This window comes from Planococcus citri, chromosome 2, assembly GCF_950023065.1.
Source record: "Planococcus citri chromosome 2, ihPlaCitr1.1, whole genome shotgun sequence".
Lineage (NCBI taxonomy): Eukaryota > Metazoa > Arthropoda > Insecta > Hemiptera > Pseudococcidae > Planococcus > Planococcus citri.
Window position 1 is genome coordinate 65,398,059 of NC_088678.1, and position 137,385 is coordinate 65,535,443.

General features: G+C 34.8%; 12 protein-coding genes across 22 annotated transcripts; all 12 read left to right on the top strand.

Annotated features, from left to right (window-relative positions):
* The first annotated feature begins 1,842 nt into the window (after positions 1–1,842).
* Positions 1,843–4,841, top strand: LOC135834220 (uncharacterized). Its single transcript, XM_065348056.1, has 5 exons — positions 1,843–2,279; positions 2,362–2,586; positions 2,728–3,349; positions 4,408–4,550; positions 4,643–4,841. The coding sequence occupies exons 1-4, from the start codon at positions 2,193–2,195 to the stop codon at positions 4,500–4,502; spliced, it is 1,029 nt and encodes a 342-aa protein (XP_065204128.1). The 5' UTR covers positions 1,843–2,192; the 3' UTR covers positions 4,503–4,550; positions 4,643–4,841.
* Positions 4,842–5,063: 222 nt separating this feature from the next.
* LOC135837093 (uncharacterized) lies at positions 5,064–9,735 on the top strand. Of its 2 annotated transcripts, none has more exons than XM_065352248.1 (6): positions 5,064–5,181; positions 5,282–5,598; positions 5,684–5,905; positions 5,995–6,613; positions 9,286–9,424; positions 9,515–9,735. In XM_065352248.1, exons 1-5 carry the CDS (start codon positions 5,124–5,126, stop codon positions 9,378–9,380), a joined length of 1,311 nt encoding a protein of 436 aa, XP_065208320.1. In that variant the 5' UTR covers positions 5,064–5,123; the 3' UTR covers positions 9,381–9,424; positions 9,515–9,735. The 2 variants fall into 2 exon arrangements, with proteins under 2 accessions (XP_065208320.1, XP_065208321.1); XM_065352249.1 differs by having other exon boundaries at positions 5,789–5,905.
* A 215-nt stretch (positions 9,736–9,950) lies between these two features.
* LOC135834221 (uncharacterized) lies at positions 9,951–14,593 on the top strand. The gene is made up of 5 exons (XM_065348057.1): positions 9,951–10,065; positions 10,158–10,480; positions 10,568–10,786; positions 10,923–11,541; positions 14,343–14,593. Exons 1-5 carry the CDS (start codon positions 10,005–10,007, stop codon positions 14,426–14,428), a joined length of 1,308 nt encoding a protein of 435 aa, XP_065204129.1. The 5' UTR covers positions 9,951–10,004; the 3' UTR covers positions 14,429–14,593.
* A 744-nt stretch (positions 14,594–15,337) lies between these two features.
* Positions 15,338–40,984, top strand: LOC135837095 (uncharacterized). Of its 5 annotated transcripts, XM_065352256.1 has the most exons (19): positions 15,338–15,476; positions 15,571–15,866; positions 15,968–16,180; positions 19,082–19,682; positions 20,597–20,733; positions 20,824–21,352; positions 21,445–21,767; positions 21,871–22,089; positions 22,198–22,819; positions 26,843–28,505; positions 28,601–28,902; positions 28,980–29,198; positions 29,311–29,941; positions 34,131–34,836; positions 34,988–35,277; positions 35,390–35,608; positions 35,713–36,322; positions 40,552–40,709; positions 40,806–40,984. In XM_065352256.1, the coding sequence occupies exons 1-5, from the start codon at positions 15,428–15,430 to the stop codon at positions 20,689–20,691; spliced, it is 1,254 nt and encodes a 417-aa protein (XP_065208328.1). In that variant the 5' UTR covers positions 15,338–15,427; the 3' UTR covers positions 20,692–20,733; positions 20,824–21,352; positions 21,445–21,767; positions 21,871–22,089; positions 22,198–22,819; positions 26,843–28,505; positions 28,601–28,902; positions 28,980–29,198; positions 29,311–29,941; positions 34,131–34,836; positions 34,988–35,277; positions 35,390–35,608; positions 35,713–36,322; positions 40,552–40,709; positions 40,806–40,984. The 5 variants fall into 5 exon arrangements, with proteins under 5 accessions (XP_065208328.1, XP_065208327.1, XP_065208326.1 ...); XM_065352255.1 differs by lacking the exons at positions 15,338–15,476; positions 15,571–15,866; positions 15,968–16,180; positions 19,082–19,682; positions 20,597–20,733 and having other exon boundaries at positions 21,206–21,352; XM_065352254.1 differs by lacking the exons at positions 15,338–15,476; positions 15,571–15,866; positions 15,968–16,180; ... (4 more) ...; positions 21,871–22,089; positions 22,198–22,819 and having other exon boundaries at positions 28,367–28,505; positions 28,619–28,902.
* Positions 40,985–41,359: 375 nt separating this feature from the next.
* On the top strand, positions 41,360–47,006 carry LOC135837097 (uncharacterized). The gene is made up of 6 exons (XM_065352258.1): positions 41,360–41,490; positions 41,571–41,887; positions 44,589–44,807; positions 44,916–45,567; positions 45,933–46,058; positions 46,128–47,006. The coding sequence occupies exons 1-5, from the start codon at positions 41,442–41,444 to the stop codon at positions 46,010–46,012; spliced, it is 1,317 nt and encodes a 438-aa protein (XP_065208330.1). The 5' UTR covers positions 41,360–41,441; the 3' UTR covers positions 46,013–46,058; positions 46,128–47,006.
* A 2,486-nt stretch (positions 47,007–49,492) lies between these two features.
* On the top strand, positions 49,493–55,248 carry LOC135837098 (uncharacterized). The gene is made up of 5 exons (XM_065352259.1): positions 49,493–49,660; positions 49,742–50,055; positions 50,150–50,374; positions 50,473–51,094; positions 55,005–55,248. Exons 1-5 carry the CDS (start codon positions 49,612–49,614, stop codon positions 55,082–55,084), a joined length of 1,290 nt encoding a protein of 429 aa, XP_065208331.1. The 5' UTR covers positions 49,493–49,611; the 3' UTR covers positions 55,085–55,248.
* A 326-nt stretch (positions 55,249–55,574) lies between these two features.
* On the top strand, positions 55,575–66,473 carry LOC135837101 (uncharacterized). 4 transcript variants are annotated; one of them, XM_065352262.1, is made up of 10 exons: positions 55,575–55,814; positions 55,894–56,201; positions 56,305–56,532; positions 56,644–57,268; positions 63,185–63,820; positions 63,922–64,232; positions 64,329–64,559; positions 64,656–65,283; positions 66,208–66,338; positions 66,443–66,473. In XM_065352262.1, exons 5-9 carry the CDS (start codon positions 63,772–63,774, stop codon positions 66,285–66,287), a joined length of 1,299 nt encoding a protein of 432 aa, XP_065208334.1. In that variant the 5' UTR covers positions 55,575–55,814; positions 55,894–56,201; positions 56,305–56,532; positions 56,644–57,268; positions 63,185–63,771; the 3' UTR covers positions 66,288–66,338; positions 66,443–66,473. The 4 variants fall into 4 exon arrangements, with proteins under 4 accessions (XP_065208334.1, XP_065208333.1, XP_065208337.1 ...); XM_065352265.1 differs by having other exon boundaries at positions 55,577–55,814; positions 63,185–63,315; positions 63,408–63,820; positions 66,208–66,473; XM_065352261.1 differs by having other exon boundaries at positions 66,208–66,473.
* Positions 66,474–83,667: 17,194 nt separating this feature from the next.
* On the top strand, positions 83,668–89,337 carry LOC135837100 (ribosomal RNA large subunit methyltransferase I-like). The gene is made up of 3 exons (XM_065352260.1): positions 83,668–83,947; positions 84,139–84,207; positions 87,355–89,337. Exons 1-3 carry the CDS (start codon positions 83,893–83,895, stop codon positions 88,554–88,556), a joined length of 1,326 nt encoding a protein of 441 aa, XP_065208332.1. The 5' UTR covers positions 83,668–83,892; the 3' UTR covers positions 88,557–89,337.
* Positions 89,338–92,109: 2,772 nt separating this feature from the next.
* Positions 92,110–94,276, top strand: LOC135837102 (uncharacterized). Its single transcript, XM_065352266.1, has 5 exons — positions 92,110–92,278; positions 92,393–92,700; positions 92,811–93,029; positions 93,120–93,750; positions 93,996–94,276. Exons 1-5 carry the CDS (start codon positions 92,230–92,232, stop codon positions 94,088–94,090), a joined length of 1,302 nt encoding a protein of 433 aa, XP_065208338.1. The 5' UTR covers positions 92,110–92,229; the 3' UTR covers positions 94,091–94,276.
* A 3,803-nt stretch (positions 94,277–98,079) lies between these two features.
* LOC135837103 (uncharacterized) lies at positions 98,080–100,295 on the top strand. Its single transcript, XM_065352267.1, has 5 exons — positions 98,080–98,232; positions 98,370–98,677; positions 98,789–99,007; positions 99,090–99,723; positions 99,804–100,295. The coding sequence occupies exons 1-5, from the start codon at positions 98,184–98,186 to the stop codon at positions 99,902–99,904; spliced, it is 1,311 nt and encodes a 436-aa protein (XP_065208339.1). The 5' UTR covers positions 98,080–98,183; the 3' UTR covers positions 99,905–100,295.
* Positions 100,296–102,071: 1,776 nt separating this feature from the next.
* Positions 102,072–105,058, top strand: LOC135837104 (uncharacterized). 2 transcript variants are annotated; one of them, XM_065352268.1, is made up of 6 exons: positions 102,072–102,225; positions 102,349–102,662; positions 102,765–102,989; positions 103,085–103,694; positions 104,217–104,392; positions 104,471–105,058. In XM_065352268.1, exons 1-5 carry the CDS (start codon positions 102,174–102,176, stop codon positions 104,297–104,299), a joined length of 1,284 nt encoding a protein of 427 aa, XP_065208340.1. In that variant the 5' UTR covers positions 102,072–102,173; the 3' UTR covers positions 104,300–104,392; positions 104,471–105,058. The 2 variants fall into 2 exon arrangements, with proteins under 2 accessions (XP_065208340.1, XP_065208341.1); XM_065352269.1 differs by having other exon boundaries at positions 104,217–104,354.
* A 2,139-nt stretch (positions 105,059–107,197) lies between these two features.
* On the top strand, positions 107,198–109,636 carry LOC135837105 (uncharacterized). 2 transcript variants are annotated; one of them, XM_065352270.1, is made up of 6 exons: positions 107,198–107,344; positions 107,424–107,484; positions 107,601–107,878; positions 107,969–108,163; positions 108,248–108,845; positions 109,306–109,636. In XM_065352270.1, exons 2-6 carry the CDS (start codon positions 107,436–107,438, stop codon positions 109,395–109,397), a joined length of 1,212 nt encoding a protein of 403 aa, XP_065208342.1. In that variant the 5' UTR covers positions 107,198–107,344; positions 107,424–107,435; the 3' UTR covers positions 109,398–109,636. The 2 variants fall into 2 exon arrangements, with proteins under 2 accessions (XP_065208342.1, XP_065208343.1); XM_065352271.1 differs by having other exon boundaries at positions 107,344–107,484.
* Positions 109,637–137,385: the final 27,749 nt, after the last annotated feature.

A 137,385-nucleotide genomic window follows, 5' to 3' on the forward strand; every position in this document is an offset into this window, starting at 1 on the left:
AACCCATGTCACAATTCAACGCTAATTTTCAATGAAAATCTGAAAAATATGTGTCATTTTCATCTTCTGACACATACATCTATCTTGAGATAATTTGCTTGGGCGAGTAAGTCGCCTCAGAAGATGACTGGGTAAACTTTTGCAAGCATTTGAATTTTATGATGAATACTGTGTCATAAAGACTGCGCTCAATCAATTCATTATCTGTAAGATGACTTCTAAAAAGTAATTCCAGTTATTCCACAACATGACGTACGTATTTTATTTTTATTATCTCCTTATGACAAACAGATTGAGGGCTGTATTATGACACAGTATCTATCATAAAATTCAAATGCTAGCAAAAGTTCACCTAGTTATCTTTTGAGGTAACTTACTCACCCAAGCAAATCGCTTCAAGAGAGATGCGTGTGTGTCAGAAAATGAAAATGATGGTGTACTTTTCAGGTTGAATTGTGACACGAGTTTTCAAAATTTTGAAAAATGCTCTCTATAACACAAAGATTTTTCCATCAATTTTAATCCTCCCACAAGCAAACACCTTCAAACATTTGCAGTTTGAATAACTATCTGAAGTCGTATACCTTGTTTTTCTTCAATAATTTCTCTTTTTTACTCAAACTAATTTTATTTTAGTTCATCTTTTTTTCTATTTTCAAAAATGCTTGTTACCAATACTTTCATCTTGAAGTATCAGATGCCTCAGAAGGCATGATTTTGATTTATTATGCTATTCGGTGTCATAAAATGGAATAATAGACAATTTAAGGTTTATTGCCATTTGTGACATAAATACTTTCTGAATGTGCGATTTCCAGCAAATTTTGAGTTCTAGGCAGCAACCGACCTCACTCAGTTTAAAGCACTTCAAATTTTATCCGTCAGTTCCTCTCGTAGCCGAAAGGGTTAACAAATTATTCTCTGTCTCACCTTTCTCCGGAAAACAAACCTATTTCATTCGTCAATTTATTTCGAAATGTATGAAACGGATAATTAAGAAGATAACATCAAACTTAAATTTCGAAATATGTCGTACTAATTATTTTTAAACATGTTTCAACAATTTTTTCTGGTGCTAATTAATGGTAATGAATTTTGACAACTTTTGCTGAAATTTCATAAGTTTTTGGTTATTATTGAATGATTTTAATAGATACCTAGGTACCTATTTTTCAAGTGTCTTTTTTTTTAAAAAAACACGCTCTACGATATTTTGAGCAGTTTTCACTAAAACTCGATAGGTACATTTTTCAACATTTTATCATTTTCTTCGTTTTAAAAAAATTTTGTTTACCCAATCTTATATCATTTAAGAAGGAAACTTTAAAACAATATTATTTATGAAATTTTTGCTAAATTTGGCAACATTTCATCATTTTTAAAATAATTTTAATGATTTTTTTCAGCGTTATGCAGATTTGCGAAATACTACATGTATATGTTTTTAGAAACGTTTTATGCAATGTTTGCCGAATTTTGTCAACAATTTTAATAGAATTAGTTGAGTTTTTGGTTAGCAACGTTTAAAGATATCCTTGATAAATTTTGAACATTTTTTTTCAATTTTTTGGCAGTTTTGAATATTTTTAAGGCTTTTACGATTTAACAGATTAGACGACACTCTGCTCCGTTTTTTCAGAAAATACAGATGTCCAAAAGGTAACTATTTCAAAAACGAAGTTACATTAATTTAAAAAATAGATTATGTAGATAACATCAAAAATTAAATTTCAAAACTTGAATTTCGAATTCGAGCAACGAACGATAAGTAAGTGTAAGTATTTAAGCATGCAACTAGATTATCAATCTCTCTAAGTGAGTTTAACGTTTAAACATGAATAATCCGTGGAAGCTGATATTTGTTATTTTATTTACATGCAAAGGTAATTACGAACTATAGATTTTAAAAATATGAACCTATATTCCTTCCTCATAATCCTTATGAACATGACACATGAAATTGATGACGATTATAAATTATCGAAGCTCAGTTAGCGAGCAATGATTCTGCGAACTACGATCTTACTAATGTTTTAAACGATGCGATATTGAAACTACTCAAAAGTACTGATTTGGTTAAAAAATTGGAATCAAAAATACTCATACAAGACATAAAAGATCAAAACGATGTATACAAAATTAACAATACACTAAAACTACGACCATTTGGAGATACAATCGAGATAAAAACAATGTATACTTTCGGGTCTTTAAGTAATCGCCTGATGTACAGAAACCCGCCAAATACGATTCGTTGGGAGTTTCCTAAAAATACGTTCGTAAGTGTACAAACCTGCTTTCAGAATACTCTAATCTAGGTAACTACCTTCATTAAATTACATTCTGTACGTTTTACGATAGCATATGTTCTATGACGAGCTAGAATACTGGATAGCAGGACAGGTCCTAGTAGAACCACATTTGTATTGGACTTCCGATAGGAGTACAAGCAAATTCGATGTATTAAGATACCACACATACAAGAATTTCTCGATTATCGCAACTAAAACGCCAGTGTCAGCAAACCAAAGTTTCAATGAAAATATCTTCATCAATACATCGTATGATCATTTGGAAAACCTTGAAGTAAGTACCTAATTGAATTTAAAAAAAAAACGGTAAAAGAAATAGTACGTACTTACCTACCTAACTACCTACCTAGTACCTACCTATTCGAAGAGAGAATATTTTTCAGAATTGAAACCCAAGTAATACGTGTAATTGCAGGGTATCAAAATGGAAAAGTATCCTAAACTATTATCTTACAAGCAACATATCAAGTTGTCATACATAATTGGCTTGGAATTACCATCCATAATGCGCCGTTTTTTCTTCGATGGTGGCAATTTCAACACAATATTGGGCGAAATATTCAACCTACACCCTAAGCAGTACATCATTTCAGCCTGTCCCGATTTTTTGACCCACGAACAGCGCTACTATTACCTCCTACCAGACATTAATTTCGTGTACATCAGTTTCAAAAATATAACCATAAGAGGACTATCGAATTTCGAATCGTACGTGAATAATCAATCGTGGAGTAATCGATATTTATCCCACGACCTTGTTTACACCCTACACGTGAAGAATGTACGAGGAAACATGATTTTAGATCCCGACTTTGATCATTTACAACATTTTCAACTGAATTTCTTCATCGGCAATCTTTACATATCGTTTGCTCCTGAAAAAGGCGAATTTCGTGTGGAAGCCCGAGACTATTCTATCGTTGAAGACACTCTGCAGTCCTCCACATTGATATCATCGTGGTTGCCGGAATATTCAACACGTATTATTCGGCTTATCGAATCAGCAATGATAGATGTGATGCAGTCATCGAATAAAGGTGAGTAAAATAGACATAGAAAAAAATATTGTACGAGTATATCTACGTAAACAGTCTCTCAAAACGAAAAGCAAAAAGACGAAAAAGGGTTGGAAAGTACAAACCTTCAAAACATTCATCTGGCAACCCACTGGACGCTCATGATAAAAATTTCAGTCTTCGATGCACCGGAAAATGAGGGGGAAAGATGACACAAAAAACCATGATACTTCCCAAAGACACATCTGGACACTTAAGAACACCCTTCGGACGTGCATGCTAAATTTCAGCTTCCTACGTCTTTTTTTTGAAATTTCTCGAGAAAATTGAAGAATCACTCAAAACTAATATTACTCGTAATTATTGATGCTTAAGAGTTGAATAAGAGAATTATTCGCATTGGTTCACTTATTTGCTCAAAACAGCTCATATCTTGTTTCCCTCGGACCGACACCTCGCCAAATGAGGTAGCTTACCCTTTCAGACTTCGCCTTCATCACAAAGCATTTGCATCAATAAGCAAAAATCCACTTTTATGTAGCCAAAAAAGGGTGAGGAGGGGTTGAAAAGTTGAAATCTTCAAAAACAATGCACATATTATGTACTAAATTTCAGTCTCCTAGATTATCTTGGGAAGGCTTCACCGATTAAGTACCCAAAATCAAAACATGAGAAAAATCGCAAAAATCCACTTTTCTGCAGCTGTAACCCCCACAAAAGCCACTCCAAGGTCACTCCTCAGATTTAAATGTCAAATTTCGGATTTCTAAGTTAATTAAGAAAGGAAGAGGACGTGATACGATTTTTCAATGTCAAAATACGCGAATAAACTGGTTCTCTCCCCTCCAAAGTGCTCTATGAAGCTGATTTTTTTTGGTATGATATAATACACAACTTTTGATTTCCTACCGATTACCTAGTTCTCAGTTTGACTTTTTAAAACATTTTCACTCCTTTTCACCGCGTCTCTACAATGTTCACGTCCGCGAATTTTGAGCCAAGGTTATCTGCAATCGAACCCCTTCAGCCTATTAATAATTACCATATTTTTATTTTATGATTTGTTTTTATTCTAATAGATAAAGAAAAGTCAAGTTCATTATCATCCGACTTCGCACAAATAGAAACTTCGTTCGTGGAACTTTTGAAAAAATCTCACCCTCGGACAAGATGATTCCAATTCCAAACCTCGTAAATTATATAACAGGAATGAATCAATCAGGTATAGAGACTTGGACAGCAAAAACGTATACAAGACTAATAAATTACAAGCAACCATAAATTTCCTAATGAAACAATTTATTTCATTTGCAGAATAATTTCCCTAAGTAGGTACAAGATTGGAGAAAAAAAAACCTACACAGCAAAGAACCAAAGAAAAACTTCTCCAGCTATCCTATCGTTGAATTGGAAGACATAATTTCAGAAGAAGCGAGCAGCCAGCTCTTCAACTTGAATGTTTGAGGGAAATGGAAAATCAAAAATGTCCAAACATAACGTTATTAAGTGTACCTACTCCCTACAATCAAAATAAAACTTCAGAAAAGAACATGGAGCGTTTAACAGATTAGGTAGGTACTACTTCTCTCATTCTCTCTCCGGAAAAACATATTTCATTCGTAAATTCATTTCGAAACGAAATTACCTATACATGCGTTAATAGAAACGAATGATTAAGAAGATAACATGAAATTAAATTTCGAAACACGAATTTTAAATTAAACAATACGGACGATGAGTAAACATATCACAAGTAGACCATCTTTCTAATGGTAAGTGAGTTTAACGTTTCAACATGAATAATCTGTATTTGCGGAAGCTAGTCATACTTGTCATTTTATTTATATGCGAAGGTAAGTAATTAAGAACTACATCGTAATATGTAGATAGGTATGTATTAAGTTTTGGGAAAATATCCATTCCTTATTAACGCATTACACGTGAAATTGCTAGATACGATTATTGCCATAGCTCAGTCATCGAGCAACGATTCCACGAAATACGATTTTACTAATGTTTTAAACGAGGCGATATTAAAACTACTCAAAAGTACTGATTTAGTTGAAAAATTGCAATCGCAAATCCTACTCATAGAAGACGTAAAACGTTACGGAAGTACTTACGAAATAAATAATACCGCAAAACTTCGACCATTTGGAAATACAATCGACTTAAATTATTTGACTACTTTCGGATCAGCATCAACTCGTAGCCTCGTGAACAGATACCCACCAAATACGATTCGTTGGGAATTTTCTGAAAATAAAATGGTAAGTGTAGGTACAAAATCCACCTTCAAAAATAGGTATAGGTATACTCATAACGTAACAGATGTACGTTTTATACCATACTTAGCATATGTTCTATGGAGATACGCTGAAATACTGGTTATGGGGAGATGTCGTAGTACAAGAACCATACTCGTATTGGAATTATAAAAATCAAGAACGCGAATTTCAGGTAAAATACCACGAGTACAAGAATTTATCGATTATCGCGACAAAGCTGCAGGTAAATCAAAAAGACGATAACAATATATCCATCAATACATCGTACGATTGTTTGAAAAACCCTGAAGTAAGTACAAAGAAATAGTAGGCCTACGTTCCTATTCGAAGTAAGAACAGTTATCATTTTTTAGAATTGAAATCAACGTGTAATTTCAGGGTATCAAACTTGGAAAGCATCCCAAACTATCTTACAAGCAACATCTCAAGTTGATATACATAATTGGTTTGGAACTACCATCTATAATGCGCAGTTTTTTCAACAAAAGTGGCATTTTCACCGCACTACTGGGCAAAATATTCAACCTGAACCCAAAACAGCATATCATTTCAGCCTGTCCTGATTTTTCGACCAACGAACAGCGCTACTATTACCTCTTACCAGACATTTCTTCTGTGTACGTCAGTTTCAAAAATATCACCATCAGAGGACTGTCGAATTTTGAATCATTCGTGAACAATCAATCGTGGAGTAATCGATATATATCCTATGACCTCGTTTACACCCTGCATGTGAAGAATGTACGAGGAAACATGACTTTAGAAGCCGGATTAGAAGATTTACAACACTTTCAACTGAATTTCTTCATTGGCAATCTTTACATATTGTTTGTTCCGAAAAAACAGGAATTTCGCGTTGAGGCGCTGAACTATTCTGTTGTCGAAGATAGCCCTCAGCCTTCCACATTGATATCAGTCTGGTTGCCAAAATATTCAACAAGTATTATTCAGCTCATCGAATCAGCAGTGATAGATTCACTAATGCCATCGAAAAATTGTAAGTAAATACTAAATACTGCCAGAAAAAAGTAGTATTGACTTTGAAAATCACTCTCCACAAAAAAATAAAAAGGTGGGTAAGAGTTGGAAAGCACAAACTTTCAAAATCACCTGACAGCCTCTCAATGAGCATTATAAGAATTTCAGGCTTCAGATCTCCGAAAAGTCTGGGAGGGGAGAAGGGAGTGATGACACAAAAAAAACTTGGTACCTACTCCTTAAATACCTATCAGGAACACCAAGAATACCCTCTTCGAGCAGACATGCCAAATTTCAGCTTCCATTGATCAATTTTTGAAATTTCTCGAAAAAATAGGAGAATGGCCCAAGAATAGTTTTTTTGATGCGGGTCATTCCACGTCAATTCGACCAACCCCTTTCACTCGATGAAATGAATTCTCATCACAAAAAAATCAAAATTCTGAGTGAATAGAAAAAATAAACGAGTTTCAATTTTTTTGCTATGAATATAAATTTTATCAACTTTTTCACGAAATACGTGAGAAAGTGGCCAAAATAAGACAACTGAATAAATAAACTTTTTTTGATGCTTGGAATTGAAAATTGAATTTTTTCGAATTTGGATTTTTTTGTGATGAGTTCATTTTCATCTAGTGAAATGGTTTTTAAACTATTTAAACGGATACGTAAAAATAGGTGTCAAATGGGTCAACTTCGCCAATCAAAACTTTTTTTTATGTTTTGAATCAAAAAATCGCATTTTTTCGCAAACTTTCAATTTTTTTAAATCGACTTTACGAAATTACGCCATCCCAATTTTTTAATATGTTGTTCAGCATGGAAAGTTGTCCGCAATATATTTTTTTCAGAATTTTTGAGAGTCGCAACGATATGAAAACTACGTTTTGAAACTTTTCGAGCTAAGTTTTTGTACAAAAAAAAGTGGCAACACTGATTTTTATGATATCACCAAAAAGCTTTTCGAAACCCCTAACTATTGGAAAAAGTTCCATTTTGGTAGGTATCGCGGTTATCGAGTAATCCACTGCTGAAATGGATGATATTTCAAGTTCACTGAAAACTTTGACACCCCCTAGCAGCCTTTAAAAAAGGGCTAGAGGGCTCCGATTTGCGCCATTGGTCGTCTCTTCAAAAGGTCTTTCTACAGGAAAAATTTTAAAAAAATCGTCGACCCCCCCCTCCCACCAATGACCCACGCGTCAGAGTTCAATAGGAGAATATTATTCATATTAGTTCATATTTTGCTCCCGATGAACCGCCGACTCACCAAATTGAGGTAGCTTTCGCCCATTCAGGCCTCACCATCGTCAAAAGCACTTGGCTCAATGAGCAAAAATTTACTTTTTTCAATTGTAAGAGGATGAGAAGGGGATGAAAAGTTCAAACCACCAACAAAAAATTTAAGGACATCCTCCAGATGTACATGTACGTACAATTACATACCAAATTTCATTATCTTAGGTCAATTTTAGGAGTCTTCACCGATCACACAAAATCAAAACACGAAAAAAAATTCGCAAAAATCCATTTTTCTAAAGCTGTAAAGGGGTAAGTTGGGGTCGAAAAGTCGAACCTCCCACAAAAAGCACTCTAAGGTCACTCCTCGCATGTATCTACCTAAATGACAAATTTCAGATTTCTAGGTCAATTAAATACGTAGTTGGAGGACGTGACACTATTTTCCAAGGTCAAAATAACCAAATAAACTGGTTTTCTCCACTCTTAATTTTAAGTACTGTATGTAGTACTGCAGGAGATTGATTTTCGAGTAGGTATGTTATGTAATGTTTGATTTCCTGTGAATTGGTTCTCAATTTGACTGTTTTGAGCCTTCTTATGCCCCCTTTCATCGTGTCTCAAAAATTTTTACGTCTGTAAATTCTGAGCCAAGGTCATCCTCACTCGAACCCCTTCAATCTAACACCTAAATAAACCCAAATACAGTACCGAATTTGAGAGGATTTCAATTCTGAAGCCATCCGTGTATTTTTATTTTCTCCTCGTTTGAAAACGAATTTATAGACTGTCTTTCTGATCCTTTCAACCAAATTAGGATAGCATTATTCTCCAAAATCCGTTTCTGCTCATTCGAATAAATAAAAAAAAAAAATCACCGTAAAAATTATTTGTTGAGAAAAGTCCACTTTTTTGTTGCTGTCGAAAGCAAAGAGAGGAAGGGGACGTATAACTGAAACTTCTAATAGGCATACCTATTTGAACTAGTACATACTCGTACTTTACCTTTGATCAATACCCTCATACCTAAAATTTAAAATACTGAAGCACATTCTTGGAATTTTGAAAATTTTTGAATTTTTAAAAAGGCTATTTCAAGGGTGTTTCAAAAACTTTTTCAATAAATATATGGTAAATGTTGTGAGCAAAGTGAACCAATGTGAGTATAGGTACCTAATTCCGTCAATTCGACTACAAAACATCAACAACTATACACTTACGCAATTTCTGAACATTCAAAAGTACCAATCATAGGTGAGATGAGATGAAGTTTATTTATGCAATTATTATGAAAAGTTATAAACTTATTTTGATACCTGTGTTATCCCTAGTTCAGATTTTACGTATCTTTCAGGCCTTTGACTTATTCTAGGATTGATTTTCTTCTTCTTCATCTTCAAAAAAAAAAGTTTCTAATGTAATGTATTTTAAGATTTGTTTCGATCCTAACAGATAAACAACAACCAAGTTCACTATTCTCCAACTTCGCTCAAATAGAAACTTCGTTCGTGGAACTTCTGAAAAAATCTCACCCTCGGACAAGATAATTCCAAACCTCTTAAATTACATTACAGACATGGATCGCAATCAGGTACACACTCAAACAGTAAAACCCAGCATAAGACTAACAAATTATAAGCAACCATAAAGTTCCTAATGAAACAATTCATTTAATTTGCAGAATAATATCCCCAAGTACAAGATTGGAGAGGAGAAATCTACACAGCGAAGAATCAAAGAAAAACTGCCCCAAGTATCCTATCGTTTAATTGGAAGACATAATTCCAGAAATAAGAAGTGTTTTGCTCATCAACATGAATGTTCGAGGGAAATGAAAAATCAAAAATGTCTATATTATAACGTTATTGAATGTACAATCAAAATAAAACGTTACCTACCAAACACAGTTAGATGGAGTACAAAAAGGCGTGGGACATTGGGTCTTCAACAGATTACTACCTCTCTCACCTCTCCCCAAAAAACATAGGTATTTCAATCGTCAATTTATTTCGAAACGAAATTATACGTTAATAGAAACGAATGATTAAGAAGATAACATAAAATTTAAATTTCGAAACACGAATTTTAAATTAAACAATACGGACGATGAGTAAACCTATCACAGTAGAGTAGAGCATCTCTCTAATGGTAAGTGAGTTCAACGTTTTAACATGAATAATAATCTGTGGACAAAGAAACTAGTCGTACTTGTCATTTTATTTATATGCGAAGGTAGGTAATTAAGAACTAGATACAGATTAAGTTTTATTGTGAAAATATTCATTCCTTATCAACATTACCTTAACATGAAATTAATTACACAGATTCGATTATCCCCGTAGCTCAGTCATCGAGCAATGATTCCACGAAATACGATCTCACTAATGTTTTAAACGAGGCGATATTAAAACTATTCAAGAGTACCGATTTAATTGAAAAATTGGAATCGCATATAATCATAGAAGACGTAAAACATTACGACGGTATTTACCAAATAAATAATACCGCAAAACTTCTACCATTTGGAAATACCATCAACATAAACTATATGTACACTCATACTTACGGATCAACATGGGGCATACGTTTCCTCATGAAAAGAAAACCACCAAATACAGTTCGTTGGGATTTTTCTAAAAATAAATTGGTAAGTGTAGTTACAAACAAATCTGATTTCAAAAATACTCGTGTATGTATCCAAGTATAATACTTAGACGAATGTTTTATACGGTAGCGTCTATTCTATGATGAGCTGAGGTACTGGTTAGTGGGAGATGTCCTAATAGAAGAATCGTATTCGTATTGGAATTCCCGCCAATGTGAAAGAAAATTTTATGTTGACCACCTAGAATATAATAATTTATCGATTATCGCAAAAAAGCCGCCGGAAGATCAAAAGGACGATAAAAACATATCTATCAATATGTCGTATGATCGTTTCAAAAACCTTGCAGTAAGTAATGATTGCATTTAAAAAAGAAATAGTAGGTAGATAAGTAGGTAAGGTTTACCTATACCTACTTACCCATTCAAAGAGAGAACAGTTATTATTATTTTTTTTTAATATTGACATCAACGTATAATTTCAGGATATCAAATTCAAGAAGCCTCCTAAACTGTCTTACAAACAACAACTCAAGTTGATGTATATAATTGGCTTGGAATTACCATCCATGATGCGCAGTTTATTCTTCGATGGTGGCAATTTTAACGTACTACTGAGTAAAATATTCAAGCTACACCCTACAGAGTACATCATTTCAGCCTGTCCCGATTTTTTGATGAACGACCAGCGCTACTATTACCTCCTACCAGATATTTCTTTCGTGCACATGAGTTTCAAAAATATCACCATAAGAGGACTCTCGAATTTTGAATCATTCGTGAACAATCATTCGTGGAGTAGACGATATTTATCCCTCGATTTCATTTACACCTTACATGTAAAGAATGTACGAGCAAACATGACTTTAGATCCCGGATTTGAACATTTACCCCATTTTCAACTGAATTTCTTCATCGGTAATCTCGACATATCGTTTGTTCCGGAAAAAGGCGAATTTCGCGTAGAAGCCCAAGACTATTCTACCGTCGAAGACACTCTACAGCCCTCCACACTGATATCATCCTGGTTTACAAAATATTTAACAAGTATCATTGAGCTGATCGAATCAGCAATGGTAGATTCGTTGATGCCATCAAAAAAAGGTGAGTAGGTACTTGAATAAAATAAGTAGCCTATAAAAAAAATTACACAGTAGATATCTAAGTATATCAACAATCACTCTCCACAAAAAACAAAAAATTGGGCTTAATACCCCCAAAATATACCTACATTTAGGAATTAAGACACTTTTCGAAAGTGCTTGCCAAATTTCTGCTTCGTTCCAACGTCAGTTTTTGAAATTTGCTGAGAAAATTAAAAAATTGCTGGAGGCTACAGAACGAACAAAAACAAGTCGTAGGTATTATTTCACTTCGCTCAAAATAATTTACATTTTGTCAAAAAGTTCATAAATCACTATTGAAATAGACAATAGCTAGGTAGCATTTTAAATTTTTTTAGTTTTCAGAAATTCGTCAAAAATCCAAAAATGAATTTTACAGCACCTAAAAATTTTGTTTATGGTATTTTTATACCTACCTACACTTAGGACATGTTCCAAAAAAAACAACGTTCGATAAAGCTATCGCTATTGATAACTTTAACCTTGAATTCTTATTGCGGGGTGGAGGAGGGGCCGTGGCCCTTCCAGAGTTTGAAATTCTTAGCTCGAGCATAGTTTTATCTCTGTTTTCATAAAATAATTTTATGATATGAACTGAAATTCAACCAAAAGTTTACTTTTTTATAAGAACGTTGAGAGATGGGGAGGGAAGGGGGCTTCTTTTTTTCAAGATCAAGATGAAAATTTCTTTTAAAAAATCGAATTTAAATCCCAAAACAAATTTTTAAGATTTTTAGACCTCTCTTATAGTCCGGCATATGACAATAGGAGTAATTGCATCCCCCCCCCCCGCCGATCATCCGGGACAACTTTTTTCTTAAAGGGGACATCCTAAGGAACATTTTAAAGCAAACTTGCCAACAAAAAAGTTGGCCTTACTTACAAAATGGCGGCCATTTTCATTGACAGGTCAGCCAAAATCGCAGATTTTGCGTTTTAACATAGGACTTGCACAAACTTTTTCAAACTTTACAAAGGTAGATCGAAAGATCATGCAAAAATTTATCACCTGTCAAAATTTCAAGTGCTAAACTGCGTTTTTCGCTTTTTGATGAATTTTTGAAAATCGAATTTAGGCCAAAAATGAGGGAAAAAATCAAAATTTTACCAAATTGACCAAGAAAGCTGAAATTTGGGATATACCCTATTTTCGACATGCCAAATCGATTGGAAACTGTTTCAACCCGTTTTGAGCAGTTCTGGTGCCTCCAGCAGATTTTTGAAACTCGAAATTCCCCCAAAATATCATCAAACTGAGATGGAGAGTCGTAAATTCATTCTGCAAACTAATTTCAATACGCTACGAAGTTGACTGCTGGAGAATTTCAAGTCGTTTTCGAGCCTCCAGCAACTTTTTGAAAGGTTGTATGACGTTATTTGGAAAATTGAAATTTCCCGAAAGTAGCTGGAAGCTTCAAAACCATTTGAAACCACCATGTAGTCTGCGAAGTAAATTTCAGCATGCCAATTCCATTTGATAAATTAATGTTGGGGAAATTTCAAGTTTCAAAAATCTGCTGGAGGCTTCAGGAATTTTCAAAAAGTCGCTGGAAGATCCAAAACGAATTGAAATTCACCTGCAGTACTTCGAAGCGTATTGAAATTAGTTTTCAGAATAAATTTTAACATTACAACTGCAATTTGATGGAATTTTGTGGGAATTTCGAGTTTCAAAAATCTGCTGAAGGCTCCAGAACTGCTCAAAACGGGTTGAAACCGTTTCCAATCGATTTGGCATGTCGAAAATAGGGTATATCCCAAATTTCAGCTTTCTTGGTCAATTTGGTAAAATTTTGATTTTTTCCCTCATTTTTGGCCTAAATTCGATTTTCAAAAATTCATCAAAAAGCGAAAAACGCAGTTTAGCACTTGAAATTTTGACAGGTGATAAATTTTTGCATGATCTTTCGATCTACCTTTGTAAAGTTTGAAAAAGTTTGTGCAAGTCCTATGTTAAAACGCAAAATCTGCGATTTTGGCTGACCTGTCAATGAAAATGGCCGCCATTTTGTAAGTAAGGCCAACTTTTTGTTGGCAAGTTTGCTTTAAAATGTTCCTTAGGATGTCCCCTTTAAGAAAAAAGTTGTCCCGGAGGATCGGCGGGGGGGGATGCAATTACTCCTATTGTCATATGCCGGACTATTATTGGCCTGTTCTGTTTTCTTTTTCAAAATTCATTTTCCTTCAAAAAAACATCATTCAAATTCTAAAATATTAAAAGCTAAAAAACGAACTCCTCGTCTTCATACAAGAAAACCTCGTATTTGGGTATGCCTCTCGAGTCTCGAGGTACAAATTTTCAAAAGATGCTCGAGCCTGTTCTCTTTTCTTATTCAAAATCGAATTCTTAAAAAAAAAAACATTAGGTATCTATTCAAATTTTAAAATTTCAAAAACCAAAAAATAAACACCTCTCGAAATGAAAATTTTCGAAAGGTCTTGCTCTCGCTTCACTCGAGCCAATTTGCTTCTCGTTTTCGATTAAGTAATAAAATTTCACATTTGAGGCCTGTATAAAAGTTCAAGAAAGAAAATAATAATTTTCGTCGACAAATTTTTTTTATACCCAAGTACTTAAGTCTTGTTTTGCCCTCCTCTTGAGAAAACCTGGCTAGAACACTGGTAGGTAGATGCCCTAACCCCCCCCCCCCACATTATTACCTCAGAGGCGCCTATAATATGTATAATATTCTAATATGAGCGTTGTTTTATTAATATTACACAAACATAACGTTCCTAACGAACTTGTGTCTTAAACAATATTTGTTTCAATTAAATTAGACAAAGAAAAATCAATTTCAATGTCACCCCAATTGGCCGAAATGGAAGCTTCGTTCGTGAAAATTTCGAAGATTTTTGTTGCCTAACAAGACAATTCAGAATCTTACCGGACCAAGAACATGGAGGTCTAAATAAATATGGCAAATCATCAAGCAATGCGCCTGAACAGCAAAAAAAAACACTACCTATCTGATAAATTATGTGTAATTTCATTTTCAAAATAACCGGCCCAAATACAGAATTTAAAAGAGCATAGTGTTACAATATGTATGTACCTTACCTACCTTGGGGTAGATCGTGAATAAATAGTGAAAGGATCTTGATCAAATTCAACAGAGATCTTCATTTTGAATTGAAAGTGAGGCAGAAAAAAATTCTAGCACCGAAGATGCTCCTGGAGGGGAGATATGGATCCTCGAAGAAGAGGCATTTTCGAAAAAATACCAGTTTTTTCGCCTTGTCCAACTCCAAAACATAGTACAACTTGAGATTCTTCGCCCACCCAGACCATTGCCATCAAAATCCAAGTCTTTTTATGACTCTACTGAGCGGTTAAAAATTTTCAAACCACTTATTTTTTTTGGGTAAATTCGTGTTTTGAAACTTGTTTTCTTCTCAAACATTTAAGATAAATCATACCGAATTTTTTTGGTTATTACCAATGGCTAGTTTCAAAAAACTAAAAAATTGTATTCTTTGGATACTTGGATGCTTATTTTTCACGATTTTTCTGTTTACATTTTTACGACCCTTTCTATTTATGATTTTTGTACCACAAAAGTGTGTACTCTTGATTTACTTATTGGATTTTATTTTCCAATTATCAAATTATCAATTTCTGAAAATAAAAACAACTCTACTCGGCCAGCTTTTAAGGAAATTGGAGGGTCAATGATATCGGAGTTAGTACCTATTCTAATTGAATAAAGACCGATAAAACAGATAATATCAAATTGAATTTCAAAACTTGAATTTTAATTTAACACTACGAACGACTTAAATGTAGGTACTTAATCATGTCCAATTTTACATAGCTACCTACATGTACGTACACCATTCCTTTTAAGTGAGTTCGACGTTTCAACATGAATAATCCGTGGAAGCTGATATTTGTTATTTTATTTATATGTCAAGGTAGGTAATAACGAACTACACATTTTGAAAATATTCCTTCTCTATTAAAATTAAACATTGAAACTGATGAGAATTATTCCTTAACACATTTCAGAAATTACCGCGGCTCAGCCATCGAACAACAATTCCACAAAATACGATCTTACTAATGTTTTAAACGATGCGATATTAAGACTATTCAAAGGTAGTGATTTTTTTGAAAAATTGGAATCACAGAGACTCATAAACCACTTAATATATCGAAACAACGTATACAAAATTAACAATTATACCCAAAAACTACGACCATATGGAAATACAATTAATATAAGAAGAAAGTGTCGTTACGGATCATCATCTTCATTTTCGCGGAATACAACTCATCACTGGGAATTTGCAAAAAATACATTCGTAAGTGTACAAGTCTTCTTTTAAAAAGCTCGTACAATAATGCAATCTACATAAATATCGAATTACGCACCTACATTATAATTATATACGTTTTACCGTAGCATATGTTTTATGGTGAGCTGAATACCTATATAGTAGGACACGCCCAAGTAGAAGAACCATGTTCTTATTGGAATTGCAGTTTCACAACCGCATTTGCGGTAGACCACGACTACAAGAATTTCTCGATTATCGCGACCAAAATGTCAGCAAACTCGAGTTACAATGAAAATATCTTTATCAATACATCGTATGATCACTTGGAAAACGTTCGCGTAAGTAATGATCGCATTTTAAAAACAAATGGTACGTACCTCTACCAACTAGGGTGTACCTCATTTGTATAGTGAAAAAAAATTTTAGATTTTTTTCGCTCCCACCCCTCAAAAACATGACCTCAGGTGAGAAAATAATACCCTGAAAATATCAGCCCCCGAGGTGAAAAATAAGTCGTACCGGTTGCCCCCCCCCCCAATTTTCCCATAAGTAAATGTGAAAAAATCGAAGTATCAGACAAAATTTTTATAATTGTGAACTTTCTAGTTCCAACACCTCAGTTAAGTCCCTACTTACGTAAAATCAACCTATATATCAATTTTAGCCCCCTATCTCCACCCAAGACTATCCAGTGGATTAGAGGGGAGAGCTCATATTTATGCCTATACGTAGTACCTACATACCTAACCTACTAGTGAAAAGAATATTTAATGACGCCCTAAATTGTTGTCGAGTTTCATGAGAAAAATTTCTCCAATCACGTTAGTAAAAATGAGTCGTGCTAGGGAGCACGCGCCTCCCCCCTCCCCCACTCAAAATATAAAAGAAATCAGAAAAATTGAAATTTTTACATTTTTTTTCACATCATAATCCTATGGATTTTGTCCATTTTCATTAGAAATACTGTTGAATACTTTATGACCTGTCTACAATTCTACATGATGAAAAGGTGGAACTTATCTCCTTCCCCAGAAAATGAAAAAAGATGGATAAATTATTAAGTATGTCAAATTTTCACAGTAAGATTTATTGACATTCTGACATTTTGTAATGTAAAACTTGGGAAAAATCGTCAAGAATCCCTATCAATGAGATTTCATTTTCAAGTTTAAAGCAAAAAAACATATTCATGACTTGAAACTATCTTTGCAGAGGAGACTTCACCTCTATTCCAAAAAAAATTTCTACTTTGTAGATCTCTGTCATCTATGTAGGTGGTGAGCATTGTAGAGGGGACTGAGAAAAGGGTTTTCTAGAAGAAAGAATTATCTAGAAGCATTCTGCACAGAGATGAAAAATTGTCGCCTTATTAAGAGTACCATATTTTCATCTTTCTCAATATTCTTCAATTTTGGGGGTCTCATAAAAGAAGACCACCCACCACCCTCATTTGGAGGACAAAAGGGTGCTTTTCTTGAAAAAGTGGTTGTACTCTGCTCAGAAATGAAACATTATCAAAAAATTTGTATAGATATGAATTTTTCATTTTTTTGTTTATTTTTTTCAACTTTGAGGGGCTTTATAGGTAACCAACATGATTTGGGAGACCGGGGGGAAAGTTTTTCTTGAAAAAGTATTTATTCAGAAAGATTCTGCACTTGAATAAAAAAATTTCAAAAAATTTCTACAGACATCAATTTTTAATATTTTTTTAATTTTTCCCAAATTTCAGGGGCTCCATGCAAGAGAGCCAAAATCATTTGAGGGTCCAACAATGGTTTTTTCTTGAAAAGGGGGTAATGTAAAACAATTCTAATGTGGAAATGAGATATTTTCATCAAATTTCCCACTAACTTTGATTTATTATCATTTTTTGTGATTTTTTTCAACTTTCCCGGGAAAAAATGGGACAGATCTAATTGTATCTGATCATATCTAATGTGATCAAATTAGATCTAAAAATTGATCAACATAGATCAGATTTGATAAAATTATATCTGAATGTTGATCATCTTAGATATAAATTTGTCCCATTATATCTGGTCATATATATTAAGATCCAATTGTATCTAAAAAGCTTTAATTGTATTTCTTACAAACATATCTATTCAGATCAGATTTGATCAAATTATATCTGAATTGATCTCATTATATCTGGTGAGATCTATGAAGATCCAGTCAGATCTAAAATGTTTGAATAGTATTTCTTACAAACATATCTATTCAGATCAGATTTGATCAAATTATATCTGAATTGATCTCATTATATCTGGTTAGATCTAATGAAGACCCAGTTGGATCTAAAATGTTTGAAACGCATTTCTTGCCAACATGTCTGTTCAGATCAAATTTGATAAAATTATATCTGAATGGATCTCATTATATCTGGTTAGATCTATGAAGATCAAGTTGGATCTAAAATGCTAGAAAAGTGTGTCGTTTTGGCTACTCGCAGATAAAGTCTTGAGCAGAATCCTATATAGGGTTCAAGGCTCAAACTTCCAAATTAACTTTTCATGGTTCCATCTAAGTAAACTTGATCGAGTAAAACATTTCCGTTGAAAATTAGAATTTTCATTATCAGTATTCGATCTACCCCTTTTTTGGAGACAAACTACATATTAAAGGGCGAGGATCCAAATTGGACTAAAACACTTCTATATGTAAATGAATAAAACTGAACATTGACCAATAACATGGTTAGATCTAACTAGATATAGAAAATGTCTCTATCTAGATAGATCTAACTGGATATAATTTGATCAAATTATATATAGTTAGATCTATCTAGATAGGGACATTTTCTATATCTAGTTAGATCTAACCATTTTATATATAATTACCTAGATCTAATCCATTTTTTCCCGGGTTGAGGGGCTCCTTACTAGGAGGCCAATATGGTTTAAAGGGCCGGAGACATTTTTTTCTTAAAATGGGGATTATTTAGAAACATTCTGACGCAGAAACAAAGAATTTTCATGAATGGAACTTTTTTTTGATTTTTCCCCACTTAGGGGGCTACCGGCACCACTTTTTTTACAGATAGGGGGAAAATAAAAAATAGGGAATTATTTTCTCATCTGAGGTCATGTTGGGGGGGGGGGTGGGAGCTACAAAATTCGACCTTTTCAAAATAAGGTACACCCTACTACCTACACCTACACTTAGCATATCTACCTTAGTCCAAGAGAGAATATTTTTAGAATTGAAATCCAAGTATTATCTACGTGTAATTTCAGGGTATCATACTAATAGATCACTCTAAACTATCTTACAAACAACATCTCAAGTTGATATACATAATTGGCTTGGAATTACCATCCATAATGCGCTACTTTTCCATCGATGATGGCAATTTCAAGCCACTATTGGGCGAAGTATTCAACCTACACCCTAAGCAGTACGTCATTTCAGCCCGTCCTGATTTTTCGACCAATGAACAGCGCTACTATTACCTCCTGCCAGACGTTCCTCTCATACTCATGAGTTTTAAAAATATCACCGTAAGAGGACTATCAAATTTCGAATCGTACGTGAACCAAAAAGTATCCAACGATCTTGTTTACACCCTACACGTGAAGAATGTAGGAGGAAGCATGACTTTAGAATCCATATTCGAACATTTACCACATCTTCAATTGAATTTCTTCATTCGTGATTTTTCAATATCGTTTGTTCCGAAAAACGACGAATTTCGCGTGGAGGCGCAGAACTATTCCATCGTCGAAGACACTCCTCAGTCCACTACGTTGATATCATCGTGGGTGCTGGAATATTCAACACGTATCATTCAGTTTATTGAATCAGCAATGGCAGATTCATTAATGCCCTCGAAAAAAGGTGAGTAACCAAATGAAATATACGCACAAAAAAAAATTGGTAGTTACATACCTATCTACATCGACAAATTCCTCTACACAAAAAACAAAAAGACGAGTAAGGGTTGAAAAGTACAAAAATCTTGAGAATGTTTATCTGACACGTTGCTCAAAAAAATTCGACTCTTAGGGGCTCACATTTATCAAAAGCAGTTACATCATTAGGGAAAAATACACTTTTTGTAGCTGGACTAGGGCGAAGAGAGGTTGCAATAAAGTTGATTGCTTCTCATCATTCCCTCCCAAAAACTTGAAAATACACCAATTTTGAGTCAAGGTCATCCACACTTAAACTCAAATTCCGTATGCAAGCAAATTTTGGTAAAATCTCTCTATTCTGGAAAAAAAATCAGATACGAGAAAAATGGGTGGAAATGCACTTTAGGTGTTCCAAAACGGATTTTGCGGGTGATCTCACACCCAATCTTAGAATCAATGATGTAGACTGTACCTATAAATCGTATTTTTTCTTTGTTCCAAAAAAAAAATAGGCTAATGAAAAAATGTGAGACAATAATACCCAAGTACCATAATTTTGACCTTCGAAGCTCATTGGTGGCGATGGTTTTGAGTCGGTTCTTAAGTCGTCGGTGTATTTCCATTTTCTGTAGGTTTGAAAAAGTAGGTATTCACAAAGTACCAAAATGAAATTAAGCACTCCTACACTCGAATTTATCGTGTGTTTTTGTGATAGGTACTTTCGACCACTTTAGGATATCATTTTCCAAAATGTAAGCCTCTGACTTATTCTAGAATTACCTATCTAGGTAATTTTATTCTTATTCTTCTTCTTCTTCTTCTTCTTCTTCTTCAAAAAAAGTTTCTAACTAATGTACATAAGTGTACGTATTTCATGATTTGTATCGATCCTAATAGATAAAGAAAAGTCAAGTTCATTACCATCCGACTTCTCACAAATAGAAACTTCGTTCGTGGAACTTGTGAAAAAATCTCACCCTCGGACAAGATAATTCCAAACCTGTTAAATTACATTACAGACATGGATCGATCAGGTAGATACTCAAACAGTAAAACCCAGCATAAGACTAACAAATTATAAGTAGCCATAAAGTTCCTAATGAAACAATTCATTTAATTTGCAGAATAATTTCCCCAAGTACAAGATTGGAGAGGAGAAATCTACACAGCGAAGAACCAAAGAAAAACTGCCCCAAATATCCTATCGTTGAATTAGAAGACATAATTCCAGAAGAAGTGTTTAGCTCATCAACATGAATGTTCGAGGGAAATGGAAAATCAAAAATGTCTAAATATTATAACGTTATTGAATGTACAATCAAAATAAAACGTCACCTACCAAACACAGTTAGATGGTGTAAAAAATTGGGTCTTCAACAGATTACTACCTCTCTCGCCTCTCTCCGAAAAACATATTTCATTCGTCAATTTATTTCGAAACGAAATTATACGTTAATAGAAACGGATGATTAAGAAGATAACATCAAATTTAAATTTCGAAACACGAATTTTAAATTAAACAATACGGACGATGAGTAAACATATCACAAGTAGACCATCTCTCAAATGGTAAGTGAGTTCAACGTTTCAACATGAATAATAATCTGTGGACTAAGAAGCTAGTCGTACTTGTCATTTTATTTATATGCGAAGGTAGGTAATTAAGAACTAGATACAGATTAAGTTTTATTGTGAAAATATTCATTCCTTATCAACATTACCTTAACATGAAATTAATTACACAGATTCGATTATCCCCGTAGCTCAGTCATCGAGCAATGATTCCACGAAATACGATCTCACTAATGTTTTAAACGAGGCGATATTAAAACTACTCAAAAGTACTGATTTAGTTGAAAAATTGGAATCGCATATAATCATAGAAGACTTAAAATATTACGACGGTATTTACCAAATAAATAATACCGCAAAACTTCGACCGTTTGGAAATACCATCAACATAAACTATATGTATACTCATACTTGCGGATTAACAGTGGGCATACGTTTCCTCATGAACAGAAACCCACCAAATACAGTTCGTTGGAATTTTTCTAAAAATAAATTGGTAAGTAAGTATACATTGTACAAACAAATCTGATTTAAAAAATACTCGTGTATGAATCTAAGTACGAGTAGGTATAATAATAGACGAATGTTTTATACGGTAGCGTCTATTCTATGATGAGCTGAGGTACTGGTTAGTGGGAGATGTCCTCATAGATGATCCGTTATCGTATTGGAATTACCATCCATGGGAAAGCAAATTTAAAGTGAACAACCTAGAATATAATAATTTATCGATTATCGCAACGAAGCCACCGGAAGATCAAAAGGACGATAAAAATATATCTATCAATATGTCGTATGTTCGTTTCAAAAACCTTGGAGTAAGTAATGATTGCATTTAAAAAAGAAATAGTAGGTAAGTAGGTACCCATTCAAAGAGAGAACAGTTATTATTTCTTTTAAATATTGACATCAACGTGTAATTGCAGGATATCAAACTCAAAAAGCATCCTAAACTATCTTACAAACAACAACTCAAGTTGATGTATATAATTGGCTTGGAATTACCATCCATGATGCGCGGTTTATTCTTCGATGATGGCGATTTCAATGTACTACTGGGTAAAATATTCAACCTGCACCCTAACCAGTACATCATTTCAGCCTGTCCCGATTTTTTGACAAACGAACAGCGCTACTATTACCTCCTACCAGACATTTCTTTCGTGTACATCTGTTTCAAAAATATCACCATCAGAGGACTCTCGAATTTCGAATCATTCGTGAACAATCAATCGTGGAGTAGACGATATTCATCCTACGATTTCGTTTACACCCTACATATAAAGAATGTACGAGGAAACATGACTTTAGATCCCGGATTTGAACATGTACCCCATTTTCAACTGAATTTCTTCATCGGTAATCTTGGCATATCGTTTGTCCCGGAAAAAGGTAAATTTCGCGTGGAAGCCCAAGACTATAACTGTATCGTCGAAGACACTCTCCAGCCCTCCATGCTGATATCATCTTGGTTGCCGAAATATTCAACAAGTATTATTCAGCTCATCGAATCAGCATTGACAGATTCGTTGATGCCATCGAAAAAAGGTGAGTAGACAGGCACTTGAATAAAGTATAGGTACGTGCAAAAAAATTACACTCAACAATCACTCTCCACAAAAAGGAGCTAGGGTTAAGGTTGAAAAGCACAAAGTCTCAAAATTTTCATCGTCTGTCAACCTCCGAAAACGCATGATGAAAATGTTAGCCTTCAAGTCTCCGGTAATGGAAGGGAGAAGAGAGGGGAGAAGTGATGACACAAAAACTCGGTCCTCCTAAAATATAAATCTAGGACGCAATTCGAACGTGCATACTAAATTTCAGCTTTTTTTCAAAATCAAGTAGAGCTTTTTCAAAATAATTATGTAGGTATAGGTAAATATTTTTAGCCCAGTCAATATGCAATTTGACCCAAACATAATTACAAACAAAGGTTTTTTTGGTGAATATTTTCTATGGTGGTGTGCTGAATAACATACTAAAAGTACCCGCCCCTACCCTACGAGCTACCCCCCCCCATAGTGGATCAAAGCCCCCCCAAAATCAGTTTTTCATCAAGAACTCCTGAAATATTGAATTTTGAGTAAAACGAGCCCAATAATCATTTCATCTCCTCCCCAATACCTATCAAATGAGCTATCGACCAACTGCCTAGCCTCAAGGGGGGTGGCGCGACGACCCCTCAAAGTGACGTGATTTCAATAATTTTACATTTTATTATTTGGGACTTGTAACCGGTTCTAATTGATAAAATGAAGTCAAACTTGGGGAATGGGATTCTTTTGGTAGCTAGAGTTGACCTCTGGAGTGGGGAGGGTCAAAGCTGAAAATTACAGAAAGGTCATTTTTTTGGAGGGGCATAACATGACCCCAAATGGATGAAAAGGGTTCAAAATCATACCATCGGACAGTACCCTATCTGTGATCAACATATCCAAGTTTTAGCTTCCTAGGTCATCCCCACTTCTTTTAAGATGGAAAAAACCGAAAATAGGGGTAAAATAAGGGGATTTTTAGCTTAATTCCGCTTTAAATGGGGTGGGAATGACCTAGGAAGCTGAAATTTGGATATGTTGATCACAGATAGAGTACTGTTCGATGGCATGATTTTGGACCCTTTTCATCCATTTTAGTCCGGCATATGACAATAGGAGTAATTGTACCCCCCCCCCCGATCCTCCGGGACAACTTTTTTCTTAAAGGGGACATCCTAAGGAACATTTTAAAGCAAAGTTGCCAAAAAAAAAGTTGGCCTTACTTACAAAATTGCGGCCATTTTGATTGACAGGTCAGCCGAAATCGCAGATTTTGCGTTTTAACATAGGACTTGCACGAACTTTTTCAAACTTTACAAAGATAGATCGAAAGATCATGCAAAAATGTATCACCTGTCAAAATTTCAAGTGCTAAAGTGCCTTTTTCGATTTTTGGTGAATTTTTGAAAATCGAATTTAGGCCAAAAATGAGGGAAAAAATCAAAATTTTACCAAATTGACCAAGAAAGCTGAAATTTGGGATATACCCTATTTTCGACATGCCAAATCGATTGGAAACGGTTTCAACCCGTTTTGAGCAGTTCTGGAGCCTCCAGCAGATTTTTGAAAATCGAAATTCCCACAAAATTCCATCAAATTGGAGTTGTAAAGCTACAATTTATTCTAAAAACTAATTTCAATACGCTACGAAGTACTGCAGGTAAATTTCAAGTCGTTTTGGATCCTCCAGCGACTTTTTGAAAATTCCTCAAGCCTCCAGCAGATTTTTGAAACTTTAATTTTTCACAAAATTTCATCAAATGGAGATGGAAAGCTGAAATTTACTCTACACTCCAATTATAAGACCCTCTGAAAACGACTTCTGGTGGATTTTAAGTCGTTTTAGAGCCTCCAACAACTTTTTTGAAAATTACTGGAGCCTCCAGCAGATTTTTGAAACTTTAAATTTACACAAAATTTCATCAAATTGAGATGGAAAGCTAAAATTTACTCTACTCTCCAATTTTAACACCCTCTGAAGACGACTTCAGGTGGGTTCAAGTCATTTTAGGGCCTCCAGCAACTTTTTTGAAAATTCCTGTAGTCTCCAGTTGATTTTTAAAACTTGAAATTTTCCCAATATTAATTTATCAAATGGAGTTGGCAAGCTGAAATTTACTTCGCAGACTACATGGTGGTTTCAAATGGTTTTGAAGCTTCCAGCTACTTTTAGGAAACTTCAATTTTCCAAAAAAACGCCATACAACCTTTCAAAAAGTTGCTGGAGGCTCCAAAACGACTTTAAATTCACCAGCAGTCAACTTTGTAGCGTATTGAAATTAGTTTGCAGAATAAATTTCGACTCTCCATCTTGGTTTGATAAAATTTTGGGGAAATTTCAAGTTTCAAAAATTTACTGGAGACTACAGTAATTTTCAAAAAAGTCGCTGGAGGCCCTAAAATGACTTGAACCCACCTGAAGTCGTCTTCAGAGGGTGTTAAAATTGGAGTGTAGAGTAAATTTCAGCTTTCCATCTCCATTTGATGAAATTTTGTGAAAAATTAAAGTTTCAAAAATCTGCTGGAGGCTTGAGGAATTTTCAAAAAGTCGCTGGAGGATCCAAAACGACTTGAAATTTACCTGCAGTACTTCGTAGCGTATTGAAATTAGTTTTTAGAATAAATTGTAGCTTTACAACTCCAATTTGATGGAATTTTGTGGGAATTTCGAGTTTCAAAAATCTGCTGGAGGCTCCAGAACTGCTCAAAACGGGTTGAAACCGTTTCCAATCGATTTGGCATGTCGAAAATAGGGTATATCCCAAATTTCAGCTTTCTTGGTCAATTTGGTAAAATTTTGATTTTTTCCCTCATTTTTGGCCTAAATTCGATTTTCAAAAATTCACCAAAAATCGAAAAAGGCACTTTAGCACTTGAAATTTTGACAGGTGATACATTTTTGCATGATCTTTCGATCTATCTTTGTAAAGTTTGAAAAAGTTCGTGCAAGTCCTATGTTAAAACGCAAAATCTGCGATTTCGGCTGACCTCTCAATCAAAATGGCCGCAATTTTGTAAGTAAGGCCAACTTTTTTTTTGGCAACTTTGCTTTAAAATGTTCCTTAGGATGTCCCCTTTAAGAAAAAAGTTGTCCCGGAGGATCGGGGGGGGGGGGGGGGGGTACAATTACTCCTATTGTCATATGCCGGACTATTTGGGGTCATGTTATGCCCCTCCAAAAAAATGACCTTTCTGTAATTTTCAACTTTGACCCTCCCCACTCCAGAGGTCAACTCTAGCTACCAAAAGAATCACATTCGCCAAGTTTGACTTCATTTTATCAATTAGAACCGGTTACAAGTCCCAAATAATAAAATGTAAAATTATTGAAATCACGTCACTTTGAGGGGTCGTAGCGCCACCCCCCTTGAGGCTAGGGAGTTGGTCGATAGCTCATTTGATAGGTATTGGGGAGGAGAAGAAATGATTATTGGGCTCGTTTTACTCAAAATTCAATATTTCAGGAGTTCTTGATGAAAAACTGATTTTGGGGGGCTTTGATCCACTGTGGGGAAGGGTTAGCTCGTGGGGGTCGGGGCGGGGACTTTTAGTATGTTGTTCAGCACACCACCCTAGACAATATTCGCCAAAAAAGACCTTTGTTTGCAATTATGTTTAGGTTCGCTCGTTTTTTTCTGCTATCTGACTGGGCTATTTTGAGCCAAAACAACCGAGTGTGCAATTCCATCAATAATTTCAACAACTACACATACCTACCTACTCGTACATAGTACCGGAACACCCAAAAGTAGGTAATATTCATAGGTAATCAAAGTGCTATAAAGATAAACTCACTTTGATGCCTGTGTTATCGCCTGTGCTGACTAATGCTACTCTAAAGCTTTTGACTTGGACTTATTCTAGAATTAATTTTCTTCCAAAATAAAAAAGTAGGAAAATTCACCAGAGAATATTTTAAACCCGGTCAAGCAAACAAACACAGACAAATTTTAAAAATGAGTATTTATTAGATTACTAGATATGTTTCTATTTGTAACTAACGTATGTATTTTATGATTTGTTTCGATCCTAATAGATAAAGAAAATTCAACTTCATTATCATCCGACTTCGCAGAAATAGAAACTTCGTTCGTGGAACTTTTAAAAAATTCTCACCCTCGGACAAGATGATTCCAAACCTCGTAAATTACGCTACAGACATGGAATCGAACAAGCAGACACTAAAACAGTAAAAACGAGCATACGACTAACAAATTATAAGCAAACATACAGTTTTTAGTGAAATGATTTATTTTATTTGCAAAATTATTTTCTGTTGAATTAATCAAAATAAAGCATTACAATAAAGGGGTGTACTAACAGATTACTACAGGGTGTTCCAGAATAACCTTTCACATTTTGGTAACCACTGATCTGTGTTCAAGTGGAGCTAGGGGAATGGTAAAGGCGGTTCTAGGTAGCCAAAGCATGCCGAATTATGTTTCAATAGTTATTTTTTGCCCTGGAGAAGTAGATGGCTGTACAGTGTGCTTTTACTGTGAAGGCCTTTTTTAAAAATAAAGGTTCCTGTAACTCTTTACTCCTTACTCATCAGTAACGAAGCTCATTTTTATCTAAATGGTGAAGTGAATAATTGGAATGTGCGCTTCTAGTGTACAAAGAATCAGTTGATAATACTTGAGAAACATCTAAACCTCCGCCAAGTTGACTGTTTGGTTGGGCGTGGCTAAATTCGGTATAGTGGGACCATGTGTGTTTAACGAAACAGTAACGGTGAGGGGTAAGGCAAAATGTTAAACGAGTTTCTTGTTCCAAACTAAAAGACAGACGCGATGTAATAGAGTTACTTACTTCCTTCCAACATGTTGGAACTACCAGGGATGTACACATATGTTTAGCGCGTGAGCACTTCGGTCATCAAATAATTTTGTTATGGTCGACGTGTTGAACCAGAAATTTAATGGCCACCTTGATCCCCTGACTTTTCAGCCTGCGATTTTTTTTTATGGAGTTATTCCAAGTCAAAAGTGTATTGAGATAAATCTAGGACTCTGAAACAGCTTCTAGGTTCATGAGTCGCAACTGATTGGAAGAGAAGTGTTCAATAATTTGAAAAAATGTTTGGTTGAATGTGTGAAAAATGAAGGAAAATATCTCGATGGAAAAATTTTTAAAACTTCATTTTTAATGAAAACTCAAATATACGGTCTAAAAACGGCATATTTCTACTTCATTTTGGTTGTAAAAGAATTTTTGTAAACATTTTTCTCTCAGAGTAATAAAAAAAACAAATGTGAAAGGTTATTCTGGAACACCCTGTACTTCTCTCACCTCTCTGCGAAAAATATATCCCACAAAAAAATCTTTGAAAAAGAATTCCTACCCCCGCCCGCCCACTTCAGGAATATTCATCCATTAAGGAAATAAAAAAATTGAATAACTTGAATATTATCAAAACATATTATTTGAAAAAAATTAAAAATTTCAGATTTCGTTTGTCATTTTATTTCGAAACGAAATTATACTTATCTACGTACTTTATTACAGACGGATAATTAAAATGATAACATCGAATTAAATTTCCAGATATGAATCTTCAATTAAATAATGCAGACGATGAGTTATACCTACTTAAGTAAGTACATAATACTATTCCTCAAAGTGAGCTCGACGTTTGAACATGAATCATCTGCGGATGTGGAAGCTAATCGTACTTGTCATTTTATTTATATGCGAAGGTAGGTACCTAATTAAGTAATTAGGAATTACATTATCAAGTTTTGTGAAAATATCCATTCCTTATTAACGCATTACACATGAAATTGATTACAAGGTACAATTATTCCCGTAGCTCAGTCATCGAGTAATGATTCCACAGAATACGATCTTACTAATGTTTTAAACGAGGCGATATTGAAAATACTCAACAGCAGTGATTTAGTTAGAGAATTGACATCGCAAATATTAATTTCGCCCGAAATAAGGGATTACGGCAGTATTTACAAAATAGATAATACCGCAAAACTTCGACTATTTGGAAATACCATCAACTTGGAAGAAATATCTACACACGGACTAGGAATAACTCAATACTCACCAGATACGATTCTTTGGGAATTTTCTAAAAATAATTTCGTAAGTGTACAAAATAATCTCCTTTCAAAAATACCCGCGTACGAAACTAATATGTAGATGAACGTTTTATACGGTAGCATATGTTATATGCTGAGCTGAGATACTGGTTAGTGGGAGGTGTCGTGATAGATGAATCGTATTCGGATTGGATTGATGATCACAGGGGAAGCGCATTTGGCTTAAAATTCCACGAATATACGAATTTATCGATTATCGCAACAAAGCTGCCGGAAAATCGAGAGGACGATAAAAATATCATCATCAATATATCGTATGATCGTTTGAAAAACCTTCGAGTAAGTAATGATTGCATTTGAAAAAGAAATAGTAGGTAGGTACCTACTACCTACCTACTCAAATAGAGAACATTTTGCATTTTTTACATTTGAAATCAACGTATAATTTCAGGGCATCGAACTGGAAAAACATCCTAAACTATCTTACAAACAACATCTCAAATTGATATACATAATTGGTTTGGAATTACCGTACATAATGCGCAATTTTTTCATGAATGGCGGCAATTTCAGCGCACTACTGGGCAAAATATTCAACCTGAACCCGAAACAGCATATTATTACAGCTTGTCCCGATTTTCTAACGAACGAACAGCGCTACTATTACCTCTTACCAGACATTTTTTTGGAGCACATGAGTTTCAAAAATATCACCATAAGAGGACTATCGAATTTCGAACTGTACACGAATGATAAATCGTGGAGTCGTCGATTGAGTAATTCATCCAACGACCTCGTTTACACTCTACATGTGAAGGATGTACGAGGAGACATGAGTTTGGATCACAGATTTGAACATTTACATTTACCACGTTTTCAACTGAATATCATCATCCGTAATCTTTACATATCGTTTGTTCCAAAAACCGACGAATTTCGGGTGGAAGCCCAAGACTATTCTCACGTCGATGACAGTCTCCTGCCCTCCACGTTGGTATCAGTCTGGTTTCCAAAATATTCAACGAGTATTATCCAGCTGATCGAATCAGCATTGATAGATTCATTGATGCCGTCAAAAAAAGGTTAGTACCTAGACCTACTCGAATAAAATATGTAAAGTATAAAAAAAATTACACAATATGTAGGTAGGGTAAACTGGGGTTAAGTGGAACGCGGGTTAAGTGGAACGACAACGATTTCTCAAAAACTTATGAACCGATTTTGTCACCGTGATAGCACAGTAATCTCAGCCACATTATCTACCATCGTCCAATTTGGTAACACTGCAGCACTCAAAGTTTTCTGATAATTCGCGATTGAAAATTTCGACACCCTGAATTTTTTGAGTGACTGATTTTTAATACGTTTAAAAAGTTACTAAATATCATTCGATTTTCAAAGTAAAGGTCACTTTATGACAAGCAAGTACTCCAATTTAATATGCTGTACTGGTTTTTCAATAATTTTCAAATGTAACGAAGATGTGAATTTTTTTTTAAAAATGTGCTCGTGGGGTTAAGTGGAACAAAAACAGTGGGGTTAAGTGGAACAATAAATTTTGGGTTATAAAAATTGGGGAAAGTTGACCAAATTCAGTGGAGACCTTCATCTTCAGTTGACAGTGACTCAAAAAAATTTGTAGGTTCGTAGGTGCCCCTGGAGAGGTGATATTGGCTCTCAAAGAGGGATAATTTTGAATTTTAGGAAAATCACGGTTTTTTCGCTCTAACCCTTACCCAACCTGTTTTGAGAAAGACGTTTGCGATTTATGTGAAGTGACTATTGTTTAAAAGAAATTAAATCGATTTTTTTGTGCTATGTTTTTTTTGTTTTTTTCTTATGGAAAATAACACGTTCCACTTAACCCGACCCCCTGTTCCACTTAACCTCACCATCAGGTTAAGTGGAACGATTTTCACCTCTCCATTCAAAAATTTTTTTCTCAGCAACTTTTCAACCAAAATTAAAAATTTGGGGGGCGGATGAAAGCTAAAGGATTACTCTTCGATATGAGCGCACACCCAATTCCCTAAGTTCGAAAGAACTCGAAAAATCACAAAAAGAGTAAAAATCGTTCCACTTAACCCCAGTTTACCCTATCTATATGAATAATCACTCTCCACTTGAAACAAAATAAGTCTGAGGAAAATGCGTTGGGGAAGTGATGACACATAAACTTGATAGGTGCCCCCAAACTATACATTTAGGACACCTTTCGAACGTGCATGCCGAATTTCTGCTTCGTTCCAACTACATACATGGGTAATTGGGTACATATTTTTGAAATTTCTTGAAAAAAATTGAAAAATCGCAGAAGACTACAAAACGAACCAATTGAGGGAGTTCCATTTTGAAGAAATTATTCAAATTATTTTACTTTGATCAAAAGAATTTATACTTTGTAAAAAAGTTCATAAATCACCCTCGAAATAGCGTTTTGAATTTTTTTTAGTTTTCAGAAATTAGTCAAAAAACTAAAAATGAATTTTATCGCAACTAAAATTTTGTTTTATAGGACATGTTCCAAAAAAAAATACTCAAAAAAGCTATCGTTATTGATAACTTTAACCTCGAATTATTTAGTGAGTGGAGGAGAGGCTAATTTTTGATGTTTAAAAACCAACAGAAGTCCATGCGGATGAACATTTATTATACTTAAAGCACACAAAAATGTGCTTTTTTCGCCCTTTAAAATAATTTTTCAAAAAGCCAAATAAAAATGAACTCTTCACAAAAAACGCGTGGTTTTTATGCCTCTCGAAGAACAAATTTTCAAGAGCTTTCGACCTCACTTGGTCCAGTTCTGTTTTCTTTTTCAAAATTCAATTCCAACTTCTTTCAAAAAAAACATCATTCAAATTCTGAAATTTTAAAAGCCAAAAAATGAACTCTTACGTGGTTTTTATGCCTCTCGAAATACAAATTTTCAAGGGCTTTCGACCTCACTTGGTCTCGTTCTGTTTTATTTTTCAAAATACAATTTCAACTTCCATAAAAAAAAATCATTCAAATTCTGAAATTTCAATTGCCAAAAAATGATCTCCTCGTCTTCACATAAAAACCTTGTTTTCATGCCTCTCAAAATAAAAATTTTCAAAAGATTTCGCTTTCGCTTCGCTCGAGCCTGTTCTCTTTTCTTTTACAAAATTATTAATTTCCTTTAAAAAAAACAAAAAAAAAACAAAAAAAAAAACATTACAATTCTACAATTTCAAAACTGAAAAAATAAACTCCTCGAAGTCAAAAAAAAATTGTTTTCAGGCATCTCAAAATAACAATTTTTAAAAGGTGTCGTCCTCGCTTCGCTGGAGTCAATTTGTTTCACGTTTTCGATTGAACAAATTTCACATTCAAGGCCTCTAAAAGTCCAAAAAAGAAAATAAAAATTTTCGTCGACAAATTTTCAATCGACATCATTTCTTCCCCTCTCTCAAAAACCTCAATAGTGTACGACGTACGTAGACGTACATCTTCTGCTTTAGAAGTGGGACCCAACATGATTTTTGCGACAGGCCCGTATCGGCTTTCGACGGACGCGGACCTGCTTTTTTATACCGAAATAATCTTGTTTTACCCTCCCCTTTACAAAACCCCAAAAAATGAGGGGGAAAATCAAAATTTTACCAAATTAACCCAGAAAGCTGAAATTTGGGATAATATGCCCTATTTTCGACTTGCCAAATCGATTGGAAACGGTTTCAACCCGTTTTGAGCAGTTCTGGAGCCTTCAGCAGATTTTTGAAATTCGAAATTCTCACAAAACTAATTTCAATACGCTACGAAGTACTGCAGGTAAATTTCAAGTCGTTTTGGAGCCTCCAGCGTTTTTTTTTTGAAAATTCCTAAAGCCTTCAGCAGATTTTCGAAACTTTAAATTTTCACAAATTTCATCAAATGGAGATGGAAAGCTGAAATTTACTCTACGCTCTAATTTTAACACCCTCTGAAGACGACTTCAGGTGGGTTAAAGTCATTTTAGAGCCTCCAGCGACTTTTTTAAAAATTACTGGAGCCTCCAGTAGATTTTTGAAACTTTAAATATTCACAAAATTTCATCAGATAATGGAGATGGAAAACTGAAATTTATTCTACACTCCAATTTCACCCTCTGAAGACGACTTCAGGTGGGTTCAAGTCATTTTAGAGCCTCCAGTGACTTTTTGAAAGGCTGTGTGACGTTTTTTTGAAAAATTGAAATTTCTGCGAAGTAAATTTCAGCTTGCCAACTCCATTTGATAATTCAATGTTGGGGACATTTCAAGTTACAAAAATCTACTGGAGGCTCCAGTAATGTTCAGAAAAGTCGCTGGAGGCTCCAAAACGACTTGAAATCCACCAGCTGTGTCAACTTCGTAGCGTATTGAAATTAGTTTGCAGAATGAATTTCGACTCTCCATAATTTCAAAAATCTACTGGAGGCTCCAGTAATTTTTAAAAAAGTCGCTGGAGGCTCTAAAATGATTTTAACCCACCTGAAGTCGTCTTCAGAGGGTGTTAAAATTAGAGTGTAGAGTAAATTTCAGCTTTCCATCTCCATTTGATGAAATTTTGTGAAAATTTAAAGTTTCGAAAATCTGCTGAAGGCTTCAGGAATTTTCAAAAAAACGCTGGAGGCTCCAAAACGACTTGAAATTTACCTGCAGTACTTCGTAGCGTATTGAAATCAGTTTTGTGAGAACTTCGAATTTCAAAAATCTGCTGGAGGCTCCAGAACTGCTCAAAACGGGTTGAAACCGTTTCCAATCGATTTGGCATGTCGAAAATAGGGTATATCCCAAATTTCAGCTTTCTGGGTTAATTTGGTAAAATTTTAATTTTTCCCCTCATTTTTGGCCAAAATTCAATTTTCAAAAATTCACCAAAAATCGAAAAACGCTCTTCAGCTCTTAAAATTTTCACAGGTGATGAATTTTTGTATGATCTTTCGATCTACTTTTGTAAAGTTTAAAAAATTACGTGCAAGTCCTATGTTGAAACGCAAAATCTGCGATTTCGGCTGACCTGTCAATCAAAATGGCCGCCATTTTGTAAGTAAGGCCAACTTTTTTTTGGGCAAGTTTGCTTTAAAATGTTTCTTAGGATGTCCCCTTTAAGAAAAAAGTTGTCCCGGAGGATCGGCGGGGGGATACAATTACTCCTATTGTCATATGCATGCCGGACTAATATTACCTCAGCAGGGCCTATAATTCTAATACAACATCCACGTAGTTTTATTGATTATTAACCTTACGTATTTTACCATTTGTTTCATTTTTCAATGAAATTAAACAGAAAAATCAATTCCAATGACACGTCAACTGGCCAAAATGGAAGCTTCGTTCGTGAAAATTTCGCTACGTAACAAGACGATTCAGAATCATACTGGGTACCAAGAACATGCGAGGTCTAAATGTGGCAAAACATTGTGCAATGCACCTGAACAGAGCGCGGTTTTAAAATAAATATCGTACCTAGCTTCGAGTGAATGGCAAGAAAAAAGTCGTCAATTTTCACTAAATTCAACACAGACCTTCATTTTGAATTGAAAGTCACTCAGAAAAATTTTTATAGCACTGGAGATGCTCCTGGAGGGGAGGCATGGATCCTCAAAAAAGGGACATTTTCGTTCCTCTCTTTGGGGCCTGGATTTTTGTTTTCTTCCCTTTTTTTATACAAAGGTATTTCTTCCACCAAGTTTTCATTTTAGCTGATCAGCTTGGGAAATGTCAGATATTTCAACAGAAATCCAAGATTATCAGGGTTCCCCTTCTTCGCCCCTCCCCGCATTTCATCCCGATAATAATTATATCTACTTACGTCAATTTATTTCGAAACGAAGTTACTTCAATAAAAACGATGATCAACAAGATAACGTATTAAATTTTATAACATGAATATATTAAATTCGACCCAACTCCGTTCGTTCAAGTAAAAGTTCGACGTTGCAACATGACTAATCTGTGGAAGCTCGCATTTGCCATTTTATTTGTATGCAAAGGTACATAATTACTAATTATCGAATACTTGATGCAACTATTTCATTGGGATGAATTTTACATTTTAAAAATATCCTTTTTTCATTAACATCATCGATGACATCGATTAATATAAGTACCTGTAATAGGTTAATATTTCACTACATGTTTTAGAAATCACTCCAGTGCACTTATTGGATAACACTCATACAAAATACGATCTTACTGATGTCATAAACGATGCGATATTTAGATTACTACTGATAAGCAACAATTTGGTTGAAAATTTGGAGCCGTTAATAAAATCAGAAAGCGGAACAATTTACCTCGGCGTTGACAAAATTAACAACACGCGAAAACTTCGATCATTTGGAAAGACAATCGAGATAAAAAGTAGGTGGTTACTTTACGGACCAGGTCGTTCACATTGTACAATTCGTTGGGAATTTTCTAAAAATGCAATGGTAAGTAAGTATACCTAAGCAATAAGCATATAACTCGACTCTATTTCCAAAATATTCATGCAAATACACGAATCCATAATCAGCGTTAAATGACACCTATGTTTCATGGTAGAATATTCTCTGTTATGAGCGATACTACTGGATACAAGGACACGTCCAAGTAGAAGAATCATATTCGTTTCGGAATTTCCATAAACGTGACAGCGAATTTAGTGCATCACGCTACGTATTCAAGAATTTATCGATTAGCGCAACAAAACGGTCAGAAAACCAAACTGAAGACAGTGATATTTTTGTCAACATATCGTACGATGATTTGAAAAACCGCAATGTAAGTAGGTACCTACATAGCTAGATGCTCATAAAAAATATGCACCATTTCAGGAGAGAAACATTATACTTTTTCAGAATTGAAATCAAAATGTGCATTTTCAGGGTATCCAACTCGAAAAGCATCGTAAATTATCGTACGAACAACATCTCAAGTTGATATACACACTTAGCTTGGAATTACCATCTATAATGCGCAATTTTTTCACCAATGGTGGCAATTTCAGCGCACGATTGAACAAAATGTTCAACTTACACCCAAAACAATACATCATTTCAGCCTGTCCCGATTTTTTGACCAACGAACAACGTTACTATTACCTCATACCGGATATTCCTTTCGTGCGCATGAGTTTCAAAAACATCGCCATCAGAGGACTATCGAACTTCGAATCGTACTCGTACGCGAACGATCAACTTCAATCATCCGATTTTATTCCCATCGTACATGTGAAGAATGTTGGAGGAAACATGACTTTAGATCCTGGATTTGGACATTCGTCTCGTTTACAACTGAAATTCACTATCCGTAATCTTTACATATCGTTTGTTCCGAAAAATGATCAATTCCAAGTGAAGGCGCAGGACTATTCCATCGTCGAAGACACTCCCCAGCCAACCACACTGATAACTTCGTGGTTATCGCATTATTCAACTAATATTATTCAGCTTATCGAATCAGCGATGAAAGATTTAATAATGCCAGAAAGAAAAGGTGAGTAGGTAATTTATGAAAAGAGGAGGTTCGTTCATCAACATTCTCTCTTATACGGGCAGGTTCATTGCTTTCGTCGGACGGTCGGACCATCTTCTCACCACACGTTGAAGTAGCTAGACCTTTTTCGGGACCCACCTTCATCAAAACCAGTTAAATCAGTATAGGGAAAAATACACTTTTCCGTAGATGGAATAGGGCGAGGAGAGGTTGCAAAGTTGATCGATTCTCAGTTTGATTTTTTTCACTTCTCATCATTCCCTTCCAAAAATTTGGAAATCCGACAATTTTGAGTCAAGGTCATCCCCACTCACACTCACTCAATCTCACGCCAAATCAAGCCTAAAGTGGCCTCACCTCTAATTCCGGAATTCCAGAATCATGATATGCTATTTGTACCTACATCTGTCTTATTTTTCCTTTGATTCGAAGAAAAATTAGGCTAATGAAGAAATGTGAGCCAAAAATAATGAAGAATTGTGTGTGAGTCAAAAAGTATCTTAAATATTTCAAAATTTTGAAAATTCAATTCTAAAATAATGAAAGCAAATGGGGGAAAATGATCAGGTGTGGTCAGATCCAGACATTTCCTCCCCCACCCCTCGTGAATAGTGCGGATAATTTTTAAAAAATCTAGACATTCCTCGGATTCAATCAGACATGGCCCGATCGAGTAAGATCTGTTCAAACGTGATCATATTCAATCGTTCTCTTTTGAGATGAACTTGAAATTTACATTTTTAAAAATTTTAAATAAGTAAGTAATACTTGAGGAAATAGTACACAAATTTTAAAATCTTCAACATTTCAAAAGTTAGGTATATTTGAAAATTTTGAAATTTATACTTATTTTTCTATGTGAGGTATTCCGAAATCAGTTTTTTGAAATGTAAATTTTGAAATCACCTTTTCAAAATTTTTGAAATTAAGTCAGTTTTAAAATGAATTTTGAAATTTAAACCCGATTTTCAAAAGTTTTAAAAAGGAAGCTACAAAACACATTTTGAGATTTTTTTCGTTTCCTATTTTTTTCAAAATTATAAAAATCTGGGTTTAAAAAGCTATAGGTAGGTGGATAAGTAAGTTATGGTGAATTTGCCCCCGAGAGCTTCAGGGTTGATATTTGCATGGAAGGTTGGTACCCTTGAGCACCTTCCGTCACAAAAGTTTCAGACCCCCAGACCCCCCCTGTTTTTGAGAAACCCCCCCTTTTCTAAAATTACAATAAAAAATTTTTTCTCAACCCCATGTGAACCGATTTTTTTAATTTTTTGGTATGTTGTAAACATCTATAAGAGGCATCCCCACAAAAAATGTTAACCCCCTCCCCCCATATTTTCCCCTCAAAATGGCGTTTTTTAGTTTTGTTTGCCTGTTTTAGCAATGATCATGATTCTGCACAAAAATGGGAATAGGATTTTTAAATGTGTTTTCGACCCCCAAAAAACATATATTTTTTTCAAAAAAAAATGTTTGGTGGGTCGTGGTCAAAAATTGAAAAAACTAACAGAGGGGGTAAAAATGAATTCTGGTGTAAATTATTGTTTTTGGTAAACGAGGTGTCGTTTCCATATGAATTGAACCCCCCGAACACGAATATGACGTTCAATTTAATGCTACCCTCATCCACACCCCTCCAGCGCCTCTACCCCCTTCTCAATTTTTACTACATCAAAAATTGAGCTATTTTCGTAATGTTGGCATTGTTTCCATATGGATCGAACCACCCGAACACGAATATGACGTCCAATTTCACGCTACCCTCATCCACACCCCTCTAGTGCCTTAGCCTCCACCTCAATTCCTACTACATACGAGTATATTAAATATTGAGCTATTTTCATAATGTTGGTAAGGTATCGTTTCCATATGAATTGAACCCTGCGAACACGAATATGAATTCCAATTTTTTGCTACCCTCATCCACACCCCACCCCATTGCGTCTGCCCCCAACTCAATTTTCACTATAGGCCTATTGAAAGTTTTCAGATATTTTCATAATGTTGGTGTCGCCGAACACCGCGAACACGAATATGAAGTCCAATTCAGCTCTACTCTCATCCATCGCCTTTCAGGCTACAGCCAGCTAGACAATTTTTATTATTTGAAATGCTAAACCTATTTTCATAATGCTGGGTGTCATTTTGGCACGAATGGAAACCTCGAAACTTGAATGTTTAAGTTTGAACCTTGCGATGGTCATTTTTTTTTACGAGTTTTCAACCTTCGCGAAACATAACGTTTAAAAGTAATAACAACCCGAGTAATTATTTGTAGAAGATTGATCAGAGTTGGTGAAAACATTTATGGTTTAGGTGGGGGCGGAGGCACTGTATAGGGTTGTGGTTGAGGTTAGCATAAAATTGGACTTCATATTCGTATTCGGGGTGTTAGATTCATATGGAAACGACACCAACATTTTGAAAATATCTGAACTTTCAATTTATAGTGAAAATTGAGTGGAGGGGTGTGGATGAGGGTAGCAAAAAATTGGAATTCATATTCGTGTTCGGAGGGTTCGATTCATATGGAAACGATACCTTACTAACATTATGAAAATAGCTCAATATTTAATATAGTAGGAATTGAGGTGGAGGCTAAGGCACTGGGGAGGGGTGTGGATGAGGGTAGCAAAAAATTGGAATTCATATTCGTGTTCGGAGGGTTCGATTCATATGGAAACGATACCTTACCAACATTATGCAAATAGCTCAATATTTAATATAGTAGGAATTGAGGTGGAGGCTAAGGCACTGGAGGGGTGTGGATGAGGGTAGCGTAAAATTGGACGTCATATTCGTGTTCGGGTGGTTCGATCCATATGGAAACAATACCAACATTACAAAAATAGCTCAACTTTTAATACTTGTATAGTAAAAATTGTGAAGGGGGCAGAGGTGCTGGAGGGGTGTTGATGAGGGTAGCATAAAATTTGACGTCATATTCGTGTTCAGGGGGTTCGATTCATTTGGAAACAACACCAATATTACGAAAATAGCTCAACTTTTGATATAGTAAAAATTGAGAAGGGGGCAGAGGCGCTGGAGGGGTGTGGATGAGAGTAGCATAAGATTGGGCGTCATATTCGTGTTCGGGAGGTTCGATTCATATGGAAACGACACCTCGTTTACCAAAAACAATGATTTACACCAGAATCCATTTTTCACCCCCTCTGTTGGTTTTTTCAATTTTCGACCACGGCCCACCTAAATTTTTTTTTTGAAAAAAAATGTGTTTTGTAGGAGTCAAATCACATTTAAAAATGCTATTCGCATTTTTGTGCCGAATCATGATCATTGCTAAAACGGGCAAACAAAACTAAAAAAGCCATTTTGAGGGGAAAATATGGGGGGAGGGGGTTGAAATTTTTTGTGGGGATGCCTCTGATGGATGTTTACAACATACCAAAAAAATCGGTTCACATGGGGCTGAGAAAACATTTTTTATTGTAATTTTAGAAAAGGGAGGGTTTCTCAAAAACGGGGGGGGGGGGGGGGTCTGGGGGTCTGAAACTTTCGTGACGGAAGGTGCTCAAGGGTACCAACCTTTCATGCAAATATCAACCCTGAAGCTCTCGGGGGCAAATTCACCATACTTATCCACCTATAGCCTTTAGGTAGGTACATTTCGAAAGTACACTTTGAAAAACAATTTTTCGAAATTCCAAAATTTTGAAATTTATTCTCATTTTTTTCACCCTGCCATTAAAATCGTATTTTCATAATGTTGATTTAGAATCCGAATAGTCATAGTTTTGAGAGAATTTTGATCGAAAAATCAAATTTCAAAATCTGTTCACAAATTTGTTTCTTACCTTTTTTTTAACGAATGTTATAAAAATATTACCTACTTTCAAAATTTCACAAGTTTCAAAACATTTAGAAAATTAAAACACGGTTTTAAAAAATTTTGACAAAAAGGTAGCCATGAAACAAATTTTAAAACTTATTTAGAATTTTTAGAAATTCTGAAAATTCAAGTTTCAAAATTTCGGTGATAGATTAAGCTGTGAAACACAAGTCGAAAAACGTTTTCTGTGCTTCAGACTGAACTCAATAGTATACGAGTAATGTGCTACGCTCACTAAGAAAAAAAAAAAAAAATGCCTACCAAGAACACTGGACTAGAACAAGCAAATAAGCACAGAAAGATTTTGAAGATACATATTTATCAGGCGGTTTCTAACTTACGTATGTATTTTTTACGATTTGTTTCGAGAACCAAACAGATAAAGAAAAACCAATTTCATCATTACCGCTCTTCGCAGAAATAGAAACTTCGTTCTTGGAATTTTTTGAGTAAATCTACATTCAGACAAGATGATTCTGAACGTCGGAGCGAGACAACAGACGCATAGATAAAGGACATGAAATCGATTAAGTATAGGTAAGCATCTCAGACAGTAAAAACGAATACAGGACTACTTAAATTATAAGCAACCATTAAACTCTTACTTAATCAAACAATCTATTTCATTTGCAGAGAAATTTCCTCGAGTACAATATTGAAGAAAGTAAACATTTTTTTGAATGTTTGAGGGAAATGGAAAATCAATGTCGAAACAAAACATTAATAAATGTAGAATCAAAATAAAATATTACAAAACAAGATACCTACATTATAATGTAATGTACCACAAATAAATTACCTATTTCACACGATTTTTTTTTAGAGGGGGGTTTGATGAAACAAATGTTGATACTCATGTTTAGCTTTGCTGAAAACCTCAATATATGTACTACTGGTGCCAATGTTTTGGTAATTATTGCCAGTTTCAGAAAACAAACTAACTCCACTCTATCCGCTTCTTAAGGGGAAGAGGGATGGGGGGATTGAGGGTCATTTATGGTGATTTTTCGCTCTCTCTCTTGCCAGAAAAATATACTCGTACCTTACTTACCGGAGGATTGGATTATTTATAGAGATAATTTCTCATGATTATTTCTCAACGAAATTAATTAAGGTAATAAAGGCAGATACAGCAGATAATAATATCAAATTGAATTTCAAAATTCTAATTCTAATTCGATACTATGGACGACTTGTACATGTACAATATTGTATGTACATATCAGTGCACCATCACTTTAAAGCGAGTTCGATGTTCCAATTCGAATAATGAATAATCGGTGCCAGATGATATTTGTTATTTTATTCATTTGTCAAGGTAATTACGTCCTTCCTTATTAAAATATGACATTGACACAAGAAATTGATGACGATAGTATTCCATATAACATATTTCAGAAATAAACGCAGCTCAGTCATCAAACAATGATTCCATGAAATACGATCTTACTAATGTTTTAAACGATGCGATATTAAGACTACTCAAAGGTACTTATTTGTTTGAAAAATTGGAACCAGAAATACTCATACAAGACCCAAAACATCAAAACAATGTATACAAAATTAATAATACCCAAAAACTACAACCATTTGGAAATACAATCAGCTTGAAAAGAATGTTTACTGTCGGATTATCTTCAAATCGCAGCAAGCTATTTACCAGGAATCCGCTAAATACGAGCACAATTCGTTGGGAATTTCCTGAAAATAAATTTGTAAGTGTACCTACCCAGTTGACCACATGCTAGCAAAAAGCTAGCGTTTTATTCGCGTTTTGATAAGTTGCTAGCAATTTACTCGCTTTTTGTGGCCAGCAATAATTGTCTCGCTAAAAGTAAGCGATTTTCTTGCAGTTTTTCGCTAGCAAATTCAATTCTAGCAATTTTCGAGCTGTTTTCCAGCGACTCTCAGCTAGCTTTTACTTCACTTTAACTTGCTCGCCTTATGCTAGCGTATTACTGGCGGATACTTGCTCGCAATTCTATGCTAGGACAGTTCAAGCAATTTTCTCGCATATCTCAGCTAGCTTTTACTTCACTTCATACATGCTCGCCTGATGCTAGCGTATTACTGATGGATATTTGCTTGCAATTCTATGCCAAGAAAGTTCAAGCAATATTCTCGCATATCTCAGCTAGCTTTTGCCTCACTCTATACCTGCTCGCTTAATGCCAGCGTATCACTGACTAATATGTACCATTGTACCTGCTCACAGATGATAGGAAACTTCAGGTAATATTCTTGCATCTCTGAGCTAGCATTTACTTAGCCATCTGGCTCTAGAAAAATGTAAGCATATCTCTAGTTTCTGCATCTGGTGACTTGGCGTTTTTTTTGTAGTCAAATGATAGGAACGTGCTACCAGATCTTATACGCATTTCTCACCAATAAACCTTTTTCTGCGTTATTTATTGTAGCAAAATGCGAGCAGGTATCTTTTACATCCCTCAGCGCGCATACAAAAATCATTAAAAATATTCCTGCATATGACAATAGGAGTAATTGCACCCCCCCCCCGCCGATCTTCCGGGGCAACTTTTTTCTTAAAGGGGACAACAAAATTTCATCAAATGGACATGGAAAGCTGTAATTTACTCTACACTCCAATTTTAACACCCTCTGAAGACGACTTCAGGTGGGTTCAAGTCATTTTAGAGCCTCCAGTAGGCTTTTGAAACTTTAAATTCCCACAACATTAATTTATCAATTGGAGTTGGCAAGCTGAAATTTACTTCGCAGGTTTCAAATGGTTTTGAAGCTTCCAGCTACTTTAAGGAAATTCCAATTTTCCAAAACACGCCATACAACCTTCGAAAAGTCGCTGGAGGCTCCAAAACGACTTGAAATCCACAAGCAGTCGACTTCGTAGCGTATTAAAATTAGTTTGCAGAATGAATTTCGACTCTCCATCTCAGTTTGATGAAATTTTGTGAAAATTTAAAGTTTCAAAAATCTGCTGGAGGCTTCAGGAATTTTCAAAGAGTCGCTGGAGGCTCTAAAACGACTTGAAATTCACCTGCAGTACTTCGTAGCGTATTGAAATTAGTTTTCAGAATAAATTTGAGCTTTACAACTTCAATTTGAGTTTCAAAAATCTGATGGAGGCTCCAGAACTGCTCAAAACAAGTTGAAACCGTTTCCCATCGATTTGGCATGTCGAAAATAGGGTATATCCCAAATTTCAGGTTTCTTGGTCAATTTGGTAAAATTTTGATTTTTTCTCACATTTTGGCCAAAATTTGATTTTTGAAAATTCACCAAAAATCGAAAAAGGTACTTTACCACTTGAAATTTTGACAGGTGATGAATTTTTGCATGATCTTTCGATCTACGTTTGTGAGGTTTGAAAATTTTCGTGCACGTCCTACGAGTATGTTGAAACGCAAAATCTGCGATTTCGGCTGACCTTTCAATCAAAATGGCCGCCATTTTGTAAGTAAGGCCAATTTTTTTCAGCAAGTTTGCTTTAAAATGTTCCTTAGGATGTCCGCTTTAAGGAAAAAGTTGTCCCGGAGGATCGGCGGGGGTGCAATTACTCCCATTGCCGTGGACTAAAATGTTGTTCAAATGTTTTTGAAATTTTTAATTTTGATGGTTTGTTTGATACTTCATTTTCAAATTTTAAATTTTGACAATTTTTCTATTTCAAAAAAAACGTCATTTTTTATTTAATAAAGAGATTTTTCAACCTAAGCGCTAGCATAATGCTAGCGAATTGCTAGCGTCGATCTCTCTCATGGTATAGTTTGCTACTCTTAGATAAAGTGTGTCATCAATTTGAATATAAGCTCAAGGTGGTATCTTGTTGAAAAGTAAGAAGAGTGACATCACTCTTCTTATACTGTCCCAAGATGCTAGCGTTATGCTAGCTCTGAGCTGGGACAGTCGCCTAATTTTTGGAATTTCCTGGAAAACTACCACCTGTTAAAGGTAAACACCCAGAATTTTTAAAAATTAACTAATAGTAATTATTTTACTGATCAAAGTTTTTCTACGCTAGCAAAATGCTAGCTTCTTGCTAGCATAATTTGCGCTAGCGTAAATGGTGCCGGAATATGAGACACTTTTTGCAAAAATTGCTAGCAAATCAGTCGCGATTTAGTCGCATGTACGTAGCAGAATGCAGAGCAAAGTGCCAACAAAATGCTAGCTTTTTGCTAGCTTTGTGCCAGCTACGTGCTAGCTATTTGTGCGCAATTCTGCTACTCTAATGTGACCTAATCGCAACTGATTTGCTAGCATTTTTTTAAAAAAGTGTCTCAAATTCCGGCACCATTTACGCTAGCACAAAATTTGCTAGCATTTGGTCAACTGGGTATGTACTACCACTACCTACCTACATCTTTCAAAATAATGTAGTAGTATCTGCATTAATGCAATTTACATTTGATTACAACTACCTACGTTGTATGGTAGCACATGACCTACGATGAGCTAAATTACCGCATAAAAGGATACGTCCAAGTAGAAGATCCATATTCGTATTGGAATGACGATTACAGTATAAGCGAATTTCATGCAAGATACCACGAATACAAGAATTTATCGATTACAGCAATAAAACCGTTAGCGAACTCAAGTTACAATGAAAATATTTTCTTCAATACATCGTATGACCATTTGGAGAACCCTGACGTAAGTCTAAGTACATAGGTTTAAAAAAATCAGTAGATACCCACCTATTTGAAGAGAGAATAGTTATCATTTTTAGAATTGAAATCTAAATATTACGTGTAATTTCAGGGCATCAAACTGGCAAAGCATCCTGCATTATCTTACGAAGAACATCTCGAGTTGACACACGTAATTGGCTTGGAATTACCATCCATAATGCGCAATTTTTTCATCAATAGTGGCAATTTCACGCCACTATTGGACGAAATATTCAACCTGAACCCAAAACAGCATATCATTTCAGCCCATCCTGATTTTTTGACCAACGAACAATGGTACTATTACCACATACCAGACATTTATTACATATACCTGAGTTTCCAAAACATCATCATCGAAGGATTGTCGAATTTCGAATCGTACGCGAATAATAAACCGAGGAATTATGATCGATATGAATTCGACAACGACGACCACCACGACCTTATTGTTTACACCCTACATGTAAAGGATGTACGAGGAAATATGACTTTACATCCGCATTTTAAATATTCATACGAGTACGAGTATTTTAAACTGAACTTCTGCATTGGTAATCTTTACATATCGTTTGCACCAAAAAATGAGGAATTTCACGTCGAGGCACAAGACTACTCCATCGTCGAAGATACTCCTCGGTCTCCCACAGTGATATCTTCGTGGTTATCGAAACATTCAACGACCATTATTCAGGTTCTCGAATCAGAAATCATAGATTTAGTGAAGATGCCATCGAAGATAAGTGAGTAAATACTAAATACACACAGAAAAAATTACTATCTGGGTACATTGACAATCACTCTCCACAAAAAAATAAATAGGCTGGTAAGGGTTGGGGTTCGAGAATTTTTAAAAATTATTGAAGGCTTTAGGATGACCTAAAACTCATAATCGTATGCAAAAGAAGTTGTTGACTGGTACTTATTGTTCCCCTCTCCCTCTCCTCCGCACAGCCAAAAAACCAACTCGAAGACGCTATTGATAACTTCATCCCTCAATTCTTATGATATCGTTGGTAACATCTGTGTGTTTTATTATTTAATACTTACCAAGGTTTCTAACCGTTACGATGTATTTTACGATTTGTTTCCATTCAAATGTACAAAGGAAAACCATGTTCGTTGTGCCCACAAGTGCCTAGAATGGAATTCAATTTTCTGGACGTTTTGAAGAATTTTGTCAACTAATGACAAGACAATCCTGAACCTTAACGGATCAAGGGCAAACTATCAAGTAAGTAATGCACTTGAACAAGTAAAAACAAACACCACTCTAATGAATTATGAGTAATTTTATTTGCAGAATAATTGGCTCAAGTACATAGTTACCTACAGCATTTCTACGAGCAAAGACTTACAATATTTACCTGGCTACATATAACGAGTACCTACATTTGTTGAATTTCAATTCGAATATAGGCACCGGTTTTAGAAAAATTTTCAATTACTTATCTGAATAATGTCAACTAAAATTACAATTAGGTACTTAATAAAATAAGAAAAAAATACCTAAAGTATCTAACAGGATTTTTTTTAGCAAAAATCTCTACTTTTTCACTACTTGAGTTTTTCACTACCTCTCTAAAACCAAATTTTTGGAAAGCCCTCCCCTCGACCCCCCCCCCTTCGTACGCGTAAAAAATAAACAAAATCAAATTATTCGCAGAAACGTTTATTGAAATTGGAATAAAATTTGTATACTTATGTACAAAGTATTTTTTAATTTCAATACATTTTTTTCAATAATTTGAAGGTTTTTGTTGCGTTTTTAAAATTTTAAGTTTTTTTTACACCTTTTCACTACTTTCACTGCTTGTTAGATACCCTGTATTTTGAAAAAAATGACGTTAAAGTTAATTGGAGAGTTTTGAGACCAATTTTTAGAAAATTTTAAATTTCTAAAATATACTCGAAGGTTCCAGAACAGCCTGAAACCACCTGTTAGACTGTATACAAGCAGTATTGCAATAGGATAGAGGATGAGAAATATTCCTTAATGAGTGAAAGATTACCAGTAACCTTATACGGCTCTTTGTAATATCAAGAAGGAACTATTTACACTTACCCCTTGCTAGCTCTGCAGCTACCACTATAGTGTCGGATATGTCAACATAAAAACCAACCAATGTATTAATTAGGCTCACTTTTGTGAAATAATAACACATTCGTTAGTTACTCCAATGTAATCGTTGTATTAAATTACATTCTCTTAATTACAAGGTTTTCTCAAATATATACATTTCGCCAATATACAAATTCACCAAATATAGTGTAATTAGAACAGAGACACTATGCTCGACCACCTAATCACGTTCAAATTAACCAATGAAGATACAAATTCACCAATCCCTAATAAGGGCAAACAGAGTAGAAAATACGCTTTCAAACGATTAACCCAGTTGGGTGAAAATCTGCTCTTCTGCCAATAAATACACGGTAAAGAGCAGTTTAATTGGCGTTTTATACTTCAACGCGACTTTCAACTGCTGCCATGCAGCAGATTTTACAGTTTTCAAAATCGCGCTTCAATTCACGGGTGTAATTTGAAGCGACTTTTTAGGTTGTCACATCCAAGTGCTCTGGTGGCGTAGGTAGCAAGGATTCCACTCACAGATCCGGGGACTCGAGTTCGATCCCTGCTGGTGCCAAACAATTTTTCAAGAATATTGATCAATGGCAGATTTTTACGAGTAAATAAAATACGCGCCGATTAATGGGCAGAAAAAGCATTGGTGTAAAGTGTTAAATCTCCTGCCCACGTTTTTATGCCGAGTAAGAGCAGATTTTCACCCAACTGGGAAGTCACAGGAAAGCGGACTAAATGCTCAAGTCCTTTGATTCATAGATCGCCTAAGTATGGGTCTGTACTAAACTCACATATCTACCTCGACGGATGAACAAGAAGTGATTTCGAGATCGAACCTAGCTAAAGTTATACCTAAAAGTACCTAAAAGTTCTGGAATCGATCTCGAAAGCTGATAGGCTACCGCTACTTTTACCAAAAGATGGAGGGAAATATGATAACCAATAATATTACAGTGTTATAAATGCGAACTCCCCCGCCCATATAATAATATTAACACGGACCCCCTGCTGGGATTTGATAATACATACTATGAATTTGCAAGTACCTACATCTTACCTTAATAAATCAAAGGACCCCTAAGTTGTCAAGACCTAAAGGATGGAATTAACCAAGTCCTATAGGATCTTCACCAACTTACGAATCATTACAAGATGCACTGAGAGGACAGTGAGGCCATAATGCCACCTTACACACCATAAACTGACTCGCACTAAATAAATTTCATTTAAACAACACTCAATTGGGTAAAATGTTGTGAAAATTTCAATTTTCGAGGGTGCTCTATACAGAACTACCATTCAAAATGGTTCGAAACCGGTTCCAATTGATTTGGAGGTTCGAAAACAGGGCACACACAAAATTTCAGTTCTCTTGGTCTATTTGGTAAATTTTTGATTTTTTTTTCATTTTTGACCAAAGTTTGATTTTTTAAGAATTTACTAAAAATCAAAATCGTTTGTGAACTCAAAAATTTGATCTACTGTTTCCTAATTCATATTCGGAAAATCAGATCACATCAATTCAAACCTGATGGATAATTATTTCAGCTGATTTTCAAATTCCGGAATTTCAGAATATATATATTTTTTTAATTTGCTATTGAAAATAAAAGGTCACAAGTGTAGAAATGACTTACGTAACTTTTCTCGAAAGGATTATAAAATTACTCACTTATTCTCATACATTACTTCATATTATTCTATAATTTTTGGAAGGAAATTTGTACTCACCTGAAACAAAGAAAAATTAAGGCGAATTAGTTAGTTGTAAAATTATTAATCAATCAACAGATACACAAAACAATTATGGTCGAAGGGTCAAAGTAAAAATTCTGACGATCTCGGCAGTTTAATAAAGAGCCAGAAATGAATATTCACGAATAAAGTATCGTAAAAATTGTAAAATTGATTATGAAAATCACTCAAGTCAAAAATATCAAAAATTGAGGGACGATCAAGAAATGACCAAAATGTGAGAAAATGTCTCATTGGGTAAAATTTTGCACAGACTGCTTAAGCGCTTAGATTATTGAAAAATACAAAAAAATTGATAGGAAATTTTCAAAGTTGAATGATGCTTTGTCAAAACTGCAGAAAGTGTCATAAAATTTGTCAAATGGACCCTGCCCACCTCTCTTATAATTAAAAATTACCAGGAGTTGAAATCATGATAACCGACGGATTTTTTTTTTTGTTAAAAAAATCACTACTTTTTTCAACCAAATTTTTAGTAAGCCCTCCACTCGACGTCTGCTCTCCCTCCCTCAACACACACAAAATCAACAAAGTCAAATTTTTCACAGAAAAATTTTCAAAAAAATTGAAATTGGGATAAAATCTGTAAGTATTATAAAGTATTTTTTGATTTCAATCAAAATGAATGAATTAGTGTATTTTTTTTTACATTTTTTTCACTACTTTTTTGACTAAATTCACTACTCCACTCCGCCAGCTTCAAGTGGGATTGCAGTGCCGATGATAATGATTTTTCACTTCCTCTTGACAGAAAATATTACGCAAGGAATATTTCTAAACGAAATTAAGTACGCGAATTCAATTAAATGACCGATAAATCAGATAATATCAAATTGAATTTCAAAACTTGAATTTTAATTCAAATCACACACGAGAACGACCTATAATCTTGTCCAATTTTACATAGAAGTACACCATCCCTTCTCAGTAAGTTCGACGTTTCAACATGAATAATCCGTGGAAGCTGATATTTGTTATTTTATTTATACGTGAAGGTAGGTAATTACGAACTATACATTTTGAAAATAGTTATTCCTTTCTTATTAACATCAAACATTGAAAATCACACATTTCAGAAATTACCGCAACTCAGTCATCGAAAAATAATTGCACAAAATACGATCTTACTAATGTTTTAAACGATGCGATACTAAAACTATTCAAAGGTACCGATTTTTTTGAAAAATTGGAATCGCAGATAATCCTGAAAGACCTTAAATTTTTACATGATGTTTACAAAATTAATAATACTGAAAAACTACAACCATTTGGAGATACAATCGACTTGAAGGGATTGTATATTTCTCGATTGGTTTACGGCCCCCTAATCGGCGGAGAAAATCCGCGAGATACGAGTACAATTCGCTGGGATTTTCCTGAAAATAGACTTGTAAGTGTAATACTACCCAACCTATCTCCTTCCAAATACCAGTATCCACATTATTACGATCCACATTCAATTTCACCTATACATTTTACGGTAGCGCATGTTCTACGCTGAGCTGTATTATGGTATAACAGGATACGTCCAAGTAGATGAAGAATCATCATCATATCGATATAGGGAGGATGGCAGCGCCAGCAAATTTGAGTTAGATCACAACAAATACAAGAATTTTTCTATTACAGCTACAAAACCACCAACAAAACAAAGCTGTAATGAAAGTATCCTCATCAATACATCGTATGATTATTTGAAAAACCCTCCAGTAAGTAATGATTGCGTTTAACAAAGCAACAGTAGGTACTTAGTACCCATCTATCCGAATGTTAAGAATAGAAATCTAAATATTACGTGGAATTTCAGGGTATCAAATTGGCAAAGCATCGTAAATTATCTTACAAACAACATCTCAAATTGTCATACATAATCGGCTCGGAATTACCATCCATAATGCACCATATTTTCAACGATAGTGGCAATTTCAACGCGCTACTAGGTGAAATATTCAACCGTAACCCAAAACAGCATATCATTTCAGCCTTTCCCGATTTTTTGACCAACGAACAACGTTACTATTACCTCCTACCAGACATTAATTTCATGTATATGAGTTTCAAAAATATCACCATCAGAGGACTCTCGAATTTCGAATCGTACACGAACCTTAAACATTATCTTTATCGTGTATTCTCCGACCACATCTTTGTTTACACCTTATACGTGAAGGATGTACGAGGACACATGACTTTAGAACCCGGATTTGACCATTTACCACATTTTCAGCTGAATTTTTTCATTCCTAATCTTAACATGCGGTTTGTTCCAAAAAATAAGCAATTTCGCGTAGAGGCACACAACTACTCCATCGTTGAAGATACTCCCCAGGCTCCCACAATGATATCTTCGTGGTTATCGAAATATTCTACGAGCATTATTCAGCTTCTTCAAACAGCAATGACAGATTTAATGATGCCAATGGAAAAAAGTGAGTAACTAAACACCTACAGAAGCCATGTTTTTTAACAAAAAGTAACTTATATTGTTCACCTACCTACGTATGTAGCCACTGAAGTAGTTTAGTGACATGATTCATTCAGCATTTGAGTTTTTGCCAAAATTTCATTTAAACAAAGAAGCGATTATGAGATAAAAAATCATGATCATCTGACAACTCCTCAATGCTCATAAAAGTCATTCCGTGTTAGTCGGGGAGCCCACTTAAGGATAAATTGCACCCCCCCCCCCAACTTTTTTCTCAAAGGGGGAGTCCTAAGGAACATTTCTAGCCCTTGTACTCAAAAAAAAAATTGGCCCTACTTACAAAATGGCGGCCATTTTGATTGACAGGTCCGCCGAAATCGCAGATTTTGCGTTCCAACATAGGACTTGCTCAACATTTTTTAAACTGTACAATGGTAGATCGAAAGATCAAGCAAAAGTTTATCACCTGTCAAAATTTCAAGTGCCAAAGTGCGTTTTTCGATTTTTGGTGAATTTTTGAAAATCAAATTTAGGCCAAAAATGTGGGAAAAAAATCAAAATTTTACCAAATTGACCAAGAAAGCTGAAATTTGGGATATACCCTATTTTCGACATGCGAAATCGATTGGAAACTGTTTCAAACCGTTTTGAGCAGTTCTGGAACCTCCAGTAGATTTTTGAAACTCGAAATTCCCACAAAATTTCACCAAATTGGAGTTGGAAAGCTGAAATTTATTCTGCAAACTAATTTCAATACGCTACGAAGTCAACTGCAGGGGAATTTCAAGTCGTTTTGGAGCCTCCAGCGATTTTTTGAAAATTATACTACAGCCTCCAGTAGATTTTTGAAACTTTAAATTTCCTAAAAATTTCATCAAACGCAGGTAGAAACTAGAAAGTCAAAATTCATTCTGCAAACTAATTTTAATACGCTACGAACTCGTCTGCTGGTGGATTTCAAGTCGTTTTGGAGCTTCCAGTCACTTTTTGAGAGGTCTTATGGTGTTTTTTGGAAAATTGAAATTTCCAAGAAGTAGCTGGAAGCTTCAAAACCATTTGAAACCATCATGTAGTCGACTTCATATCGTATTGAAATTAGTTTGCAGAATAAATTTTAGCTTGCCAACTTCACTTGGTAAAATGTTGCGGGAATTTCAAGTTTCCAAAATCTACTGGACGCTCCAGTAATTTTCAAAAAGGCGATGGAGGCTCCAAAATGATTTGAACCTCCCTGAAGTCGTCTTCAGAGGGTGTTAAAATTGGAGCGTAGAGTTAATTTCAGCTTTCCATCTCCATTTGTGAACATTTAAAGTTTCAAAAATCTACTGGAGGCTCCAGTAATTTTCAAAAAATCGCTGGAGGCTCCAAAACGACTTGAAATTCCCCTGCAGTTGACTTCGTAGCTTATTGAAATTAGTTTGCAGAATAAATTTCAGCTTTCCAACTCCAATTTGGTGAAATTTTGTGGGAATTTCGAGTTTCAAAAATCTACTGGAGGTTCCAGAACTGCTCAAAACGGTTTGAAACAGTTTCCAATCGATTTCGCATGTCGAAAATAAGGTATATCCCAAATTTCAGCTTTCTTGGTCAATTTGGTAAAATTTTGATTTTTCTCCCACATTTTTGGCCTTTTGATTTTCAAAAATTCACCAAAAATTGAAAAACGCACTTTGGTACTTGAAATTTTGACAGGTGATAAACTTTTGCTTGATCTTTTGATCTACCTTTGTACAGTTTGAAAAATGTTGAGCAAGTCCTATGTTGGAACGCAAAATCTGCGATTTCGGCTGACCTGTCAATCAAAATGGCCGCCATTTTGTAAGTAGGGCCACTTTTTTTTTGAGTACAAGGGCTAGAAATGTTCCTTAGGACTTCCCCTTTAAGAAAAAAGTTGTCCCTGAGGATCGACGGGGGGGGGGGGGTGCAATTTATCCTCAAGTGGGCTCCCCGACTATGTCAATTCGTCCAAGAAGTGGTGAGGGAAGTTGTTGATTTTTTTGAATTTTCTCCTGTGGAAAAACCTTTCGAAGAAATGACCAATGGTGCAAATCGCACCCCTCCAACCCTTTTTTAAACGCTGCTAGGGGTCTCAAAGTTTTCAGTAGGTAAACCTAATCAAAATTCGAAAAAATTCGAAAAATAAGCTAATTATAATTTTTTTGCTATAAGTGTAATTTTTATCAACATTTTCATGAAATACGTCAGAAAGAGGTCAAAATAAGACAACTGAATAAATTTGAACTTTTTTTGATGTTTGGAATTGAAAATTGAATTTTTTCGAATTTTGATTTTTTGTGATGAGTTTATTTCATCGAGTGAAAGGGGTTTTTCAATGAATACGTACATAATAATAGGGGTCAAATGGGCCAACTTCGCCAAACAAACAGTTGCGATAAGGCCATTTTTTGGCACCAGACAGTTATCGACTCGGCCACTCTAAAGTGTTGTAATAAATGTCCCAAATACGAATCCGTGGGTATTTAACCCAAAATGAACATTTTTTGAGCTTCAGGGGTTCTCAAAGTTGTGAATAAGAAAAAAATGTTAGGAACCCGAGTATTATTTTCGAAAATTTTTTAGTGTAAAATATCTGTTTGAACCAGATAAAGTTATGGGAGTTGATTTTTCCATTTTCAACTCTCGGGGGTAGAAATTGGGTGGTTTTAATTTTTGGAAAATTTTGGAACCACCATTTTGAACCTATCCCTGTGAACCCCACTAAAAGGCTTTTTGCAGTTTATCAGTATCTGAAAGACCTCCATCCCACCAAATTTTGAGCTCATTAAAATTTTCCGCCAGGGTACTCAAAAACCCAATTATTTTCCAATTTTCTCGTAATTTCGATACTTTGGGAACCCATGGAAAAACTATAACACTGCGATTTGCGTTGAACGTAACGTTTAGAGATACATCATATTCAATTATCTAGATGAAAAAGTATAACTAAGCTCCCTTAATATTCGTAATTTTGAACCGTTTTTTAAGAGCACCCCACTTTAGGTTTAGGCACCCCTAAAAAAGGCGTTTGGCGTTTGTATGCATATTTTTCAAATAAATCGAATAATTTACATTTGAAAGACACCAGCAAGTGTTCGATAATTTTTCATTTGATTTTACCTAAAATTTCAGAATTTGGCGCAAAAATAAAGCTCATTTATGAAAGATAGTTTTCCAGGGGTTCCCAAAATATCGAAATTAGATACGAAAAATTGGAAAATTGTAATTTTGAATACTAGCAGAAAATGTTATTGAGCTCAAAATTTGGCAGGATGGAGGTCTTCAAAAATAATACCCAGGGTTCCTAAATTTTTTTTTATTCACAACTTTGGGAACCCCTGGAGCTCAAAACTGGTTATTTGAGTTAACTAACCACAGATTCGTACTTGGGACATTTATTATAAAATTTGAACAGTGGTCCAGTCGATAACTGTCTGGGTGCCAAAAAATGGAAAAATTTATAAAATGTAAAAATGTTCAAAAATCAGCCTTACAATAACTCAATTGATTTCTTCTCAAATTTCAAAAATTATGCTCTCACGATCCTGATTGGTTCCGTTCCAACCGGAGAATGTCAATTCAAAAGGTTCCTTAGAAAAAAAAAGAAGGAAAGTGATGCTAAAAAAAAAAACAATGAATAATTATTGGTTGGAATGCAATAAAATTTGGCATATGTAGGTATAATCCACATCTCATAATCGAATACAGAAGACCTTTTTGGCTTCTTCTCTTTCTTTTCCTCCCCTCACCCCTCCCAAAAAAAGAAATTCGAAGAGAAGCTATTGGCAACTTCATCCTCCAATTATTAGATAGATATAAAATCGCTTGTAAGCCCTGTGATGTTCTTTTGATGCCCTACCAAGCATTCTAACTATCATAATGTATTTTACGATTTGTTTCCATTCAAATGAACAAAGATAACTCAATTCCACTGTCGCCCCAACTGGCTGAAATGGAAGCTTCGTTCGGAGACATTTTGAAGAACTATACTATCTGACAAGACGTTCCCGAACCCTGCCGGATCAAGAACACAATATACTCGTACATGTAGGTCTTGAATTCCAATGGATTTTTTTCGAGTGATTTACAAACTAATTTTTTTGTGTGGATTTTTTGTAAAGATTCAGAATAAAGAATTCAGCCCTGGCGATTTCAAACTGATTTCAAATTTGTTTCGAGTTGAATCTTTTTTTAAGTGATTACAACAAATTTTTTCGGGTTGATTTCTATGTTATATTTTCATTGTGTTTTGGAATGAATTCTTCAGTTATTTGGAAGAAGAAGAATTCTTGCTCCATATTAGTATACTTTTCGCTACAAGGTTCCTTATCGACCTATTCAGTGAAAACTTCAAATTTCGGCATTACAACGAGAAATTGCAATCGCTGAAAAAAAACTAATCCCACTCTGTCAGCTTTAAGGGGGATTGGAAAGCCAATGATGATGATTTTTCATTTCGTCTCGCCAGAAAATATTACGCAAGGAGGCAAGGATCATTTTCTAAACGAAGTTAGGTATTCTAATTTAAAAAATATCGATAAAGCAGATAATATCAAATTGAATTTCAAAACTTGAATTTTAATCCAACACTACAAACGACTTAAATAAACATGTGAAATCATACATAACAAGCACCTACACAATCTCTTTTAAGTGAGTTCGACGTTTTAACATGAATAATCCGTGGAAGCTGAACCTGATGTTTTTCATTTTATTTATACATGAAGGTAATTATGAACTTTATATATCTATTTTGAAAATATTCCTTCCTTATTAACATCAAACATTGAAAATCACATATTTCAGAAATTACCGCAGCTCAGTCATCGAACAATAATTCCACAAAATACGATCTTACTAATGTTTTAAACGATGCGATACTAAGACTATTCAAAGGTACTGATTTGTTTGAAAAATTGGAACCCGAAATAATCCTGAAAAACTCAAAACATCTAGACGCTGTTTACAAAATTAAAAATACTGAAAAACTGCAACCATTTGGAGATTCAATCGACTTGAAGGGATTGCATACTACTCGATTAGTTTACGGCTCCCAAACAGAAAATCCGCCGGATACGTGTACAATTCGCTGGGAATTTCCTGAAAATAGATTTGTAAGACGTGTATTACCAACCTAACTCCTTTCAAAATATGTACTAGTAATAATACCCGCATTAATACAATCCACATTCAATTTCATCTACGTTTTTACGGCAGCACATGTTCTACGCAGCGCTGTACTATTGGATTTATGGATACATCCAAGTAGAAGAATCATCGTCATCATATCGATATTGGGATGATGACACCGTCAGCAAATTTGATTTGGAATACATCAAATACAAGAATTTCTCTATTACAGCTACAAAACCACCAACAAACCCCAGCTGTAATGAAAATATCGTTGTCAATACATCGTATGAACATTTGGAAAATCCTTATAAAGTAAATAATGATTACGTTTAAAAAAGAAACAGTACTTAGATACCTACATATTTGAAGAGAGAATAGTGATCATTTTAAAAATTGAAATCTAAATATTACGTGTAATTTCAGGGTATCAAACTGGATAAACATCGTAAATTATCTTACGACCAACATCTCGAATTGACATACATAATTGGCTCGGAATTACCATCCATAATGCACCATTTTTTCTTCAAAGTTGGCAATTTCAACACCGTAATGGGCGAAATATTCAACCTGAACCCAAAACAGCATATCATTTCAGCCTGTCCCGATTTTTTGACCAACGAACAACGCTACTATTACCTCCTACCAGACATTAATTTCATGTATATGGGTTTCAAAAATATCACCATCAGAGGACTGTCGAATTTCGAATCGTACACGAACCTTAAATCGTATATTTATGCACGTTGGTGTCCCGACTACATCTTTGTTTACACCCTACATGTGAAGGATGTACGAGGAAACGTGACTTTAGAACCCGCGTTTGAACATTTACCACATTTTCAGCTGAATTTTTTCATTCGTAATCTTAAAATATGGTTTGTTCCAAAAAATAAGCAATTTTGCGTAGAGGCACACAAGTACTCCATTGTCGAAGATACTCCCCAGGCTCCCACAATGATATCTTCGTGGTTATCGAAATATTCTGCAAGTATTATTCAGCTTCTCCAATCAGCAATGACAGATCTAATGATGCCAATGGAAAAAAGTGAGTAACTAAATACGTACAGAAGCCATATTTTCGGACAAAAAATAATTGTTATCGTTCACCTACCTAGTATAGCCATTGACGTAGATTAGGGACATAATTCATTCAACATTAGAGTTTTTGTCACAGATGAAATTTCAATATTCCGTTTGAAACAAAGAAGCGAGTAGAGATTAAAAATTATGATATCTGACAATCTCTCAGTGTGCATGATACAAATACCAGTCTCCAAGTCTCAGAAAAATGTGAATTATTTGGAGGAAGAAGGGGGTGGTTGATGACAAAAAACTGTACACCTTTCAAAGATACATATGAGGCACGCACACCCTCCCCCCCTTCCAAACGTGAATGCCGAAATTCAGATTATTTTCAAACATTTTTTCAGTGTAAAATATCTGTTTGAACCCGATTAACGTTATGCGAGATGATTTTTTTTTATTTTCGACCCTCGGGGGCAGAAATTGGGGAAGCTCTTTTTTTCGTAATTTCGAAATTTTTGGAACCCCTGGAAAACTTGGAACCAACGATTTGCGCCAAATGTAACGTCCTGAGGCATCTATTCAATTATCTAGATAAAAAAGTTGAATTAAGCTCTCTCAATATTCGTAATTTTGAACCCTATTTTTTAGAGCCCCACACTCACTTAGGGACCCCTAAAAATGGCGTTAATGCATATATTTTTTCTAATAAATTGAATAGGTAATTTTCATTAGAAACACACCTACAAGTGCTCGATAATTTTTCATTTGATTTTTTTTTTTGACCCAAAGAAGCTCAGTAATTATATGTATATGAAAGATAGTTTTCCAGGCGTTCCCAAAATATCGAAAATTAGGTACGAAAAATTGGAAAATTGGATTTTTTTAGTGCCAGCAGAAAATTTTATTGAGCTCAACATTTGGTAGGATGGAGGTCTTTCAGATACTATGAGCTGTAAAAAGTTTTCGAACGGGGTTCAAAGGGTTAGGTTCAAAATGGTGGTTCCAGAATTTTCCAGAAATTAAAACCCTCCGATTTCTGCCCCCGGGGGTTGAAAATGGAAAAATTCCCTCGCATACCGTTTATCGAGTTCAAATAGATATTTTACGTTATAGTGGAGTGGCAAATGAAAAAAAAACTGCATTTGATGAAAGAAGCGTGAATTTTGGTATGATGAATTTTTGAACCAAAATGAAGTTTTTAAGACCGGGAGCCACTCGAGCTCCCCCCTCCTCCGAGGGGGGTGGGGCTTACAATTTTTAAAATTTTCCTGTGGATAGAGTTTTAATCAGAAATTCAATATTATGGTGTCTGCTGTTAGATATTGATCAGAACTTTCTATTTTCATCATTGAAACCACCGTCCCCCCTCTCCCCCTTGCGTGGGGCTCAGCCCCCCAAATTGTGGATCTGGAAGACGTTGAGACTCGGAAATGTAATTTTGTGAAAATATACTACGTAAAGTGTACAAATAATTTTGGTGATTCATTTTTTGGCTCCCTCCCCCTTCTGCCCCCTGTGGCACCTCAAAACTTGAAAAACGCGCAAAATTGCCACTTTAAATGCCAAAACATGGTGGAAACGGTGAGCTAAATGCTAATTCTTCTTGAAACTGGTAAGAAACATTTATTGAAAGCAGTACGTAACGCAAAAAATGATGACTCCCCCCTTTACGCGCCCCCATAAACCCCTAATTGCAAAAAATACCCTACTGGTCAAAATTCCATCAGAATTGAAATATTACGCCAGTTACTGTTCAATATTGATCGATATGTTCCGCTAAAAGTGTCGGAATCATCGCATACCTCCCACCCCCTCACGGGGGCAGACCCCTAAAATGTGGAGTCGATGAAAAACCCACTTATGGAACTGAAATTCTGTAAATATGTACTTCTCTGGTCATGGGAATATATATAATGGTCCATTTCATCAATTACATTCCTCACCCCGCCCCACCCCTCCCCCTTTATATACCAGTATACTAAATTTGATCAAAAAGTAACCCCTCCTGCTTTGTGGCGCGCTCCATAGGAAGGGTACAGAAGTCGTTTTACACTGAATGGATAGAGAATTTCATCAGATTTCCAACGGTATGTTTGTGATCATTGTGAGATAAAAACAAGCGAACCTGTGTCCAATAAAGTGAATGAAGGTTTGGGTTGCTGGTCCATGCGAAACCAATTTTTGAATTTTTCATCTCCTACTTTGTGCCACGCTTCAGAGGAACGTTACATTACAGAAGTTTATACTCGATCAATAGAGAATTTTATCAGCTTTCCAACGGTATGTTTGTGATCATTGTGAGATGAACGCAGGGGTGACCATTTGTCAAAAATTCAACTTCTTGCTTGAACCATACGCACCAAGAGCTTCATTCACTTTATTGGACACAGGTTCGCTTGTTTTCATCTCACAATGATCACAAACATATCGCTGGAAAGCTGATAAAATTCTCTATCGATCGAGTATAAAACAACTTCTGTAATGTAACGCAACTTTGTAATTTTTTACATTAGGACTTTAGCAGGACATTTTTTAAACACTTGGGATTTTTCAAGAAAAGGGGGGGATGGAAGAGGCAAAATTTTACATTACAATTTTTCGCTTTCCAATGTCTTCAAATATTCCAAGATTTTTTCAAGCAAACTGATGTCGAGAATATAATTTTGTCATTTCAATTTTTGATTTTATTTTCATCTTCAAGGTTCTTGTTACTGTAATGATTGTAATGAAATTGGGCGAATAAAGAACTTTTTTCAAAATTAAAAATTGAAAAAAATTAATGGAAAATTTGAACATTTGGAAAAAAATAATAGAGTACAAATTCTTCGAAAAAGCTATTGAAATTACGTAGTATTTCGAGGGGGGCATACATCCCAAGCGCACATTGAATGAAAAAAAACACATCTCAAGCGCAAATCGATTTGTACATCATTAGCGCAAATGCATTAAAAAAATGCATCCCAAGCGCAACAAAGAACGCCGCTATCAATACACTTTCCCGGTTTGCTTTACTTAGGGGGTTTCAAACTGTTGGTAGTGTTGGTCAGTAACGCAGTTTATGTAGGTATGTAATACAACTTACAAGTACATACAAGGGGTGTTCCAAAAGTAACGCCTCCAAGCTCATAGTTTGAGTACTGAAACAGAACTTTCCATATGCGGAAGTTTCTCTATCTGTGGTACCCACCTTCCATGCTAATATCAACCCAAATGCTCTCGGGGGCCATTTCTCCCCTCTCATGCGCCTATAGGCTGTATCTGTATGTATTTTTCAGAAAACCCTTTTTTTTTTGAATGACTGTAGTTCCACCCCACGCTGTAGATACAAAAAAAGTTGATACATCATTAGATCGGAAATTTGACGTAGATTCTTTTGTCTAGCTACATATTTTTCGCTAAAATGCAATGAGGGGGAGAAAATGGCGAAAAACGTGTTTTGAGGGGCTAAAATCCACCGTGCGAAGATGCACCAGGTGGATCGGGGATGGGTCCACATATGTTGTTTAGGTTTGTTAGCAATTTTGTTTGGGTTTGCCCCCATAAAGTGCTTTACCGACTGTACTATGTAGTTATATTTATCCTTATCCAAGTATTTAATAACTTTCCATGTGATTTTTCTGTGATATCAAATTTACTTATACAATCTTACATGCTTATTAGTTTTGTCGATTTCTTTTCATTTTTATAGGCAACCTATTTTGGGAACCCCTGTTTATGGAAAAACCGTTTTACCCTTCGCGGCATTCTTTGTTGCGCTTGGGATGCATTTTTTAATGCGTTTGCGCTTGCGATGTGTAAATCGATTTGCGCTTGCGATGTGTTTTTTGTTAGATCATTAGCGCTTGCGATCTACGCCCTTCGAGGGGTATAAAAACGTTGTTTTCTTGGGTGATGAATGAAGAAGTTTATTATTTTTGGGTAAAGCATGAACCAAAACTAAGGAGTCCAATAATTAGAAAAGAAAAAAACTCTCTCCTTATTTTTAAGCTTTATATTCACTGAAAGAAATGAATAGCAAAACGATGCAATGAGCACCGCAAAACGCGGTAATTTTGGTATAGGAATTGAATATAGAAATCAATCCATCTCAGTTCGGGAATGGTTACCACTCTTGATGCACTTATTACATTACTAATGTAATGAGTGAATCAAGAGTGGTAACCATTCCCGAACTGAGATGGATTGATTTCTATATTCAATTCCTATACCAAAATTACCGCGTTTTGCGGTACTCATTGCCATTCATTTCTTTCAGTGTTGCAAAGATCTTTTCAAAAAGTACAACTTTTCATCATCAGGCAAGAAAGCTTAAAAATAAGGAGAGATTTTTTTTTGTTTTCCAATTGTTATTTTTGCTTCAAAATTTTATAACTTGAATGATTATTTTAAAAAAAATTCATACTTGAAAAAAAAAGCAAACGATCCCGAGTGAAGCGAGACCAAGAAAGCTTTCAAAAATTCATGTTGCAAGAAGTAAAAAATAGTATTTTATCCTACTAGTAAAATAAAGTGATGTTTGACGATTTTTGAGGTTTATTTCCTGAGCAGAGCGAGGGAAAGTAATTAAACATACCGTTGGAAAGCTGATGAAATTCTCTATCCATTCAGTGTAAATCGACTTCTGTACCCTTCCTATGGAGCGCGCCACAAAGCAGGAGGGGTTACTTTTTGATCAAATTTAGTATACTGGTATATAAAGGGGGAGGGGTGGGGCGGGGTGAGGAATGTAATTGATGAAATGGACCATTATATATATTCCCATGACCAGAGAAGTACATATTTACAGAATTTCAGTTCCATAAGTGGGTTTTTCATCGACTCCACATTTTAGGGGTCTGCCCCCGTGAGGGGGTGGGAGGTATGCGATGATTCCGACACTTTTAGCGGAACATATCGATCAATATTGAACAGTAACTGGCGTAATATTTCAATTCTGATGGAATTTTGACCAGTAGGGTATTTTTTGCAATTAGGGGTTTATGGGGGCGCGTAAAGGGGGGAGTCATCATTTTTTGCGTTACGTACTGCTTTCAATAAATGTTTCTTACCAGTTTCAAGAAGAATTAGCATTTAGCTCACCGTTTCCACCATGTTTTGGCATTTAAAGTGGCAATTTTGCGCGTTTTTCAAGTTTTGAGGTGCCACAGGGGGCAGAGGGGGGAGGGAGCCAAAAAATGAATCACCAAAATTATTTGTACACTTTACGTAGTATATTTTCACAAAATTACATTTCCGAGTCTCAACGTCTTCCAGATCCACAATTTGGGGGGCTGAGCCCCACGCAAGGGGGAGAGGGGGAACGGTGGTTTCAATGATGAAAATAGAAAGTTCTGATCAATATCTAACAGCAGACACCATAATATTGAATTTCTGATTAAAACTCTATCCACAGGAAAATTTTAAAAATTGTAAGCCCCACCCCCCTCGGAGGAGGGGGGAGCTCGAGTGGCTTCCGGTCTTAAAAACTTCATTTTGGTTCAAAAATTCATCATACCAAAATTCACGCTTCTTTCATCAAATGCAGTTTTCTTCTGTATTTCAGCTGTTTGCCACTCCACTATTAAAAAAGTTTTCGAAAATGTAATTCAGTGGTTCTTAAAATTCATGTTTATTCACAACTTTGGGAACCCCTGAAGCCAAAAAATTTTCATTTTGGTTTAACTATAACCACGGATTCGTATTTGGAACATTTATTACACTATTTTAAGTCCGGTCGAGTCGATAACTGTCTGATGCCAAAAAATGGCCCAAATCGGGACTCCTCTTCCTCCCCTCCCCCTCCAAAAAATTAAATAAGCGATTGGTAACTTCATCCTCCAATTATTACACATAATATCGCTTGTAACATGCATCTGTGTTGTTTTATTAAGACCCTGCCAAGCATTCTAACCATCATTATGTATTTTTCGATTTGTTTCCATTCAAATTAACAAAGATAATTCAATTCTATTGTCGCCTCAACTGGCTGAAATGGAAGCTTCGTTCGGGGAAATTTTGAAGAATTGTACCATCTGACAAGACGTTCCTGAACCCTAACGAATCAAGAATACAATCGTACTCGTACATGTAGGTCTCGAATTCCAATGAATTTTTGTCGGACGTGATTTACAAACGAATTTTTCGTGTTGATTTCATGTGGATTTTTTGTAATGATTCAGAATAAAGTGCTCAGTGATAAGGTTCCTTATTGGTCTGTTCAGTGAAAACTTCAAATTTCGGCATTATGACGAGAAATTTCAATCACTGAAAAAACACCAAATACATTCTGCCAGCTTTAAGGGGGATTGGAAGGCCAATAATGATGATTTTTCACTTCCTCTTGCCGGAAAATATTACGCAAGGAATGATTCTGAGCGAAGTTAGATATTCTAATTTCAATAAAGATCTATAAAACAGATAATATCAAATTGAATTTCAAAACTTGAATTAGAATTCAACACTACGGACGACTTATAAACATGTCCAATTAAACATAACAAGTACGTATTCATCATCCCTTTTAAGTGAGTTCGATGTTTCAACATGAATAATCCGTGGAAGCGAATATTTGTTATTTTGTTTATATGTCAAGGTAATTACGAACTATAGATTTTGAAAATATTCCTCTTCTTATTAACATCAAACATTGAAATTTATCACGATTAAGTATATTTACTCCGTCACACATTTCAGAAATTAGCGCAGCTCAGTCATCGAGCAATAATTCCACAAAATACGATCTTACTAATGTTTTAAACGATGCGATATTAAGACTATTCAAAGGTAGTGATTTTTTTGAAAAATTGGAACCCGAGGTACTCATAAATGACGGAAAATTTGAATACTATGGTTACAAAATTGATAATACTGAAAAACTACAACCATTTGGAGATACAATCGACTTAAATACAATGTATACTCGTCGAGTATGTTTCAGCGACTTAATGATGACAAATCCGCCAAATACGAGTACAATTCGCTGGGACTTTCGAGAAAATAGATTTGTAAGTGTATTACCAACCTACCTTCTTTCAAAGTACCTACTATAGTATCTGCATTAATGCAATTCACATTCGATTTTACTTATTTGCGGTACCTAGCGCATGTTCTATGCTGAGCTGTATTATCGGATAACAGGACAAGTCCAAGTAGAGGAATCATCATCACCATATCGATACAAAGATGACGACGATGGCAGCGCCAGCAAATTTGAGTTAGATTACAACAAATACCAGAATTTCTCGATTACAGCTACAAAACTGCTAGTAAACCCAAGTTTTAATGAAAATATCATCATCAATATATCGTATGATCACTTGGGAAATCCTAAAGTGAGTAATGATCGCGTTTAGAAAAAAAAACCGTATGTACCTAAAACTACCTATTCATTTTTAGAATTGAAATCTAAATATTACGTGTAATTTCAGGGTATCAAACTGGATAAACATCGTAAATTATCTTACGAACAGCACCTCAAATTGATATATATAATTGGCTTGGAATTATCGTCCATGATGGACAATTTTTTCAACAATTGTGACGATTTCAACGCACTACTAGGCGAAATATTCAACCTAAACCCACAACAGCGTATTATTTCAGCCTATCCCGATTTTTTGACCAACGAACAACGCTACTATTATCTCGTACCAGACATTAATTTCATGTATATGAGTTTCAAAAATATTACCATTAGAGGGCTGTCGAATTTCGAATCGTACACGAACCTTAAATCATATAAGTATGAATGTATACTCTCCGACCACATCTTTGTTTACACCCTACATGTGAAGGACGTACGAGGAAACATGACTTTGGAACCCGGATTTGAACATTTACCACATTTTCGTCTGAATTTTTTCATTCGTAATCTTAACATATTATGGTTTGTTTCAAAAAATAAGCGATTTCGCGTCGAGGCACACAACTACTCTATCGTCGAAGATACTCCCCAGGCTCCCTCATTGATATCTTCGTGGTTATCGAAATATTCTGCAAGCATTATTCAGTTTCTCCAATCAGCAATGGCAGATTTAATGATGCCAACGAAAAAAAGTGAGTAGGTAAACAAACACGTATAAAAGCCATATTTTCGAACAAAAAATTATTTATATTGTTCACCTGCCACTGAAATAGTTTATTGACATGATTCATTCAGCATTTGAGTTTTTGTCACAGTCACCGATGAAATTTCAAATTTTCATATGAAACAAAGAAGCGAGCATGGTAGAGATTTTTTTCATGGGAGGAGTGTGATTTTTTTGGCTTGAAAAAAATCAAAATTTGAATGCTTTTTATTTTTTCAGAAATTTTAGAAGCAAAAAGGCCCATACGAAGTGAGGGCAAAAGCTCTCAAGATTTCATATTTCGATAAGTAAAAGATTATTTTTTTTCTACGAGTATTAGAGGAGTTTATTTTTGGATTTAAACATTTTTTCAAGTTTGAATAATAAATTTTTAGAAAGTTCGATTTTGAAAAAAATTTATAATTCAAGTAGGTATCTATGTAGTATGTACCCTGTACCCAAAATTTTGTTTTCTTACAAGAGGTCAGTTTCTTAATTGCATTCGACATTTTTAAAAATTAGGATGACAGATAATTACTTATTTTCCACGTGCAGAAATTCAGAAACAGAAGAACTGTATTCAGCCCGAGCAAAACAAGGGCAAACAATTTCAAAAATATGTTTTTCAAGGTCCATAAAAGTCGGCAAAAAAATCTCTTTAATAAGACTAAAAATTTTCAAAAATTGACTTCGTCGAGTCTCAGTAAAATTGGCGAATTTTGGCAAAGTCGACAAATTTTCAGACTTTTTCAAGATTTGACAACTTGGGGCGGGTAGACCCGGTAGACCATCCCCCCCCCTGGTTTCGTCACTATAATCGCTTGTAACATATACGTTATTTTATTAATACTCTACCAAGCTTTCTAACCTTCACAATTTTTTTTACGATTTGTTTCCATTCAAATGTTTTAAGGTAATTCAATTCCATCGTCACCACAACTCGCTGAAATGGAAGCTTCGTTCGGGGAAATTTTGAAGAATTGTACCATCTGACAAGACGTTTCTGAACTCTACTGAATCAAGAACACATTCATACTTGTACACGTAGGTCTAAATAATATAGCAAACCATCGAATAGGAAATGCACTTGAACAAGTAAAAACAATTACTATTCTAATGTACACATGCACATAAAATTTTATTTGCAGAACAACCGTCCTAAGTACAGAATTTATAAGAGCATAGAGTAAGTATTTGATGAAGTTCAACTCGAACATGCTTGAATAAAGTCCATCTTAAATTAGTTAAATTACATTCGATAAAAAAAAGAATGAAATGCCTAATAATAAATCATGTCAAAAGACTTTCTTTTTATCTTTTTTTTTAACCCAAATTGTCACACAATTTTTTCAATTTTCAGGAAACAGGGAAACGAAGTGAGAGGTGAATGGAAGCCTTGAGGCTTGAATAGATTGAATCAAGAAATCAAGTCGATAGTACTAAAATTTTGAAGCTCTGTGCCCCCCTCCCTGGTTTCTCAAATCTTGTCACTTAATCGATATAAATTGTAATTTTTTTAAAAATTCTTTTTCGAATTAAGTACTTATCTACGTATACTTAGCTCTGAAATTTCCAATTTTTCGAAAACCAAGATTTCAAAGAAAACCTCCAATTTGATTCAAGTCCATTTTTCGATCAATAATTTTTGAAACTACTTTCAATCACGTATATAAACACGCTGTAAACAGATATTTCTTCTCAATTTCAGCAGTCCCAAGAAATCAATCTTCCGCCTAATTACATACAATTTCAATTGCTAAAAAAAAAACAACTCCACTCCGCCAGCTCTCAAGGAGATTGGAGGGCCAATGATGGTGATTTTTCACTTCCTTTCGCCAGAAAATATTACCCAAGGATTATTTCTAAACGAAGTTAAGTAGGTATATTCTAATTTATTACAGACCGATAAAGCATGATAATATCAAATTGAATTTCAAAACTTGAATTTTAATTCAACTTTACGGACGTCTTATACGTGAACATGTTTTGCATAAGTACATATACAAATGTACCATTCCCTTCAAGTGAGTTCGACGTTTTAACATGAATGATCTGTGGAAGCTGATATTTGTTATTTTATTTATATGTGAAGGTAACTATGAGCTATTATAAATTTCGAAAATATTTCTTCATTATTAAGATCAAACATTGAAATACATTTCATTACAATTACCTACTCTATTGCTCATTTCAGAAATTACCGATGCCCAGTCATCGGATAACGATACCACGAAATACGATCTTACTAATGTTTTAAACGAGGCGATATTAAGACTACTCAAAAGTACTGATTTGGTTGAAAAATTGGAATCGGAGATATTCTTAAAAGACGATAAATTTCGAGGGTATATGAGAATTAATAATACCCGAAAACTACGACCATTTGGAAATGCAATCTTCATAGAAAGTGCGTTTGCTGACGGATCAGATTTAAATCTCCTCCAACTATTAGAGAACAGAAACCTACCAGATATGATTCGTTGGGAATTTTCTAAAAATAAATTGGTGAGCGTAGATAATAACTATAATGCTTCAAAAGTACTCATATGCCTACATGAATGTAATATGTCATGCATGTTCTACACGTACTGTAGCATATGCTCTATGATAAGCTGGAATACTGGTTATGGGGACTAGTCCCAGTACTAGACTCGCACACGTATTCGTATTGGAATTTTAACGACAGAAGGAACTGGTTGGTAAGAGACCACCAATACACGAATTTATCGATTACAGCTACAAAACTGTCAGCAAACTCAAGTTATAATGAAAATATCTTCATCAATACATCGTATGATCATTTGGAAAACCTTCAAGTAAGCATAATTATTATACGTAACTACATTTAAAAAAGGTACAATAGGTATTAGAAGAGAGACTGGTTATCATTTTTGGAATTGAAATATAACTAAGTAAGTAATAGGTATAGTAGATAAGTTAGTATTACTTGTAATTTCAGGGTATCAAACTGGCAAAGCATCATAACCTATCTTACGAAGAACATCTCAAATTGATATACGTAATCAGCCTGGAATTACCATCCATGATGCGTAATTTTTTCTTCAAAATTGGCAATTTTAACGCACTACTAGGCAAATTGTTCAACCTGAACCCAAAACAGCATATCATTTCAGCCTGTGCTGATTTTTTGACCAACGAACAACGCTACTATTACCTCTTACCAGACATTAATTTCATGTATATGAGTTTCAAAAATATCACCATCAGAGGATTGTCGAATTTCGAATCGTACGTGAAAAATCAAACATGCAATCGAGGATATTCATCCTTCTCCGTTTTCTACACACACGTGAGGAATGTTCGAGGAAACATGACTTTAGATTCTGGGCTCGAACACATACCATATTTTCGACTAAATTTCTTCATCGGTAATCTTTACATATTGTTTTTTCCAAAAAATGAGGAATTTCTCGTGGAGGCACGTGATTACTTCATTATCGAAGATGCTCCCCAGCCTGCCACATTGATATCTTCGTGGTTATCGAAATATTCAACGGGCATTATTCAGCTTATCGAATCAGCAATGGCAGATTTAATGATGCCTCCGGAAAAAAGTGAGTATAAGCTTCTACAAAAACCATACTTGCCCAATTTCAGATTTTCTAGGTCAATTTTGGAATTGCCCCATTTACAGGGGCGAAACTACATACATACTTACATGAGAGTTTTTCGTGAGGAGGAGGAGGAGGAGGAAGGAGGGGATTCGACTGAAATCAATTTTGGAATTGCCCCATTTACAGGGACGAAACTACATACATACTTACATGAGAGTTTTTCGTGAGGAGGAGGAGGAGGAGGAGGAAGGAGGGGATTCGACTGAAAATTTGTCGACTGATATGGAGAGAAAATACCAATTTTGCCTGATATCACATTCATAAGACTTGAAAGAATTTACATTTTTTGCTCCGGATTGGGGGGGGGGCAAATATGAATTTTTTCATCTTAAAACAAGAAACAAATTGGTCCAGGCGAAGCAAGGCCGCAAGGGCGAAAGTTTTTGATCACAAAAGTGATGGTTTTTTAGGAAGTTGGTCTTGAAAAATCAGAGGACAAGCCCGGTCGAAGTGAGGGCGAAAGATGTACCTAGAAATGTAGAAAAAAAAAGTTTCTTTCATCACAGGCCCTCATTTTGCCAAGCCTTTCAGAAAAAGCAGCCCCAGGATAAACTGGTCCCTTTTAACCCCTCTCGATAGCCCTACTCAACTCAAAAAAACCTCGAAGAAGTTATTGATAACTTTATCCTCCAATTTTTATATTATGTATGTATTAACGTTTATTTCTAACCATCATAATGTATTTTACGATTTGTTTCCATGCAAATGGACAAAGAAACATCAGTTTCATTGTCGTCCCAACAGGCTGAAATGGAAACTTCGTTCGTGGAAATTTTAAAGAATTTTTCCACCTGACAAGACGATCCTGAACCACAATGGATCAAGAATACATACTCGTACAAGTAGGTCTAAATATGGCAAACTATCAAAATGATGCACTTGAACATGTAAAAACAAACAATATTCTAGTGAATTAAGTATGTGTAATTTTATTTTGCAGAACAACTGACCTTACAGAATTTCCACGAGCACAGACTTACAATGTTTACCTGGCTGCAGCGAGTACTTACATGTTGAATAATTTCAATTCGAATAGGCACCTGTTTCAGAAAAATTTCAAAGCACTTACCTCAATGAAGTCCATTCAAATTACATTTGATAAAACGAATAAGAAATATTTTTTTTTTGCTTTTCTGGAGGGGTTTGATGAAACAAAAGTTGATACTCGTGTTTAGTTTTGCTGAAAACCTCATTCCTGAGTGAAACACGTGTCATACGATTTTTTCCATTTAGATGAAGGAACAATGCGAAGGCCTTGGAAGGAATAACTATTCACGTTCAGCGTCACTGAAAACCTGATGAACCAAATTATCTCACAATTTTTTCCATTTTCTGGAAACAGGGAGGTGAGGTGAGAGGTGTGTAGGATCGAGCCTTAAAAAGGCTGAATCAAAACAACAAGTCGATAGTCGTCTGCAGCGCTCCCGAAAACCTGTATTATCCGACCTATGATTATTTTTTTTTATTTTTACCCAAACTTTGGAGCCCTGCGCTCCCCCCCTGGACTCTCAAATTTTATCATTCAAAAGATTATAATTGTATATTGTTTTTTTCAATTTTAGAATCCAGTCCCTACAGCTCTGAAATTTGGAATTTTTTAAAAACTGAGGTTTCAAAAAAAAAAGCTCCAATTTGATACAAGTCATTTTTTCCATCATTCTGATAAGAGTCACAAAATTGATAAGACATCAATCAAAAATTACGAAATTTCGTAGAATATTGAAGGCAAGAATTAAAACACAGAATACCAAAACATTCAACAGATTTCTCTCTTCTCCCTCTCCCCAGAAAATATATCCAACAAATTATTTCGAAACGAAGTCATACGTTCTTTAATAAAAACTGTGATTAGACCAGAGATATGATCAAATTAAATTTCAAAACATAAACTTTCAAATTGAACACTACTACAAAAGACCATCCCTTCAAGTGAGTTCGACGTTTCAATATGATCAATCTGTGGAGGCTAATATTTGTTATTCCATTCACGATATGCGCAGGTAATTACGAACAATAGGTAACATTTAAATATTCATTTTTTGTTGACATAACACATGAATAAATTGATCACGATTACTTTGCTTCATTACACATTTCATAAATTACTACAGATCAGCCGTCGAACAATATGAAATACGATCTTACTAACGTTTTAAACGATGCGATAATAAGACTACTTAAAAGTAGTAATTTGGTTGAAAAATTGGTATCGGAAATATTCATAAAAGACTCAACGTATTACTGCCGTGTTCACAAAATCAATAATACCCAAAAACTTCAACCATTTGGAAATAATACAATCGACATAACACATTTGTATGCGGTCGGATCAACTTCAAATAGACTACGTTGCTGCCAAGAACAAAATATAATTCGTTGGGAACTGTCAAAAAATGAATTGGTGAGAGTAAAAATCTGCTTTCAAAATGCTCATACCCACATTAAGGGTACACTTCACAGGTCGATTTTAAGGTTCCACCTATGCAACCTTCAATGCTGTGAAAACATCTACGTCACTATGTGCAACGGAATCATTATGTGAACGACTTGAAATCACGAACTGGTGGTGCATAGTGTTTTTTCTTCCACCCAAAAAAAATGTATTGTTCTCCTAGTACCTAACTATTCTATTATACCCTGTCGATGTCTATACCTAACAAGGGATACAATGGTCAGGTTTTTTTTGTATGTATTTTAGAAAATGTTCTCCTAGTACACACACTAAACACGGGCATATATGAGTACTCCTACAACGTTACATTCTTGCTCACTGCACAAGAACTGGTTTTCGTTTTACCACTTCAACCCTCTACACTGTCTTCGATTTCGCGAGCCTGCAGAATGTATAGGTCTGTATAACACATTCACCCACATGACTGCATCATAGGGTATTTCCTATGTCTGGAAACTCAGCTGATTGAGAGTCTACCTAGTTTTTCAGAGTCGCAAGCACCTGAAGGATTTTCATATCTACATTTATAGGGCTAATTTTATTATCTTGCTCTTGGAGGTAATATTTGTATCACAAGGGAACCTCATAAGGTGTCACACTCCGATTTGAACAGAACCGCGATTTTTGGAAAGAGCATAGTCTAAGACCCGCAAAATCAAATTTTCAGCTGCCTAAGTTCATTTTTCGATTTTTGGCGAATTTTTGAAAATTCAAAATTGAGTGTTTTTGGCCATTTATGCTTTTTTTTAAAAAAAAAGTACATGTCCCCAAACGAATATTAATTACCCGAATCCAAATTTCACAATTTCCAACCATTCTGGAGCCTCCAGCGCGATTTTTCAATTTCTCCAGAATTTTGAAATTGCTCCGGAACTCCAGAAGGCGTGAATATGCAGTTGGGCAGCTAAAAATCGAGTTGTGTATTATACTCGACCTGTACAACGAGTTTATCTACATTTGAGCCGTTTTTGGGAGTGACACCTCAAAAGTGTTTTTTTGAACAGCTTTTTTCAAAATTGAAAAATCCAAAAAATTAAAAGATAACCGTTCGTGAGGAAATTTTTAAAATTTCCGCGAATCGCTGTATTTTGTCCGTAACTAACCCCCCAAATAAAAATTTCACATTTTCCAGCCATTCTGGAGCCTCCAGCGCAATTTTCAATTTCCCCAGAATTTTGAATTTGCTCCAGAAGGCGTGAATATGAAGTTAAGCAACTAAAAATCGAGTAGTATATTGCACTTGACCTGTTTAACGAGTGAGGTGTCACACTCGCTCCAAAATGGCTGGAAATGGTAGAATTTGCGCTCCGGGGGTTAGTTCTTGAAGAAATACAGCGATTCGCGCAAATTTCAAAAATTTCCTCACAAACGGTTATCTTTTGGTTTTTTGGATTTTTTAATTTTGAAAAAAGCTGGTCAAAAAATCACTGAGGTGTCACTCCCAAAATTGGCTCAAATGTAGATAAACTCGTTAAACAGGTCGAGTATAAGACACAACTCGATTTTTAGCTGCCCCTACTGCATATTCACGCCTTTTGGAGCAAATTCAAAATTCTGGAGAAATTGAAAAATCGCACTGAAGGCTCCAGAATGGCTGGAAATTGTGAAATTTGGATTTGGAGGGTCAGTTTTGGACAAAATACAGCGATACGCGTGAATTTCAAAAATTTCCACACAAACGGAGAACTTTTGACTTTTTGATTTTCAACTGGTCAAAAAGCCACTTTTGAGGTGTCACTCCCAAAATCGGCTCAAATGTGGATAAACTCGTTAAACAGGTCGAGTGTAATATACAACTCGATTTTTAGCTGCCCAACTTCAATATTCACGCCTTCTGGAGCAAATTCAAACTTCTTGAGAAATTGAAAAATCGCGCTGGTGGCTCCAGAATGGCTGGAAATGGTGAAATTTGGTTTTGGGTAATTAATATTAGTTTTGGGACTTATTTTGACCATTTTTATTGATCAAGTACGTACTTTTTTTAAAAAAGCATGAATCGCCAAAAACAGACAATTTTGAATTTTCAAAAATTCGCCAAAAATCGAAAAATGAACTTTGCCCTGTAGCCCGTACTCGGCTGGAATCATGAAGTAGACGCACATAAGCTAAAAAATGAACATTCAATTTCTGCCGAAATCCGCAGTCTGATTAGGTCGAATATGGGCACATTTGATGGGTGAAAAATGACACGGTTACACTCATTCAGGGTTCCCATCTTTATAAATGTACTATCCTGCGCATCTCAAAAGTTCAAAGTTCCAACTTCTGTATCGAGCGCGGACTGGGTGGGTTGTGGGGGGGGGGGGGCTCGCGAATGCACCGAATGGGGTTCCCAAAATTGTATCCCCTCTCCCTTGAAAACCTTTCTCGTTCTGTTTTTTTCTCAGGTTCGGATACTTGAATATAAGTTGTGCAATTGATTTTTGTTTTGGTCTTTTTATTCAATTCCACAAAAATTAGTCAACCTGACAGGTACGAAACTGAAGGGGTTTTGGGGGGGGGGGAAGGAAATTAAAAATTTGTCATGAGAAAAAAAATTAAAATTTAGGTATCAGAATAAAATTACGAGTTTTTAAGGTGAAACAAAAGATGAAATGACAATTTCGCTAATTGATATAATTCGCATCAATGATTATAAAGAATTTTTATCTTCCTTTTTAAAATGGAAATTTCAGAAATGTTTTTTTTTTGGTTCAGAAAAGAAATGAAAATTGGCTCGAGTAAGGCGAACTTTTAAAAACTCATAATTCCATAGGTAAGAAATCAATGTTTTTTAAAAATTTAAATTTTGAAAATGAAAATCAAACGGTCCCGAGCGAGTTGAGAGCAGAAGTAGCAAAACAGTCGTTTTTTGGGGTGAAAATTGTGTTTCACTAGTTTAACCATTTTTTAAAATGAATCCCTAATATGTTGTTATAAAAGATCGATCTCAATTTGAAAAAAAAAACGACACTGAACAGCAAACTGACCGTAGCGAAGTAAGAGCAAAAGTTTGCGAAAATTTATGTTTGTAGAAAGTGAAAATAGTTTATAAACATGGCCCGCCCAGGGACCTCTTGGTGTCTTCAGGCCCTTGGTGATCGCCAGGTAACATCATAGGCCAGTCTGCCCCTGTTTGGTGGAAAAGTAATGGTTCAAGTCATAAGAAGTTGCATTGAATATTACCTACTTTGTAGTTTCTCATCTGAAAATTAAAATATTTGCTAAAAAGTGAAAGCTCAAGGAAAGTCTTGACATCGACACCAAGTGATTCACGCGGTGAAAAATATATCCAAGTCAAATTTCAATTTTGTACTCCTATCGAGTTAAATTTTAATACTTTTCAATTTTCGAGAAGTTAAAAATAGAACAATAATTGAACTGAGCATCTCAATTACTTTACGTAGTTACGTATGTGAACGGAAGAGTATTTTTGATTTTTTTCCTATTTTGTTTCATGCCTTGATTCGAGAAATTATAATTAATAACTGGACAGTTCTTTGAATTTTTCTCCTTTTTTTTTCATTTAAAATTTCCTTTCTCGCTAAATTTTCAATGTTTATACTAATACGTGAAAAATTCAAAATTGAATCTAACAGACGAGGGGAAGGGTACCTTACATACAATATTACGAGTATGTAAGGTGCACCGGGGCAAGTCAGAATGATTTTTCGCAATTTCAACTTTGACCAGCTGTTACTCCCCTTCTAATGAACCAAAATGGATCAAATTTATTATGTAGGTTCCCATAAGGGTTCTTAACCTATGGTAAAAATTTGAGCGCGATTGACACAGTAGCTTTCACTCAGTGGAATAAAATATAAACTGTCCTGACTTACCCCAATTGGGGGAAGTCAGAACAGGCTAAACTTTGCAGAGGCGTAGATCACAAACCAAGCGTCCTAGAAAAATTGCACAACAACAAAATTGTAGAGAATTTAATTCTCTTTGAGATCACTCCCATCAGATTTTCACTAGGACGCACGGTTCGTCCGCTATATGCGAAAAACTAAGAAATAGAAAGTCTGTATTTTAGACCAAATTCAAAATAAGTTCAAAACAACAACAAAATACAATTGAACCAAAGACATCTAAAATGAAACTGAATCGCGAAAATTTTTATGCAGTGATGAAGTAGGGGTAGTACCCTCACGTCACCTTTAGTGGCACTTCGTCAGATATAAACCTCTAGGCGCTAGAGCAAGTTTTCTAACTTACCCCGAATTCCAACTTCCCCAGGTGCACCTTATACCTAATACCTATATATTTTTCTTATTCTAAACAACTTTCATCATATTTTTCAAAAATTTAATATTATTTTATTTTTGCGTAGTTTTGATGAAAATAAATAAATCAAGTACATAGTAGGCATGACTTACGAAAATCTGAATGTGAATTTTTATGCATTCCCAATTTTTGAAATTGGCGCGTTCTCTCATAACATAACTACCAATCGAAGATTGGCAGTTTCCTAATAACGAAAAAACCGGTTCTCTAAGAAACCATGGGTAAAAATCAAGTAAAAAAAACGCATAAATACCAATAATTGAATAAGGAACGATGTTGCACAAGCTCAACTGGAATTCCTATTACGATGCGCTCTACAAATTTATGCCTGAACTGCGCGCTCGCAAACAACGTCGTCACTCATACCTCGTTCTTCCGCGCCCGCCCATCAAGTACCCAAACTTACAAAGTAAATATCTCGTTGAGTTTTAAATTTTCTTAAATTTTTTTTTCACAAACGTTTTTAGGGTAAAAATCTGAGTACATGACTTTTTCGATTTTTTCAATAGTGTAATCCAATAGAAAGTTATGCTTGAAAACGGATTCCTGCAGAAATGCCATTTTCACGATTTTCCTGATCGATTAATACGAAAAATCTCAAAAGTCATGTATTAAGAAATGAATCATCTTTCAAATAAAAAAAAAATTAGCAAAATCCATTAAATATTCGCCGAGATATTTACTTTGTAAGTTGGCGTAAAAAACGTTACTAATCACAGCTGTGAAGTGTACCCTTAAACAACATTAAAATGATACCTTGATGTACACGTTTTACAGTAGCATATGTTTTTTGATAAGCTGAGATACTCTGTAAAAGGACACGTCCGAGCAGGAGAATCACATTCGTTTTGGAATCACGATTACTGTACAAGCAAATTTGAAATCGAATGGAGCCACTATTACGAGAATTTATTAATTATTGCGACAAAGCAGTCAAAAAACCAAAGTGACGATAAAAATATCGATATCAATATATCGTATGACTATTTGGAAAACCCTGAAGTGAGTATACTTACCTACTAAGTATGTAGTAGTATTTTGGGAAGAAATATTATACCTACCTATTGGATCTACAAAATCATTATCCTTATACAAGGGAACGTTTTGAAGATGGCATTCTCAGATTTGAATGAAACCAAACTATATCGAAAGAGTATGTCCTAAAACCCCAAATTTCAGCTGCTCTAGTTTATTTTTGTATTTTGAAAATTTTTTTTGAAAACTTACCTAAAGAATTCAAAATAGCTATCCGCCAAAAAATCCTGTATTTTTTTACCAAAAATACCATATGCAAAACAAACTTTTTTTCTGGTCAATATTTCCAGAAAGTCTAGCTTTTTTGTCAAAATTCCCCAAAAATGTGTTTTTTTTTTTTCAATTAATAACATTATCAAAATAATTCTTATTTTTTGGTAAGATTGTAAAAAAACCTACATTTTGTAAAAACTCTGAAAAAGACTAATTTTTTGTCGAAATTGTCGAAAAAATCCTTTGTTTTTTTATTGAAGTTTCCAACATGTGTTTATTTTTGTCAAAGCATTTTTTTTTTTTTTTGCAGAAAATACGTACTTACTTTTTTTAGGTTAAAATTGTCAGAATGTCTTGAACTTTTTTTTTACCAAAATTGCAAAAAATCAATTTTTAATTGTGAGAAATGCCCATTTTTTTGGTGAAATTTCCGAAAAGATCTGTTTTTTGATCAGGATTATCAGAAATTCTTGTATTCACCAAGGTTCACTTTGCTCAATAAAATTTATAAGGTGTTGAAAAAGTATATATGTAAAAATCACCCTTGAAACAGCTTTTTTGAATTTTTTGAATTTTCAAAAATTCGTCAAAAATCCAAAAATGAACTTCAGCAATAAAAAATGTTACCTACAAGGAATTCAAGACATGATCTTTTGATCCAATTTGATTTCGTTCAATTCGAGAAAAGCGTCAATTCAAATCCAGGGGCACGCTCGTGCCCCACCCCGCCCTCCCCCACCGAGAGAAACACGAAAACGAAACGGACCGACGAAAACGAAACGGACCGACGAACACAACGCAAAACGAACACGAGCAGAGTGACACTGATATTCTGAAAGGAACTCGCCTTTGAAGAAGCGCATGCCGCCAACTCATTTTACTAAGAAAGCGTTTGTCAAATTGAAAAATTGAAAGTACCATTCTTTCTAATTTTTCAAGCGCTTTCTTTTGAGACCATAACGAAGTTTCTACGATGAAAATTCGCGACCTTACAATTTGGCCATATTTCATCATTTTTGTAAAATTCTTCGCCATCTTCAAACACTATACAGAAAAAACGGCTGATCGGATTTTTGCGAAATTTGGGAATTGGGTTCAGTTCATCAACCATTACGGACTAGTGAAGTCAAATTGTGAAAATTTTGAATTTTGACCCTTCACCCCCCCATTTGGGGCCTCAAAATTTTGAAAAAAACAAATTTTATTTCATAAATGTATTTTTTGAGTTTAAAAATACTCATATACCAAATTTGAGCAAATTTGAACACAAACTTAAAGCTCTGTGAGCTTTCAAAGTTACAATAATTTTGAGATTTCGCCCATTTTAAAATGTATAATACAGAAAAACGGCAACAAATTTCAAAATACGAATAGGAAAGGAAATTCTTCTCATGTTTGAAGAACCCATATACAAAATTTCAACGTATTTGCATTCCAAATAAGCTCTGTAGCTTTGATTAAAGTTTTCTAGTATTAGTTAAGTTTTAATAGTTTAAAATAACGTTCATTTTTCAAAACTGATTGAATTTTATTTTAAAAATGTATTCTTTGAGTTTGAAAAAACTTATTATGCAACATTTGAGCGAATTTGAACATCAACTGAAAGTTCCATGAGCTTTCAAAGTTGAGTTAATTTTGAGATTTCACCCATTTTCAAATGTAAAAAACAAAAAAACGGCAACTCCTTTCAAAATGCGAATCGGAAAGGAAATTCTTCTCATGTTTGAAGAAACCATATTCTAAATTTCAACATATTTCCTTTCGGAATAAGCTCTGTAGCTTTGATTAAAGTTTTTCAGTTTAGTCAAGTTTGGAAAAATGTTTTCAACGTTGAAGGTCCGTTAAATTTGAATGACATACGTATTCCTATGCCGATGTTGCCGTTTAGCGCAGTTGTAGCGTGTCAAAGTGGCTTGATCTACAAAGCAGCCGCATGGCTGCATGCATTATGCGTTGGATCACCATGCGAAAGGTCTCCGGTTCGAATCCCACCCGCAGCAGCAACTTTTTTTCAATTTTTTTTTAAACCAATTTTCTTATAATAATTTTTGAAATAAAATCTGATTTGTGGAAAGGTACCTCGTGTCCGAAATGTACTTTTCAAGAAAAACGCTCTTAAAGTTTACTAATTTTTTGGGAATTAAAAAAAAATCATATCTCCTCTCCAAATAATATGCTCGGTAAGAATATTGTTTTTAAGACGTACTCGTATCTTTTCTTTTCACATAAAGAACACCAATTTGAGGTGATTCTTGCTTTAAAGTCATATGAGTTTTTGGTATTCCAAAGAAACGTTCTGAAATTTCATTGTTTTTTTTTTTTTAAAGCAATAATAAAATTCGCAGACCAGCTATTTGTGTGAGAACATTCTGCTGTAGAACTGTAGAAGTGATCATTTTGTTCACTTGTTCGGAACGTAGTAGCCATTGCATTTTAAAAGCAGGAAATGCTTTCATTGTGGATTTCCAAAAACGATCAAGAACAGGAAATGTTGAAAGGGCATCCATTTTCATTTTCAATCGGAAAAAAAATTGAAAGAGTTTTTGAAACTTTAAAAATACTCTGGTGACTTACTATATTAAAGCATTGAACTTTTTCGAATTGTTTCTGGTTTTTATCTTATATTATTTTTTTCTATTGAAAATGAAAATACACGAAAAAAAAATCAATAAAAATTACTATTTCAGTATAGTAAAACGGATCCCATTCAAAAATAATAGTGATTTTTACTCAGCCAAAAAAATACATTTTATCTAGAATTAGGTAAAAATTTATTACTCTCATAGTAAAATTTACTATTCTCATAGTAAAAATCACAATATTTTTGAATGGGATCCGGTTACTGTATGAAATAGTGAAAATTATCCATAATTTTTTTTTTCCATGTAAGTTAGATGCATTTTTAATCTTTTCTGTTTTTGATCGTTTTTTTTTAAATCCACGTGGAAATGGAACACATTGAAAGTACAAATTACAATTATGACATTTTATCAGTTCCCATTTTAAATATTTTCTTAAAAATCTGATACTTCAGAAATGAAAATGAGAAACATGAACTTTCAGTTTACAGTTCCTTTTTTTTATGTCTTCTAGGGAAATGAAATTTTGAACAATTGTGTTGTGACAGTAAAAATGAAAAAAACAACAGCAATGAGTATTTAAAAGCAGAAAATGCTTTCATTGTGGATTTTAAAAAAAGTTCAAGAACAGAAAATGTTGAAAGGGCATCCATTTTCATTTTCAATCAAAAAAAAAAGATTGAAAGAGTTTTCAAAACTTTAAAAATACTCTAATGAGCTTCTGGAAAACTGAAGCCAGAACCCAAAAAAACATAGGGAAATTTCCAAGGACTGTAGAGCGCACTCATGCATACGAGTATACGTTTTGTAGCTTTTTCATGAGTTGAGTTCTTATGTGAAAATTGTGAAAATGTTTCTTTTCATTTTTTGTGAGAAAATATTGCGTTTTGATGATTTAGTGATAACATTATTTTATTGATAATGAAATCCTTTATCGATCGGGGATTGGTATAAAATTTTTTCCATTTTCCTGCTGTAATAAGTAATAACGATATTATTGAGAGTACCTCTACCTACCTATTCAGATCAAAATTATTTAAAATTTTCAGCGAGCACATGAGTGTTTTACAAAACCAAACTGTTCGGAATTCATTCTCTTTAATTTGGTTTTTTATTCATAGTTTACCTAATTTAGCAACAAATAACGTTGGGAAATTTTTCTCAACATTCAAACCAGAAATTCACGAATGAAAATACTCAAAAAAAAATCTTCATTACTCCAAGAAAATGGAATTTTTTTTGTACCAATCATTAGAGGATTTCATTTTCTACAAAAAATGTCGTAATTACATTTTCACCAAAATGCATTATTTTCCCACAAAAAATAACAAAAAACATTTCTGCATTTAGGTATAAGAAATAAAAAGAAGAAGCTACATAAAAAATGTACCTATGCGTGAGAGCGCTTTACAATTCATGACAACAAATGTGGCGGATTTTTCCAAATATCTCATTTGAGTGATTTGTCTTACCTCTACTGTCAATAATAGCTATTAATTGAACTGTAAAATTTTCATATGTGATCTGTCACGAGAAAACCAACTTAGTGTCCAAAAAATCGATATTTTTTTTATGATGGATATTGGTAGTACTCAGGGTGCTGAATCTGCCTGCGGTGCTAAAATCGTTCGCGAACGATTCTGTTGACCCTAAATTTAAGGTCAAAAAAATTGAACAACTACAAAAAAAATGAAAAAAATTTTTTTTTTTCATTTTCTCGAAATGTATGTCTGGGGGAGTCAACATGCAAATTTTCGTGGATATCGGCTCACATTTCTAGGATTTAGGCCGTTTTTTTGAAATTTGAATGAGGTTCACTCTGGAAAAATCAACTCTTTTCACCTTGAACAAATTTGTTAAGAAACGTGATACATTTAATAATAATAACTTATTCTTCATTAATAATTCATACTCGGGTAGTTTTTGCAACATTTTTGGCAAAAAATTCAAAAAAATCGAAAAAAATCGATTTTGGGAAATTTCGATTATTGGATTTGGCAACCTTGAATGTGATGATTCTGAAAAAAAAAATATATCGGGTTATGTTGGCACTCATGGGGGCCAAAAGTGGTGCAAGTTTCACGGACCTACAAATTTTAAATCGCCTGATACATAGACTCAAAACTTCAAATGCCCTTCCTGTAAAATTTACGTTTTGGACACTAGGTTGGTTTTCTCGTGACAGATCACATATTTTTAATTTTTCTGAAATGTTTTGTGAACATACTACGTAATAAAAACCACTGATATCCCCCAAAAAATTCTTCAAAAAAGAATTAAGACCCCCGCCCTCCGGCCTCCACCCACACGCAAATTCTCGAGCAAAAAAAATCTGTAGGTACTCATTTTGAACTTTATCATCGTACACATAACTTACAAGTTGTTCAAGAATTTCAGTAATAAAAGTAATGATATAATGCGAAAAAACCGCCCTTTCTTCATTGAACTCTCCATGTTCTTCTTAAAAGTCAATATCATAAATGGATTTTGAGACAGCTTTCTTATAAAATTCTCAACATGCTGAAAAAAATTGTAAAAAAAAATCTTTTGAACTTGATCATTGTATACATAACTTACAGCAGATTGTTCAAGAATTTCGGTAATAAAAGTAATGATATAATGTGGAGAACCGCCCTTTTTCCATTAAATTCTCCGAGTTCTTCCTTAAAAGTCAATATCATAAATGGATTTTGATATATCTTTCTCATAACATTTTCAATACACTGAAAAAAATTGTAAAAAAATTTGGGCGGACATAGATTCAAGGTTCATGCTAAATTACCTGACCAAGTTTCTTCAAAATCTCTGTGTCCGCTCAAATTTTTTTACAATTTTTTTCAGTGTATTGAAAATGTTATGAGAAAGATATATCAAAATCCATTTATGATATTGACTTTTAAGGAAGAACTCGGAGAATTTAATGGATAAAGGTTTTCTTGTGAGTATCTCAATTAACATGAACATATGTACGTAATTTCAGGGTATCAGACTCGAAAAATCTCCAGAAATATCCTACAAACAACATCTCAAGTTGATATACACAATCGGCTTAGAATTACCAACCATAATGCGCAATTTTTTCACCAATGGTCCCAATTTCAACTCACTACTGGGCGAAATGCTCAAGCTGAACCCAAAACAGTACGTTATTTCAGCCCGCCCTGATTTTTTCATCGACGAACAACAGTACTATTACCTCATACCAGACATTTCTCACGTGCACATGAGTTTTAAAAATATCACCATCAGAGGACTATCGAATTTCGAATCATACACAAATGATCAATCGTGGAATAGTCGATATTTTGCTGACCACCTATTTTACACCTTGCATGTGAAAAACGTTCGAGGAAATGCGACTTTAATTACAGGATTTGAATATTTTCCACATTTTCCATTGAATTTTTTCATCGGTAATCTTTACATATCTCGTGTCCAGGAAGATAGACAGATTATATTTAACGTGGAGGCGCAGGACTATTGCATCGTTACAGACAATCCCCAGTCCCCAATATTGATATCGTCGTGGATATCGAAATGTTCAACAAGTATAATTGAGCTCATCGAATTAGCAATAGAAGATTTAATGATGCCATCGAAAAAAGGTAGGTCTATATGTCTATAAATTTAATCAAGTTAAAGTACCTAGAATGCAAAAAATGCAGAAAATTGAGTCTAGCTTGGTTTCAGCTCAAATGGGAAAAGTAAACTCAGTTTCATGGTCACCCCAAATGGCTGAAATAGAAGCTTCGTTCGCGGAAGCTTTGCATAATTTTGCAACTTGATAAGAGAAGACGATTCCGAACCGCAATAAACCGTTTGACCCCAAATCAATATTCAGCTTCCCAAACCCGGAGTCTTCATGAGTGCTAAACTTCGACAAAATATGTACTAAACTAGGAGTGTAATGAAATCAGCGTCTTTGAAATCCTATAGCCTAATTCGATCTTCATTTATTTTATTTTTCAAAATTTTGGTCTTGAAGCTTCTCTCCAAGAGATTCAATTCGAGTTTTGGGATCAAACGAGGTCCAGAACTGTAATCAGCACTCTCAAAAAATAGTTAATAGGTAAATAATTCTTCGGTTATAGGTGCTTACCTACATTGTATACAAGAATGTAAAATAATATGCACGAATGTCGAATAGATATCATTAATTTGTACATCTTAATAATTATTAATTTTAAAAAATTGATACGATATCAAAGTGTATATCATCATTTCTTTTGATTTCTCTCTAGTTAACAGTTTTACATATATTGAGGCCAATGCTCATACACGCACAAGACAAATGAATATTTCATCTTTCATTAACTGAGCTCGTTCAAAATTACAGTTTGCATTGTTATTGAATTTATTTTTTGTGAAAAATACAATTTTTTTAATACTGATGAAGTAGTGGAAAAAAGCAGAAATCAATGTTTCCAAAGCTAGGATTAATTGTGGCCTTTTTACATGTAATAGTGAATGCTGGTGAGTATTTCAATTACTATGTAGTCATAGAAATAACTATACCTACTTACTCGTAATTCATCGTTTTTTTTTTGTTTTTTTTTTTTTGAAAAGATCTTTTATTGCCAATAGATCAAACACCAATTCAAAAATGGTACAATTGAACAACTTGAAATAATATTCCATTCAACATAAATTTTGACTCTTTACAGATAAATCTGGTATTCCCAACGATTCGCAATCACCTGTAGCAAATGAAGTTGAAGATGAACGTTTAAATGGTGAGTAGTTGCCAAAATTCACCCTTTTACATCACTTAAGGGAAAATTCAGATCCCAGAGATGACACAAAATCAAATTCATCTCCTTCAAACTGTTCTAGTAGTCCAAAGTTTTGAATTATCTTTGTTTTACAACTTTTGATTTCCTTTCCATTGATTATTTTTGTTGACGTCTTCAGCCATTTTCAGTCACCCTCCCCTCCCAATCACATCCTGAAAATTTGGATGCATACAGATTTTGAGTCAACGTCGTCGTCTCAACTCAGTCATGGTTTTTGGATTTTTTTTGGAAGAAAACTAGAAATTTCCATCAAAACTTTTTTTTGAGCATTTTTGGAAAATTTTGAGCCCCCAAAATGGTAGGTATACCTACAAAGAAGAAGTCATTCAATTGATTTTGCTTGCCAAGTTCTTGACATCCGAAGTTGAAATTTCTAGAAAACATTAAGAATAAGTACCTAGGTATTACAAATAATTAGATTTTAACACTAGATTTTCATTCAGTTCTAAAACGCAAAATTAATGCATTTTTAGTGCATTCGAAGTGAAACTTCGTACTTATCACGTTGACTTTACTCATACTCAATTTCCCCCCTCCCAACCAAAAAAAAACAAACAAAATTAACGGTTTTTACAGACTAGAAATTTGCAATGTTGAATTCCCTTTGTATAAACAAGATTTACCCTCCTCCACCCCTTCTCAAAGACACAACGAATTTTTCAGTAATTTTCATAATTTTGCAATTTCACAACCATTAAAAAAAAAATTTTTAAATATATTTTCAAAGAAAAAAAAATTGTTGACAAAATTCACACAATACTTATTATAAAAAATTTATATTTTTTTGCCACTTTTCCAGTACATATTTCAAAAAAAAATCCAATACCATGACCTCTTCACCCCTTTTGAATTTTAAAATAAATCAGCATTTTTTGAAACGATTTTGGGCAAATCCCTTAGCCTTCTCAATCAATTTTTCATTTTGAAAATTCTTGAAAACCTAAACAACTGTTACTTCCAGATATTTTGTTTTTTAAAAGAAACTAAAATAAGCTTTTGAATAATTCAAAAAGTGAAATGAATAATTATTATGTTTTGATGCGAGAAAATGACTTTTGTGGGTTTGGCATTCCTCAGATTTGAAGATGTGTAGGCTACTTACTTGTACTTCTAGGAATTTGGAAATTTCAATTTTGAAAATGAAAAGCAATGTGACCCAAGCGAAGCGAGAGCAAAAGTTTTCAAAAATTTATAAAAATGAGGAATTTTCCTCCACTGGATAAAAAAAGTTGTGGAAATCGAGAGGGGAAATTTTGAACAGAGTTCGGAATTTTTAATGACATTCAAAACCAACTTTTGAAATATTTTGATTCCAAGATGAAAGTAACTTGCACCAGAGAAAATGAAATGTCGCAAAACACCGTTTCAAAAATACCGAAAATCAGTATCCAATTTTGGGCTCCAAATTTTGCAGAAGTGCTCAAAAACATTTTCGTCGAAATATCCAAAATTCTCGTGAAATTTTAACCTATTTCGATAGGTCGCATGACACTTATCCCAAAATTAATTTCGAAAATTGTGACACAATTTTGAGCACAAAATTCTTCAGAAGTGCTCAAAAAAAAAAAAAAATGTTTGTCTAAATACTTGAAATCCTCGTGAAATTTTGACCCATTTTGATAGATTTCAAGCCACATCTCCAAAAATGTTTCCAAAAATCGTGACTTGTTTTGAGACAAAATTCTTCAGAACTGCTCAAATTTTTTTTGTCAAAATATTTTAAATTCTTCTGAAATTTTAACCTATTTTGATAGGTCGCAAGCCACATTTCCAAAAATTCTGAAAATCGTGACTCAATTTTGAGCACAAAATTCTTCAGAAGTACTCAAAAAGCATTTTTGTAGGAATATTTAAAATTCTGGTGAAGTTTTAACCTACAAGTATTTCGATAGGTCGCATGACACTTATCCCAAAATTTCGAAAATTGTGACTCAATTTTAAGCAAAAAATTCTTCAGAAGTGCTCAAAAAAATTTTTGTCGACATATCCGAAATCCTCGTGAAATTTTGACCCATTTTGAATTTTGATAGGTTGCAAGCCATATCTCCAAAAATGTTTCCAAAAATCGTGACTTAGTTTTGAGACAAAATTCTTCAGAACTGCTCAAAATTTTTTTGTCAAAATATTTTAAATTCTTCTGAAATTTTAACCTATTTTGATAGGTTGCAAGCCACATTTCCAAAAATTCTGAAAATCGTGACTCAATTTTGAGCACAAAATTCTTCAGAAGTACTCAAAAAGCATTTTTGTAGGAATATTTAAAATTCTCGTGAAATTTTAACCTATTTTGATAGGTCTCTCATGTCAGTTTACCACTTATTCCAAAAATCGTGACTCAATTTTGAGACTAAATTCTTCAAGAGTGCTCAAAAACATTTTTGTCGAAATATTCAAAGTTCTCGTAAAATGTTAACCTATTTTGATAGATCGCAAGCCACTTCTCCGAAAATTCCAAAAATTGTGACCCAATTTTGAGCACAAAAATCTTCAAAAATGCTCAAAAAACATTTTCGTCGAAATATTCGAAATTCTTGTGAAATTTTAACATACTTTGATTGATCGCAGGCCACATCTCCACAAATCCTGAAAATCGTGACTCAATTTTGAGCTCAAAATTCTTCGGAAGTGCTCAAGAACATTTTTGTCGAAATATTCAAAATTTTCGTGAAATTTTAACCTATTTTGATGGGTCGCAAGCCACTTCTCCGAAAATTAAAAAAAGTGTGACTCAATTTTGAGCACAAAAATCTTCAAAAATGCTCAAAAAACATTTTCGTTGAAATATTCGAAATTCTTGTGAAATTTTAACCTACTTTGATTGGTCGCACGCCACATCTCTACAAATCCTGAAAATCGTGACTCAATTTTAAACTCAAAATTCTTCAGAAGTGCTCAAGAACATTTTTGACGAAATATTCGAAATTTTCGTGAAATTTTAAGCTATTTTGATAGGTCACAAGGTCACTTTATAATAATTCTACGACGGTTAATTTTCACTTGAAACTAGCAGTGGTGGAGGAGACTTCAAACCTCCCCCCCCCTTCTCCACCCATAAACGTTCTAATAAGAGATTCCATATGATTCCAGGCAGCATTCCCAAAACACCCCGTCTATATCTGGCTTGCGATCGCGAAAAATCACTCTTGAGGCGTCATCCTTGGATCTATTCCGGCGCCGTAGATCGTGTGGAAGGGAGAGTGCGATCGGGAGCAACCATCGACATTTACGACGATAAGGGTAATTGGTTGGCCCGGGCATCTTGGTCGCCCCTATCGCAAATTCGGGCCAGAGTATGGAGCTTCATTGAGGACGAGCAAATCGATGTAAACTTCTTCCTGCACCGGCTGAAGGTTGCTCAGCGTCTACGCACATCACTGGCTACTCGGGATAGTCTCGATAGCTATCGCCTGATCTCAGGCGAATCTGATGGTTTGCCTGGTATCGTTATCGATCGCTACGGTGATTTTTTAGTTCTGCAATTGCTCTCTTCGGGGGCCGAATACCATCGTGAAAACTTATTGAAGGCGCTCAAACGTTGCTATCCGAAGTGCTCCATATACGAACGTTCCGATGTGGCAGTGCGGAAAAAAGAAGGTCTGCGGAAAACTCAAGGGGTTATTAGCGGCGACCAGCCACCACATTTGCTCCACATTCGCGAACACGATATGTCCTTCTTGGTGGATATTGTCCAAGGCCATAAGACTGGTTTCTATCTTGATCAGCGCGATGGCCGGATTGCCGCTCGTAAATACGCTATAGGGCGTCGGGTTCTAGACTGTTTCAGCTACACCGGTGGCTTCTCCGTATCGGTGATGAAAGGAGGCTGTCGCGAAGTCATCAACGTTGACACCTCTCAGCAAGTGTTGGACATAGCGAAGCAGAACCTGGCACTGAATAGGCTTGATATGTCACGTGCTCGATTCGTCCGGGATGATGTTTTCCAATTGCTGAGACGGTACCGTGAGGAGGGCGAAACGTTTGGTATGATTATCCTAGACCCACCCAAGTTTGCTGAAAATAGGAACCAATTGGCCAGCGCTTGTCGTGGCTATAAAGATATTAACATGCTGGCGATGCAACTGCTGGAGCCGGAGGGTATCCTGATGACGTTTTCATGCTCTGGTCTGATGACTACTGATCTGTTTCAGAAAATTATTGCGGATGCTGCCCTTGATGCTAAACGTGAGATTCAGTTTATTGAGCAGTTTCGACAGGCTGCCGACCATCCGGTAGCTGGTGCTCATCCTGAAGGGTTGTATTTGAAGGGATTCGCTTGTCGGGTCGAGTAAATCATAGCTGTGTAGACTGTGTCCTTGAATTCACCTGCAGTCCTGCAGGTCTTATGATTGGCAGAAAATTTAACGTGGGGCTTGTTGTGGCAGCAGGTCCTGCATAAACTGCAGTGGTACGAGTAGGTATCTGGAGATCATGATTAATGTGAATTCAGAGTACTCTCAGGACTCAAGAGAAGTCTTCGCTGGATGACATTGCGACTGAAAGCTGACGATAGCTTGCGTACTGCTCCTTGGTGCCGCAAGATTATTGAAGATGAGTAGGGATGCAGCTGGCATATGGATTGTTTCCCCTCCATGGCTGATTGGCTGAATCCATCAGTTCCAGATTCATACACCTCACCGGACTTTTCCCGTCTTTAGGGACCCATGTTTGAATCCTAATATTTTTAGCTGAACATTTATTGGCTTAATCCAGCTCACTTTCACTCTTCAGTTTTCTGCCACCAGTAAAAATAAATACATATACTTATTCCAGTCTCAGTCAAGGGGGAATTTTTGAACAGCGATCCATCAACACATTTATCTATTCCGTCATTTTTGGGCAGCATTGCCAATTCCTCGTTAGGATTGCAAAACGAAAACCATTTCCAATGCAATGGTTATGTACCCAATGGCAATACCCAAATCCTCGAACAGATGTAATTGCTGTTTTTTTTTCTTCTCCAGATTTATAAATAAATCCTGATAGCTTTTTTGTGAATTTGAAACTTATGTTCATTATGAAAATGTTCAACTATCAATTTTAGAAGTTTTCAAACAAGATTTTGAATCATTACTGAATTTCCATCATTTCAATCAGTTTACCATTCAAGTCCTGAAAATTTTTTGCTTGTGGGTTACGAGGAGTTAGAATTAGGGTATTATTACGAGTACCTACCGATATAAAATTTCCAAATTGAAATCCAAAACTAAATTTTTCAAAAGCACTCGGTTACGTTGGTTGGAGTGAACAAAACACGTTTGAGATTTTATGAGCCCCCTATAGTCGCACAGGAGGCGAGCCAGGGGTCCTCAAAGTAGCGTCATTTTTGAAAAAGTATTTTTCGAAGATTTTTGAATTTTATGTACCTACCATTTCGGACCCTTCTGACACTTTTGAGACGATTTTAAATTTTTCTCGAATTTAAAATATCTCCAGAAAACGAGGAAATTGACTCGGGCTGCTAAATCCACGAAATTCCCAAGAGAGTCAGTTCAAAAAATTGAATTTTTGACCAATTAGTAAATTCCAGAAAGAGTAAAAAAAATATCAAATTTTAAAAGAAGGTGCATTATAGGGCAAAACGCGTATTTCAGGTTGCATACATGCGCCTTGTGAATGGTAGGCTAAACCTTGCAAGTCTAGCTGTAAACAATGCTGTTCACTTCTACTTTTCAGCTCGTCAAGTCAATTTTCTCGAGGAAGACCTTTGAGGATTTCAAAAAATGTAGTACCGTTGGAAAGGGAACAAAATTCTCTACAATTTTGAGCCATAAAATAATGGGGTCCTCGAGAAGGTTTAAAAGTTCTGCCGCCTCAAAGTTCAAAGTGGACGAAACATAATATGTTAAATTGGCTACCTTTTTCAACTCGTCAAGTCAATTTTCTCAAGGAAGACTTTTGCGGATTTCAAAAAATGTAGTACCGTTAGAAAGGGCACAAAATTCTCTACAATTTCAAACCATAAAATAATGGGGTCCTCGAGATGGTTTAAAAGTTCTGCCATCTCAAAGTGCAAAGCTGACAGAACAATGAGTTGAATTTTTCCGCATTTTTCTGCTCCTTAAGTCAATTTCCTCAAGGAAGACCTTTGAGGATTTCAAATTTATTACCGTTGGAAAGGGCACAAAATTCTCTACAATTTAGAGCCATAAAATAATGGGGTCTTCGAGATGGTTTAAAAGTTCTGTTGCCTCAAAGTGCAAAGTGAACAGAACAATATGTTGAATTGCATGGCGACCATTTTCAGCTCCTTAAGTGAATTTTCTTAAGGAAGACTTTCGCGGATTTCAAAAAATTTAATACCGTTGGAAAGGGGACAAAATTCTCTACAATTTAGAGCCATAAAATAATGGGATCCTTGAGATGGTTTGAAAGTTTTGGCATATCAAAATCAAAATGCAAAGTGGACAGAACAGTCACTAGCTTGAAGCCTACAGAATGTAAGGGGAATCAAGATCCGCAACCACTTATACGCTGTGTGACGTCAGAGCGTTTTGCCCTATATACATACCAGTACATATCTACCAATGACGAACTTTTTTTTTTTTTTTTTGAAAGATATCTTCTTGTGAGTCTATATAAATAATCATGCGACTCAAAAAAATTGCAGTTTTACCTTTTTGGAACCTCCAGCTAGTTTCCAAATTTCTCCAGATGAAAGTTGCAGAAGAGAGAGTCGAAAAAATTCATGTGTAGAATGTATGTAGATAGTAAAATTAACTAAAAAATTTTCATCATTTTTGACCTTTTCTTTTGTGTTCAATACGCACCTACCACCTAGGCACCTACCTTCGAAATTTGACCGAAGAAACCCACAAAATACATAATTTTGGGAAACCCTTCAATTTCCAAAGTAAGTTCAAGACTCAATTCAATTTTTTTTCAAGGTATCACAATCTAATTTCTTATTTCACTTTTTGGGATAAAGGTTTTTGAAATTCAACATTTCAAAAACAATTTGAAAATTGCTGCCAAACACATTATGATCGTGAGTCCAACTGACAAGAGGAAGTGATCCAGATGATATTCGCCGATTTCAATAATTCTTGCACCATTATACAAGAGGGCACTAAATATACTCTTACCCCAAGTTTTCAGCTGTTGAAATCGATATTTCGATATATCCGCCGATTTCAATAATTCTTGCACCATTATACAAGAGGGCACTAAATATACCCTTACCCCAAGTTTTCAGCTGTTGAAATCGATATTTCGATTTTTATAACGATTTTCGATTTTTACACAGCAATTTTGGAAATTAATTTCAAGCAAAATAAAATCGAAAAATCGCGTTAAAAAATTGAAATATCGACTTCAGCAGCAGAAAATTTTGGGTCAAGACTATACATCCGGTGTGTTCTACCCAATGATGCGAGAATCGTTGAAATCGTCGAATGTCACCTAGGACATCTCCCTTGTAAGTAGATTTAGGTAGTAAAGTAGGTACCTATTTGATAAGAACGAGTCTTAGGATATGTTTTGATAATGTGCGAACTTCCTGTAATTTGAAAAAGATAAAAAGTTGAACTGATAAAAAAAGCATGGCTCAACCAAATTTCAAAAAGCAAGATTGATATAACGAAAAACAAACATTTTTCAGAAAATTTGAAAAAAAAAGCCACGCGGCCCAAACGAAGCGAGAGCAAAAGAAAACTTATAATTTGAAAAGGTTTTCTCTGTATTTTCTTGTAGGTACCATTATTACAAAGAGTTTGATGAAATCAGCTATAGGGTAAACCTCTCTTCCCTAATTCCCCTTTACTGAACAGAATTGCGTATTTACAATTCAATTTCAAAACATAATTAATCCTATGATAACGATAATTGAATCGATGAGACTAAACCGAAATTAAAAACTAGCTTTAGAATTCGACAGTTCGGCACATCTGAACGATTAAAAAACAGTAGGCCTAACTACAAGTATTTGGTAGATTATTTCCTCAAGTGAACTCGGTGTTTCAAGGTATGAATAATCCGTGGAAGCTTCTATCCTTCATTCTGTTCGTATGGGGAGGTAATTAAATATAATGATTTTAATTGACCCGAATTATAAGCTATAAAATAGGTACATCACTCTAGCTTCAATTTCTTCTGAAATTAATTGCTATCACTTCGATGAATATTTCAGAGATCAGCGCAGCACATTCCTCGTCGAGTTGCAATTTTTCAAAATACGATTTCACCGATATTTTGAACGATGCAATTGTACGCATACTCAAAAGTGATACTATTGCTGAAAAACTGGAATCGCTAATTCTAGTTGGAGATGACCGCAAATACAATGGTGAATGTAGGATTAATACTGGAAAAATTCCATTCTTTGAAAATCCAATCGACATATCTGGCGTTCGTGTTATTGGAGACAATTTCAATGGACTTCGCTTAGATAAAAATCAACATAGCACTATTCGATGGGAATTTCCTAAAAATGAATTGGTAAGCAGTATAAGCATACATTTACCCATACCTCTACCAAAACATGCCTAATGAAAAAAATGAACTCGTGCATCACGTAATCGGTTTTTCCTATGTGTTTAACCCCGTAGCGTATGCTCTACAGCCACCTGGAATACCAGATATACGGACATACGTTCATAGAAGTATCAAATTCGTTTTGGAATTTTAATGTAAAATGTAGTCAAATCGTAGCACAAGGACTCTGGTATAGAAACTTGTCAGTTATTGCAACGAAATCATTGGCAAAACAAAAAGACGATGAAAACATCACGATTGGGATACATTGGAATCACATGACCAACCACAAAGTAAGCATGAGTAAAGTCGTGGTATACGTACGAGTAGATAAGTACCTACTTGTATAGGAAAAAAATCAAATAACATTATTGTGATTTTAGGGTATTCGATTTACTAAAAAAAAACGAAAAATATCTTACAAACATCACCTCAGTTTGCTGTACTTATTTAGCTTAGAATTCCCAGCCATAATACGTCACGTTTTCAACGATGGTGGTAATTTGAGAGCATTATTGGGTAAAATGTTCAATCTACATCCCAGACAGCACATAATCGCAGCCTTTCCTGATTTCCCGACCAACGAACAGCGATACTATTACCTCATACCCGATATCTCGATTGGCTTCCTGGTTTTGAAAAATATCACCATTCGAGGACTATCGAATTTCGAATCTTATATGAATAAACGAACAGCGAAGTTTCACCGATATTTATCCCACTGCCGTGTTTACACCCTACGTATATCGAGTGTACAAGGAAACGTCACTTTGGATCCAGGATTTGATCATTTATCACGTTTACAGCCGACGTTGAGTTTTTCTATCTCTAATCTTGATATCACTTATGCTCCAAAAACTCAGAAATTCAGGGTAAAAGCACGAGACTATTTCATCGATGAAAACTCTCCGAAGTCTTCTTTACAGATATCTTCGTGGTTGTCGAAATATTCAACGAGTATAATGAAGCTTATCGAATTATCTATACAAGATTTGCTTGCGCCGTCGAAAGAAGGTAAGACAAACGTTATCTATTTCTAAGATTTTTGAAACTTGGAAGCAAATTAGTTGAAAATATTATGAAGTTTAAATCTTGCAATTTTTAAAAATCTGTGTTGATTTACCTACATGTGTCTAACTATATTTTTCAACTGTTTGATTGCTCATGCTCTTTTGATCATCTTGATAGGTGATTCTAATGTATGTGCATTTTTAGTGCTCCGCCCTTTCATAATCTCATTTTAATTTGATCCAAAATAGACACAGAAAAATCAATTTCATCAACACCTCATCTCAGAGAAATGGACACCTCGTTCATGAGACTTCTGACGAAACCAGCATCTGACCCACAGTGAAATGCATGGATAAAAAATTTGATCAGTCGATTCAAAGCTATAAGTAAATAATTACTATAGATAGTTTCGTTTACTAAATCGTAATATTTATTCAATTCGAAGACCGTGTGACTCAGGTAGATGACAGCATTTTAAAAAGAAACTAAGTATAATTTGTGCAATAAAGAATCGAAAAAAAATCCGTTTTGCGTTTTCTGACCTGATTGATGAAGAGTGACGATAAGGGCAGATATTTTGAAACGTTCACATTCAATAAAACGAAATTGATTTGACCGCGAGACTGAAATTTTGGAAAGATCATGGTCTATAAAACCTTCACAACCAAAATTTCAGCTACCTATCATACCTACTCAAAGCAATTATTTAATTTTTCGGCAAATTGATAGTGAGATTAAGCACAACTATGATAGAGTGAAGACTATTATTATGATAGGGGGATATTATTATAATTTTTGCCTAAGGTGGTTAAGACAATTTTCATTCCCTAGAGAGTGAGATTTACCTACCCGTTAGATGGTTTAGTCAGAGAGCTTTTATAATAAAACCAGATCACTCTATGCACATAAAAATGCTATTTGTAGTTTAAACTCAAATACAGTAAAAGCTCGTTATAACGCTCTTCAAGGGACCGGAGAAAAAGAGCGTTATAAGCCGAAGCGCGTTATAGCAGAAGCGCGTTATAACCGAAAGTCTTTAACGCTGATTAGCGTTATACCGCGAATTCTCGTTTTAAAGCGAAAAAAGCGTTATAAGAGAAGTGGAAACGTGAACTTTATTTTGAATTTTAACGCCTGTTCCAGCTGGAAATAAAAAAATCTGACATTTTAATTTGATTTTGAGGTCTGCTGTAATAATATAAATGATTTTTTGGCAACATTTTGCCATAAAAGTTTTTTTTGCTTTTTTAAAAATCAAAACTACAAAAATTGCAAAAAAATACTGTTGTTGGGGCCAAAATTTTCGAAAGTGATAATTTTTTACACATGAGTACGCTTTTTTTTCGCAAAAAATTAGGTTTTTGTTGTTAAAATTATGAAAAAAATGTGATTTTCCCTGAATTTTAGAGCGTTAAAACGCGATTTTTAATCACTCATGAGCGTTACATCGCGATTAATTTTACATTGGTTTAAATGGGGATGTCAAGGGACCGGAAGAAATCAGCGTTATATCGGAAAGCGTTATAACGAGCTTTTACTGTAAATAGATATCTCCAAACATGTCAATATTATTTATTCGTCGTAAAAATACAAACAAGGTGAATTAATATAAAATACTTGCAGATATTTTATAATTTAGAAGGAGACACCTCCAACTAGACGACACGCGTTAATGAATCAAGCATTAATTAAAATGATATTTAAGGGCCTGTTATATTTAAATAGATGTAATTAGATTCCCTAGTTTAGACACCTATCTAAGACATGGGCTATTAGGGCTCATGTCTCAGGTAGGTGTTCTCAATTAACTATGATGAAATTGCAATTAATTATCTATTGAGCCTTTCGACTCAGGTATGTGCCATTTCATCACTTACCCACACTGTTCTCATTTTCTGCCTCTCCTGTGATCTACTCATACTAAGATCGGCGACAGACTTGGGTTATAATATTTACATATTATACGATGGCCGGCAGGATCGAATAGGTAATATCTTGAATGTAGCGCGATTGATTAAATTTGTCAATAACACATTATTTTTAATACAAATTATCCACATAGTAGTGGGCAAAAACTAGGAATTCGGGGAAGAGGTTAGAACTCTTCTGCCTATTTAATTGAGAAAATACACGTAAAGGTGACATTAGCTCCGACGAGCTCGAGATATCGATGCTAAGTGAAGTTGAGAGCTCGCAGCGAGTACCACGATGGTACCTAGCTCGCTGCTTTTAGGAGGGTAGATAGTTCCCACGTTCTCAGTACTTCCAGTACACATAAATCATCCACGCCTAGATGTACATAAATCTTGTACACCTTTAAAGAGGGATTACGTTAAGAATCGCTTATACGATTAAGGCATATATCACTCTCTCAAAATTATTGAAAATCCGATCGATTAATTTTTCTCAAGTTCATATTGAAAATTTTTTTATATAAAAATATTTTTCAAAGCAGTGGTGCCAATTTTTTTACCATTACTATTGCTCTCATTTCAACTATGTAAATTGGTCAGTTTTTGGCTATTTTTCTCAATTTCTTGAAATTGATGGCAATAATGAACAAGAAATTGCCACCACTGCGTTCCAAAATATTTCCCCAGTTTCAGAAATGCTATCTTCTCATGTTTTAACATACCTATCTACCTACGTAATTAATACTAATTTCCAAAACACGAATTTACGCAGTTCACCCAAAAATTAACGAATTGCAAATTTTCAACCACTCGTTAGAACCTTATAAATGATCTTGGATTTTAATGACAACTGTCTAAGTCGACGTAGAATCGCAAATACCATCTTTTGAAACTGATTCATTTTCCCCAAAACAGTGTGGGTAGAGGTTGAAGCGAAAAAACACATTTTTTCGAAAATGCCCACTGTTTTAGAACCCAATCTCCACATTCAAGAGCACCTCCGACATTGCACTTTTTCCCAAGTGATTCTTAACTCAAAATAAAGGTATTCTCAGAATTTGGTCAAAATCGTCCAATAGGTAAGTATTCTGTTTATTTCTAACGTTGCCGAATTCCGAAAAGAGCATAAAAATTTCTGTTCAATATGTTTAGACCATATTCGAAACTTAAAACATGAATGCAAGTAAAGCTTTTAAAGTTCTACAAGTCGAGTTATTGCTCAAAATTATTAGTACCGGAACATTTTAACTATTTAAAGGTATATCAAATTTTTCATTTTTCTATGTATTTTCTAAAATTTTGAGCGTCTTTAAGTCTGAGTTTAGGAATCATCTAATATATCAAGGCGTCATTTAGAAAAGATCCAAAGTTTTCCAATTTTAAATTTCGTTTCTATGGCAGCCAGTGAGCTATTTTTTAAATTTTATTCGTCATTAAAGCGAAAGCTACTAACCAAAGCTTTTTTCTAAAAATATAGCGAAGGATCAATTTTGATCAAAACAAGTTGAAATTTTGAGGAAAACAATTCTAAAATCAATGTAAAATTGTGGAAAAATATTTTTTTCGAAATCGCATTCCAACTTAAAATCCAAAATTTGAACCAATTTTGTTATATGTACATGCGACCAAGATAATGTTCCAAAAACGAAATTTTTGGAATTTTCAGACCCCCTCCCTCAAAATTTTTAAAAAACTGAAACACAAACAATATTCCGAAGGGTCAATTTTGATTTTAAAGACACCAAATTTGGGGAAGAGGGTTCTGAGATCTGTATAGAATTTTTTTGTAAAAATGTTTTTCTTTTCTGAATCGTATTTCAAACCTACCAAAAGGGGAGATATGTCCCAAAAGCCTGCAGTTCTTAGGAATTTTTAGACTTCTTTAGAAGAGCGTGTAGATATCGTACCCTTAGTATTTGGGGAAAATTTCAACCACATTTGAGAGGGGAAGGGGGAGGTACTCTGTAAAAATCAATTTATAAGGCCCGAATTTTGAAATATTCTTTCCTGAAGCTTTTTTTTCACCGAAATCAAGGACCCCAAATTCGAAGAAGAGGGTCCCAAAATCAAAATAGATTTTTTTTGGAAAAATAGATTTTTCTAGATCGTATTTTCACCTCGAATCCGTAATTTGAACCGGTTTGGTCTCATAGGAGGAAAAAATACTACCTATACACTGATACAACAAAGATCACACTCGTGTTTTCCCTTCCTTCCAAATTGAAGGAGCTACGATCGATCAAAATGTTCAATGTGCAGGCATAGTATCACAACAATCAATCAACGAACAAATATGTATTCAACAAACCACCCCCCTCTCCTCCCATCTCATCCACCATCCAACACCATTGCGTATTTACAATTCAATCAAAAAACATGATTACGTACTTCTATGATAACGATTATCAAATCAATGTTGATAGGTACCAATCTGAAATTAAAAACTAGGTTATAAATGTCACAGTTCGATACAGAACGATATGTTTAAGGATAGATTATCTCCTTAGGTAAACTCGGTGTTACATGAATAATCCTTGGAAGCTTTTGTTCTTCATTCTATTCACATGGACAGGTAATTACCTATCAAATAATTTTCTTATTGGCCCGAAATATAGGCTTTGAAATATATTCCACTCTGCCATATTGGTCTCACATGTACGTAGCTATTTCTTCTGAAATTACTCGCTATCACTTTTTTGGATATTTCAGAAATCAATGTAGCACATTCCTCGAGCAATAATTTATCAAAATACGATCTCACCGATATTCTGAACGATGCGATTGTACGCGTACTCAAAAGTAATGTTATTGTTGAAGAACTGGAGTCGCTAATTATAATCGATAATAATCGCCAGTACGATGGTATACACGAAATTAACAATACTGAAAAAATTCCACCCTTTGGAAATACAATCCACTTCCACACTATTATCGTTTTTGGATTCAGTCTCAACACAATACGCTCACATTACCATCAACGTAACACCATTCGATGGGAATTTTCTAAAAATGAATTGGTAAGCAATTAAGCATAACTTCATCTGGCTACCTACCTACCTACCATGTTGTGCTATTTCTAAAAAAAAAGTAAATAAAATAAATTCATCTATGACGTATTCTTATGACAGCGTATGTTCTACAACGAGCTGGAATACACCGTATTCGGATACGTGAACTTGGAAAAACCACAATCGATTGACTATCTTAGCAGCGATGATACCCAAATCGAAGCATTTGTACATCGATACAAGAACTTTTCAGTTACTGCGACCAAACCATCGACAAACCTTAAAGACGATAAAAATATCTCGATTGACATGTCGTATGATCATCTCAGCAACGATCAAGTAAGCATTGGTAACATTTTTAAAAACAAAAAGAGAAAATCTAACTTACCTAAAATGCTACTAACCACCACTTTGATTTCAGGGTATTCAACTCGATAAAAGTCGTAAAATTCCTTACGAACACCAGCTCAAGTTGACATACTCATTAAGCTTAGAGTTACCCTCCATAACACGTCACATTTTCAATGCTGGCGGTAACTTGAGCGCATTACTCGGTGAAATGTTCAACCTGCATCCAAAACAGCACGTAATCACAGCCTTTCCCGATTTTCCGGCCGAAGAAGAACGATATTATTACCTCATACCCGATATCTCATTTGGGAATAACCTGAGTTTAAAAAATATCACTATCAGAGGACTAACGAATTTCCAATCATTCGTAAATAATCGAACACTGAATAAGCAGGCTCTTCCTTTTTACACCCTGAATGTGGCGAATGTTACAGGAAACATGACTTTAGAAGCTGGATTTGATCATTTAGGACTATCATGTTTTCAGCTGAGTTTCGTCAGCTTTAATTTTTACATCTCTTATGTGCCAGATGGTGAGAAATTCAGGGTAGAAGCACAGGACTATTTCATTGTAGAAGACGCTCCTAGGGCTCCTACTTTGATATCTTCGTGGTTATCGAACTATTCGACGAGTATAATGAAGGTCATAGAATCATCTATAGAAGCTTTGATAATACCATTGAAAGAAGCTAAGAATAATACAGGTACCTATGCTTTTAGTATGTACTAATTTCAAAAACGATTTCTATCCTTTCATATTATTCATTAATTTTGATTCATTTAGATGCAGAAAAATCAATTCCATTGACACCTCATTTATCAGAAATAGAAACGTCGTTCATGGAACTTCTGAACAAATCTGCAACGGAATTTAATATTAAATAAAGAACTGAAAAAAATTCGTTTCAATTATTTCAAAATGAAAAGGCAGAATTTTGAGATTTTTCAAAACATGCGAATTTTAGCAAAAACAGGCAATCTTATTGGCAAGAACAAGATTGTTTGACAAAATTGGCCCCTTTTAAAAATTTTACCAGAATTGACACTTTTTGAAAATTTTGACAAAAATGGAAAATTTTCAACAATTGTGCCAAAACTAGGCACTTTCTAGACTCTTTTGTCAAAAATTGACCCTTTTTGGCACCCACACCCTCCTCCCCCCACAAAAATTGACACTTTTTGATAACTTTTCCAAAAATTGGCACTTTTTGACTTGGGAAAATTTGGAGAAAAAATGAACCTTGTAAGCAAATTCGCAAAAAAAAACCAGAAATTTTGTTGGCAATTTTATCAATTCTGTCGAATAAAATAACGAGTTTTTAAAGAAAAATAAATTATAATTTTGCCAATATTTTTATTGAGACTAATTAAAATTTTTATTTTCTTTTTAAATGATTGAAATCTTCGTTCTTTTTATTTTTTTCTGAAAGAGAAGAGAAATGAATTGACTCAACGAGAACCGAGAGCAAAAGTTTTTGAAAAATCCTATTCCCAGAGTTGAAAAACATTTTTTTTTGGTGGATAATTTATTTTATGGCATCAAAATTTTCGAATTTGAATGATGGGTTTTTCAAAATTTGATTTTTTTAAAAACAGACAAGATAGACCTGAGCGTAGCGAGAGTAAAGATTTGCAAAAATTAGTTTGTCTAGAAATAGAAAAACATTTTTTTTTTTATGTAAGAAGTGTTTTTCAGTTTAACTGAAACATTTTTCAAATTTAAATTACCTAATCGATTTTTAAAAAGTTGAATTTGAAAGAAAAAATACAAGATGGTCAAACGTAGCGAGGACAAAAGCGTTCGAAAATTCGTACGCCAAGAAGTACGAAAAAACAATGTTTATTTGAGAATTCTTAAAAAATCAAACAGCGAGGGCAAAAGCTTGCAAAAATTCATGTTTAAAGAAAAAATGAGAAGTGCATTTTTTTGGTTTAAAGATTTTTCGAATTTGAATAACAGATTTTCAGAAAGTCCAATTTGAAAAAAAAACGATAATTTTTTTTCTGAAATACGAATTTCACTTTCACATTAATCAAGTTAAGCCAAATATCGAAAGATATAATTTCTAGTGGTACATACCAATTTTTTGGTCACTATTACAAATTTCAAAAAAATAAAAAATAAAAAAAAACAACTAAAAAAGCCAAAAACTTGTTCAATTTTTTAGATTTTTTGAAATTTGTAATAAGTAATGATTAAAAATTGACGCCACCGCATTTTAAAATATTTCCCCAGTTTCAGAAAATTTTCCGATTACTTCATGGCAAATTTTTGAAAATTTTTACAGATTTTTCCAAATTTGTATTCTTATCTTTTTTGACTGATAAAAAAAAATCACTAAAACCTATTCTGAAGCACATTGATAACCTCGAAAATAAGATTCTATAATTTCTAGGCAGCAAGATTTTCAATTTTTAAAGTATTTTTGAATTTTTACAGACAGCATAAAAATTAATTTGGGTAGCTCAGGGTACTCAAAATTTTTGAAAAATAATTTTCTTCGACTTTTCCAGGTATTTAATACCAATGTTTCCAATTTTCCAGGCCCTTCTACGTTCAAAATGGTGAAGAAATTAATTTTTTTTCAACCTTATATGGGAGAACATGCTAAAATTGAAGGAGTCAGAGCACTTTGAAAATTGTCAATCAATCACAGTACAACTCCTTCAATTTTTAAAACAGGCAAAAATTGAACAAAAGCGTTAAAACTGTGGATATTTTGCAAAATGTCAAGAAACAAAAATTATTATAATTTTTTTCAAAATTTTAAATTTAGGTAACGCAATTAAAAATTTTTCTTCAATCCTTTCAAAATCTTGCAACGTGATGCAATTAGATTCAATTTATCTGAAATGTTCAAGAAATTGTGCAACTTTGAAAAGTCAACCTACAATAGCTCATAACTTTTCCCCTTCAAATTTTCAGGGTCACCAACCAAACTCACACTATCATTTCAGCCCACCCCCTCTTTCTCCCTGTACCTGCAACACGACGGTTTTAAAACCCATTTTAAAAAATCTGATAATTGCAATGCGATTAAATTAGGTAAATCGAAAAGTTGAATTTTAAAATTCAATCAAATGATAACTATAGGTACACATGAGTAGGTGTATTTCATTGCTTCGTGTAATATTGTAAGTTCAACGTTACGAAATGAATACTTCGTGGAAATTGATATTCTTCGTTACTTCATTCATAGGAAAAGGTAGGTAATCATCAAAAATAATCATTATTACCAAACGTAAATATTAATAATATTCCTTCCTCTTTTCATCATTCGTGAAATTAATCAAAATCATTCCACTATACACGCGGGTACCTATTTCAGAAATCACCACTGTCCAATCTTCAGATAGCAGTTCTTCAAAATATGATCTCACTGCTGTATTAAACGACGCCATCGCGGGCATCTTCAAAAGCACCGATTCCATCGAACAATTAGAAACGATAATTTACGCAAACGCACCTGATTTTATAACCTATCTCTATCACACTAACGATAGCGAATGTATTATTCAAACCCCATCCAACGTGATCACAATACGCTATCTTCACATTCAAGGAGCAAACAATAACACCTGTAATGCAACGTGGCACAAGCCATCAAATACAATTCGTTGGGATCTTTCTAAAAATCAATTGGTAAGCGTATCTATTATTTCTAAACACAATTAGGAAATTAATTGATTTGATTATTATAATCTCGTAAATTCTTATGTAATCGATGATATGGTTTTTCGGTAGCACATGTTCAGCGAAGAGTTAAAATATAAGATAACAGGCGATGTATTATCAAATTCAAGATACGGATACGTAGATTACGATAACACCAGAAGTAAATTTGAAATAGCCTCCTTTCTATATAAGAATTTTTCGATGATCGCTGCAAAACCTTTGGTAAATCAACCGGGTGATAAAAATATTACTATTGATTTCCCTCACGATGAGAAGCATATGGGAATCTGCCAAGTGAGCATTCGTAGTATACATATGTAAAAAAAATGAGTAAAATTACAAAGGCAATGTTTATGAAAAAAGAATCATCAAAACGTATACAATTCCAGGGCATCGTATTCAAAACCCTGGGTAACTTATGCTACGAAAAACAACTCAGGTTGATGGAAATGATCAGCTATGGAATTCCGGGTGCAATTTGCAGATATTATAACAACGGAGGTCGTTTGAAAGGTCAACTGGACACATTACTAGATCTGAATCCGAAACAACGCATTATTTCCGCCTATCCGAATTTTTCGACTGATGAACAACTCTACTATTACCTTATACCGAATATTTCTCTAGTGCACTTGAATTTTAGAAACGTTACCATCAGAGGATTGACGAATTTCGAATCGTATGTGAATGATCAGTCGTCTGATGATTCCTGCAATAACGTGTATATTCTTCGTGTGAAGAATATTACAGGAAATATGATTCTGCATTCGGGTTTTGAACATTTACCATATTTTCAACTGAAGTTTTCGATTCCTGATCTGCGCGTATCATTTATTCCAAAAACCGAGAATTTTCGAGTGAAAGCGCAAGACTACATAATCGCTGAAGATGCACCCGAAACTCCTACACTGATATCTTCGTGGTTATCCAAATATTCAACTGATATAATGCGGGTCTTGGAATCAGAGTTGGAAGATTTAATGATGCCATCGATAAAAAGTGAGTAACAGGGTGTGTTACCTCAGCATCCCGCCCCCCAATTTTTAAGAAATTGGGGCCTCACTCTAAAGGGTGACTAAGTGAGCTCAAATGATCAAATTTACATATTTAAACTAATCAAAATTTTACCAAAAATTCAGATCATCGGGTGCTAAATTACATTTTTCAATTTTTGGTGAATTTTTCAAATGTGAAGATTGCAATTTTCAAAAATTTTCTACGGATTCCAGAACTGCTCGAAATAGTTAGAAACCATTTATAATCAATTCATGGTGTCAAAAATAGGGTACACACTAAATTTTAGCATCCTAGGTCAAATTCGGTTAAATTTTAATATTTATTCACTATTTTTGGCCCAAAATTTGATTTTCAGAAATACATTCAAAAATCGAAAAATGCACTTCATTACCTGAAATTTTGACGTTCATTTTCATCATTGTACCTTACACGCCACGAGCTCATAATTTTTTTTCTCACAAACCAACTTGACCTATTTTTTCTTCTTGATCCAAATAAACACAGATAAATCAATTCCATTCTCATCCCAACGATCAGAACTAGATGCATCGTTCGTCGAACTTGTGAAGAAATCGGAATTATGGTAGCCGATTCCGAAGCCCAAAGAAACACGATCATTGATATGTATTTGATCCCAAGAACGTAAGCATAAAAAAACCGCAGTAATAATGAACGAATAGGTACTTATCTATTTAATATGTATTCAAATTGACTTAATTCGAAAGATCTCACAGCTGAAAAAATTATTCAATTTTCAGGATTAAATGAGCAAGAAGTATAGCAAAGAAGAATCGAAAAAAGTGAAGTCGGAAAGCCTCATTGAGAATGGGAGCAATTTGCAGTAGCTAAATGAAATCGAATACTCAAACGGAATCATTTTAAATGAGTGATTGAATAAAATGTACACCGAAAACCAAGAGTGAAACTGTACCTATGTACTAATAGAAAAATGGCATCCCAAAAAGTTAAATAAAGGAGAAATTGAATAATGTAGAGATCACTCAAAACGTTTTCATCTTTACTTCGCTTCAATTGATTTATATTCTGTTGCTGTATTGTATTGATCATAAGTTACTTTCAAAAATTTTCAGTCATACAAAAATCAACTCGAGAAATTCCAAGAATGCAACTACCTAATCAATTTAAAAATACATTTCAAAAAATATATAAAACCACCATTTTAAACACCAATATAGAATTATTCGCCATTTTTTGGAGGATTTTTTTCACCACGGAATTTTTGTTCCCAGCCCCCCCCCCCTCTCGCCAAACTCGAACCCAGATTGAAAATTGGATTGATTCCGATAATTTGACTTGAAATAGAGAAATACAAAACTATAACGTAGGTACAGTTTTTTTTTTCGGGGTGACTAGAAAGGACGCAGCACCCTGTCCCAAGAAAAACTCAACCAGTATATAACAAAATATTCTGTAACCGAAAAAAATCCTATTTAACAAGTGATCTTGAAAGTGAAAAAATTGAAAAAAAAAACTTTCGTGTTTTTTAATGCACCCCCTCTTAATTGGACCAAGTCATGTTGCTGGCATTTCATCAGTTTTTGAAAAAATAAGTATTCATTTTCATTATAAGTGGTGAAATGGGCTCAAACGAACGAGTCCAAATTCAAAACTTTCAATCTGCGGATCATTAGTTCTAAAATTTTGAAAAATGGCCACTTTAGATGCTTTTTCACAATTTTTTCTCAATTACGTACCTATGGTTACATTCGGACTGAAAATGAATGAAAACTACCCGCCAGCATTCAGAAACCAGCATAAATTTGGATACATCACACAATACACGTACTTTTGGAACCACTGAATGCAGTTTTTTCAATGAGTTTGACACCTTCTTCAGTTCTTCACTTTTTGGTGGGCTGGAAGGATTTTTTCAAAATTGTAATCAAATCAAAGATTTTTTTAAAGAAGTTATCACGACTTACGAGTAATTCAGGAAAAACACTAGAAAACTACTTCGCTAACTTCGTTTCAAATGAATTTTCCCTAATTAGTGATCATAGCATAATTTTTCTTTATTCGTATAAAAGAAGAATAACCATTTACTATTTAACCAGAATCTCAGCGGTCTTCATTAGATAGATTAGTTTTCCAAAAATGTTGACGAAAAATTCGTTATATTATTGTGATTGTGATATGAGTATGTCAATTTCAAAAGAGCAAATTTTTCCATTTTTAGCGGTTTTAGAATCTCATCTCTCATCAGCTCGAAAGATTGAAAATAGGGTACTTAAACCAAATTCAAATAGAACCAGTACTAACATTTGGTTTTGAAAAATCAAAATTCTGCTTTCGTCAGAAAAAAACTACAACCAAAAAAAAATCCAGCTGCTTGATCAAAATACTTCAGAGGTTCTAGAGAGGTTTTAAATTTTCTAAGATTGTCCAAAAATTACATGAATTAATGAAAAAATTGAATGGTTACTTGAATCTTAGAAAACCACGTTCTTATTCTAGTTGCATTCGAGTAAAAATCATTCTTACGTAAAGCTTCAATTTCCACTTTGAAGGGAAAAGTGCTCTCTAAATTTGAAACAGTGAAATTTCACTGCTTAGCCGTCACGACATTTTGGCTTCTTAAAAGCAGTAGTTTTTTACTGCAACAGTAAAAAACTACTGCTTTTAAGAAGCCAAAATGTCGTGACGGCTAAGCAGTGAAATTTCACTGTTCCAAATTTAGAGAGTGGCGTTTTTTGGAAGTTCATTTTCTCAGAAAAAAAGAAGTTGGCAAAAAATTTGTTTTTTTCACTATAATGTTGAAAGTAGCCCTTAGAATGATTTTTCAATTAGTTAGAATGTATGTGATTAAAAAAAGATGATAGGTACTTAATTGGCCATTTTTTCCAATAATTTACCAAATTTTTGGACTATTTTGAAAAATTCAAAAGCCCACAAACTCTCAATTTTTCGCCGAAACAGCTGACATTTTTTTAGAAAGCTTCCCTATACCTAGATATATTTCCATAGTCTTGTCAAAAAATGATTAAAATTGGTGACTTGAGAAATCTGAGAGAATTTCCATAAGACTGAATTTGAAAATTTCAATCAAACTCACGCAGCTCAAGAGACCCTAGCTCGGTGATAAACTTCTCAACATAAATGTGAGGGTAGAGCTGAGGCTTAGATTCAAAAACCATTCCAACTTACCTACAGCTCTCTTTAGTTTCCTGTGAAGAAAGTCAATGTGCAAAACATGTTTAGAAAGAGGGAGAAATATGTATTTAAAAAACAATTTGGACCATTTTCTCCTTACATTCGAGTAATTATTCATATTTCAGGCTCACAATGACGAAATTTTCAACTATCCTCATTTTTATCAAATCCAGATAAAATTACAAAAACAGTTTTTTAATTTAAAATCAACCCACGATGAATTTTCCAATTTAATTAAATCCACAGATTTAAATGTAAGAGTTAATTTAAAAACAAAATAAAACAGATTTTCTCAACTCTATAAGTAAATTCAATTTAAATATCGTAGCATTTAAAGATAACCATCTTAATACAGATTTTTAATCGGAAATTACAAACGTCCATTAATCAAAAATCATCCAATTCGAACTCAATTTCGACACAGTGATGATAAATTCGATCGATATACCTAATTCGTATACGTAAGTACAATTTATTCGAATAAAAATATTCATCGAGAGGCAGTTTCTTCTAAAATAATTACTCTGAATTGTTTTCTAGATCGACTAGGAAATGCATTTCGTAACAAATCTCTCGTTTCTCGTCGTTTTTCTGATAAATGGTAAGTAAACCTGCAATAATTAATGTAATGATCATGGATTAAAAAATCTACACTCCCTTAACAAAGAATATTTTCATACACCCAAACTTAAAGTCGTGTCTCTTTCCCTTTCTCAGGAATCGCCTCAACATCTACATCAGACACCACTTCGGCATACGATCTAACAAAAGTTCTAAACACCACCATCGTTGGAATATTCCGAAACACCGATTACGATGGCAAAGCGAAACAGTTGATGAACAAGTTGGCAACAGATTCGGGCACTTTCGAAATATCAAATAACCGAAATTTGGAACCGTTCAAGGATAAAATCTTCTTTAATAACATCGAGATTTTTGCAGATTATAAATCCAAACCTCAACGTAAATTCTGCGAATTTACTACAAATAAAACGGTACGTTGAATAAATATTTTTTTAGACGTAAAAGTGGGGGGAGGGGGGAATCGATCCAATAATTTCATTCGTACACGTTTCATTTTACAGTTTATCAATTACAAAGAGATCGAATTCACAGTAACCACAGATGTTTGTATCGAACTACCAACAAAATACACTCATTTCCAAGGATACATCACGTACCAAAATTTAACCATAATCGCGACCAGATTGTTGACGGATAAGGATACAGACAAGAAAGTGGAAGTTGATATTTCGCACGGTGATTTATCAAATGATCAAGTAATCACCTACCTACCTACCTAATCAAAATAACTCTAAAATCTTCACTCATCTGCTCACATCTGCTTCTCGAATGCATTTCAGGGCAATCGTTTATCATACTGCGATGAAATCGCCTACAAGAAACAACAACAAATCATCTACACATCCGGCATGATGTTGCCATCTCTGATAAACGCTTCTTTCGCCAGCAATAAAATCGCCAATATCCTCGATCAAGATTTTTGTCAATCTCCCAAACAGAAGATCATTTCAGAGCAGTCGAATTTCCTCGAAAACGAACACCTTTACTACTACCACATACCCACGATATCCTTCGTGTATATAAACCTGAATAACGTCAAGATTCGAGGATTATCCAACTTCAAATCGTACAGTAATAACGAAACTTTCGGCGATGACGGTTATACTTTGATCATGGAGAATATCACAGGTGAAATGCGACTCGAGCATGGATTCAAAGGTGTGCCTAATGTAGAACTCAGTTTCACCTCGGATCTTTTGTACGTGTCGCTGGATAATGCTGCTAAACGTATCAGAGTCCAAGCTCAAGACTATTCAATTATTCAAACTAGTTCGCAATCGGTTGTTTCTTTAACGCCTTGGTTGAGTAAATACTCGTCCAGTCTGATGGAGCAAATCGAATCGGCGATGGCGTATTCTTTGATGCCATCGATAGGAGGTAAGAGTCCAAGTATTCGTACTTTTTCAATTTTGTGAGAGGGAATTCCTATTAAGGATAATAGGTATTTTTGATACCACAATGGAGAAAATGTGATTTCTGTCATGTGAATTTCTGAGTAGAAGGAAGGGCAGGAGAGAGATTGACAATGATATAAATCAGAATAATCGTGTGGCTCATAATTGAGTCAGATACCTACCCAGTCAAAACTTTTAGAATTCCAGTTTAGTCCGCACAAAAAAAATTGATAAAAAAATACAAACAAAAATAAATTGATGGAAAACTTGAAGAAAAAAATCAATTTTATCAAAGGTCTGAATATTTTTAAAATGAAGAATAGTTACTTGATGGGTGAAATAAAAGCCATCAAATTACTTCTGATCAAAATGCCAATGTGACTTAATTTCATTTCTATTTTATTCAATTTTTTAATTTGTTTATTTTTTCTCTATAAATATAGTGCTGAGAACACATGGATCTGGTTTTTCAATCAATATGCGGGAAATGGAAAGAAGCATCGTACAACTGCTGAAAAATGTTACAACAACTTGATTCGTAGATTCATTTCTGAAATATCGATCGTGTATCTGGCAGTGGCACAGAAGATACAAGACAGGATACTGAAGTGAAAAAGGAGGCCATTTCTTTGATTTACCTACATATTTTATAAGCTGTCCATGTAAATTTGTACCTACTCCAAGTTTTTATATTTTATAATAAGTATGTGTAATTATTTAATTAAAATTAAAAGGTTTTTTTTACTACACTTATCCAATATAAAATCAACACAATTTCAAAGTGTTTTCTATCATCATTATTTTTCATTTCAAAAAATGATTCGATTTTTATACCCTCTCACATCAAGCAGATCTCCACACAACATTTCCAAACATACACAAATAAAATTATCTTATGATGATAGAGATCAGTTGATAAAACATGCGTAGTTATCAAAATGATTACTATAAATTTTCGATCGCCCTAAAAATTAAATTATAATTGAAAATCAAGTTTTGAAAGAGCCAGTTTCCTGAATTCATGTCAACTGCAGGTGGATTTTGAATCGTTTTGGAGCCTCCGGCAACTTTTTGAAAATTACCGAAGCTTCCAGTAAATTTTTGAAACTTGTTTCCCAAAATTTTATCAAATGGAGATGAAAAGCCGAAATTAATTCCACAAACTAATTTCAATACGTTACTAAGACGACTGCAGGTGGATTTCAAGTCGTTTTGGAGCCTCCAGCCAGGCCCAACCAGAGAGGGGGAAAAGGGGGGATTTTCTCCCGGGCCCAGATTTTTTTAGGGACCCTTTACGGGCCCGCATTTCAAGGCTTTGAAAAAATGAACGGGCCCTCTGAAAAAATTCAAAATTGTTAATTTTGCCAAAAAAAATCACCAATCTATCCTCAAAATTCTTATTTTTTTCAAAAGCTTTTGCCCTCGCTTTGCTCGGGCGAATTTGACTTGTCAGTGATGGAAAAACCTGACTTTTTACATACTTAAAGATTACTGCCGTTTTGCTTCTTGAAAATATACATTTTGACAAATTTTTGCCTAATTAAAAAAAAGTTGAGATAAAAAAAACCTAATTCTTTATTCTTACATTAAAATTGGTGTTGTTTTACTTTTCGAACTATACATTTTTCCAAGGTTTTGCCCTCGCTTCGCTCGGATCATTCGAGATGCTACTTTCATAATGTGTGAGAATATGAAGATTGAACAGAAAAAGTCTAGAAATACTTATAATATGTACTCAAAACAAATGAAAACTGCAAATTCATTTTTTTCGAACAGCACTAGTTTCTTGAAATTTTTTCATACCACTGTGCTCAGCACGTTAAAATTTTGACTATTGCGGCAAAATTACAATTTTTTTTGCCAGCAAAAGGACAATGCACCCCCTCCTCCAAATAGCATGACTTTAATTTTTTCTGCCCCCGGGGCCCGAATTTTTCTGTGCGGCCCTGCCTCCAGCGACTTTTTGGAAATTTCAATTTTTTAAAAAACGCCATATACAACTTTTCAAAAAGTCGCTGGGAGGCTCCAAAACGACTTGAAATCCACCTGCAGTCGTCTTAGTAACGTATTGAAATTAGTTTGCGAAATGAATTTCGGCTTTTCATCTCCATTTGATAAAAGTTTGGAAAATTTCAAAGTTTCAAAAATTTACTGGAGGCTCCAGTAATTTTCAAAAAGTTGCTGGAGGCTCCAAAACGACTTAAAATTCACCTACCGTTGACTTCGTAGCGTATTGAAATTAGTTTGCAGAATGAATTTCGGCTTTCCAACTCCATAATATGATGAAATTTTGTGAGAATTTCGAGTTTCAAAAATCTGCTGGAGGCTCCAGGATTGCTCAAAGCGGATTAAAGCAGTTTCTAATCGATTTGGCATATCGAAAATAGGGTATATCCCAAATTTCAGCTTTTTTGGTCAATTTGGTAAAATTTTGATTTTTTCCCTCATTTTTAGCCTATAAATTTGATTTTCAAAAATTCACTAAAAATCAAAAAAGGCACTTTAGCATTTGAAATTTTGACAGCTGATAAATTTTCACCTGATCTTTCGATCTAACTACCTTTGTACGATTTAAAAAATTTCGTGCAAGTCCTTACGTTGGAACGCAAAATCTGCGATTTCGGCTGACTTATCAATTAAAATGGCCGCCATTTTGTAAGTAGGGCCACTTCTTTTTTAGTACAAGGGCTAGAAATGTTCCTTAGGACTCTCCCTTCAAGAAAAAAGTTGTCCCGGAGGATCGACGAGGGGGTGCAATAGATTCTTTTGCGGGCTCCTCGATTACTAAATTCATCCCATAGAGCAGAAAATGTGTAGAGGGCTTGGACTGATAATTAATGATCGACATATAGATAGCATAAGGCAACCAGCATACGGTGACCAATTGTCCACAAAATCTGTACCTACCATGACCGTACTTGGCAACCCACAACCCACCTTTTATCTACAATTACGTACATTACTCATTATATTACATAAGTACGTATAAAACTCTGATTTTGAGAGGGGAAAAAATTGTAAAAAAAAAGTATCTAATGCTGTAAACGAAGAAAAAGAAAAAACACATTATTATTACTTAGTCCAAGATGGCCACAAGTTTACGAAAACATTACCAAACACGAGAGAATAGTATATTACGTGACAGGAGCGTTACTGTCCAATCCTGTCGCGTATACTATTTTAATTTCATATGAGAGGAAAATAAATGCTGAAATTTTAAAAAATGGCTAATTTCAAATTTGTAAACATGTGCGGAAAACAGTTACTTTCCTCCCTAGGGAGGAAAGTAACTGTTTTCTGCACATGTTTACAAATTTGAAATTAGCCATTTTTTGACAAAGAGAAAGGAAATGGATTTGAAATTCAAGAAAATGCTTTGGTTATTGGGCAGAAAATCCAAGCTTTCTCTAGAAAACAAACTACTCTTGTACAAAAGCATAATTCGACCAATTTGGACCTATGGCTGCCAGTTATGGGGTACTGCCAAAGGCTCCAACATCGAAATAATCCAACGATTTCAAAATAAAACCCTGCGCTGTATTGCTGAAGCTCCATGGTTTGCAACGAACCAGTCCATCCACGATCATTGCAACATTGAAGCAGTCAAACCAATTATCACAAAAATTAGTGAAAAATATAAACTCCGGCTGGAAAAGCATGAAAATATCAACGCTGTTATGCTATTGGACAACAGCACAACCATAAGAAGACTCCAAAGACAGCATATTGTGCTGGACTTACGATTAAAGTGTCGCATCCAATGGGATGTAGCGCAGATGTTAATTAATTATTCGAACATGTTCACAAAATTAATTAAGGCCCAAGGCCGTTGTAATTTTAAATTGTAATAAAAAAAGGCCATTTTTTAAAATTTCAGCATTTATTTTCCTCTCATATGAAATTAAAATAGTATACTATTAATACTCGTATTCCTTCACCTGAGCTAATAAACGTTCAGAATTGACACCCGAGTCACACGAGAGATATCGATGAACGATGATTCGCACAATACATAGGTATTCTGCACTTTTTCCACGACAACACGTTTTCAACAAATATTTCGGTTAATTTAAGCGCGATTTAATCGAACATCGACTTCCGTTTTATCAAAATACACAAAACGATACATTAATAATTTAATTTCATAGCTAAAAGAATGGCCTATGGTCCGATCATTGAACCGTGAACGCGACACGACGACACAAACGAAAAATACACCGGTCGAGTAAAAGAAATACCTGCTATAAAGTTTTTATAAAAATAGTAAAATAAATTATAAAACGAACGAAAATCACAAAAAAGTACTAGAAGAGTTACCGTACCGCACAACCTTACCGTGGTACTGACGTCGAGAAAATAAAACAATCTTGAAAAAAACACTCACGCATTTAGCGTGAGAAGACCGACTTTTCTTTGATTAAAATTTTTTAGGAACGAATTGATTCACTTTTTTTGAAACATTTTTACAGCAATTGATCTGTTTACAATCGAATCAAATCATTTACGAACAATTGGCAATTTATAAATAAATTGATTGATTTCTTGGTGAATCATTCGATTGATTTGTAGGTGAATCATTCGCGAACGAGTCAATCAATAGTTACTAAATTATTCGTGAACAAATTGATTCGTATAAGTGACTCGTTCGCGTACGAATCGATTTGTACAAGTGACTCGTTCACGAACGAATCGATTCGTGTAAGTGACTCGTTCGCGAACGAATCGATTCGTGTAAGTGACTCGTTCGCGAACGAATCGATTCGTGTAAGTGACTCGTTCGCGAACGAATCGATTCATTTACTCAATTTTTGATGAATCATTCGCGAACGAATTGATTCGTTTCAATGAATCATTCGCGAGCGAATCGATTCGTATAAGTGACTCATTCGCGAACAGATTGAACTTTTCATTTAAGTAGGTAATTATTTTTCGTGAATCATTCGCAAACGACTCGATCATTCATTTAATTAATTTTTGGTTAATTATTCGCAAATATATCGAGTAATTATCGAGTCCAAAATTGATCTGCATAATAAGAAAATCGATAAATTCCAATATTTTCTGTCAAAAATCAGCTTGCAAAAATTAAAAATCATTTGAAATAAGAAAATCGATAAATTTCAACATTTTCTGTCAAAAATACAGTTAATTAATTTTTGGTTAATTATTCGTGAATAATTCGAGTAATTATTGAGTATAAAATTGATCCGCGTACATTCGAAATAAGAAAATCGATAAATTCCAACATTTTCCGTCAAAAATCGTTTAAAAATTTTTTCAAAAATTTGTGCTAGGGGTTCGATTTGAACCTTGTACGTCTCATTTAGGAAGCTATTTCCTTCGCCACAGGGCTACCGATGTACTTTTCCAAAATGCATTTTTAAAAGGTATACTGTGTTGACACAGACGTCTCAGGACAGTGAGTTCAAAACGATCCCAACATGGCTGACTCCCATATATGACGTCACTATCACTGTTTATGATAAGAACTTGTAAAATTTACGTGATTCGCATAAGTATTGCAGGTATTTGTATTGGAATAATCGAATAATGCAATGAATCTGAATGTTTAGCCGTTTTACCAGATTATTGCGTATGCTCTGCACCTGTTGAAGTTGAACTACAATATCTTCTCAGTTTTCTCATCAACTAATAACTACCATAGAAGTGAAGTCAACATTTCGCAACTGAATACTGATGAACATTTCGAACGTTCTGAGTTTCTGAAAGCATCTCAATCTCATCTAATTAATTTAAATTCATTACGAGTACCTTCCAGTTCAGTACTTCTACATGAAAATCTTCATAACAAATAAAAATTGAGTAACATAACATGATTGATATTTATGTATTTTGTATGCATAAGTTCAAAGTTGACTGTTGAGTTGATGCGATTATCTATTTTGATCCCACTGTCATACATATGTACTTAATCAATCAAAGCCAATCAAAGGATAAAAAGCTGCAAAAATGAATAAAGAAATATGTACTGAAGAATATGGTTACTCGAGTTGGTGGTAAAATCGAAGTGACCGGGATATTACTTTGAAGTTTGAGATGATAGCTGTGAAAAGTATACAGTGTATAGACCTTTGAAGTCTGTTGTATCTACAGTTTCATAAATCCTTCGTGAAAATAGATTAAATTCATATGCAGAATATGGAAATGTGTCTTGAAAGTTGAATCTCGATTTTCAAAAAGCAAAGTTGAAAATTGAAATCAGATTCAGATTCAGAATGCGAATCGCGTAAATTTTTCAAGTCCTTATCATAAACAGTGATAGTGACGTCATATATGGGAGTCAGCCATGTTGGGATCGTTTTGAACTCACTGTCCTGAGACGTCTGTATGTTAACTACTCAGTGTTGGAAAAAAAACGTTTTTTTTGAAATAAAACAAAAAACAGTTTTTTTTGTATGTTTAAAACAAATTTTTTGTTTTAAACCAAAATTCAAGTGTAAAATTTGACCTGTTTTAAACGTGTTTTAAACGTTTTTTAAAACACGTTTAAAACAAAAAATTCGGTTTTTTTCAATATGTAAATGTGGTTTTAGATTCAGAATTTTTTGGTACTTCATAACTTCGTTTGATTTTATTGTTCTTGTTCGATCAAAAAATGTAAATAAAATTCAAAAAGTATAATTGCCTCTAGGTTTAGGTACCTATGGATTTTGCATAATCTATAATAGATTATGGATTGTCGATTTTTTTTTTTTTACAAAAAATATTATAAAATAAGTTTTTGAAAATCCAGCTGTTTTTTTTTACCGGATTGTACCTAAACAGATTAAAATTGAAAATCCATAATCTACTGGGGTAGTAGATCATAGGAATGGATTTTAAATTTTACTTAATCAGAAATGAACTGACAATCCAGCTGGAATCCCAGAATTCAGATTACGGATTCTTTATTTCTTTTCTTGTAAAATCCATAATTTAGATAATGGATTCTTGTAAAATCAATGTTTAAAAAAAAAAACATTATCATTTAAAATTTTTTTTTGATAATTCTATGGTCAAAAATCTCAAAATCATTGAAAAAAACAAAAAAAAACGAGGTCTAAAAAAAAACAAGTTTTAAACAATAAAAACAGTTTTAAATAGAAAATATGTTTTAAACAACAATGTTTTTTTCTCAGCATTTAAAACAGCTGTTTTAAACAATGTTTTAAACGATCGAGTTTTAAACAACCAACACTGTTAAACTACTTGAAATTAGAAAATCGATAAATTTTCATTTTCATTTTCGTGAAATTGATTGATAAACGTATCGTTTAAACGTCCATCGTATCATTAAAAATATCCTCGAATTTTTGTCGAACTCGAATTTCAAAAATTCATTCGCGAATATTCCAATTTCGAAATAATTACGAAAATCGATAAATTTCATGTGGTAAAGGGCATATGAAAAAAAACACTCACGCATTTAGCGTGAGAATACCGACTTTTCTCTAAATAAAAATATTTTACGAACGAATTTGATATAGGGCATACTGCCTCCATCGCCTAAAGGGGGATGATTTTGTGAACCCCTTAAACTGAGAAGTTTGAGAACGTGTGCTTTACGAAGGGTAAAATAGTTAGCAATTTGTCATCAATTAAATGACAGATTTATGATGACAAGTTAGGTCTTTGTATCGAGCTCGCGACCGCGAGTCGATTATTTAGGGTGGTTGCGGGTTAGATGCCCATAGTCGGGGGTTAGATGCCGGTGTGTCGCGGTTTTTCGAGCCTCACGGCCATAATTTTCATCGAAATGATTTCAAATTTGCGCGAATCGGTAGAGCAATTATTCCTCTATATTATACTAAAAGCGTAATTTTTTTTATCCAGTAGTTTTTTTGCAATTTGAAAAAAAAACAAGGTCACTTTTTGACCGGCATCTAACCCGCACCTACTGGCATCTATCCCCCCAGTGCGGGTTAGATGCCGATTTGGTGTGGGTTAGATGCCTCTACCCAAAATCTCCCCAAAAAAGGCTCTTGGAAGATTGAATTCCATGAAATCCTTTTATTTCATGCACAACAAATCAAATGAACATCAAAAATTCAAAATGGAAGTTTAATTAATCAAAAAATAAAAAAGGTGTTTTTAAGAATTGACAATATGTGTTAAAAATGAATGTAATTCCAAAAATTGACCACACCAGTTGAAAATATTCAAACCACCATCATTTTTGGACTTTTTGCCGCAGTATTGACAAAAAAAAATTTCACCTTCCTCAATCTCATTCAATTACTATGGGGCATCTATCCCGATCACAAAAACCTGCATCTATCCCAAAATGATGGATCAGATAGCGAGGTCAATTTTCACACCAGAATCAAAACAAATTTTCGTAAATTTGCGTGAATATGTTAGTTCAAGGTATATACTTATGCGTGAGATACTTACATGCAGTTTTGGAAAACTTTTTCTGGAGCAAAAATGCGTTTCAAAAATTACGTGAAAAAAATATCACCTGTTTTACCTACATAAATTTTTTCATTTGCAAATCAAACCAGGTTAACAATAACTGTCACAGATCAAAACTTTAACACAAACTATGTTCACCTTAAGGTTTAATCTGTGCTAATCAGTTTTCAGAAAGAGTTGATAGGGAGTGATTGGTGACCACACCGGCATCTAACCCGCACCGGCATCTAACCCGCAACCACCCTAAATAGGGAAAAATGCCGACAAAGATTTTAGCCTTTTGTCACGTGACTATCTTAAAAAACTATATATACAAGTAGTCTGCGGCATTTTCTCCACTTAGTTCCGTTTCCTGCAGTAAGATGGTTCTTCGTGATTTAGTAATAAGTTTTTATTTGTTAACACCTCGCGTGTGAAATTTATTTAATTGATTTAGACAATCAATTGATCCGATGATCAATTGTATTGGAGTTCTTTTCGGTAGTTTGAGGTGCAACCGGTCACCTGTAAATTATGGGAAGTGTTACGTGAAATCTCGTTTAGTTAAGGTGCCATCGTCGTCCTTGGTTTTGGTAGGACCCCAGATAGAGATGGTCAATGTGGACAGTTTTCAGGTAAATGTTAAAGCGCATTTATCATCAAGGTAATTGGCTTATTACTAATTATTGTAATAGGTAGGTATGTGGAATCGGAGAATTCCATGCGTACCTAATATTTTATTAATGGTGTTTTGCATGACTTCATCGTGTATTTTGTGTATAGGTTTCTTGTTTTTCTACTCGTGAGCATTCCCTAAATAGGAGGAATGCTACGAGGAAATTAATTAAGTGCACTCGGTACTAGTTATAAATTATGCATTATACTTCCTTATGACGGATCGTAGTAGACATAGGCTACCGATTGGTAGAACCGAAGTCCTATGTATAAATACGTTATAATAAATTCTTTTAAATTGTGATGTAGGTTGTCTTTATTTCAACGTTCATTACATAGATTTTTGCATAGTTAAGTCAGGTTATTGGTTAGATAGAGAGTCTTGAGCTATCCAGGCAAATAGGGAAATATTCACTCCTAAGGTGATATTTCTAAAACTCACTAGCATAGGAAAACAAATAATTCCTCCTCTCCTTCTACTTATTAATTCCTGGATTTACTATGTCAAATTGATTCGTTTTTTTTAAAACACTTGTACAGCAATTGATTTGTTTACAATCGAATAGAATCATTTACAAACAATCGGGGATTGAACAAATTGATTCATTTCTAGGTGAATCGCTCGCGAACGAGTTAATCAATAGTTACTGAATCATTCGCGAACGAATCGATTCATTTACTCAATTTTTGATGAATCATTCGCGAACGAATTGATTCGTATGAGTGACTTGTTCGCGAACGAATCGATTCATTTACGCAATTTTTGATGAATCATTCGCGAACGAATTGATTCGTATAAGTGACTCGTTCGCGAACGAATCGATTCATTCACTCCATTTTTGGTGAATCATTCACGAACGAATTGAATTATTTTTTGTAAATTATTCGCGAACGAATCAATTCATATGATTAATTTTTGGTAAATCATTCACAAACGAATTTATCAATTGTTAGTAAATCATTCGCGAACGAATATAGTTGATAAATTAGTCGCGAATGACTCGATTCATTGAATTATTTTTCGTAAATCATTCGCGAACGACTCGATTTATTCAATTTATTTTCGTTGAATTGTTCACGAACGAATTGACAGGCCTGTTAATCAATTGCCAATGAATCATTCATTTTATTAATTTTTCATGAATCATTCGCGAACGAATCGAATTATTCGATTAATTTTTGGTAAATTATACAGGAACGAATTGATCAATTGATAATAAACCATGCGCGAATGAATCTATTCATTTAAATAATTTTTGGTCAGTTATTCGCGAATAAATCGAGTAATTATCGAGTCCAAAATTGATCCGCGTACATTCGAAATGAAAAAATCGATAATTTCCAACATTTTCAGTCAAAAATTGCATAAAAAATTTTTAAAAAACTTGTGCTGGGGGTACGATTTGAACCTTGTACCTTCTGATCACCGAGCCACCTCCTTCGCCATACGTCCACCGATGTACTTTTCCAAAATGTTTTTTTTTAAAAGGTATACATGTTGCTAAACTATTTGAAATGAGAAAATCGATAAATTTTCATTTCTATTTTCGTGAAATTGATCAATAAACGTATCGTTTAAACATCCATCATATCATTAAAAATATCCTCGAATTTTTGTCGAACTCGAATTTCAAAAATTCATCCGCGAATATTCGAATTTCAAAATAATTACAAAAATCAGAAAATCGATAAATTTTCATTTTCGTGAAATTGATCGATAAATGTAAGTATCGTTTAAACGTCCATCGTATCACCAAAAATATCCTCGAATTTTTGTCGAACTCAAATTTCAAAAATTCATCCGCGAATATTCAAATTTCGAAATAATTACGAAAATCGATAAATTTCATGTGGTAAAATGGCATATGAAAAAAATCATTAAATTCAAAAATTAATTTCTCAAGAACGGCTTAACCGATTTTGATGAAATTTAAAATTTCACCCCTTTGATCCTTGCCTAACATTTTGTCATCATCATTATGTTTCAAAAGATCCCAGCTTCAGAGTTCATCGAGCGACAAAATTTGCAGGGTGACTTTGCACAAAATTCTTAAAAATGAAATTTCTCAGAAACGGCTGAACCGATTTTGATCAAATTTAATATCTTACAACTAGGTTACGATCCCGATTTTTTGACATAACCATCATGTTCCAAAAGTTCAAAGTTTTTGAGGTAATTGAACTTTAAACTTTTTTTTCACAATTTTTCAAAATTCAATATCTAGAAAACGGCTGAACCAATTTTGATGAAACTTTGCATACAACTAGGCCTTTACCGTCCCTACAAACCAAAATTATCACCACGATCCAAAAGTTTACAGCTTTCGAATTAAATCGAAAATTCCGAAACAGGTTATATATATATATAGGCATCGCGGCAGGCTTATGAGCCAAATTTTCAAAATTTCAAAATTTTTAAAATCATTTTCAATTTCTGTTCTAATTAACTAAGCGAAATTCTAGTTGCACAGTCATTGAAATATATAATTTATCTGTATCAAGAAACAGAATAAAAAATTTTTGGAGAAAATTTTTTCAAAAAAATTTTAAAATTTTTTGAACTATATTGAATTTTGTGAAAATTGCTCGGTTGTCAAAAAGTCTGAACCACATCAAAATTTTTGGTATCAACAGTATTCCCATAGAGCAATAAAATGCAGAAAAATCATTAGTCAAATTTATCATCGTGCATACCCAATTTCAACAGGGCTTTGGGTATGCCGACCAGTACTTCCTATTCTATAGGCCTCATGTTAGTACTACATCTAGCGAACATCTCTGAGAAACATTTGGTGCGCGCAGCCAACTTTGACAAAACTAGTTTGAAACAGGTGGCTCACTTGTTATGTAACTTTAGCCTTTACAAAGTGAGCCAGGCTGGTAAACCTACTGGTTCACTTCTTATGCAAGATTAACCCATACATGGGTTCATAAGTGTGCTGTCGTGAACATATATATATACATGTAAAAACCATACATTACGAGATCCGTTTTATATAAAATCGGGCATTGCGAGATCCTGAGATCCTTTTGCCGGATCTCGCAAGTTCTTTCATATGTCACGGTACTCGCGAGATCCGGGGGACCATGTACACCCATTTTCAGCCGGATCTCGTTTTACCTACTATTTATATACTTATATACAATTTTTGAAAATAGATAAACGACGCATCTTGCGAGATCCACCCCCAAATCATGTTCAGGCCGTTAGTGGATCTCGGTTTATGCGGATCGCGAAATTGATGGCGGCAATGCATAGAAAGGCACTGATTACACACTGGAACGTGCGTTCGAACGAAGTTGTAGGGTTATTATTTGAGTTTTTAGCATTTTTCGAAATTTTTTGGGGTGGATCTCGTAATGCCTGTGTATATGTCGGATCTCGCAATGTACTCTAAGACAGTATATATATATATATATATATATATATATATACAATTGTTCAGGGCCCATGTGGCATCTTTTTTTGTTGTTGAATGGTAAACTGGCATCATTTTGCGGATGCCACTTTAACATTGCTGTTATTTGATATCCTACAGGTCCATACATTCCAAAAATAGGGTTAGTTTGGTGATGCCACTTTACCTGATATACAACCGCCCACACCCCTCAGGTTCAAAGACAATATGTGGTAATGTGGCATCTAGCATGTTTTACAACATAGCGCGCGTAGCGCGCCATGTTACAGTGCTCCCCTCACGCTACCGGCCTATAAAGAAAGCTCTTTTGTGCTCGTACGTCATACGCACGTGCGGAGTAGCGCAGCTGTACTATTACATGCTGAAAAATATTTTTGAAGTTGAAGATTAGTAAAGATGCCAGTCTCCTGTATATATTCTTGGATGCCAGAATACCGTCGAACGACTGTTCATAGATACATATATCAATTTAGGTATAAATTTGTGCCGGGCTGAACTCAAAAGCTCCGAACTTTAAGTCGAAACTGATGATGGCAAAATATTGCTTTGATACTGAACTAGAGAAATTTTTAATTTGGTCGAAATCGATTCGGCCGTTTACGAGATATGAACGTTTAAGTGTGTTTCAACATTATGGATAAGCTGAAATTTGTGTAAACCATTATATCTCGAAAACGGCTTACCCCCAATAAACAGATGGGGTGGTTAGGGTGTGTGGGTTGCAGATTGGTGCGCCGGAGGTCGGGTGTTCGAATCCCGCGCGAGTCAAGAGGCGAAAATTTTTTGTTGATTGTTTTGTTATTTTTTTTGCTAATTTTATCCGTCCAACATTTTTTTGCCATAAAAAATCAAAATTTTTCAAAAATTTTTAGTGTAATTATTGTTTTAACAAAAAACATTAAGTTTTTGGTAAATAGCCAGTAACTTTTGATAATTTTTTTTGGCGAATTAATAGTAATTTTTAGTAAATAAAATGATCAGTTATTTTTGGTGAATTACTCGTAATTGAAGTTGCTCAAAAATTTTGGTAAATTGCTTGGGTAATTTTTGGTAAATTAATGACGTAATTTTTGGTAAATTGGTATTCCAATTGGTAAATTTTCGTAAATTGCTGGGGTAATTTTCAGTTTTTCAATAAAGTTGGTTGAAAATGTTGGTAAATTACTGGGGTAATTTTTGGTGAATTGGTAAATTTTAGTAAATTGCTGTGGTAATTTTTGGTATTGTTAAATTAGAGGGGTAATTTATTTTGTTGAATTGGTGTCAACCTTTGGAAGTAACTTACTGGGGTAATAAAAAAATTGGTAAATTAGTGGGGTAATGTCTGGTAAATTACTGCGGTAAATGTTGGTAAATTGTTGGGGTTATTTTTGGTAAATTGGTAAAAACCTTTGGCAGTAAATTACTGGGGTAATTAAAAAAGTCGGTAAAAAATTGGTAAATTAGTGAGAAAATGTCTGGTAAATTACTGAAGTAAATGTTGGTAAATTGCTGTGGTAATTTTTGGTAAATTGGAAAATTGGTAAATTAGTGGGTAATGTCTGGTAAATTACTGAGGTAAATGTTGGTAAATTGCTGGAGTTGTTTTTGGTAAATTGGTAAATTTTTGTAAATTGGTAAATTTTGGTATATTGGTAAATTTTGGCAAATTTTGGTAAATTGGTAAATTGGTGAATTTTGGTAAATTAGTAAATTTTGGTATATTGGCAAATTTTGGCAAATTTTGTTAAATTGGTAAATTGGTGAATTTTAGTAAATTGGTAAATTTTGGTGAATTGGTAAATTGTTAAACTTTGGTAAATTGGTAAATTTTGGTAAATTGGTAAATTTTGGTAAATTGGTAAATTTTGGTACATTGGTAAATTTTGACAAATTTTGGTAAATTGGTAAATTTTGAGGTAATGTCTGGTAAATTACTGAGGTAAATGTTATAAATTGCTGGGGTTATTTTTGGTAAATTGGGAAATTTTTGTAGCAAATTCGGTTAATCTTGCGAACTGCGCAAGATGTTTTTAAAATTGACTATATCTAATGGTGAAAAAAATCACACCACTGTTTTTCAATATTGTACTTATTTCCTCAGTTTGAGAAATTGTATCATCTTTTCATGTGTTGGCTTAATTAATGAGAAGCGTACGAGAAAGAAAAATGTTCAAAACACGTATTCACTCAATAATAAATGATTTGCAAATCATCATTCGACCGCTCAGTAGAACCCAAAAAGTGATCCTTGGATTTTGACGCAATAGTCTAGATCGACGCAGAATCCAATCACCTTTTGGAACTGGGCCATTTTCCCAAAACTGGTTAAGGAGAGACGAGAACGAAACGCCCTTTCTTGAGGACTCATATCTCCCTTCCAGGATCAACTCTGGTGCTAACAATTTTTTCTGAGTGGCTTTCAATTCAAAATAAGGTCTCTACTAAATTTTGTCAATATCCTCCGGCCGTTTTCTCGCGTCCTGAGAATGAGCTTCAAAAAAGTACCTATATTGATCTCAAAATGCTTAATATGTTTGATGTTGGAAAAAATTTCAACTACGTAGAATAGGTAGGTAAGTATCCATTATTCATTTACTCTGTCCCATAAGTTGAATTTAATTTAAGACTTGCATGTCAAAAAAACATAGGTACCTACGACCTTGATCAACTGTAGGTGATTTTTTCTATAGGTCTAGATGGCCTCTTAAAAATTCAAGAACTGTTGCCCAATTTTTCTCAATGTTGATAGACACTCGTATAAACAAAGAATAGGTACCTACTGCCTACGTATAGTTTTTTTTTTTTAAAAACTTGAAATGATTCATCCGCGCGACTACTTTACTTTAAGATCGATAGAAAAAATGAATAAGTGTAAGGAGCAGTTATGGCCTGACCGCCTCAGGGGGTATTATGGGAATACGTCCTTGAGGAGGTCTATATTGTACTCGTCACGTATGTGAGGATTATGATACACACCTCGAGAGGGTGCTCCCTCTAGAGAGTAACGTGTTAACTACGATCAGACGATCTGAGGTTAGATCCAAGGATCGTCTGAGCTCGATCTTCACTTGTTCGCGGAGTGGCCAGCCGTGTGGCAATGTCATTGATTAATTCGTGAGACTGAGTGTCTCCCTTGCCTTCAATATTTATCGAACCATCTTTGATGGTAAATACTTTTATTTTTATTCAATTGATTAACTCCTCATCATGTTAGTCGTTTGATCGCGATGATGAGGAGGTATTTTTTACAAATTTGCCTGAAACTACCCAGTGAGTCCGGACATTGAGGTAAGTCAATCGAGATAATGTGTACTTAAAAACTAGTGCTGTCGCTAAAGGTCTTAGTATTGGGGGACCGCAGGAGAGACAGTAAACGTGTACAGTTGTTTGAGTTGATTATTTAATCGATCTCCTTCATCCTCCTAACGTTGATTATGATTGCCTAATCCCAGTTATAGTCTACTTCTTGTCTTTCAATGGCCCCGACAACCATTGAATTTCATCCCGTTCTTCCATCGAATGTATAGGGAACTCAATTTATTGTGTTCGCCTTTTAGTCCCCTACCACCTTGGTGGTATAAGGAGTGCCTTAAAAAAGCCTTCTATGACCGGTGAGCCTCCCAGCCCAGGCACAACTGGCTTAAGTCCTCTGAATATTTATGCATGTATTGTTGTATCATTTATTAATTGCAATAAATAATGTGTAACCATTCGATTCTTAATCTTTGTCAGTGTGAGTGACTAAGTGAGAGAATCCATTTGTGAGATGAACGATGTCATCTAGAGTGATTTAGATAGGTAAGTGAGTTATCCGAGTACGCGAAATTATTCACCCCTTAGGAATAATTTTTATCATCCCCTTGTCGAAATTATTATCATCATATTCACGTATCTATATCATGACGGATCGCACCGTTACATTCTTTGGCGCCCGGACAGGGACAATTGCCTCAAATTACCCTCAAATTTGAGAAAATTGTCTATACACGAATTCCCTAAATTTTACTTTTGCATAAATTTTCTTTCAAACTCGATTCTAAAAGCTTAAAACGAGCGTTTACGAGTTAAATACTGTATTCTATTAAGTCTAGGTTATGGCCTTGGCTTACTAAATTCATTCTTTCGTGACTTTCATTTTACTCAAGACCTAAAAGTTCAAAAACGAGCATGTTTTGAGTAAAAATTTAATTTTCTGCCTAATGAAAGAGATTTTTTCCTCGGACATTATGGTACCAAAAATATAATTTTCAAATTCATATTGAGCCTCGAAAAGCTTTAGAGAAGCATGGCTCAAAGTTCAAACTGCTATCATGAGTGTTACAACCTTAGGATAATTATCTGATCATTACGAAACGTAATTTTTTCAAGTCATTTTTTGAGCTTCGAAAGGCTCAATCTGAGCACAGCTCATTTAGAAATTTCACTTTGTGAAATGCAAAAATTATTTTATTCATATTTATTGATAATAAATTTGAAGTTTTCGATCTGTTTTTCAAACATGAGGAAGCTCCTTTTGAGCACTGTTTGAGTCAAAATTTCCATTTGGTGTTTTTTCAAAAAAATTACGTAACTCTCATGAACTGAAATTTCATCATTCCTTGTGTATGGCTAATTGTATGATTACTTGACTAGTTTGGCTTGCATACTGGTGAATGTTTGTACCATTTCTCCTCAGAAGTGGGGCAAAAATCATAAATTGATTATTGTAAATGTTGGTTTAAGTGTGTGCTAACTTGAGTTAGAAAATTGGCGGTCAAATGACCTAGGTTCTAGGGCATTTGGCTATGGTTTCTGGCTCACAGTTTTCACACAATGGGCCATACAAAATGGTAACCTCTTCTCCCAGATTCAAGTCAAATAACATTAAGGTGGTACGCAAATCTAGTCATACCCCATGGAAGTTTGATAATTTGTCACCTTCTAACTGATGTGTTTCGAGACTTTTATTTTTTCCAAAAAACATTACTCTCAATTTACATCCTCCTTCTCTCAAAAGCCAATTCAGTGTGTTATATTCTCGAATCACTGCAGGGATTTGCGTCATCAAGACATTGAGTAGGTTCAGAGTTATGCCTATTTTGATGCTATTTGGAGAATTTTCTCAGGTGGAGAAAATTCCCTCCAGTAACATCACATTTTTTCGTTTCCCACATAGCCTTTTTTCATGAAAATTGACCCACTTATCAGTGTTCTTGACTCTCGAATTTTCTTTGAAAATTCCATATTGAAAAGACATTGATTAGGTTCATTTTTCTATCCCAAAATGATGGCATTTGAGAGACATTTTCCTCTACAGGAAAAATGGCCTTTCAGTAACATCCACCTTACCCCCTTCCATCATTTTTTCCTTATAAAAATTATGTATTTTTAAACCATCTTTTCAATGTACTGTGTCTTTAAATTTTTTCACGAAAAATTTGAAACACAAGTACATTTTCTCAGGCACTGTTAGAGCCACGTTTTTCACTCTAAAGAGAAAAATGTGTCGTCTATAATTGCGCCAAAATTCGACCCATCGGACCATGCATCCATCGGTGGATTCTAACTACCCATTGTACCCATATAGGACCATGTTTTCGGACAGTTTTCGCGCCGAAAACGTAAGTAAATTCCTTCTAGAATAACCTAGTAAACCATCGTTGAACTTGGCACTCATTTCCAATCCATCGGTTGATGACTTACAAACCTCTCAAGGTGAAAATCGCCAACCTTCTCGAAGATCACGCGATCCTCACAGACATAATGAAATTGGCGCAAAATCTTACCTATATTTCACCCAGAGGTAGCCTCATATTCTTCTCTCGCCGAAAGAGAAAAATACTCAGCTTCGGATAATTTATTCCAACTGCTAGCAACTCAGCTCAAGGTAACGTTGCGGCAAATCTCTAAGCCCAGCTGTACCTCTGGCGAATTCTTACATAGAGTCAAGATCAAGGCAAAATCTGACTCTCTTCCCCCCTCTTTCCAATCGTTTCGTTTTCTCTTTCATCTTCATCAAGCCGACACCAAGTAATTCTCAACCAAGCGATGGTACCCGCGAATATTCTCGAATAATCCACCTTCCACACCCCACCATCCGCCTCATATGAGATATACTCCCCAATTGACAAAAATTTGGATAAAAATGCTAGATAATAGCTAGCTAATCACGCTACAATTGCGCTAGCGCACTAGCGCGATTTTGGGACTCTCTGCTAGCTTTTTTTCGCCAGTGTTTCACGCTAGAAAATCACTAGCAAAAAGCTAGCGTGTTCGTTAAAAGAAAGCGAGCCTCAGCTAGGAAAAAGCTAGCAGAAAGCTAGCATTTTGTGCAGTTTTCGGATTTTTTTGAGCGATAAAAATGCTAGCAGAACATGTTGCTTCTTTCTCAGCTCGCTATACGCTAGCATTCCACTAAATAAAATAATAATCACCCATTAAAGTCAAAATTTTATTTTCAAAAATTAAAAGAGTGGGGTTAGGTACCCTCAATTTTGAGAATTTCTTCACGTCTGAATTCCCCTTATCACAACGAATTTTTTAAGACCTAATTTACCTACGAAAATTTTCCTACCTAATTAACGGGGATTCGAACCAGCAACCCTATGTTCCTAACTACCTACGCTTAACGACATGGCCACGACGGAGATATTTGAATCAGGTCCTCCAAGTATTGATTGGTGTATCACTGTACAAGTTTGTGGTGAAAAACTTGGAATAATGTATTGTAGGGGGATGGGGGGTGAAATGGGAATTTTGAGAAAAATGATCATCAATGAGTAGGGTATCGTTTTCATATGATTCAATACCGCTGAGCACGAATATGACCTCAGATTTTCTGCTACACTCACCTACCCCTCTCCAGTGTCCCTCAGCCCCCCTCAATTTTCACGATTTTTGAAATAAAGTTGTATTGATGACATTGGTTTTGTTGCTATGGGAAAATTACATAAGTGCATTGTTATTGTACATAAAATTTCTCGTAGAATGAGCTAGAGCACATGACTCCCCCCGAGGGGGTGGACCCTTGATTTTTTTGCTACACAGAAAACGTTACAAATCTGTATGTGTACTGCACTGTATAGGTATACAGAGCATATGTGGCATAATAATATTCATGATAACTGTAACTTGAGTACGTATGAGTATGTATTTTATAATTCAACGACTACCTACATGAAAAATCACGAGAAAAAAATATGGTAACGAAATACTGATAAAAAAAAAAGTAAAGAATGTTATGAGGGGGAGCCATGTGCTGTAGCTCATTCTACGAGAAATTTCATGTACAATAACAATGAACTTATGTAATTTTTCCATAGCAATGAAACCAACATCTCAAAATAACTTGATTTCGAAAATCATTAAAATTGAGGGGGGGGCTGAGGGGCTCTGGAGAGGGGAAGGTGAGTGCAGCAGAAAATCCTAAGTCATATTCGTGCTCAGCGGTATTGAATCATATGAAAACGATACCCCACTCATTGATAATAATTTTTCTCAAAATTCCCATTTCACCCCCCATCCCCCTACAATACATTATTCCAAGTTTTCACCACGGCGCACCAAAGAAAAAATTTCGAATATAGTATATGATGTCTGAGGGTCAAGAATACATCCAAAAAACGTGTTTCCAAAATTGTACCTCGCAATCTTGATTGTTAATAGGCATAAAAAAATGAAAAAAAAACGGCATTTTGAGTGGTAAATATGGGGGGAGGGGGTTGAACCCAACAATGTTTCATTAAAATTTCAAAAATCCAAGGGCAGGGGCATTTTATCTATTTTACTCTGGAATACCCTTTGAAAACAAAGACTATAACCGTAATCATGTGATTGTGACGTCATGCGTCATGAGTAGGAAAGCTAGCAAAAATTCACTCGCAGATCGCTAGAATTACACGAGCAAATCTAAGCATTTTCAAACTAGCTCAAGTGCGCGAGGTGATCGCTTGCTTTTCGCGAGCATAAAACGAGCAAATCTAACAATTTTTAAAGTAGCTGAAATGCGCTAGATGATCGCTAGCTTTTTGGGAGCATCTAAAACGCTAGCTTACAATCGCTAGCAAACTGCTTGATTTGCCTGAGGAAGGAATGTTGCTAGCTGGAAATCGCGAGAAATTCGCTAGATAAACGCGAGTCAGCGAGGTAAACGCGAGGTTCCGCTAGCAAAACGCTTACGATTTTGTCAATTGGGTCATTTGCCAAGTATAATCGGACCATATAGAGAAATTTGGCAACTTGAAAAATACTTATCATAGCTGACATTTTTCATATTCAAGAAATTTAACCATCAAACGCGATATTCGAATAGAAGTCCAGAGGCGAGAGTCTCCCCTTCCCTCTGCTTACTCTCTATGAGATTCGCTCACTCTCGCCTGTATTTTTCAAGATACAGCTAGAGCCAACTGCTGAAATCTTACCAACTCAAGGCCAATTTCGAATATTCTCGAAAAACAGTATACCTTATGTTTTCGATATTTTTTCAACAGAATATATTAAGGGAACCCAACTCCCCCTCCTACCCACCCATTCTATATACATTCAATTCCATACAGTTTGAGAAAGATAGAAAGAAAGACTTGAGTGCTAGTGAGAGCCTAAAATTCACCTCCAAGGTTGAATTGGCCAGATTCGCAGTGAGTCTTGGCCTTGCCTTGCTAGCTCTGTTGAAAACAGAATTCGCTTACCAATACCATAGCAAATAAAGATACCATGTACTTGTATAATGCACTCTGTTTTCTCTGTCAAAGTAGTAGTGAATCGAGGGGCACCTTATAGGTTATCTTACTGGAAACGAAGAGTACACCCCACACCTCAAGTGAAGGTCAAATACATGTTTCCCACATAATCAAGATACACAACTCAGTCGTTGAGTGCACTTCTCCAATGATAGTGATTTTATGCTGCCTTCAAATTGGACTTAGCGTATTTTCAACAAATTCTCTGGTATCAGGTAATACTGTATAATTCTTGAGATACGATATACCTCGTTGTATTCTCAACCTTTATTTGTGAACAATTATTTGAGATACGATATACCTTGTTGTATTTTCAAATATTTGAATCAATTCCGCGATTATTAAATTTTTTTTTCAATTTCGTTTACCTTTAAAATGGAATCTTCCAACAATAACGATCGCGAAGTACCGGAACTGCCGCCAGTACTTACCAAGGAGGAATCGTCGACTTCCTCAGTTTCTACTCAAACTGAGCCTGAATGGTCGCAGGCCAATATTGAGCAGGAAGAACTAACACCCGCGAATATAACTCAAGAAATGCCTGTATTGTCGCAGGAATCTATCGAAGAGGAAAAATCCACAGTCTCTGTCTCAACTCAAACAGACCCTTTACCTTCTTCTGACTATTCTGAGGAAGAATATGGGTTCTCTGACTCGCCAGATATGACCACTGATTCTTATCAAGTCCCATCCCCTGAACTCTTGGGAGAGAGAACAGAGGAAGCTGCCGAAGCCCTGATTGAATTATCTGACGAACAAGTTACCACTTCTCAAAAACTTCCGAGCTTTGCGACTTTGAAACCCCTCACACCTCATCCTGATACTCACGATAAATCCATTTTAATCATGATACCGCCCTCCGACTCTCCTTCAATGACCTTTGAAAACCTATCGATTCCAATGCCCGAAGTTGACCTCCAATGTCCTGAGGTATGCAGTCAATCTGAGCCAGCCAATGAGAAGGAAGAAACTGACGATATTACGATTCCAGAAGCGCTACGTGTCATTTTGGACAAACCCAATGATCAAAAAACTCCCGAAGAAGCTCCGATGAATTTGATGTCTGCCAAAATGATCAAACCTGAATCCAGCTCTCCTGATTCCAATTCCACTTACGACATTCCTCCTAATACGCCAAATACCCAGTCGGAACACCCCCTTTATTTTGTGAGAACCATTTTGGACGATTTTCATTGGGTTGGCGATGGTTTGAGCCATTTTATGGCCCGCGGCCCAACCTCAATGCTGAGGACCTTACCCGATTATTTACGTGACCAGCTGTCCCTCGATGATATTTACAATAAACTTTATTCTGAACCTTTTCCAAAAAATTCAAAATTCATCTTATCTGCTGGTCAACTTGAGCTGAATTATTCTCGAAAGCCCTACAAGGTGATTGAGGAAAATCTCAGAAAAATTGTCAATCTTCTTTTGCTCAAAAAGCAAGCAGAACTCGTCATATTACTTTTTCCTTTGGTCAAACCCAAAACAGCTGAAGAGCAAGACGTGAAAATCTTTCGGTACAACGATTTTAAGAAAATTTTCATGAATATTGCTGTCGATCCTCGTGTTATTTTCTTAAGAGGTGTATCAATGAGATTTTTGCTCGTCGAAACTGTAACCAGAAATGGTGAACAGTACCTTCGGCCAATGTTGGGAAAAAATGACGAACTTCAACCCCTCCAGTATAAGTTTCATTATATCCCCATTCTTCATCGATATTTTCCAGCAATCGCTGAATACAACGATGTAAAGAATGCCCTTATTAAAGAAATTCAAAGAATCATGGAATATTTAAAAGAAGACTCGATCAATAAAATTCGACCTAGTATCACTGGTGAACTTAGGCAACTTTTCGACCCCCACCTACCCCACATTGATCCCGGTTGGCCTGAGGATGAAAATGAAATTGAAGTGTTTGCACTCAACAAGTCAACCCCAGTTCCAACAGGGAAAGTTAAACAAGGTGAAATTATTCCCCAAAAGCTGCAAGAAATGTACGATAATCCTGTCATTCTCTCGGAGTTACCTGTAACTGACGAGGTTTTAGGTGAGCTCGCAATGGAGGACGAGCCTGATATACCTAACCATAACTTAGAAATAGGTAACTCAGAGACGCATAACGCAATCCCAAATAGGATGCTGCCAGTAATCCATTCAATAAGGACAAAAGAAATTGAGTCACAATTATTGAATAAAGACCTCGATGATCCTGCTTGCATAATTCCCATATTGATCAAAGATCACTATATTGCTCTCCAATTGGATACTGGAGCCCTACCTAATGTAATTTCTCAACCTGTCCTTTCCAGAATGATTCAAAATGCTCCAAAATGGATTCGCTACATTCGTTTGGATTACCGAGTTCAATTGAATTTGGTAAACAATACGAAGGTAACGACGTTAGATTTTGCAGCAGAAATCAAAATGATAATAGGACAGGAATCAGTTCGAATCCCATTTTACATAATTGAGTCAGATGACAACACCTTCATTTTGGGGCGTTTGTCAATGAAATTTCTTCGTATGACAATTAACATACACAATAGATTAATCTACTGTGAACCCCCCTACTCCAGCCCATTTCATGTACCCTTTCTTCCGGTCGATGACCCCAACGTCATCGCAAAAGTTCAATCTATGCAAGCAGACGCAGAGAAAATCCTAAGCGACGAAAGTACATTTCAAGCAATTAAATTGGATCCTCCCTCCTCATTTTTGAGTATTGATACCCAATTATCCAAAAAACCCAAACCTGTGACTGATAAATATCGGCTGAAAAGGCTAAAACACAGATACACAGATCCCCCCAATGCAGCCTACATCTTACTTGATCGTCTAAAACAGGAAAGAATTCGCGCTGCTCGTATCGCTCGCGAAAAACGAGCATTACAGCGAGAATCTCCCTACAATTCCCGAACTAGGCCTTTTTACAATAGAGACCTTACAGGGGCATTTTTCTGCTACTCCCCTCCCAACTCCCCTGAGGCTGAGATCATCAACGACGAGGAATTACAAAACCAACTCGTAGATGCGCTGGAATACATTTCATTGGACCAATCAGCAACTCAACCGCAGGCTGATGAGAATAACAATACACTTGTTAATCTCACGAATCACGTTGTCATCAATCCAGATGAACTCGTTGAAATTCCTGAAATAAACACAAACCCATAAATTTCACGAAATAAAATTCTCGCAATTTCACCCATTCTTTCATTTTTTGACAGTGGTACCCGACCTTATGTATGTCCCAATTACAGCAAATTACTTCATTACACTGTAACCACTGTCAATTCCACTTACAAAATTCCAGCTTAATTTTCAAAAATTTCACCCCAACGAATTTTTTTTTCATTATAGCCTTCCATTGAAAATCAATTGTTCAAAATGGTACGATACAAATCATTTTTCTCCCTACTGATGTCCCATTGTAGAATTCCAGTTTTTTCACCATTTTTTGTACATTCAAAATCCTCAACTTCACCACAAAACTCCAAAACAGCATGAAAAAGCATCGATCAGAATCTTTATAAGCATACCCCATATGAATCCTAACAATCCCCATATCATTTCCTTAATTATGCTCCAATTGTTCCAGAATTCATTTTTTCTGACTCCAATAAATACGATGCTTCAACTAACCACTACTCCCTTTTACTTATGCCCTAAATATTAACTTCCATTTTTCAAAAATCTAAAATTTGCAAAATAACACAATCTTTTCCTTTCCATTTCAGTTACGACTACTACACATCGTAAAGCAAAACGGATCAATCATATAATTATTTAATTTTATACCGAAAACAAGTATCATTGCAGAAAACTTGCATATTTGAGTAATTTCGGGGTATTTTCAGCAAATTCGTCGTCGTAACCTTCCCTGTAGAAAGTACTTAGTTCATTTGCCTTCAATATCCTTGCTAGCTGTCCTACTAACACGCAACGCAGCGAATCCAACGGCCATGAACCTGTTTTCTTCCGCAAAAACTACTTCCTACCTTCTTCCCTTCCACCCACGCGATGTTATTACACACACTCCATTCATTGGAATGTGTAATAACACATCACACCAACTTATTCGTCATCTTTCCCAATTGCTTCTAAAACTGACTTCCAAATATCGCTCATCGACAATCATTCTCCTCCCCCCTTGCATGATAATATACCTACACTTCCACACATTGATACAAAACACATACAACGTATGTATTGTATAGGTACTGAAAAACGACTCAGCAAGTTTGTACTGGTTACATATCAGATAGTGTAGGGAAGAGAAATGTAGCTGATTCTCTCGACGACAAGCGATAATTTCTATAAAAACCCACTCACACTAATAAATATATTTGCCACCTTCTCTCCCCTTTCACACCCGTTTGTACCTACAAAGATATAAAAATAAGAAACAGATAACGATACCATGGTAGATTTTGCCGGCGTTGCAATTCTGCCAATCTTCTCAACCTTTTTTCCAAATTTCGGATCCATTTCTATTGTACTACTATTGATTTGTCAGCTGAAACAAAAATCAAAACAACATTGTATCGATTTTAGAACATGTTTAAAGCAATAAACTTGGTCCAAAATGTCATAATCGTCCAGTTCCAATGACGTAATTTTCGACTTCCTGTTACATTTTAATACCTATCCACCATTTTCTTTTCCCCATTGATACCCCTGACTTTTCTTGGAACAATAAAGCGATAACAGCCACAAAATCCGAGCTTCTAGACCAAACCGATATTTCATCATTCCATCACTTCGGTCTTTTCTGCTATAGCTATAACTTGTGTCGTATACGTCTATGGTAAATTTACGAATTTTTTGTCAAAATATCTTCCTATAACTTGTCCCAAATTGTGTCTTGTGCGAATTTATTCGATCAATTGTAACCTGGCTGAAGAAGCTAAACTTTCGTTACTTTAATTGAATTACTGGTGAAAATCATCGCGAAAATCTTGATCTACTGTTTGGATACGAATTATTTCGTCATCGTTTCTCTCATGTAAGTTACAAATTTTATCACATCTTTTACCATCTTTCCTTTAGTTTGTAGTATTTTGTGTCCTATTACTTTCTTTTCTCTTCAAAATCTCTTCATGGATGTTGTCACTCACGACACATCCAATTGAGACATTTTTACACCCCAACTAAGCCCAAATTGTGCTCTTATTTGTTTCGTCTTAATTTAGCATGGACCAAAATAACAATTTTATCCCAGTGATGAACCTCGTGAACGTGCCCGCTCACGGGTGGATCCTGGCACCAGACATGCCCACGAAAATTTACCTAACAAACGAAACGAGGCCGACATTTCTTAACTGCCGCCAATTGAAGGCTTTCCTCGTAAAAAACGGCATAACCTCAGTCAAATGGTATTGGCCATGGGAGGTACACTCCCTGGCGCAATTATTCGACATCGACATCCAGAATATACCCAATCTGTATGAGTAATTCCTACCCATGTACCTATCCTAGTCCAAATTAGGGAAAAACCCAATTTTGGCAACAACTTTTCGATCTGTGGTGAAAAAATTCAAAATTTACATAATAAACTTCATTTGTCCCAATTTTGTATTAATTCGTATTATTATTATTTTTTTTTTAACGTAACTTCAATAAAACATAACCGACTGTCGTGATGTGTGAATTTTTTGGCCTAAAAAGACAACTCTTTCTTTCGACACACGACTCAAAATTTATCTCTACAACGTGTAGGTCTTCTCTTAAAGATACCTATTCTGTCTGATCAAAATACCTTCGTCTTAATTTTCTTTATTTTTCTTTGTTTTGTAAAGTAACCACAAAGACAGGTATCCAAATTTCCTTTTCAAAAAAAAAAAAAAAAAAAAAAAATATCCTATTTTCATCTCCCGACGTCTGTCTTCCAAAAATAGGATATAATGTATTGACTAGGGATGGACTAGGATAGCACTACCTCAAGACTGAAAACTTTACGCTTGATTTTGTATACTTAAGTATTTTTATGAATCGTCTAGACTGTCAGGTCATCGTATTATTCTTTTCGTTTTATATTTTTTTTTTATATATATACATAACTATATAAATATCATAGCACTCGAGTACACATCTACTCAGCTGTATGTACATTTTAAGTATATCTAACTTGAATAATCAAAACCCTGAATCCTACCTATGTTACACTCAAACTTTGCGTCATTCATTATTTATTCTCTACAATACTAACCTCGATCAATTAGGTACTATGAAATAATTCACAAAGTCTGCATACCTTCTAATTTTCAACCACCACACCAGCGAATTCGTAGTAGGGACCATTTCGATCATTTTTCCCAAAAATTTGTCTTGAGAATCGAATCAATTTTGCTACATTTCTCTTCATGTCATCGAACATACACGGAATCCTGAAACAAGTAAAGGTACAAATATGTTAGTCTCGTACTCAAAATACGGACAAAAAATTTCATTATACCTAGCTACGATTATGTAAATTAATTAAACTAAAGTAAGTTAAAAAATTAATCACTTTGGAAGATTTGTTTATCAAATTAGCAAAAACGATCATCTTTTTTCGACGCCAGAACTACCTACACTGCTTCAGAAACCTGAAACCGAATCCCTACCAAAAACCAGTTACGCACAACAAACCGGCGTTCTGCAACACTAGTTATCAGTAAACAAACCCTCATCGAATGAATGGTAAAATCTATACTAATGTACATGATTTCGTTGTTTTCTCTGTTCTTTGTTTTAGTTTTCGGGACAGTTTAGGTAAGCATTCTTGAAATTAAGAACCAATTGAGAATACCAGTCAACATAAAACTTATTAATATCAACGCGAAACGGTAAAACCACTATTAACGTATATGTTTCTCTGTTCTTCTGTGTTTTGTTTTAGTTTTCACCATTCGCAAAAATGAACCCATTGTGCCCTAGATGCGGACAATCAATTTATGAAAACGAAACTAGCGACAAACTTGCGGTCACTTGTTGCGACCATTATTATCATTTCGGCTGCATACGACAAATGATTACACAATCACAAATGCTAGATCGCCATAAACAAAAAATGACGATGTGTATCATGCCAGGCTGCCAGACCGCTCTAAAACAGCATGACATCTACGACTGCGCACCCTTAAAGCGCCCCACGACTCAACGATCTGACCCCCGAGTAGACAAAGTCAAATTCAAAGAAGCGCTCCAGCGTCGTGACGCTACCATCGCACACCTAATGGCTGAAAATTATAGCCTAAAATTGGCAGCGACGACCAGCAACGTGAGATATGGCCTAGCACTAGAAGGGATCGCGAATGCTGCTTCGGTAAACGCCCCCACAACCGCCACAACG

Coding starts and splice junctions, on each gene's coding strand:
- LOC135837105 (XM_065352270.1), top strand. CDS start 107,436: ATGCATTTCGTAACAAATCTCTCGTTTCTCGTCGTTTTTCTGATAAAT. Junction 107,485..107,600: donor CGTCGTTTTTCTGATAAATG/GTAAGTAAACCT, acceptor TCCCTTTCTCAG/GAATCGCCTCAACATCTACA. Junction 107,879..107,968: donor AATTTACTACAAATAAAACG/GTACGTTGAATA, acceptor TTCATTTTACAG/TTTATCAATTACAAAGAGAT.
- LOC135837095 (XM_065352253.1), top strand. CDS start 28,448: ATGAATCATCTGCGGATGTGGAAGCTAATCGTACTTGTCATTTTATTT. Junction 28,506..28,600: donor CATTTTATTTATATGCGAAG/GTAGGTACCTAA, acceptor ATTGATTACAAG/GTACAATTATTCCCGTAGCT. Junction 29,942..34,130: donor ATTGATGCCGTCAAAAAAAG/GTTAGTACCTAG, acceptor GAAATTAAACAG/AAAAATCAATTCCAATGACA.
- LOC135837097 (XM_065352258.1), top strand. CDS start 41,442: ATGAATAATCGGTGCCAGATGATATTTGTTATTTTATTCATTTGTCAA. Junction 41,491..41,570: donor TATTTTATTCATTTGTCAAG/GTAATTACGTCC, acceptor AACATATTTCAG/AAATAAACGCAGCTCAGTCA. Junction 41,888..44,588: donor AATTTCCTGAAAATAAATTT/GTAAGTGTACCT, acceptor GTTGTATGGTAG/CACATGACCTACGATGAGCT.
- LOC135837103 (XM_065352267.1), top strand. CDS start 98,184: ATGAATAATCCTTGGAAGCTTTTGTTCTTCATTCTATTCACATGGACA. Junction 98,678..98,788: donor AATTTTCTAAAAATGAATTG/GTAAGCAATTAA, acceptor TTCTTATGACAG/CGTATGTTCTACAACGAGCT. Junction 99,008..99,089: donor ATCATCTCAGCAACGATCAA/GTAAGCATTGGT, acceptor CTTTGATTTCAG/GGTATTCAACTCGATAAAAG.
- LOC135834220 (XM_065348056.1), top strand. CDS start 2,193: ATGTATACTTTCGGGTCTTTAAGTAATCGCCTGATGTACAGAAACCCG. Junction 2,280..2,361: donor AGTTTCCTAAAAATACGTTC/GTAAGTGTACAA, acceptor GTTTTACGATAG/CATATGTTCTATGACGAGCT. Junction 3,350..4,407: donor GATGCAGTCATCGAATAAAG/GTGAGTAAAATA, acceptor TTATTCTAATAG/ATAAAGAAAAGTCAAGTTCA.
- LOC135837100 (XM_065352260.1), top strand. CDS start 83,893: ATGTTTCCAAAGCTAGGATTAATTGTGGCCTTTTTACATGTAATAGTG. Junction 83,948..84,138: donor ACATGTAATAGTGAATGCTG/GTGAGTATTTCA, acceptor GACTCTTTACAG/ATAAATCTGGTATTCCCAAC. Junction 84,208..87,354: donor TGAAGATGAACGTTTAAATG/GTGAGTAGTTGC, acceptor ATATGATTCCAG/GCAGCATTCCCAAAACACCC.
- LOC135837102 (XM_065352266.1), top strand. CDS start 92,230: ATGAATAATCCGTGGAAGCTTCTATCCTTCATTCTGTTCGTATGGGGA. Junction 92,279..92,392: donor CATTCTGTTCGTATGGGGAG/GTAATTAAATAT, acceptor TGAATATTTCAG/AGATCAGCGCAGCACATTCC. Junction 93,030..93,119: donor ATCACATGACCAACCACAAA/GTAAGCATGAGT, acceptor TTGTGATTTTAG/GGTATTCGATTTACTAAAAA.
- LOC135837101 (XM_065352261.1), top strand. CDS start 63,772: ATGAATAATCCGTGGAAGCGAATATTTGTTATTTTGTTTATATGTCAA. Junction 64,560..64,655: donor ATCACTTGGGAAATCCTAAA/GTGAGTAATGAT, acceptor GTGTAATTTCAG/GGTATCAAACTGGATAAACA. Junction 65,284..66,207: donor AATGATGCCAACGAAAAAAA/GTGAGTAGGTAA, acceptor AAATGTTTTAAG/GTAATTCAATTCCATCGTCA.
- LOC135834221 (XM_065348057.1), top strand. CDS start 10,005: ATGAATAATAATCTGTGGACAAAGAAACTAGTCGTACTTGTCATTTTA. Junction 10,066..10,157: donor CATTTTATTTATATGCGAAG/GTAGGTAATTAA, acceptor TTAATTACACAG/ATTCGATTATCCCCGTAGCT. Junction 10,787..10,922: donor ATCGTTTCAAAAACCTTGCA/GTAAGTAATGAT, acceptor GTATAATTTCAG/GATATCAAATTCAAGAAGCC.
- LOC135837098 (XM_065352259.1), top strand. CDS start 49,612: ATGAATAATCCGTGGAAGCTGATATTTGTTATTTTATTTATACGTGAA. Junction 50,056..50,149: donor ATTTTCCTGAAAATAGACTT/GTAAGTGTAATA, acceptor ATTTTACGGTAG/CGCATGTTCTACGCTGAGCT. Junction 51,095..55,004: donor AATGATGCCAATGGAAAAAA/GTGAGTAACTAA, acceptor AAATGAACAAAG/ATAACTCAATTCCACTGTCG.
- LOC135837093 (XM_065352248.1), top strand. CDS start 5,124: ATGAATAATCTGTATTTGCGGAAGCTAGTCATACTTGTCATTTTATTT. Junction 5,599..5,683: donor AATTTTCTGAAAATAAAATG/GTAAGTGTAGGT, acceptor TACCATACTTAG/CATATGTTCTATGGAGATAC. Junction 5,906..5,994: donor ATTGTTTGAAAAACCCTGAA/GTAAGTACAAAG, acceptor GTGTAATTTCAG/GGTATCAAACTTGGAAAGCA.
- LOC135837104 (XM_065352268.1), top strand. CDS start 102,174: ATGAATACTTCGTGGAAATTGATATTCTTCGTTACTTCATTCATAGGA. Junction 102,663..102,764: donor ATCTTTCTAAAAATCAATTG/GTAAGCGTATCT, acceptor GTTTTTCGGTAG/CACATGTTCAGCGAAGAGTT. Junction 102,990..103,084: donor AGCATATGGGAATCTGCCAA/GTGAGCATTCGT, acceptor ATACAATTCCAG/GGCATCGTATTCAAAACCCT.